The following is a 112797-nucleotide window of genomic DNA, read 5'->3' on the forward strand; positions in this document are numbered from 1 at the left end:
GTTGATTCACCTGAAAATACATATTTATCTATTCTCCACAGATTGGTTCACTTCTTTCTATGCTGAAGGGTACAGTAGTCTGGTCATCTATTCCCATCTTACTAGTAGTAGGCTAATGCAGAGAGACTATACACTTACACACACCATCTGAAACCATTTGTCCCATACAGGGTTGCAGGGAGCCAGAGCCTAACCCAGCAACACAGGGCATAAGGATGGATGGTGAGGGAAACACCCAGGACAGGACACCAGTCCATCACAATTACCCCAAGCAGGACTTGAATCCTAGAATCCCCCACAGAGTAGGACCCGGTCAAACCCACTGCGCCACCATGCCTGACGCGAGTGGACTAAGTTTTCCTAATAATTTTATTTATTTGCCTCCAATTTTGCATAATATTTCAGAAAATGAATTGATTTTTAGCCTGTCTCTGGCAGGCAAAATCTACAACTGACTTTTTGCACGCATAAAGTGAATTTGTTTTTCACAAAGACCGATTAATATGTTTGATATTCTTTTTATTCATTTACATTTACATTCATTCATTTAGCAAATGCTTTTCTCCAAAGCGACGTACATCTCAGCAAAAATACAATTTGTGCATTACATTAAGAGAAAGAGACATGGCTGCAGATATTGATTCTTAAGTAAACCTAATTTGTTACCTTCCACTTGATGCACCGATGTTCATCGCTCGAATAGGTGCATAAAACTCAGGATAGATGAATCCTGATAACCTTACTACTTTTTTTTTTTTTTTTTAATAATAAGCACATTCACAGCGCAACAGAGAAACATGAAAAAATGACACCGGTATTTAATTTGTTTTAATCAATACCGTAAAAGACAGTCTTTCACCTTCCATTATCTGTGTGGACATACATAGAATAAAACGGTTGACATGATGTGCAGTGAGAGTGCTTTTCTGCCTAGATCAGACCCCACACAATGCACACTCACATAAATTTGAAATGGTTCCCAGCATCAGCTTATTCCATTTCTTAATGTAAAGCGACACACCTGCTGACAGCTATGACCTTGTCATCATCCTTGTGTACTGGTCGCAAGATCCAGCGAGGACTGCCCTTCCGCATGAGCTCATCAAGCAGATGGACACAAGGCATGGACACCGGTTTCAATGGTTTTTACAAAATGAGGAAACTGCAGCGCATGCATTATTATTATTGTTGTTCTTATTATAAACCTTTGTGTGTCTCCATTGTTCAAAATGACCTGCACTGTTAGATAATGAACTAACGACAACTTGCACATTTATATATCAGAGTATTTTTATTCTCTCAATTCAGGGAAAGTATCAGGTTTAGGGCAATGGTGGCAGAAGTGGGATTTGGACCAGGGAGCTTCAGATTGCAACACAGTAACCATCAATACCACACTACCTGCTATTTTCATGTTATACCAGGACATAAGCATATTTAATATTGTACGTACAATACCACACTACCTGCTATTTTCATATGTTATACCAGGACATAAGCATATTTAATATTGCTCGTATTCAGAATACATCTTTGTACACAAGAAATAAACACATAAACAAGCAACAATAGTGGAACTGAACAGGACTGCCATATGGTGTTCCTTGGATTTTTTTTTTTTTTTTTTTAAATATTAAGCTCCTTATATCATGTTTGAAGCCTTAATCGTTTATCCCTCATATTTTATTTGATTGATGTTTGATTTTAAGTCCCACAAGTCAGGGGTTATACCTTTTATGTTGGTGTTGTGCGGTTTTAAATGTGATCCAATTAGGCAGATTCTGGAAAAAAGGTGGATTTGGTCAGATTTAATTCTTAAACCTGTCATCCTTTAAAAATATATATTTAAAATATTCGTGAAGACGCCTCAGCGTTGCCCTGAACTGACAACTGCCTGTTTTTATTCGTATTTCGAATCATGCTCTCTTCATCATGACTGTGCAGAGAGCAGAGCCGTATTCAGAAGAGCTGAACAAGCGATGATAAAGTTGTTTATTTATTTAATACGTCGAGAGGGAACGCGTGTGTCCTGTTTACAAGGTACACATTTCCGAGCCGTTCGTCGACGTCAGCTCCCTGTTACAGGTACAACCGACTACCTGCTGTACAGCAACTTGCTTTGTTTGAACGCGCACGCTCGGGCTCGTGTTGCTGCGCGTGCTAGTATGCGCGCTACTGAGGCAGCTCGCTGGACGTCTTTTTTTTTTTTTTTTTTTTTTTTTTATTAACCGCCGTTACGGTGTTGAAATCGCGAGGAGTGTGACACAAGAGCGCGAGACAGGAGCGCGCCTCCGCGGTAGCGCGGAGCCGGCCCGCGACAGCACGGCACGGCGGAGTCGCGCGGAGTTGCAGTACTTCACTCCAGACGAGTTTCACTCACTTCACATCCGGGTTTTTTCCCTAGGCAATGGGAGCCGCAGCACCGCCGTTCCTTAGGCAAACCGGTATAAATTCGCCGCACCGTCAAACAAAGTAGTTCTCTTCTTCAAACTCGGTTTGCTTCCGCTTCGCCGTTTTCATCGAAGCACTCGCCTGCACTTTTTGACGGTTATTATTAACACTGAAATCACTTGAAACGTCATCGGTGTATTTATCGCCTTTTATCCCACTGTTTCCCTTCCTCCTTCTCTCGCCTTCTTCCTGCGCGCATTGATAAGTGATGTGCTGAGGCCGGGGGTGAATGAGATTGAAGAAGAGTTCTTGTTTTGTATCTCAGTTTCTCTCTTTTTAGACAAATTAAAGAAAAAAAAGAAATACGGTTTTCTTTTTTTTACGGGAAACTCGAATCTTATTCAATGCAGGACATTTAAACGCTGGAGTATTTGTTTTATAATCCGGGAAGGAAATTCGGTGGACAGATACGGGGGTGTTTGTAAATATTTATTTAAATAATTTGTGAGGAGAGGAGAGGGCTGACCGCCGCTCGAGAGAGAGAGAGAGAGGGAGGAGGGTAAGTGCACCTCGGCGCATTCATATTGTTTATTATTCAACAAAACAGAACTTTCATTAATGTGTTTGCGCGTTTTTTGAGGGGAAGTTGGGCTGCCGGCCGCATTCCGTGGGGCTGGCCGCGGTGTTTGTCCAGTTTTTGAGCGCTGTTTCCGAAGTGCTCGGCTTCTCCTCAGGGGCTCCGCGGTCCTACTGCCAGCCCCCCCCCACACACTCACCCCCCCCACACTCACACACCCCCCGCGTGCCTTCCTCTCTCACCACCATCATCACCACAATCGTAATAATAATCATGATCATTATCACCATAGCGTGGAATCCCCCCCCCTCCTTTCCTCAGCAAAAACGAGCCTCTCCCGCACCGCCTAACGGTGCCCATTTGATTTCGCTGGGAAACCGCGACAGGAACGGAACGGGACGGTTAGCTGTCCGCGAGGCTGCGCGTGCCCCCCAGCCGCCTAATGAGCCGCGTGCTCGTAATGACGACTAGTTTAGTGAAGTTAAGGCTCCCCGGACCCCTGCGCTATATGACGCTCAGCTCCGGCGGAGGGGTCCGGACAGCTGGTGGTGATGGGGGGGACAGCAGCAGTACACACACCACGCACAGCCGTGTACACTCCACGGTGTGACACACACCTTACGCGTTCACACACACACGTCAGAGCACTTCGGTAACACGGAGAGTCCGCTCCGGTCGTCACTTTTCAAAGCGAAAGCTTGGCTTTGTGCTGCTTTGCCACCACTAGGAGCAGTGCGGGCTAGCTAGGCCTGTGGCTCTTTTCACTTTTCCGTGGCGCGTGGCAGGCTTGCTGGGCTGGATGGAGCTCGCGCTTTTCGGGGCCGGTGGAGGCCCATTGTGCCGGTGTGTCCCGGGAGCACGCGCAGCTCGGAGCTGAACGTGGGGGAATTTGGGGGGGGGTGTCGCGGCGGAGCTCCGCGAAACACACACACACCGTCCTGGAGGCGCACAAAGAAAGACCACATTCCTCAACACTCGCAGTCCTCACAGGCGCTTTAAATAAATAGCAGTGTGTGTGTGTGTGTTTTTACTCGCGCGTTCCTCCTTTTTTTTCTTTTCCCTTCTGGAATCCACCGAGACGTAATGTGCCATAAACATTATTGTAATTTTGTTAGCCTGAATTTGCCGAGCGGTAGTGGATTGTACAGCCCCCCCCCCCTCTCGCCCTCCCCTCGCGGCGAGGATTATAACTTAATTTCTCACTGCGTTTCTGGCCACTGAAGTGATATTCAGAATATGACACAAGTGTTACAAGTGTGTTTTTGCTCTTGCTTTCTCAACCAACTTTGTTACCTGACATGTTGCACTGTTGACATCTCAGTCTGATAGTACTCTGATCGCTCAGAGTCATGTTAGGCTTGTTTTGTTTCGATCCCGTTAACTTATCTAATGTGATCTCCTAGTTAAATGATAAAGTAATTCAGTTCTTGTGTACTTCTGTTTTTTTTTTTTTTTTTTCCGATTTAAAGAAAATTTACTAAAATCCAGTTTATTAATATTAGGATACTTTGGACGTGGATTCTTTAATTATTAAAATTAAATATACTGAATATATATTATATTATTGTATATAATTCTCCAAGGTAGTTGATGATAGAGCAGTACTTAAGTTAGTTGAATTCCATTAACTGAGTTGAGCCGTAGTGGAATTTTGTAGTTAAAAATTCTCCTGTATTCTGTTTAGGATATTATTTGCAAAATCTCCGACTAAATTTGTTATTAGTATAAAAAAAAGTGTTTTATGTTTAACTCTAATTGGGAGATTAAAGTAGACATGCCAAAAACTGTCCTAAAAATCCCGTTTCAACCAAGCAAGTACAGCCGGATGTCATTATTAGAGCCCTCACATGTGGACATTTACCCAGATTAATGTAGTGCTCCTAGTTTTTATGTAATTTAAAGCGTTACCCACAAAATGGTTAAATTGTTCAAGTGCCAGACTCATAACTTTATTAACTTAGTTTCTCCTGTTGGTATGGATTTGTCTTTTCAGGCTTGTTTTGTACATTTAGATATTGGAGGTGACTATTAAAAAATTACAATTTGTAATGCTCAAGTTTTTCCTCCCTTGCTTTAGATAACTGAACAGATTGATATCAATATGGAAAATTAATATTAATATAAGCCATTTATTCTCTGAATCTGAACTTGAAAGTTTTGGCTGCTAGAAGCAGCAGGCTAACAGAAGAATCACCTTTTCATGTAAATTAACATTCAAGTAACTTTTTTTTTTTTTTTTTTTTTTTTTTTTTTTTTTTTTCTGGAGTAATTTTGCTGCAGGGGGCACGGTGGGTTGGACCGGGTCCTGCTCTCTGGTGGGTCTGGGGTTCAAGTCCTGCTTGGGGTGCCTTGCAATGGACTGGCGTCCTGTCCTGGGTGTGTCCTCCCCCCCGCCTTACGCCCTGCATTGCCGGTTTAGGCTTTGGCTCACCACGACCCTGTATGGGACAAGCGGTTCAGACAGTGTGTGTGTGTGTGTGTGTGTGTGTGTGTGTGTGTGTGTGTGTGTGTGTGTAATTTCACTGAGGTGATTTTCAGATTTGTGCAAGTATTGTTTTTACAACATAACAATAACTTTGTGTTGTCATTGCAGGAATACCTCATTGTATATCCTTCATATAAACTTCTGGAGGCACTGCATTTTTTGTTGTGATGGATGTATATTATTTCCATTGTCATGCATTTGTGGTTGCATTCATTTAATTACATTTACAGAAGTGTTTTTTAAGTTTGTTTCATTCCCTGTTATGTAAAAAATGGGATTTGTGTTAAAATCTGGGCTGCCTTAGACTAGGGCCAGCATGAAAGTTGCTGAAGATGCAGTGACTAAAAATGGCTCAGAGTACAATAATATTGTATTTCATATGTAATTAATTGTGCTACTATATGTTTTGAAACATGCTGGAAGCATGGTTAAATGTCACACTGGTCCATCAGTGAACAGAAATATAAACTTTAGTTAACACCCAAGTCTGCTGTGTGCAGTTGTTAATCAGAATTTAGCTGCTGCTGTTTTAGAATATGCAAATGGATCCTCATTACAAAGTATATTTAAGATGATGATTCTTGCAGTTCAGATGTATTTTTCAAATGGAATTTTGATATTGTGCAAATTTGAGGTTAAACATTTAAATGGGTATTTTTTACTTTAGCATCAGTATCATCAGGTTTATAAAAAATAGCACTTTGCTTAAATGTTTGAACTAACATTTGTTACTAACATTACTGTTTTCATCGAAGTTTGTTATTGGTCATCTTACAACAGCAAAATCTTCAAAATCAAAATTTTATTCCTAATAAAGCCTTTTGTGGTTTTTGTGGAAGTTAGTCAACTTTTTATCATTTACTGTTTGTGATATGACATTTTGCTTAGGAAAAATATTCAGAACTTTAGGGGTGGTTTTCACAAAACCTAGGGGAAGCACAGCTGACCCACATTCAAGATATGGGCCTAGAACTCCTTAAAAGAGCTCTGTCTTATGTATTGGTGGCCAAAAGGCAGTGGGATATCCACTGGGCATGGGGCTCCCAGTAATACCTCACTGTCTCTTGTCTTGCAGGGAGCTGGAGAGAGGAGGACCATTTCCCGGCCAGGTGGTGAGTCCTGCAGTAGCCCCTGCTATTATTGTTCCATTGGCGTCCAGCCTTGGCTGGCATTCAGTCACACAGGATGGCTGTCACGTTGCCTGGGTTGGTGTCGCTTGCATGTTTTTATTGTATTATCATCTTGCACCATCAAAAAGTAACAAATATATGCTTTTCTTATACAGTAGCTTGGGCAGATGTTTTGTCAGTTTTTTTGTTAGGAGTTCATGTTTGTGAACAGCTGTTTCATTGTTCCTGATTTAACTGTTCTCTGCTACAGTGGTAATCCTGAGTTCACTTGGATGGTGTTCCAAACGGAAGACGGTGTGCAGGTATGGCACAGGTGATGCATCAGAAATGTTTGCTGCAATACACAAGAGCGAGTCCAATTGTTTGAGTAGGCCATATTTGTATTTGCTGGTGCTTTTTGTAATGCAAGCATTAATAACAGTAAGTAAGTGCAGAGTATTTTCTTCCTTTTCTGTAGGAGATTTGAAATTACATAGGTGCTCTTGCTTGGCTGCTTCATTTTTTGTTATGTTCTTGAAGTGCTTTACTCTGAAAGAATGATGGGAAATGCAATTTTGGCTGTACTACAGGATGAGAAAACTCATTCCATGAGTGTGTAGGACCTGGAGAATGCCCTCTGTGAGGTTAATTCCTGTAAAGTGAATAAATTGACTTGGTGCTGCATTGGCAAGTAGAGGTTTTGGGAATTAAATCTGAAAACGTATTGTTGCTGACTGGAAGTCAGGGCTCTACTGTTCTTCTCAGTGTGGCACTGAAATCTGAATTACTTCAGTGAAACATGTAGCTTTGTAGACATACTTTAGATGGTTTTTAACAATGCATTTTCCTGTGGTAGTTCATGGGCTCCAGTGTGCATTTTGTAATTAAAACCTCGATGCGGTGGCTCAAAATATCTTGCTAGTCCCTTCCTGGTCAAAAACTCAAGAGCCCACACAGCAAGTTGCAGATCCTTCTGTACTGATACCATGTGCTGTGACAGTTACCAACTATCATCTGAGCAGACAGAAGGTTTATAGGTTGTGTTCCGGAATCCAGCTGTTACAGCCTATATATTTTATTTTCAGCAAGGTACTTAACCTGAACTGCTCTGGTAAAATTTCAGGATATGAATGGGTAAATCTGGTATCCTGTCTGAACCAGGACTTCTATTTATGGCTTGAAAAGGACACCTGCTGTAAATGTGGAAACTCTGAAGTCTTGTGACATTCTAACGTTAGAAGCATCTGAGTGCTAGTTTTACATTTATTTTATTTGTTTGTGTGCATTCCCACCCCCCACCCCCCCCCCCCCATTGTGTAAACCGGGAGTAGTGTCAGTATGTAACGGAGGCTTCTGTGACGTTCAGCTCCATTGTTTTGCAGCAGGTGTAACGCCTTGCGAAGTGTGACCACACTTGCATGCTGTCCAGCCATGCTTTGTCATGGTGTTACTTTATCCGAGTTTGGTTTCTTCCATTGATAGAGCAAGGGAACTTTGAGATGTGGGTTCTATCGATCCATTGTTCACGGGAGTAGTGGACATATGTAGCAGATTGAGTCAAGGGTTGCAGCGTTGACACCACAGAAGCAAATCATGGAGGTTTTTTTAAATGCAACTAGCATTCTGTATTGATGATGTACAGACTTGCTACACATTACCTGATAAGTTGAACCTTGTCCAGTAAACGGTGTGATTTTAAATAATTTTAAAACAAAAGCCAAGATGTTTTGCAGATGAATTTTAGACTTGAAGACTGGCCGGAATGGACAAGATAAGCTGAAACTTTTTGTTCTTGTCTGCTAGTTGGAGTTTTTTTTTTTTTTTTTTTGTAATGTTTTGATGAAATTTTTGGTCCAGTTTTTTGCTTTGTTAGTGTCTTTCTTTTCAGGTTTTATGTGGGATACATGAGCTCACCTCTTCCAGAATGTTTGATTTTTGTAAGCAATATAAAACATTCTTAGACTTGTGTATAAACAGGTATTGTGATATGCCTGACCTCCAGCTGTGCAGGAAGAGTCATACAGCAATGCAGTATTCAACTTGATTGATAAAGATTTGTCAAATAATAAAAATAAATAAACCAGTACATGTCACATAAGGAATTTGTTAATGGGAAAACAACATAAATTAACATCATCCTTGTGTCTACGCAGGCTGAAAGCTCACCTGGACTGACTTGCAGGCAGAAGGGATCGATGATGGAATTACAAGCACTACAGGAGGCCCTGAAAGTAGAAATACAGATCCATCAGGTAGAGAAACCATAATAAATTTAAACTGTACAAAAGTGTTGCGTATCTGAAAAATGTATTACTGTATATGATGATTTGTTTTTATGAACTAGTTGAGATTTTTTTGTACTTGTTCTATGCGCAAATGTATCACAGCACTGGTCTTCTCATAAAAGGCAAGTTAGCTTTTATGCTTTGTCGAGGAAATTAATAGCTTCTATTTTCATGTCATCTGTTTTTTATGGGAATTCGTAGTTATCAGTATTGATACAATTGTGACATTTTAAAGTAATTTGTAGTGTAACATTTTTAGTTTATTCATTTAGCAGATGCTTCTCTTCAAAGCGACTTACATCATTATATCAACAGAAGTAGAGATTGATTTGGATGCAGACGTGTGATTCTTGAGTACAGTCAGTTTGTCACATTCCACCATATGAACCAATACACATCACACCAGCAGCTCCATATAGGCTTTTCCATTATTAAAAATAACATGTGCATATTTATTGAGCACTTATGAAATCCGGGAGAAGGGAGTACAAAAGAGGTGTTTCGAGACCCTTCTTAAATGTAATGGGGATTCCGTACCTCTGAGTGAGTTAGAACTGGAGATCTTTGTGGTTTTGATTTTGGACCACTTGTGTGGGGGACCTTCAAGTGTAGCAGTCTGGTTGGGGTGTAGCGAATTATTGGATCTTGCCGGTATTGCGGAACAGATCCGCTGATGGTTTTGTAGGCCGTGACCTCAATTTTATCTGGTCAGCTGTAGGAAGCCGATGTAGAGAAATGAGGAGTGGGATACGTGGGAACGCTTTGACAGGTTAAACATGACGTGTGGAGCAATGTTGTATATCAACTGGAGAGAGGCCAGAAGACCAGACAGGAAAGAATTGCAGTAGTGCAAATGGGATATCACTATGGCCTGCACCAGGAGCTGTGTAGCGTTTGTTATGAGATAAGGGTTGATCCTACGGATGTTATGGAAGGATGTATCTGCAGGAGGGAGGACGTGGTTGCATGGCGGGTTTGACCACTGCCCACTGTGTGGTGGGTCTGGGGTTCGAGCTCTGCTTGGGCTGCCTTGTGGCGGGCTGGCGTCCCAACCTGGGTGTGTCCCCTCCCCCCTCGGCCTTGCGCCCTGTGTTGCCAGGTAGGCTCTGGCTCACCGTGACCTGCTCGGGTCAAGCGGTTATAGACATTGGTTGGCATCTGCAGGACTGGGCTGTGGCTTTGTGTTGATAGAAGGACAGACTTACTTACTTACAAACTTACTTACTCCCAGGCTTAGCCAATGAGGTAGGTGAAATGAGTGAGTTTGATGAGTCTACTTTGATAGACAGTTCTCAACAGGAAGTGCAACCAGCTGGGAGGTGAAGGAGTTGACTTTAGTTGACTGAGAAAATGCCTTTGGGCAGCAGGTAGTGTTGTGTTTATGGACTTAGACTGTAACCTAGAGGTCTCTGGTTGACGCCTCAGGACAGACCATGCGTTCTTGATCATTTATAATTGAACCGAATTTCACACACAACAGAAACATTTTAAGGTTGCTCTTGTTGCTTTTTGGGATTGTTAGTTGAACAGCTGTGATATTTACACCATCAGTGCAACAAATTTAAGTGTGAGCTAGCTGTATAGTTAACCAAAAATATATTCACATACTTGTATACATGTGTACTTTCCTTATGTTGGTTAATTTGGTTGTGATATGAAACTTTCCACTTGTAACTCAGTATCTGTATAGTATATGGGAATACATTCTGAGTAAGCATTTTTTTTTTAATCCAAGAGCAGAAGCCAAACACAATCACCCATAATACAAAGCAAGCCTCAAGTATTTCTGCAGATCAGTGAAGTGAAATTAGTTGTTATAAGAGGTAAAATGAGTTCTAACAAAGACAAAGAGGAAAACACCAGTGCCCAAAAAGAATACCATCTTGGTTGTTTGGGCTCATTGTGGTTTCAAGTCATACGACATTGAATGGAGCGTTTTACTCTGTATGCATTTCCACAAACTTGTGGCTACTTTTTTGTTTTTGTTATGCAAACTTAAAATGCCTGCATGTCCTGTACATCTGTTCATACTTGCTTATGTAGAATGTTATTCTAATGATACCGAACATTCTGTTTAGAAAGTATATCATGTTTATGTTGCTGTAATGACTAATCATGCAGTACTTTTTCAGTGTTTTTACTACATTGTTCTTTATTTCTTGCACTTATTACCAAGGTAGATGGGTAATGGTTTTTGCATGTACACTTGCTGTAGGAACTGCTTTACAGTAATGAGACAAAATTGGTAGCCATCATTATGATTATATTACAGTTTATATGCAATTCCTGCTCAGTGCCTAGGTCAAAAAGTATTGTCTCCCTGTTCATGATGTTTCTGCTTTACAACTTCATCTGCGATCTTCATCTGCATATACAGTATCTAATAATATATCCCCTGCTATTCCCTTTTATAACAACATATTTGGTGAACTCTGGCTATCTGTGACATTTTAAAAGGAAAACACTTCACTGCTTCCAGCTATATAGACTGAAACACGCCCTTCGTTCTTATCAGGCACCATATGTTCGCTATTGAGAAACTTGTACTTTTTTTCTTGTCACTGAAGAGCCTACAGTATGATTGGTTGTTTTATTCAGCAGTAATAAACATCTGCATCCTCAAGTTTTAAACCATTGCAAATAAACTCCACTCCTTTATTCTAAGTTCTTTATTCTAAATTTAGTTCTAAATTGAGCTGGGTGGTCTTCATGACTTCTGTTTGTCTATAACCAACTTCAGCCTTTTTTAATTTGAAATCAGAAATGGCAATCGAAAGGTGGGGGCAACAGATGTCCTGTGGGAATCCACGGGACTGGACTCTTAACTGAGGTGTACATTCTGCATTGTGATAGACAAACCTAGGCACTGGACTATTTTGTTGTAGTATGGCTTTTTTCTTTGCTGTTTCTGGACCTGCTAATATAACAGTTTATAAAAAATAAATACGAAATTATGCAAAATAATTGACATTGGTAGTTATAATTTTTTATGGATCTATTTGCTTCAAAGTGTTAAGAGTGGGCCATCTGGTAACATAGTGGTTAGAGCTACTGCCTTTGGATCCAAAGATTGTAGGTTCAGTCCCCCCCTTTGGCTGTAGTACTCTTGAGCAAGGTACTTACCCTAAAATTGCTCTAGTGTAAAAAAAAAAAAAAAAAAAAACCCACTGTATAAATTGGTAAATAATTCTAAGCTTGTAATAACTGTAACCTTAACATTATAAGTCACTTTGGAGAAAATTATCAGCTAAATGAATGAATGTAAATAAAAGGAGAGACAGGCTGTCTGGAATGGTAAATACAACAAATGCAGTATCAATATGTGTCTGTAGGTGTTGCTGTTACTGCAGGTTTTGGTGTTCTCTGTCCTTTGCTTTCCCAGATAAAATGGGGAAAAAAATGATGGAACTAGAAGACACATGCAAATGAAGATACTTTGGTTACAGTACACTGCAAAATAGCTTTTGTGCCAGTTGCTTAACATTGTGACTTATGGGGTGTTTTTTTTTTTTTTTTTCCCCCCCCCTCTCTTCTATAGAAACTGGTTGCCCAGATGAAGCAGGATCCTCAGGTAACCCCACATGATTCAAATGAAATGCGTTCATACCCAAGCACAAGTATGAATAGGAAGGAAAATGCAAGCAGCTAGAGTATCAGTGATAATCAAGACAACATTGCAAGTTATTGTCACCAAATTTAATTTTCTAGCTATAGATCAATACTCAATAAAAATGAGTTTTTTTACAATAATTTGTATATGGGCAGAAGATAACAGTGATATATATAATTTATATATTGAACAACATGTCTTATCAGTATTCACAGCCCTTGTAGTATGTGCCAAGTTGAGATAATGGTACTATTTTTTCCTTAACGGTTTCGTAGAGGTGGATTTCTTGCCCTCCCCGTCAGTCGGTTTGTCAGTAGCATTATCTACTAGTTCTGCATTTATATGCAGAATCCTTGTTTGTACTCCTGTGATCTTTTTGCCCCGTTCTGTTATACCTTACTTTTAGTCTCATGTGGGATGTCTGCTGTACAGTTGTTTCCAGGACTTACTGACCTAACCCAGACCTCTCTTGCTGGTCAGATCTCGTAGGAAAAGATGCATACAGTTCACTGTAGTAGGGAAGCTTCCATGAAAAACCGGTTAAATGGCCCTCAGGGCTGTCACTGATTGATGAATCCAATGAGTTTTGCAGTTTATTCAGTAATTGTCTAGGCGGCTATTTAACTGGCCTAGACATGCAACTTTGAGTCAAACCATGAATCCGCAAGGAAGGTATTTCACAGCTGACACCAAAACACCTATAGAAAAGACTGAGGCAGGCCTAATAGTGTGCGGGTTTACGTAAGACATACGGAAACTTGCTGTTTGTGAATAAACCATGTGTGGGGATAGGAGGAGAATGCAGAGGTTTTGTTTGGCTGCACAGCTTTATCCACCATGCATTTCCACTGTGGTTGCTTTTGTGCTTTGACCTTCCACAGTTAAATCAGCTGCCCTTCTTTACAATAGAGAAAACACCTATTTTTTTCACCCTGAAAAAACACATTTATCTACTCTCTGGTGGAATATACCAGTAGCCTGACATGTTGCTATGTCATGTACTCATTATAAACCTTTGGAGGGTATGAGCTCTAAAAGTCATCACTTTCTCTTTCAGAATGCTGATCTGAAGAAGCAACTTCACGAACTCCAAGCCAAGATCACATCACTGAGTGAGAAGCAGGTAGGCCCATGAGTTTCTAATGTACGCTATGCGGGTGTGGGAGGAAAATAGAGATGAAAAAGCGGTGTTGCTGCTTTACTGTCATTGTCGGGTCAGGAAAAATAGCCTTTTTTTTAACAGAAGCACATCATTTCTTAAAAGTGGTTTATTGTTTTTCTCTCAGGCTGTTGTTTTAAGTTTGACACATTTCGTTAGAAACTGTGTTGACAATTTACATCTAGGGCTTAAAGAAGGTGAGTGGGTCTTCACTTTGAGTTAAGTGGGAAAAACTGCCCCCAGTGGAGGAGTTGAAGTACCTTGTGGCCTTGTTCACATGAGGGAAAAGGGGAATGGGCAGCTGAAATTCTGGTTGCTGCAGTGTCAGCAGCTGTGTGAGCACTGTACTAATTTGTAGTGGTGAAGCCATGCGTCCCGATTGGCTCCTGCTGGAAGTATACCAGGCACATCTCACTGAGAGGAGGCCCCAGGACATGTCTTAGAGATGGTCTCTCAGCTGGTCTGGGAAAGCCTGGAGGTCCTCAGGAAAAGCTGGAATCTATTGCTGGGGGGCGAAAGGTTTGAGTGTGCCTGCCTGCCTGTAAACCACAGTGACACTCTCAAGGAGGAGAGGAAGGAAACTGACTGTCTGAAAGAAATTCATATTTAATTGCCTGGGAACTGACTTGATTATTTTTAACATCATCCTCTCAGCAGTTCAAACCATATGATTTAAATGTTATCCCAGCATTCTTAGTTCCCAATAGAAATGTAATTAAAAAAAAAAAACTGATGGCTATCTGTTGTTCTTCACAAAATCTGTTTAACAGTTGTCAGTGTTAAGGCCCATTCTTTGTACTTTACTATCTTTATTTTCTCTCTGTTCATCTGTCAGATATACAGTATTGCAGACTACTTCCCAAAAAACAGTGGCTCAGTGCTCTCTTTGCACACAACAGCTTGACCAAAAGTATGTATGGAACACGGTGGCACAGTGGGTAAAGCTGATACCTCACAGCTCCTGAGTTGCCTGGTTGGTGTGGGGTTTAAGTCTTGCTCAGCATGTGGAGGTGACATGTTTCTCCCTGTATTTATATCCCCCACACGCCTCCAAATGGCTTCTGTTCCGCCCTTGGCCTTGGAAATCATATGAGTGGTCATTATGAGTCGAAGTTTTTGTCGATGGCACTTCCATCCATGTATATATAATATTTGAATTTTGTAATAAATTGGAATTTTCATTTTATGTTTCACTCTAATACAATTAGTTTTGGTGAAATGGCTCTGTCCAGAAGCTGACAATGCAGCACTATATCCTCACTTCTATTTGGCTGAGGGGCTTCATGTTTTTGTTTATTTGCTGTGGTTATAATTTCTTTTTTATTACTTGGTATTCACTTGACTGTCAAAGGTGACAGCTACCCAGTGATGTTACAGCAGGCAGCTGACAATTTGCTATGGTGTGATACTTGTATACTTGCCTTGACCATGTCTTAGAACACTTGACCTGCTGTGAGGAGATCCACATGTCTTCCTCAGATGAAAGACAAAGAATTGTGTTACAAAAAAAACATCCACTAGTCTCTAGTAGTGTACAAGTCATGTAAAAGTGATACCAAATTCTCAAATGAAAATTGCAGGATAGAAATTCTTTCTGTGCCTTGGTTTTGACCTTTTGGAATGGAAGTTAATTCAAAGTTGACCTGTAGTTTATTCTTTATGTAACTTGGCTATATTTTTAGTCTCCTTGGGATGAGAAGATATGTTCTACTTTGTCCTAGTGCTTTTAGTAGAATAATTAATGACCTGCCATACTAGAAGTAATTTTCCTATTAAGAAATGTTTGCAAAATTGTAGCACATGGTTTATATTGCAGGTTTAAAAAGTAAAGACAAAGCAAAGTGCATATTATTTTTAAAGTAGCTGACATGTAGTCATGATACATAGGAATCTGTGGGTGGCATGTTTATAGAATTTGGATCCCATTGCACAGTATGATAGTGAGACACTGGGTTCATGTTCATTTCTCTTGTCCCTCATTATTCTCCTTGGTTACCAGGTGTAATTTGTATGGGAAAAGATGGGGTTTTATTGGTTTTGCTCCCATCTGAGCTTTTTGCTCATTGGAACAAAAGGTTGCTTTTAAAAAAAAAAAGTGCTGCAGTTTCAAAAGGGCTATGATTTACAAAATGCTGAAGAAGGATGGGTTAGAACTTATGTTACCTTCATTAAGCTTTTGGCTGCCACTAGTGTCTGGTTTTTGTGCTCTTTGTTTTAAGGTGGTCAGTCTCCACAGCAGGTTCACTGTCCATTGCTGCTGTCATTGTATATAAATCAGGAAGGTAACTAAAGTCAAGGATTTTAATGGCATGTTAAAATGATGTAACTGTAATGTGCATAACACTCGGTGAGTGTATCATTTAGGCATAAATTTTGTGTCCTGGTTGGTGGTGTGTCTGTAGCAGGCACCATGCAAAGTTTCAGGTTTTATTTGTCAATATACTCTCAGGGCACTGATGTCACTTCCTGTTATTGCCCTGCCTGATTGCCAGTGGTGATTTATGTTCAATATTGTGCCTGTTATTTCTTTGATCAATAGTAGACAAGCTGATAAGATGTATAGCAGTTGAGATAGTACTGTGGTGTAGAGGATGACTCAGTGACAAGACATTTGGGAAGTCGGAGTGACTGAAACCTCAGTGCTTTCATTTTGCATCTTGCTTGACGTCCTTATTGTTGCGTAAATGGGTCACAGAATTTAAAGGAACCAAAGCTGGATTCCCTGCTTCATGCTGAGAACCTCTGCCAGTATCATGGACAGAGACATAGGTAGGTCATGTGTTCATGCCTTCCATATAAGCAGAATAATTCTAGCAGCGCTCATACAGTCCACCGGCACACCTTCTTCAGTCAATACTTCAATTCTGCTTGTCCATCACCCCACAGTAACTGATTTCAGAGGTATCTGAAGCCTTTACCTAGCAACAAAGTTGAACAGAGAGGAAAATGTAAGGCTTTAATGGGAAATATTGACTATTATATAGCACCATACATGTGCAGCATAACTCTTTCTTAAATATCACCTTTTTTCTTTTATTTTTTTTTTTTATAGGAAGTCGTAAAATTCCCCCCCTCCCCGGATCAGGAGAGTATTGGCCTCCTGCTCTAATGTGGCCTGGTGGTCTATGTTGGGCATTGTGGGCAATCCCTGTTGCAAGCATTAAATCCTCTTAGGGCCTGGTTCAACTCAGTGAGGGTGGAGTTTGATGTGTTAATGCTCATTCCTCATGCAGACATAGGAGTAGCATAGTGCGAGCTCCAACAGCCTGTGTGTGGCCAGGCATGCACTCCTGCTGCGCTATTCTGTAATACTGCTAAGGCTGTTGAACAGAGATTTCAAACTAAGTTAATTTATTATCCTGTTTTTGTTTATCCCTGCAGATGTCGTTGTGCTTGATGCAGACTGACTTTGAGAATAGTAGATGAGGGATATGTGAGAGCTGCTTTTAAGAGACATTGTTACAAAGCTTTGAAAATTAAATACAGTGTAGACTGCTTTATATATAGTGAGCAGGTGAAAAGTAATGTTTTCCAATCAAAACATGCTTAGATAACTCTTAAGTGGTACTGAACCTAATCCATACAGTGCATTATATGGGAAACCCCCAACACCATACAATAGTGTTTTTTTTTTTTACACCTGATGATAAATATGAAATATGTATACAAAAGTCATTAAGCATGTATTTAGCACTGTTGTGAAGTTCTCCATACCATGGGGTAATGAATACTGCATCTTAATTCACAAAGTTGATTAGGGTGGTTTAGATGAATCCATGGTTAAAATGTCTGCATTCAAACTGGTCTGTTTCATAAAACCAATTTTGTTGTGACAAAAAACATGCGTGGTTCCTGTAAGTGCATGTGAACAATAACAACTAATCCAACCAATCGATAATTAATTCTAATGTCATGTCCTCAGCATGCTATGTATTAACACAAGGTCACTTGCATCCTCTGATGACATCTACCAGTCTAAAGTTTTTAGAAGCAATTTGCCAAGACATGCCACTTTAACTGTGGCTTTGTCACACTAGATGTGCTTTCTGGGATGGAAAAAAGCTCAAGGTCTGCTTTTGACTACAGAACCAGTGATCATCTGTCTGATCTTAATGAACTTGTGCCATGTTAATCTCCCTGTTTGACTCTGCAAGCGGACTCTAGTTAAGCAGCCTGCAGATGTTTCAGTGCAGATAAATTGGCAATCTGGCGTCACATAGAAAGGGTAGCAAGATGAGTTCCAAAGGGAATTTGTAAAGTCTGCATTCTTTATTATAGACATTTTTAACTTCAGTTTTCAAATTATATTGATAATCTTGTCAGTTCAGGTATTAATGAGTTTTGTCCTCAGAATGTTGGCACAGAATATTTTTTTAGTCAGAATACAGACCACATGTATTGTCACTGTACAGAATCTTTGAAATGTTTTGAGCTGAATGTAGAATAATGTGATTAGGATGTTTTAATCCAGGTACCTTTTAACAGTTTTGAAAAGAAGCCTGTAGTCCTCCTACAGGCTGGGAAACCACAATGAAAATGCTTGTCTCATCCCATATTTGTACTGCGTCCCTTTCGGTCCATCCATCGATTACTCAAGAACTTATGGTCGTAGCCAACTAATTGTAAAGCTTTTTCCTCCACCTTTTTTTCCTCTACCCTTTTGAGCATTTGTCTCCTGAATCTTTTGTTCTTTGATAGTTGTTAATAGTTGTTATAATTGAAAAAATAATTTGAAAAAACTTTAATGGGTTATAAAGTAAATTGCCATTGTTTTGCCTTCAGAAGAATCAATTTTAAGCCCTACTGTCACTGTAATATCTTTGAACAAATGGCTTACCTGGAATTGCTCCAGGAAAAATGGCCCTGCTGTGTAAATAGGGAGGTTATTACACAAATCTAACATTATAAGTTGCCTTGGGCATAGGTTTCAGCTAAATAAGTACATGACCAACAGAAAATTAAAACACAGCTCATCTGAATCTTTCAAGGAATAATTTTAAACAACTGTAATGTTGCTTCATTCAGTAAAACATAAACTGGTGTCTGGTCCATGGAATTCTCTGTCCCACACCTGATGTTTCCTGTAAAGAGGAATAGACACCCTATATTTTATGAATTGTTAATGTAAATAGCATAAGTATTTGTAGTGAATTTTCCATAAATTTACCTTCATCTGTTATTGTTTAGACACTCACCAGAGAATTAATCTAAGGATTAAGTTCTACTAAGCTTTTTATAGACAGTGGGTGAACTTACAATTCCCAGTTGCAAGGTAACTTTAAGGTCCCAGTTGTATTTGTAAGTTGAAGTACAAGAGTACTAATGTTGAAACAAAAAAAAAATGTTTTAAGGTGGTTTCATGTTCCTATCTTTGAAACTAGGATCATTAAAATCAGTTCAGAGTCAGTTCAGAAAGTATCTCTGGAGGTTTCCCTTGAGATGCTGCAAGTATTATGTTGCAAGAGAGGTCTGGCCATTATCTGAGTCCTGAAGAATTCTCTTCCTTCAGTGTCCTCTTTCTGAAGCCTGTAAACAAATGGCTCAGTATTTCACTGTGAATCATTCTTTTTAAAAGTATTTAATTTGATTATTGATCAAACTACTGAATGGCTATGGAGTGCAGTTTTACTGTAATGCATATTATCTACTGTGGACTATACAGTATTGTAGAACTCAGAACTTCTTTAGCATTTGGTAAAAATGCCAATAACTCTTAAGTGAAACCCATTTATTGTTGGTGTGGGTAAAATAATGCTAATATATGAAGTATGAGTAACATTAAAATATAGTACAATACAAGTTGAACATTTAATGAATGTAACTTCATTAAAGAAATGCACATCAGCAGTTCATTTAATCAACAATTGGATGCAAAAGTAACATCACTGAGCAGCAGTAACACTGTACAACATGAAAATGCTTTAAATATATTCTTGCTTTTTTACATAGTTTTAAATCCACCCATGCTTACAACTATCTTAAAGCACACCATTAAGCTTGGTGGTACTCTTTCTGTAGTGTTTGGCCAATCTTCTTCAGGGTGTGTTGGGGGGGGTTTCTAGCTGCTTTTTTTCTTTAGTGTACAACCTTCTGAAGTGGTGTAATGTGATGTTGTGCTGGGATAGTCAGGTGGGATAATTATAGTGCCTATGGACACTGTCCTGTCACATCAGTAATGAGAGAAATACTGCAGCTGGGTTCTTCAGGCAGTTCCCCCTCCGTGGTACCCTATACTGGTAGTTATTTGCTTAGACTATCACTAGCACTAACGATAAGGGGCATCAGTTTTATATCAATGTTTTCTATAACGGCATCATTCCTTTCACATCAAAAGATGCATACAGTGATAGTGTCTTGGTGACTCATGGGGAGGAAGTATTTTCTCTGTTATGACCTGGCATCTAGAAACGCTGCTCCCATGTCTTCTTTGTGGGTGCTTAGACCAGCTCACATGTGAAGAGAGCTGAGTTTAATACCGGTTTTTAACAATGCATGTCCTTGATGAAGCAATTGTTTATCTTTTAAATCTGCAAAAAAGCTTCTTGTGTCTGTGAACCTGGTGATGCCACAGACTCTCTCAGGGAGTTTGGTCTGTTCTTATAAAACTTCTCAGCTCAATTGTCCTCCTTCAGATTGTTGCAAGAGCGATTATGGCAGCTATTATCTGTTCTCACAATGGTATTTGCATAATCAGTGCTGAACTGATGAGGCAGAAAACCATGCTCCTTGTTGCAGATAGGTTTAGGAGTCTGGAAGCAGAGGCAGAGAGACATGGCTCTGTGTGGGGGTTGGGGAAGAAGTGTGAGGTAGACATGCTAACCACAGAGGACACGGACATGCTTTACCTACAGGGTGCTAATCCTGGATCCCAAGTCAAATTTAGTCTGCACTATGTTATCCGTTCTGCTTGCCTTGCGACTGTAGAGGCCTTCTTAACAAACCTTGAGGATGTAGTGCATGTCTCGTAGTTCCGTTTGTTGTGGAAGTCCTCATACAAGCAGCAGATCAGTCACCTGGTGCAAACATTAGGAAAATTTACTGGTGTATGGGTTATCCCCTAGTCTCAAGCAGAACTTTGCTGGTCTTTGAAAACTTTTTCCACAAAGGTTCCCCATAAATATATTGTGCTCTCTTGAGTGGAGCATTTCCATCAAGCATGTTACATTATGCCAATCTATAACCAGATTTGTGCCTGGCTTCCTCTTTGACTTGTTTACCTACTCCTGGATTTCTCTATTTTTTTGTAATTTAAAAAAAAAAAAAAAAAGCTAAGTTCATATGAATGTAGGAAAGAAATGCCAGCAACTTTTGCCTAGATTTAAAACTTCAGTGTAGTAGAAGAATTCTTGTTATGCTAATGACTGCTCAAGCAACATTAAATGACTGTAAAGTTTTTTTTGAGTAAATCACTGTAAGGTCACCTTTAAGATAGATATTTTGGAGAGAATTAACTTATCTGTTTACATTTATTAATATTGCGGTTGCTTTTCTCCAGTGTGGCCTATGATAAGCTATGTACAATTATATGCCCATGTTTACAGCTGGGTAATTTTTACTGGAGAAGTTCAGGGTAAGAACCTTGCTTAAGAGTGCAACAGCAGGAGGGTGAGATTTGAGTGAGTCTTTTGAGATCAAAGCTCGAACCACTTTTTGCTACCTCTATTAACCTGTTCAGGAGACTGTTGGAAGGAGGCCCTGAATTAAGGATTGACACCCCTGTAAATGTTAAAGCTGTAATGAATCCAGTTGGAAAAGTGACCTATATTTTTGTCCATGCCAGTGGTTCAGATCTGGGCATTCTTTTGCTTTTTATCCCTACCTAAATGTATAGGTTCTCTTGCTTTAATGCAACCAATTTGTCCTGTGAAATTGCCGCTTAAGGGTGTACAAACTTTATGCAGGAGTCAAATGACCATCTTCAGAGTCCCAAAAAGGTGCACCTAAAAATCATAGCAATGCCAAAATAGACATTACAAGCAATGAAATGGTCATCCCAACATATTTTTTATTTTTTTTTATATTTGCGACAATCATTGCATAGTACCCGGTTATCTTTATTTAACAGTACAAGTAATGTACAGTACTTCAAGGCCCAGGTCTAGTTTGTAAAGTATTGTAGTAGCAAGCAGCTGTAACAACGTGAACTACTATATAAAATGTCAACTGATTTCTCTGTCTGTCTGTGCCTATATGACCAAAGGTAGGGTGGTATGCTAATTAGCAGGAGTCGTTTAATTATTTCTCAGTTCTTGTTAGCTTGTTGTGATTGTCATACTATTTGTGTGTTCTGTGTTTTGGTAACATTTTTATTTACACATTAACTCACTCTTTCACTTTCTTTAACTACTTGTCCAAATGAGGGTCACTTTGGTCTGGAGTCTATACTGGAGGCACAGGGCACAAAGCTAAATAGGGCACGTCCTGGACGGGGCATAAGTCCATTGTAGGGTGGCCACACACGTAAAATCAAACATTGACACACTGCAGACAGTTTCGAGTCGACAGTTACCCTGAGACACAGGACTGAACAGATCGTGTAGAGGAAACCCCCACAGAAAACCCTGAAACTTTACACACACTGAGCTGGATTCAACTCTGCCTCTAAGCAGCTCAGGCATTGTGAGGCAGCCGTAAAATTCACTGCTCCACCATGCCGCACATTAACAACTTCATGTAAATTTACTCTCCTGGTGTGAATTAATGGCCACTGCAGTGACCCACCAGTGAAATCTTTTGTTGGTAAGTAGAAGTGAGCCTGGTGTGTTGTTACTGTTTCAGCCAAGAAATTTGTGCCCATTAATGAAGTTATGTCTCTGGAGATGTCTGGTGATACAACCATAAAAATCCTGCTACACTGAGCCAAGGGATTGTTATGTTATCCAAAAGATACCTGTTGGTATTTACTACTATATTGAAATGTTACTGTGCAGGATTTTATTCTTGGGGATGATGAGTTTTAATTGACCTATTGTAGTAATATCAGTAAGTGCTTCTGTAATCTCTCTACCTGATTGTAGATGCTTCAATGCATGCAATGCTTGGTCCCAGGAATGAAAGCCACAAAAAAGTATTACAAATGAGAGCAATACTGGTTTCTTTCTGGCACCAGTAGATTGTCTTCTGTGTTAGAGTGAAAAAAGAAATCAGTCGCCACATGATGGCTTCATACTGTTGTTGCTCTCTGCAGCGGGTGCCATAGTAACCAGCTTGAGTGGAATGCTGAGTGTCTTTGTAACACTGTGATATGAAAGAACATGCTTTGCCTCTTAACAGGGATGGTGTGTGTGTGCATGCGTACTCTGTAAGTGCTTCTTCTCTATGTTATTTCTGTGCCCAGAGGACTGCTCCCATTGCAGGCTGTTAATGTCTGGCTGGGTGGGTTTAGTTCTAGCCCATCAAGGTCTGAAAGACAGCAGGCTGTGTGAGAGGAATATCAACCATGGCTTGATTAAATGCCACAAGCACCCATTTTGGGAGCAGGGGGTTATTCACACAAAGTCTGGGAGCTAGAGAACACTCTTGCTTCCCCCTCCCCAACAGGCACACAGCCTTGGAGACTCCAGACTGGGAGTTTTCGTTTATTTTTAGCAGCTCAATAAAGCTGGTCGCCTTCAATAAAGGGTGTTCTCTCTCTGGGTTAACCTCAGGTCTGTAGTGTTGTAGTGTGTATGTTTTTGTTTTTTTTTTTTCCTTCCCCTTTATTTATTCATTTATTTATTTATTTCTCTTCTCTCTCACTGGGGAGAATGGTCTGAGGTGTCATCTGCTCCTTTTAATTTTGTTTTTCTCAACTTGCATAGTTGCTTTCCTAGTGAGGGCTGTGCAGGGTAGGGTAGGACACCTGTAACCCTTATTTATTTCTGCTCTACCCTACAGCTGGTTAAAGGGGCTGTGCTGTAGCGTGTAATACTGTACCTCTGCTGGGTGTGGCAAAGGTAATGGGTTGAGAAATGGAGGAGCAACAGGTGAACTTTCTTCACAGAAGGATAACAGACTACCTACTTAATTTAAAGCCTGATGTGCTCATGGCCCCGCATACTACAAATGTGAGCGGCTTAGCATGTTTTCCACATAGCAGCAGCTAGGTCTGTGGCAAGAGAGCAGCCACGGTGTCCACACCTCTGCTCTGTCGCTTGTGCTGTGGAGCAGGCCCAGCTTATTCTGTGTGGCTGTAACGATGGGCCTGGACTGGTTGAAATACTGTTGTCTGCTATAGGTGTGATTTATTTTTTTTATAGGTTTACAAAGTGTGTTTGTTCCCTAGGTGAGAGATGCCAGCTCTCTCCCATCCTTGTTTTGCCCTGACCTTCCATGTATTCAGTCTCTAGATGGTCATGTGAGCCAGTTTGCTCCACTTTCAGCACAGTGCAACGCTGGTGCAGCACCAGGGCTCTTACACATTTTGTGCTCAGACACTCAGAGATGTGAAGGTGTAGAAGATGAATCACAGAAACAGTAAATTGCACCACACAGCTGGTGAATAATAACCCTCCAGAAGTGCATGTCGTGTCTTATATGGGATGTAGACTGAGGTGCAAAATGATTCTGTGGGGTATGTCCATGTTACTCTTCCAGAAAAAGCATGACTAGGTGAACAGAAAGGAAGAGGAGAATCCCAGAAAAGAGGAACTGCAGTGAATGAAGATGGTAGCAGTTGCTTGTTCGCCAGCAGTAACGGCTGAAGATCAGTGCTTATATCGGCGTTTGAGAGGTTGTTAAAGCCAGCAAATCAGCTCTAATGAGCAGTGCACTCAGCTGGAAATACACAGCTTGGTCTAAAAGTATGATGTCTAAAAGTGTGCAATGCCCTTTTCTTACTGCCCACCCAGCAGTACTCCAGCTGATCCAGAGTACATAATGATCTCCTCTGGTTATAGTACTGCCCTCTGAGCTTAAGGCAAAAGTGTGCAAATGCTGGCTAACTCCCTGTTCTCCAGTCTAATATGCTTTTGGCAAGTTGCTTGCTGGTTTTGAGAGCTGCAGATATTGCACTTTAGCAGGAACTTCCTGCATTTGAGTGCAATAATTTATTTTTCTACAGTAATTATGTGCTTCTGAAATTTCTTTGTGTGTTTTGACAGAGGGAGAAGGAGAGATGGTAGTGTTTCTGCAGTAGTTTGCCCCATCTACGTATCAGCTGTTGGTAGGCAGCTTCTCTGTTCACTGTGAAATACAGTATACCAAGGCTCCTCTCTGAAGCTGCACTTGTCACTTCAGTGACTTGGAGTATTTCAAAGGGTTATAACAGTTGACAGTGTATCCATGGATTCAGATGTTGTAGATCATGATCAACCTCTTAAAATGTTTTCTAAATATTTCATAAGTGGGTTATGTTTTATAATGCTACATATTCTTTGTGAAACTTGAGTAAGAATAATTTTGATTGCTTTCCATTTGTCTTTGTCTGAACAGATTGACTACACAGACACACACACACACACACATTTTCAGAACCGCTTGTCCCATACGGGGTCGCGGGGAACCGGAGCCTACCCGGCAACACAGGGCGTAAGGCCGGAGGGGGAGGGGACACACCCAGGACGGGACGCCAGTCCGCCGCAAAGCACCCCAAGTGAGACTCGAACCCCAGACCCACCGAAGAATAGGACCCGGTCCAACCCACTGCGCCACCGCATCCCACGGTTACAGATTGACTAATTCATGTGAAATGTGTGTGTTGCTCACAGTTACCTGCTGCCCAGTAATATTAAAAGGGTTTTATGTGGTCTAATTAATAAAAATTATTTCATATTCCCTTTTCCAGCTATAGTAAAAGCTACTATAAACAAAAATGGAAAATTTATGTTTGTCAGAGAATTGCAGTATATTACAATTTTTCTCTTTTTTTCTCCAGGCAACTTAAGTTCCATCTTCATGGTAGGAAAGAGCACTGTAGATAAGAAAAAATTAAATCATCACACTAGAATGGCTTATATACATCCATTTGTTTAGGAGGGATGTAAATTAATATTGAACATAATATAGTGAAAGTAATTTCATTGGGTCGAATTCTGTACAATGCAGCTCCCCCTTGTGGAAAAAGCTGTAGCTCGTAGCTTGTAGCAGGTCCCAGTCTCTGTTTGATCCCATTGTGTATCACTTTGGACTTTTTTCTGTGTGGATCTGAACAGGCGATAGGAAGTTTTCTGCTGTATGAACAAACAGTGAGTCACATTTGTATTGAGCTTCAGTGTTTCGTTCTGATTTCAACACGAATTGTATGAACAGTTATGTCTGTGAAGGAAATTGTAAAATGCATGGTGAGTACTTGGTGCTGGTGGTGGATAAATCACTACAAATGGCACAAATAAGAGTATTGCATAGTATTAAGTAAATGTGGGATGTGCTCATCCAAAATATGTAAAATGGTTTTTCAGGGTTTGTTTTTTTAACATTTGTTTTTGTGCTTTGTGTGCAAAGTCAACTAATACCCCTCCAGTCATAATGGCAATATGAGGTGTCTGCAGGTTCTACACCCCTGGTGTTGATCATAGGTAAAAGCAGGTGAATAGTGATCTCTTTCATGCCTGATACATTACTTGATAAAGCCTGAACAAGGCAGGTTGTGGGTAAAGAAGGTATGCATTTTGATAGAGGTGTCTGTCTTCACTCTTCCTGATGTGATGTGAATACAGTGCTTAAGTACAGATCTGAAAGTCTGGTTCCAGGTTCTGTTCCCTGTGTCTGCTACATTAGCCTTGAACAAGAAATTGTGAACTGATACATTACAAATTACTGTTTTTTAAAGGCAAATAATTGTATATAGCTTAGTGAACAAGTATAATTGCATCTTGTCTTGGACAAAAGCATTGGAAAAATATTAGTTTACTGTTTAATTCCTAATGGGATAACTTTGCTGAGAAACATGAAGCTCTTAGTTTTTAAATTTTTTTTTTTTTTTTTTTTTTTTTTTTTTTAAAGAGAATTTGTGGGTTAGATGAGCTGCTGTATCTGAAATTAGTCCCCCCCCCATAATGAGAAGCTGAGCAAAGGACATAATGACAAACTTTCCTTCCAAGCAACAGGCAGTGCGATGGCTCTGTTTGCATTTTATTTTAGTTCAATTCAGTTATATAAAATCTTGTAGTGATTAAGTAGATGTGGGACAGGTAAAACAACTGGCTGCACCACCTGTGGACAGTTTTTCATGACTATTGTGAATGTGGGGCATCTGATAGTGTAGTGGTTCGAGCTGCTGTCTTAGGATCCAAAGATTGCATGTCTGAATCCCACCTTCAGCTGTAGTATCATCCATTTATACTTATTCATGTAGCAGAGACTTTTCTCAAAAGCGACACATATCTTAGTACCATGAGTGCAGAAGGAAAGATATGGATGCAGATACGTGATTGTAAAGTACAGTTTATTTGTCCCTATTTACATCATGAACCAGTCTACATCACATAGGTAAACCTTCATGCAGCAACTTATTTTCAACAACTTCTAATCACAAAATTTCTAAACATAAACGTGTTTGACTTGCCGACGCGTTCCCGTGTACCTCATCTACTCATTTCTCTGCACTCGCTTCCTATAGTTGCCCGGATGACATTTAAGACCCTGATTATTGCTTACAAATGCATCAGTGGAACTGCTCCTAGCTGTTTACAAGACTTGATGAACTGCTAAACCCCAACCAGACCTCTTTGCTCTTCTACTTCTGCCCACTTGGTGGTCCCACGCATGAAAGGTGAAGCATGGAGGTTCTTGGTTCTGGCTCTGTTGTGGTGGAACAACCTCCCCCTCTCGCTCAGAACTGCCAAAACTCTGTCCACATTTAAAAAGTGTCTGAAAACTCACCTCTTCCAGACTCACCTCACCCATGATCTCTTAAGCTCATGTAAGGTGTAAATGTTCATGCACCATAACTTTACGATAATGTCCGGATAAGCATTTACATAGCCACTATTCCTGTATTGTACGTAAATGTTTGTGTATATCATTAAAAAAAAAAAAAAAGGGTCAGGAGGTGATCAGAAATAGTTTGTTTTATGCAGCTATTTGTATGATGAACATTAGTGCATATAGTGGAAAGAAACAGACTAACTTAAGAATCACATCTGCATCTATGTCTCTCTTTCTTCTAATGTAACGCACAAATTGTATTTTCACATGTATGTCACTTTGGAGAAAAGCGTCTACTAAATGAATAAATGTAAATTGACACGTTTATCATGCACTTAAGAGATCTGGGGAGAAGTGAGTCTGAAAGAGGTGAGTTTTGAGACCCTTAAATGTACAGAGAAATTCAGCAGTTCTGAGTAAGGGGGGAGGTCATTCCATAAGTTCCTATACAATTCATAGGAGCTTAAGAGCTTCCATTAGCTCATCCTGCTTTAATTCAGCTCCATTATTTTGAGCCTGGGGAGGAGTGGAGTTTTTAAATGTTCCTACACAGTTGTAAACTCAATTTAAAGTATTGATACCATGGTGGACAGCCAGCCTTCTATGGACACCAGTTCCTGTGACACACATTTTGCATTTCCAAAGAACTGCTTGGACGTTCTTCCCGTCTCTTGAAAGAAGGCATCAGCTTTGAGTTTCCATTGTTTGGCTTGTCTTCAAAGCAGCGAGCTAAAAGGATTAGCACCAGTCTGCAGCCTCTGCAGAGAGAAAGGAGCCAGCAGCTGCAAAGGCTTTGTGGCAGTGGCGTCCCACAGGCATTGCTCCCATCCCCCTTGCCCTGCGAGTCTGAGGATTCTGGCTGCACCCAACTGTATTTACTAAGAACTGCCATACTGGTCTGTCCATAACCATGAGGCTCAGGGCTCAGTGGTGGGGTAACATGGAAGCCTGCATTTGTGTCTTTGTAGCCATTACAACTGTATTTTAAGTGATAAATTCATATTCACGCCCCAGATGAAACCACAAATGAATGCTCCCGAAGGAAAGCCAATGAAGTTAACACCTCTGCCAGCTGCTCAGCGAGCAGCCCACTTGGTGTCGTGCCTCTCTAAGAGGATTAGCACACTGTATTGCTTCTGTTTCCCTGTGGAGGCGCACATGATCCCCACCAGTAGTGGCTGCTTATGGCATCTTCTCAGGCCTGCAGGGAAGGTGCAGTCTGGGTTTGGCCCCACACAAGCCTACAATTTCAGCATTGGAAGATGCAAAGCCTCCTGTTTCACGTTCTTTTTTTTTTTTTTTTCTTAATTCGTTTCATGATGAACATCTTGTGCTTTTCTCAGAATATTCACTTCTGAGGTTACTATTTAAAAAAAAAAACTCTTGGAAAATTACAGCACAGGAATCATCTTGTAAGAGAGAACGTAGCAGTTTTCACCTTCTTTGCATGATTTTTGATTGTCATAATATTTTTAGAACCTGCCATACCAAATCAAAATCAGATCAAATCAAAACACTTTGTCACTTCACCATAACCACAAGCGTACAGGTGGTGAAAATCTTTGGTTCATTCTCCACAGCTGTGCAGTATAAATTGTACTACAGGGTTTATGAAATTTCTGATGAATCAGGAAATGACCATATAACATTTTTCATATAGAAGAAGTGTGTAATTAAAATTTTTCCCATAAAGCATCTCTCAGCTCTTTATATTTTAGGGTAAAGATTGTTTACTCATAAATTCAAATCCTAGGAATATAAACCTTTATGTTTGGGCAGTTTTTAGTTTTTATTTTTTTGGGGGGGAGTTAATATATGTACAAAGTAATGAAGTAGTCAGCAGCGGGGTAAGGATAGGTTTTCTTTGGACCAGTTGTGCGTCTCACTAATTATAACCATAGTAAAACAAGGTTTTCTAGGAATTGGTTTTGTATGAAATTTGTTGTGATTTTTTACATAGTGTGTTTCAGAGCAATTAAGGTGAAGATCTATAATGTAGAGACTGACAGACTTTGACTCATAGAGCAGGAAGACTCACACCCCAATGGAATGAACTTAGCTGGTACTTTACAGATTTTAAAAAAATGGAGAAAGAACTCTATCCCAGTATCATTTTCACAGACTGCTTCAGTCTGAGAATAGCATCAACTGCCAAACAGTATGATGGGCATAAAACCATGTTCATATTTAAAGTCCAAAGAAAAAAAAATTGCTTTATTGGTTTCTAAAAAGCAGACACACTCTTGAAACTGAGAGCAGTGAAAAAGTGCACTTTATTATATGGTCACACACAGTGTGGTTAAAAAACTAAAGAAAATTACCAGTTTCTCTTCCTTCCATCTCTCCTTTAATGAAGAGATACTGTATAGTGTACCTGCTTTGTTTTGTTTTATTTTATTTTGGTTGGCCATGGTACCACCACATGATGCCACAATGACACCATCATTTGTCTGCACTGTGTTTCCAAAAGCAGTTCTGCAAGTATGCACTTCTGTTTCCCTTCCAGAAAAAGGTGGTGGAGCAGCTGAGGAAGGACTTGTTGAAGCAGGAGCAACCTGAGCTCAGGGCGCAAGTCCAGCCCCCGCCTCTGTCAGCAGATGGCAAGCACACAGCACAGCTGGCAGCACTAGAAGGCAAAGCCTCTGTGCTACCAGCAGCCCAGTCCCCAGTACCCCTGCCAGCAGGAAGTCTGGGTGCCCAGCAGGTAAGCTCTGAATTTTCCTTGAAATGTATTCAGTATCAGATTTGCCTAAAACCATATCATTTAACTGACTCTCTGTAGCAGCTTGTATTAGCCCTAGTGGCAGACTTCACAATAAATACAGCTTTATTACACAGGCAACCACACTGCCATCTCTCTCCCTTTATGTACTAGAATGAGATATATATTGTTTATATAGCATTTACAGAGACTGTATGTATCAGTGTCATATACCACCTTTCATTTATGTGGTGTGTATGTATACTCAACCCCCATATAACTGGGTTGCATACAGAAAAAACTGCTACAACAGCTTATGAAAATTCATACTCTTTTTTATCTACATGGTAGTGTCTCTTGTCTCTTTTGTCTTAAATACACTTTTTGCCTTCATTATGCTAAGTCTGACTCTTTTCTGCATTGACTGACTGCGTAAAGTGAGTTAAGAATGCTGCCTTAATGGAAAGTAATAACACTTTGAGGCACGTCTATTTTATGAGCTTGTAGTATTACTTAACATGCCACTGCATTTCATACCCTGGAGACCATGTATGAAATTATTTATAGGGATTACAGGAAATATGGCAACCCACTGAGTACTCTGCTGGGTCTGTGCTTCGAAGGAGTGCGTTCAGTGTTTTTGTTGAAAACATGATTTCTGCAGACTTTATTGAGCGCTGCTCCGTGTGCCCTCTGCTGGGCTTTGCTGTCCATCTTCACGTCTAAGAGGAAGTGTGGGACTGTCAGTCCTTGTCACACGGTCAGCTATGCCACCCACCCCTGCCCACAGGGGTTTCCCAGTGAGGATAGTGAGCAAGAGGAGCAGCTCTTCAGCATGAAAGCAGCTGCCTGGGGAAAGCTCAGCTGCTGCATGAAAGCAAGACCCTCTTCACTGGGCTAAAAGCAGGACACATACACGCACACAGAGATCTGAAGGGGCTCTCTTCACTTCACAGGCCTCCGTGGCTGGTGCCAGCTCAGCAGGAACTCAAGTTCAGGGAGCCTGTGTGGAATGCACAATAGCGGAATATAAAATAACCAGCAGAGTCAACAGCACAGCCAGAGCTGTGGTGTGTTTTTATCACTGCCTACTAGGTGTTTGGTTTAGCAAGGTGACTCCTTTTGTCACGCCTATACTGTGTGCAGATAGTCCCTTTCACAGTGAGTAGAGTTGTGAGGTCATGCTGGAGAGCAGCTAGGAGGCAAAGAAGTTCTCCAAAGATTCAACATAATCCTGAGTCAGTATTTATGCTCCTTGTACCCTGAACAGAGCCATTTTTGAAACGAGCTATGAAATCCCTGATAAATGAAGAGTTTTCACTTTTAGTCCTAAGTTGTTTCCATTTTGCTTCTCATTTACCCTGGTTCTGTGCCCAAGAGTTCAAAAGAACATAAAATCGCTGGTACGTTTTTACATGACTCAGAAACTAGGATCCTAAACTTTGTGTTTTGTAGAACATGAAGAGCCTTCTGCATCATGGAAAACCCCAAATGGTACCATTAATATGGTCTTGGGTATTTTCTTGGTGTGAAAGGGAACCTATCAGCTGCTTTAATCGGTGAATTTACAACATTAGTGACTGTGTAACCCAGAATGGACAAGAAAATAGGAGTTTCCATACTGTTCTGTTTCATAAATTGTATTTCCATTGTAATTTTTGTCCATATCTGAAGTGTGTGTCGATGTACAGGTGTGTCCTAAACACTATCTTTCTCTCCCATGGCAGAAGACTTTGACAGTCACCCCAGTCATTGCCACTAAGACACTACCTCTGGTGCTGAAAGCTGCCACCCCAGCAACACCTGCTTCCGTTGTGACACAGCGGCCCACGGTAGCCATGGTCACCGCCATCAGCAACGTTACAAGTGTAGTCAACTCAGAAACACAGAACACACCCATCAACCTTCAGACGGCAAACAAGTTGACCAGTCAGGGAGGAGAGGGTGTGCGAATAGTCTCCAAGAACGCTGTCGTCGTAAGTTTCATTCTACACCATAGCAAAAATTAAACATTTTCCTCTCTTCACTATAGCATCTTTGAAAATGCAATGTAGCATAGTCACTGCTGAATACATGTGCTGTATTTAAACCTCACTAAAGACTGGGATCGCAGAAGTTTGCTTTCCGGCTAAGTAGATCCAAAATGAGAAACTAAAAAAGAATAATGGGTTGAGATGGTATTGTTTGGGGTATGCTTTCTATTTAACATGATATTCTCAGATTGTCTTCGCTAAAATGAATGATTTCTGTCCAGGTGTAGCAAGAAAATCTGTCTCACCATTAGTTTTAAAGTAATGTATTCATAATGTAATTCATATATTACCAGCTTGAGTGTGTTTTGATTCGGAACACCAAGGACTGGTAGGTTCCGTTCAGTCTGTGCTGCTTTTATAAACGGGTGGTCTTGTCACAGGTGCAGCCCACCACCACCGCTCAGCCTATCAAAGTTCCTCAGTTTATCCCTCCTCCTAGACTGACGCCTCGACCCAACTTTCAGCCACAGGTTTGTTTCCTTGGATGCACCCTATTGTTCCAGCTGAGTGTCAGTGGTGTCACAGGCTGGGAGGGAAAAAAGCACACTGCATCATTAGAGGGTGCCTTTTCCCCCCTATAACCAGCAGAGTACTGGTTGTCCTCAGATATGCAACATAGTTCGCTCCCAAAGGCCTCTTATAATAAACGCGGTAAATCAGACCCTGTTAATCAGTCGGGTTTCCTTTAAAGGGGGAGACTACACTAAAATCTGAAATTTTGAGTTGGAAAAATTATTCCTCGGGATCAGTCTTACCCTTGTTAAAAGGTAATGAGGATTTTTTGACTTGTAATTATTCACTCTGCCAATAATTACTTCAGCTTTGTAAAGGTCATTTTAAACTACAATGCTAAAGGTGAAGTTGGCAAAATTTAAAAACTAGTCAACCACAGGAAATGGGTTGTGATCATAATGAGTAAACTATAAACAGTTACTACAGATTTAAAACTGGAATTCTGATAGTAAACTAATTTAATGAAGCTTATGTTAGGGAAGATGAAGTACACACACACACACACACTTTCAGAACCGCTTGTCCCATACGGGGTCACGGGGAACCGGAGCCTACCCGGCAACACAGGGCGTAAGGCTGGAGAGAGGGAGGGGACACACCCAGGACGGGACGCCAGTCCGTCGCAAAGCACCCCAAGCGGGACTTGAACCCCAGACCCACCGGAGAGCAGGACTGCGGTCCAACCCACTGCGCCACCGCGCCCCTCGGAAGATGAAGTATTGATCAGTTTATTTTTTTTTTTCTTTGTCATTGAATGGGTTCCTCTTTTCTTTCCAGTCATGTCAGGGATTGGATGTGAAGCCCCTGTTTGCCTTTTAATATTTTGCAGGGGTTTGGCTCTTAACTTCCTTCATTACCAGTTTTTTTTTTTTTTTTTTTTTTCTCCCCCCTTCAAAATCCTCATGCAATAAGGTGAAGTGTAGAACTTTAGATGCATTAACACACAAACACACACACACACTTTCAGAACCGCTTGTCCCATACGGGGTCGCGGAGAACCGGAGCCTACCTGGCAACACGGCGTAAGGCCGGAGGGGGAGGGGACACACCCAGGACGGGACGCCAGTCCACCACAAGGCACCCCAAGCGGGACTCAAACCCCAGACCCACCAGAGAGCAGGACTGTGGTCCAACCCACTGCACCACCGCACCCTCCAATGCATTAACACATGATTTTTTTTTAAAAAATACATCAATAGTTGAGCCTTTGTCTAAAGATTTATTTGGCATGTACTTTAAGGACAGTGAGATTTTTTTTTTTCTGTTTATATGGTATCTTAATCACTGTTGTTCGTGTAATGTGTATTATGTCAGTAAAAACATTCCGTAATTATTTTCATGATGGATTGTATTCTTACTTGGGAGTGATGCTGCGTTGCAGATCATTTATGACTTCAATATCAGCTTCTGCTGATTCTGCTGGTTGAAATAAATATCCACATATTCAATGCTGAATTCATAATTGATTTCCTCTTGCCGGAAAATAAAATCTGATGCATGGAGGATTCTAGGAGATGAGGTCCTTGACCAAAGCCATGTTGCATAGCCAAGGCAGCTTTGTGCATTTTCAGTCTAAAGTAGTATAGAATTGTGTGCGTATGTGTATGTAAGGTTCTTTTCTGATAGTATGGATAGCATACATGGAACAGGACGTGAACTTAATTGCTTAAAGTGGATTTGCTTACACCTGTATGGATGTGCTTGTTGTTTTCCTTTGTTTGATGTCTGCCTGTAGCTGGTTCTTGGTTGTTCCTTGCTTCAGTCACCTTATTTTTGCTATATCCAGTAACATTCACTATGTTTTGAATACTGTTCCATCACATTTTACTTTGAATGCGACTTGGTAGATAACTGTGTACTCATAGCTGTGTGCACCGTTTCCCTAAACTCCAATGGCTGCACTGTTCATCTGTGTTAAGGGTGAGAGGGTAGAACTGTATAGGGAAACAAGCCATTATTATGATTACTGTACAGTTTCTGTATTTTGGACAGTGCACAAATGGAGCACTATGGACCAGTTCTCTAATCTACTTTCTGTTAGAGCACCACCGTAATTTTCCATGCAGAAGGCAGCTTTCCAAATAGCTGTGAACTTGGTGTTCTGAGGGCCTGCCAGTCACTTTGTGCATGCCGATAGCCAGCCAGTAGACATAGTCTGACTTATTCCCCATTGTGGACCTGGCTGACAGAGTTTTGTCCTCTTCTCCTTGCCAACCAGGTCCGGCCTCAACCTATCACACCTAACAATGTGCCCATCGCTCCCGCGCCACCCCCCATGATGGCGGCGCCACAGCTGCTTCAGCGACCGGTCATGCTGGCCACAACGAAGCTGACTGCCACCAGTGGTCCCATTCATCAGGTGCGCATCATGAATGGCCAGTCATGCACTGCTGTTGCCAAGACCCTGCCTGGTGGCCAGCTGGCAGGCATTGTCATCACCCCACCTGCTGCACCCTGCCTACCTGGTACCCCGGTACCTCATACTGGGGGCCTCACTGCTGACACCAAGGTATGTGGAAAAACCTGTATGTTGAGGAAGGGTATTGACTGACCTCAATGGAGAATCAAGTGGTTGTCAACAGTAATTTTTACCTGATTGTCTGCTGGCCATCAGAGCCACTGTGGTGTGTGGAGGAAATTGAAGATATTGTATCTGTCGGTACTGTGTTATCATTTCAGACTGTTAATACTCAGGGTGGGACTGAGCAGAAGGCCACAGTCACGGCTCCTTCCTCTCCCACATCCACACCTTCGGCTTCAGCCAAGCCAAAGCGTGATGAGAACCCCCAGGTAAGGCTCAGCCAGCTGATGTCCAGGTGAGTTGGTGTTAGGTGAAGAAAGGACTCCCCAGCTGTCGATTTCCATTTTTACTTGTAGTTCAGTTTGCTGGCACTTAGTCCTGTTGTGTTGTCTGCTGAGCTACAGCAATGTAGCAACACCATAACTTAGACCAAAGTCAGCAACTGTCATTTATATGGCTCTAAAATACAATAAAAGGCAAAAGTCAGAGTACGCTTGTTGGAAACACTTATTTCATGAGGCATTTGGTTAATAAGTTTGAGCAGGAAACCAACTGGCATGTCTTCCCAGCTTCTTTGTGACGGTTTCTAGAGATGTAGGACACTTATGGGTTGTTCAGCTTTCATTCCTCTGTCCATTTCAACACATACAAGTACTGCAAAGGTGTACTCAAACTTTTGACTGGTACTGTATGTTTTGAAGTGCTCAGATCCACAGTTTTACTTCCTAACTGTACCATATAGTGGATTCTCCCTCAAACAGTTCAGAAAATCTCAGCAAACAGTGCAACACAACTAAATTGGGCAGTATAGTTGAATGTGCACCACACAATTCAGTCCATGTTGTTACGTTTACAATTGCAGAAACTGGCCTTCATGGTGTCCCTCGGACTAGTGACGCACGACCACTTGGAAGGTTAGGAGACTTAGTTTTGTTCACTGACACAGAGTTGTGTTTGGATGGTGTGTTTTGTTTGTGAGAACATCCAAGTGTGGCTGCTTACTCTAGGTGTGTTGTGTATCAGCCACGGGTTCTGACCTTGTGATCTTTCTTTATGGTGGAGCAGAAATTCAGAGTCGGAGACAGGAACGCAAGCGGAGAACAACGGCAAACCCTGTGTACAGTGGAGTTGTGTTTGAACCGGAGGTAAAGCCACCGTGATGGTATATCAAATGCATGTGTATAATATTAACATATGTAAGGACTTTTCATCTATAATGAACAATAACAATTCTCTGTACCTTTCATTTCAGGCTTTTAAAATCAACAGGAAATACGTGAATTGACATTATGGCTTTGTTTCTATAGCATGCATATTGCTCTTCAAGAACAACAGCTCTTCTCTGAACTAGCATTTTATGCACCTTGTGACAAAAGATTAATTGACATTAGTATTTGTCAGAGTTGGTCACCTTATTACTAATCCTATATGAAATGAATTTCCATTGTTTCAGACCTGAAAAAGGTATTTTGGGGATAATAATATCTTTAGTTTATTCTTCCCCCCCTTTTCATTTTTGAGTCAGTTTAGAAAACGCCAGTTTTAATGATGATACTGTCACAAGCACCTCCACGGCTGCTCCAGCCAGTTGTGGACATTACATTTCCAAGCCAACTTTTACGGAATTTCTGTAGAACATTTGTATTTATCATCCTCTTCACTTTCAGATTGCCACGCATGCACGCTGAAATCGCTTGTCCCGAGCAGGGTTGCGGCAAGCTGGAGCCTAACCCGGCAACACAGGGCACGAGGGGGAGGGGACACACTGAGGACGGGACGCCAGTCCGTCACAAGGCACCCCAAGCGGGACTCGAATCCCAGACCCGCCAGAGAGCAAGACCCAGCCAAACCCGCTGCACCACTGTGCCCCCCCTTGCCTACCACAGAAACAAATATTAAGTGCAGAAAAGGTGTGAGCTGCAGCGATAGAAGTTATCGAAACAAATTAATGCATTGTCTTTTAATGAAGCAAAATTGCAGTGGAGGAAATACTCAAGGTGACTACAAAATAAATTTAGTGTAAATATTTGCCTGATGCAGGGGTGCGGTGGCGCAGTGGGTTGGACCACAGTCCTGCTCTGGGGTTCGAGTCCCGCTTGGGATGCCTTGTGACGGACTGGCGTCCCGTCCTGAGTGTGTCCCCTCCCCCTCCGGCCTTACGCCCTGTGTTGCTGGGTAGGCTCCGGTTCCCTGTGACCCTGTATGGGACAAGCGGTTCTGAAAGTGTGTGTGTGTGTGTGTGTGTGTGTGTGTGTGTGTGTATTTGCCTGATTTTCAGTATCTTTTAGTAAGTTCACTGTTACTACCTCAGTGGGCCACACAGAGCTGTAGTCTTACAACAGGAGTTAATTCTCATAAAACTAAGTGGAAGAAAAAGATCTTTAGCAAAGGCTTTAAGGGGTGAACACTTTGATACTTGTTGCTAAGTTGAAGCCTTCATCATGCTTTTTGACAGTTTCTCTGTACACGTCTAACATCTGCACTTGACTTTCCATTTTCTCAGATATATCACTAATATGCTGGGTTGCTTGATGTCCCCATAAAGTTCCTGTTTGAAACATGACTGTATAAATGGTTGTCTGTTTTACACTCATGAGACTTGTTGTTCTGTGCAGCGCAAGAAAAGTGCAGTGACCTACCTAAATACTCCTCTTCACCAAGGCACCAGAAAGAGAGGTCAGTGTGGGTACTCAAGTTACGGCAACATCCTGTAAAGCTGAAATGTTTTGTTTTCAATAAGTAAGGGACTTTTACATTCTAATCCAGGGTATGTATTTTGTGCACACGCATTTATGAGCAGATCGACAGACACTTGTGCTTTTCCTTCGGTGTATCTTGAATGTTCCTGGGAGTCATTACATGGCCCCACGTTGCCACCTTTGGTTACACTGTTTCCCTTCTACTTCACTGTGCAGTAACTGGGAGCTAAAATGAAGATATATGTATTTTGATCGTAAACTCCTTTCACTTTTATTCCATCTCCAAGGCAGGCTGTCAACTAACTTGCTCTCCAGACTGGTGGCCGCTCATCTGGCTAAGTCATCTGGCTGGCTCTCATCACGCCCAACTGTTTTCTAGCTGTTATGTCTCCAGTAGTCTGCGGGACATGTGCTTAACTGTGAGAGAGTTATTTTGTTTTAGGGGCACTTCCATTTGTATTAAAAGAGGCTTGCTTCAGTGACGGGCTTCAATCAGGAATATTTGGGTACTTTTAACCATAGACATACTGGACTTCGGATTAATGACTAATTCATCACGTTTTGACTTTGTTACAGTTTGAAAATGAAAATGCATGGAAAGAACAAGGACCAAGTGCTTTGCAGTGGGCTGTCAGCTTTGCTCGTTTCTTGGATGTACTGCATGCTGTTAGTGTGTAACCTTGATCCTTTCCACTTACTGCTCTCTGCTCCTCCTTTCCATGCTAGCCAATGAGGACCACTTGTCAAAGGTATGTTGGACAAATGTTTTCCCCCCCCTTTTTTTTTCTTGTGTGTCTCATTCCATTCAGGTCGCCCTCCAAAATACAGCAATGTTGCAGAGCTGGGCTGCCATGCCCCAACCTCCCCCTCCAGCAGCCATGCCGCCTCCCCGGCCCCAGACAAAGCCAAGATGGGGGGCTTTCACTTCCCCGTTCACCCCCAAGCCACCCTCCCCCTGCTAAGCCCCAGCCCAGGGGATGTAAGTAGCTGTTGTAGGACACTCTTCTCTAATGAGGATAATGGAGGCATTTCTCTCAACAACTTCCTCCAGCTTCCCAGGCGTTCCCAGAAAAAGACCTGAGGCTGGCCCGCCCCTTCCCTCAGTTAGTGATAGCCTGACTCCCACAGAGACATTAGGCACAATAATGGGGGGCTTCCAGATGCGCTCATGTGGCTGCTTTCATTCTTCATTATTTTTGTCCTTTTATGTGTCAATTGAGTCATCCCTCTTACAAAGTGAACAGTCTTTCCCCCTTCCTTTCAGTTAGGGTGTTGTTGTTTTGGTGTGTACTTTGCACATGTCTGTGTTAGTCCTTTCAGGTATGATCTTTCCAAATCTGGTAGTTGTACTTTTGGTTATCCATTTTATTGTATTTCCTGTGTGTTCATGCATTTGTGTAAAGAGACTAAAACAATGTTTGTGTATTCTGTTAAAACTGAACTTGGAGTAGTATAAATTAAAAGAAAATTCAGTTGGGTGAAGTTAGACTACTTGTTTAAGGGTAAAGTAGTAGTTGTAAAATATCGTTGTTGTGAATTTTTGGCTTTCACTGAATGTTGTATATGCAATGAAAATAGAAGAATGGGGGGAAAAGATTCTGTTACAGATTACTTTTCGCAAACTAGTGCCATCTGGGAACACTACTACAATAATGTAAATTTTTTTTTTTTTTTTATTTTGGCAAAAGAAACTGATGTTCTAGTTTGTAGTGGCTGTCTAGTAAAGTGCATCTGTACACAACTTCCTGTAAGATAACTTTTGTAACATTAAATAACTGCATATTGATGTTAAAGATTACATATTGCAAAATTCCATAGTAATTGCATAATGACATCAGTGCATTTTAACCACAAAAATGACAGTTTATGGTTGGTGTAAAATAGATGTGGCATTATGTCTTACCTAGACATAATTCTAAAGTGAGCTTTTGAACTGTTAAGTCAGACTAATTGTATATGGTAACTGAAAGGTATTGTAAGAACAACTTATTCAAGTGACGAAAATTAGACAGTCCGTTTTGTACTACAGACAGCTAGTAAAGAATTAGCTTCAGTTGCTGAAAAGAGAAGTACTAAAGGAGAAGCGAGCAGAAACATAGCTCAGTCACTTATACGCATATAAAAAAAAGACATTGCACCTGTGATTGCACCTAATTTTTAAATTATATTTGTCCAGAAAAAATGTTCCCAGTAACAAATTCTAGTTGTCAGCTTTGCTAACTGATTTGTTAAATTGGTGCAGGGTTGCCATCAGCTCATTATTTAGCACGTGATTTTTGGATGTTGGTGAAACCAAGCATGTTAGAAACTACTTTAAGCGGTAGAGTTAAGAACAGTACTGCTGATTTGGAGACGAACTGGTAAGTCATGGAGAATAGTGTAAGAGCTTGGCAGACTTGCAGATTTAACTTTATTAAATTATTCTGTCCCAATCTGTTTTTATAACTGAAATTGCTGACAGCTGTTTCTTTTTCCTTTTTAAATATAAGATAGCTGCTTTCAGTACAGTTGTAATCAGTCAGTGACTTGGCTGGTGATGATATGGTTGTAGAAGGTTTGATGTGTGCTGATTGTATGTGCAACTCCCATGTAGCAAAAGGAGAACCAGTTGAAATTATCTTAGATTTATTATCAGTTTATGGTAGATTAGTGTTGGCTTTCTTCAGATGTCATGGTTTTTTTATTTTTAAAAAACTTAAAAAAATTCCAGTACTCCAGCCTTTGTGTTGCTAGATTTTGTTTATTTGTCCTGCATCGAAAATGGGTAGTCCTGGGCACTGGAGCTACTGATGATGTCCTCCCCTGGTGCTTTATTGGGTTTAAGTAGCACTCTGAAATACATTTTTATGCGTAATCTCCGGTATGGTGATCCATTGGCATGTGTCACGAACCTGTGAATTGTGTAGATTATGGTATTTGTCCAACAGCTTCTTCACAAGTTAGTGAGTGAGCTCAGAAATAAAATTTTTTTCAAGGGATAGTTGGAAAAGTTAGTCTCCGTCTGGATGAGCCTTGTCTCAGTAAAAACGGCACCTCTTTGAGCCTAGTGCTGCCACTCCCAAGTCTGATTGGAGCAGACTAGAGCAGAAGCGATACTGATTGGTGCCATTCTTCTCGACAGGGAGACATCCATGAGGATTTCTGCACTGTGTGCAGACGCAGTGGCCAGTTGCTCATGTGTGACACGTGCTCTCGTGTCTACCACCTGGATTGCCTGGAACCCCCTCTCAAAGCCATTCCCAGAGGCATGTGGATCTGTCCCAAATGCCAAGACCAGGTAAACAGCTTGCATCCTGAAGACGGGACGTCCTTAGTTCTGCCCGCTGAGTCTTGCAGCCGAGCCCAGTGGCTGAACCCAGTAGCTCTATTGACAGAGTAACAATGAGGTTTCAGTGCTGGTCAGCAGGAGGAAGTCAGGCGTGTAGGAAGAGGTTTACAGGTGTAGAGACAAAAGCATATAATAATAAGCTCTCTGGCTGCTTCCTTTTTGTGGATGTGTGGAGGATGTTGGCTGTGGCTTAAGACTGTTCCCTGCTTTGTAAGTGTCTGCCTGGGTCTTTTTTGTTCATGAGGCTCATCTCACTCTTCCATGTCTGGTTTCTTAGTTGTTCATTCCAGCCCTAGCTGAGTGCCCCATGACTTGGGGGAGGCTCAGAGCTCTGCAGTAATGCTGCAGTCAAGAGCAGGTTCTTTCCCATCATTCTTTCAAACAATAAGAGATTGACACTGATCTGTTTCTGTGTTTATCTTCAGATACTGAAGAAAGAAGAAGCAATTCCATGGCCAGGAACGCTGGCTATTGTGCATTCCTACATTGCATATAAAGAAGGTAGACCTTCTGTTTTAAAGAAGGCAGCTGTACTTGCAGTCAGTTCCAACCAGGACAGAATTTGTGCTTTCCAGTCTGTCTGATTTTTTTTTTTGATGAGCATGTTCTTGTTCTAATGCAGCAAAAGAGGAGGAGAAGCAGAAATTAGTAAAGTGGAGCATAGAGCTAAAGGAGGAGAGGGAACGGTTGGAACAGCGTGTCAAGCAGCTCAGTAGCTCCATCACAGTGAGTGCAGCCCTTTCCCACCAGCACCTGCAGCACACATCTACATGTTCCATCTGCAACACAACAATGAAAATAGTGTTGTTCTAACGATTCATTTTTGAATAAAATTCTTTAAGTCATTGAGTCACAGATCATCTATTGGTCACTGGATTCTTGTCTTCATGTGTTTGAGTTAGAGATTTTTGAAGATGAGTTTATTTTTGTGTTCCCTTCACTGTTCTATTTTCAAAAAAATCTGTGTTGCTGAGTGAATGTCAGATTTGTCTCCACATCCAACTATTATTTGGCAGTGAAATTCTCAGAATAGAAACACAATAGCAGTACAGGATTGTCTTCATTCAACTCACTTCCATATTTATAGCTCATTTCTGGTTATTGGTGATCAATAACAAGATGACATGCTACGTGTATTTCAGGGATATTTCAATAAAAAATGTCAATAAACGGGTTTGTGGGGGGAAAAATATTTTGTGATTTCAAATTAGTTTTTAGCCCAACATACTTTTTTAGGTATGGTAAATAGTCTCAAAGAGTATTTTTATTTACTGCTGAAAAGAGCTATGGCCAAGATTTTTACCTTACATTAATTAAGCTGTTGTGACTCTCTGTGACCGTGAGGTACTCTGATTTTGTCCCATAGTCCAAAGACATGCATTTGGTACCGTTGCTGTGTCACCCTGAGTAGATTTCCCCACAGAGATTAATACAGTATGATTATTATCATGATTATTACTTATATTAAGTTTTTATAGAGTTGTAGAGTTTATAGTGTTAGTGACAGGTGGATGGACCAGCTGGGAGGTTGATTTGGTTCCCCCCCCTCCTCTTTAAAAGATTAAGTTGTAGATGCTGATTGTAGCTCGGTATCTTTGGCACGTCAGTAATAGGAGAATATGTGAGAGTCAATGAAAGCTAAGGGAGGAGGTATAGACAGAGAAGAGAATGGGGCCAACGCTGAGACCTGCAGAATATCAGCTGAGGAGAAGACAGGGAGACATGCCAGACCACCTGGTAGGATCTACCTGATAGGTAGGAGTTAGAACATTTGTCATGTTCCTTTGACACTAAGCTGTCCAAGAGAGGAAAGTAGAATGTGGTGGTTGACAGTGTCCCATGGTACAAACAGGTTGAGGAGAGTGAGGACTGAGGAAAGAGAAGCTGCTTTTGCCAACCGGAAAGAGTCTCGCGCTGCGAGGACAACTCCATCTGTGGAATGGTCTACTTTGAATCCAGACTGATAGGCGTAATGGACCTCATTCTAGGCAAGGAATGCAAATAATTGGATTTGGAAAAGGGAGAGAGAGACTGGCATGTAATTCTGAATTGAATTTGGTCCAGAGAGCATTTCTTTGACAGTGGTGAGATACGGAGAGTTTTCAAGGTTGATGGGAAGCAACCAAAGCAAAGTGGGCAGTTATAAGAGAGATTAAACAAATAACTTATGGGGAAATGCCCTGGATGAGAGGTGCAGGAATGTGATCAAGGGAGCAGGTGGTGGGTCTGTGTGAGGGCAGGAGGTCACAGATTTTACCATCTAGTAGGAGATCAAATATGGAGAATAGGGGTTTGCTGGTAGATCCAGAACCAAAATTAGGATAGGTAGAATGAAAGCACAAGTGAAGTCCATGTTAATTGTTTTGTGCTCTTTTAGAAATGCATGGAGACAAAGAACTCAGTCCTGGCCCAGCAGAAGGAGATGCAGGCTTCACTGGAGAAAGTGAAGAACTTGGTGCAGCTCATCCAAAACACGAGCCTTGCGCAGTGCCCAGACACAGCAGCCTCTCCCGGGATGGTGAACGGAGGAGCAAACTGTGCAGGCAACGGTACTCTCAACAGCCCAGCCAACAGTACACAGCAACCAGAAGAGGAACAGGGAGAAGGAGAGGACCTCAGAAACAACAGTGGCAGTGATGGAAGTGACAGCAAGACCTCGGAGTCCAGCAAGTCTCCTGTGCCACCTCCCAAAAGCAGTTCAGACAGTGAAAAATAGTTTTCACTTTGTGGGTGAGAGAGACGAAAACTAGGACTATAAAGAGAGCAAGTGCACACTTGCACCCTGAAAGGTGCCACCAGTTGCCAATCAATATATAATTATATATGAAATTATATATATCTATATATATATATCTATATATATATATTTAGTCATTGTTGTGTATTGTTGGAGTGTGTCAACAAAAGATCAGCATCCAGAATGCCAGCCTCGAGACCTGGAGGAGACAGAAGTAGACAGTACCAGCATCATGCCAACCAATGGTAGAGAAGTCACAATAACAAGGCCGATAATAATAATAATAATAATAATAATAATAATAATAATAATAATAATTTAAAACATCCCGCCAGTGTGTGCCTGCAACACTCGCCCTGAGCCTCTCTTGTGGGGATTTTTTCTTAGGTTGTCTCAGTCTCCGAATCCAGGGCAGCGGGGTCTGAAGATGTCCAAAGACTGTGTGTTTGCCATGAGACCCTGCTGGTGTGTCTCCAGCATGGATGGGTATGAAACTTAAACCAAAAGGACAGCACAGAAACCAGGAACAGGTCTATTGGGAGTGTGGGGGAAAGTGCAGTATTTTGTCCACAGTACAAGTCTTGTCTTTTTTGTGGGAGGCTGTCGTGCATCTCTGTGACCATGAGCATTGTTGCATTTGGACTTGGGTTGAAAATACAAGAGCATTCATCAAATCACCACCCTCCTTCCTGGAACCTTCTTTCACAAAAAATGGCCACAAACACTGCCACCTGCTGTAAGGCCAGTGACAGTGGCAGGGCAGCATGGCCACCAAGGAGGTCAGACCTTTGAGAAACTTGTCAGTGTGACGTACAGGAGTGTTTCCTAAGCCGGTGTATCAGACTCCTGGCTGCAAACATGCAATCTCAAAACATACCTTGTTTCCGGGGAGTATTCTTATATTTAAAAAGAGAAAAAAAAAAAAAAAATTCAGGTCTTCCTCATGTTCAGAAAAAAAGAACATTTAAAAGTGCTTTTCTGTTTCATAAAACAATCATTTCTAATAAAAGGTGTAATAGTTGGAATAGTTTCTTTAAAATTTTCTTTTTTTAAACTTTAGGATATGTGGATGTGTTGAATTCTAAACTGCCAAATGCTATCATATCAAAATCCAGCAGGGAGGTATTTTATTTATATCTGATCAAGAGAATTTTACAAAAGTGTGATTTCAGCAAATGGGTAAAACAAGCTTTGTTTTTGCACCTTGCTCATACTAAAAAATGTGTCTGCAAGACACAGGGTAAAGAGTGTAACAATTACTTGTAGCCCAGGAGAATTGAAAAAGGAACCTGGATATTAAAGCACAATTAATTGCAAGGAGTATCAAATTAAAGTCATTTTTACTTTTTTAAGATTTTTACCAATATTTTCATTTAGCCTACACAGTAAAGGGAAAGCTGTCATTTAATTTTTTAATCTTTCAAATTTTTGTTTTGCACAGGTTTTGCAGAAACCTTGAATATTACAAAAGTTGACTGACCATGAATGCCTTTTGAAATATTAAGGAAATGGACTGTTGGTGACCTTTACTTAGTTTCGGAACATTAGTTTCAAGGTCTGAGTGATCATCACTGACCCTGCAAAGTACTAGATGGAGATGACATGAATTACACTGTAACCAGATTAGCTATGATCATTTACAAAAGAGTAATTTACAAAAGAGTAGTTTAATTTCTATGTTACTTGTGATGTGAGGATGTACTGTTTGCCTTAAGTGCAAGCAGATACATGAGTCAACATGATTGGGTTTAGCTGACATCAGCTTTGCCCACCCTTCAGAGTGCATATGTGGTCTGGTGGTGGCCCTGTGAATCATCTCATCTTGCCATTGTCATGTGCAGAGACCTAGTGGAGTGATCGTGTGGATCTGTTGTTGATATCTTGCATATTGTGTATGTCTACTTTTAATGCCCATATAACACATACCTATGATAAAGTGTTAGAACTGGAATGCAAACCTCATTGTTCAATGGCTCAATCAAATCTGTAAGACAAATGATATACAGTGAACGTTAAAAATACTATAAACAGTATATTAATTCAGTTAAATTGAGAGGCACGGAAGGGTTGGTGTCACAAGAACCTGCAATACTTCATTTGGATGAGATGAGCACATTGAAAGCACTCTTACAATAATGTCTGAATGAGTATTGAATGTACTGAATGGTCATCAGGAATCGGGAATAGTCCAGGTTGAATTAAGTCAGTTGCAGAAGAACAGAATGTTAGGTATAGTCTGTCTGTCTGCGTTCACTTTCAATACTTTTGGCAAAAACCCAAGTGAACATATTTTTGCTCATTTCCTCAGCTATAGGTTTGTATTTTTAAATTTTGACAGATGTGGGTCTACTGAACAAAACTGCGCCACCCTGTGGTACATTTTAAGTTGCACATTTTAAGTTGTAAGTTGCTAGTGTATTTCTGTACTAAATGTTGAGACAGTCAAGTTAAAATGTTTTTAACCATGTTTTTCCCATTTTGCTGTGGCTCTACTGCAGTTTTGTACATGCAATTCATTATCATCAGTGGCAAGTAAGAGTTTGTCTGTATGACTTGCACCATTTTGCCCTTGTCCCACTAAACTTACCAAGTATGTTTATTAGAGCAGATGGAGAAAGCACAAGTGGAGATTCTTAAAATATTTTAAATAAATAAAAATGGCAAGTACGTAAAGTGGGACGTTTCTCATCGGCCTAGTGGTGCGAGTCTGTAACTTGTGTCTGGACTTTAGTGGTTCTGAGGGGGGGGCTTCAGAAAACAAAACTGTACAGCATTTGCCTTAAGAAACAAGTTATCGTCTTTAACAAATTTAGTGTTTTAAAGTATCGTGGGACATATTCTGTTGTCTGTGTCAGGAGTAACTTGTAGAGATTTGGTTCATTCTTGACATGTATATCTACCAATAATACACTTGTTGCACAGAGTTAAAGTAATTTTGTGTACTTAGGCACATGGCATCTACTACAAGGGGGAAAGGTTTGTATGGGTTTGTGTATGTGAGCTGTCGATTAGTCGATATTTGAGTGTAGTGTTACTGGAGTATTTAATGAAGCATCTCGCCTCTGACTAGGGTGTTAAAAACCATAAGTAATTGGAAATGGAAAACCAGTTGATTTGAAAAGTCAAGCACAGCATTTTTAAAATACAACTACTGAGAACTTGCACCAAGGAGTCATGTAAATGTTCCATCCTATGTTTTAATTTAGCTAAATTCCTTAGTATTAGTTTTTATTTCAAATGAAGCAGTTTGAATGGAATTGCAGAACCTCCCAGCTGGAAATCTTAATACTTTTACATTCTTTTTATTTCAGCAACATGTTTTTCATTTTGTGCAATTTTATTTTTTTAAAGGACATTAATCTTTTAAAATGCTTAATATTTTCCAGATGTTTTACAAGTAAAAGCAAACAACTGTTTGCCAAGACCACTTTCAAATGGCGTAAAAAATACAGATTTTGGTGGCACGTACAAAAACTTGTAATGCTGAAAATTGTAATTAATGAATATGTGCAATGCAAGAAATGCATCAGTTATTCAAATTACGTGACCATTGTAGAAATTCTTTAGCAAAAAGAAAAAACCCATCATCCTGCTTTTTCTGTGCCATATGAAATCTGTGTGATGGGGGAGGCAGAGGGAGGGGCTAGGTCTGCAGCACATTAAAAACAAAAAAAACTTCTACACATCCAAGCATTCAGTCTAAAACTCTGGTGTACCCAAAGATATCTCTCATTGTGCATTCTGCTACTCAAAAACCTTCTTATATGCATTTTTGTTCCATAATACAGACCGGCTGACTTATTTTTTTCAAGACACTAAATTTTTACTTAGCATCTGAGTTAATCCAGGATTGAGAGGAAGTGGAACCCGTCTCGGTTATCCTCGCCATTTCATAACACCGGCTGCAATACGCACACATCTTGCCGTATCTGAGTGTTTGGCAGCATGTACGTGTCAGCCATTGCCAAATGTGGTGCAGAGCACAATGGAACAATGATTTAGAACAATCAGGATTCTAATCAGGAGCTGATGCATATCCATAACACAATGTAACTTTTGTATTTTTTATTCCGTTCTGTTAGATTAATCATACTTTTGGCATTAATTTGTTCTATATGTCAGTTAAAAAAAAAAAAAAAAAAAAAGCACATTCTTGAAATGAGAAAATATTGGTGAATTCTAGCACCGGGTTCCAGGCACTGAATATTCCAGTATCTTTTATGATCTGATGCGTTCTAGAATGTTCTAGTGCCTTCTATACTCTTCTATTGGCTGTAAAACACCAAACTAAAACTGACACTCCAGAAGAACCGATGGTATTTTTCTAATCAAACTTTAATCATCAACCCAAAAATCAGCATGACTAAGAACTTTACACAATGTAAGAATTTTTTTTAATCTTTTTTCCTGCCTCATCATAGCATTATGTGCTATTATTGGCATATCTCTTATTTTCTCATGTGTTGTGTCAACTGTGGCCTTCTAGCATTGTTTCATCATCAGATCCTTGTGACTGTTGAACACATTCTTGCAGCTTTTTACTTTACCTGTTGTCTTATGTGTACGCGCAGCAAAGGGGATAAAAAGGACAAAAAAAAAAAAAACTCTTCCACTGTGTAAAACACAAAAACAGATGCATTGTAGCTCAAGAAAAGAAGCAGAGATACAGTTGATGTGCTGAACTATGTGTAAATTGTTTATTACACAAATCTGTGTATTCTCTTGTAGGAACTGTTTGTATTTTTACATAATGAATTTAAAAAAGGAGTTGTATGTTTATTTTTTGACTTTGAATTTTGTTACCGATCTCCTTTTTCATTTGCCTGACATTGTTACGGAAGTGCAGTTTCTTTACCTCCCTCTGGTATTTGAGCCTCTTCTGAAATGTTATTTGTATGCAGTGTTTAGCAGATACTTTAGAGGATGGTGGATGAAGTGGACTTTAGGAGCCTTTGATCAATTTGTATTTATTTATTTTACCATTTTGCTAAATAAAAGGACAAAATCAGACCCATAACAATTCTTCATTTCCACCCACATTTGGCAGTGCTTCTGGTCACATATTAATGCTGTTTATGCTTTATGTAGTTTTCTGCATTTCAAGGTATGGGTTGCTGGTCCTGGATGAAAGACAAACTGATATGAAAGGACTATGTACACATTTTTACTCCCAAGCATGTTTTGTAATTTTTGATGACTCAATATTTTCTTTTTACTTACAACTTTTCCATGCCACATAAAATGACTAGATGTAAAATATTTACTATAAATCAAACGCTTTGGATGCACGACTGTAGCACGCCGGGGTGGTCTGAAGGGGGGGGGGGGGCGGCGCCTGGGACGGAACAGCAGCAGCTGAACCTAATCAAGGCCTCTACTTCTTCCCCCGGTTCGACCGGTGAGAGAGAGCAAGTGAAGAGCTGACGCTGGAGACGACCCCAAGATGTCAGAGAGAGCGAGAGCACGAGCCTGCACGCAACCCCGATCACGGCCCTTCATCCCGAGCACCCTCGCGAGACACCAGTTCCCTGTGCCTCCCTTTCCCCCTATCCTTTTGTCTGCTGATCCTCCCACCGTTGAATAACCCCCCCAGCAACCCACGTGATTGTGTCGGCACGTCTTCTTACGACATATAAAGTTTTTGTTCACATTTTGATACAAGTTGCATTTATGGCATATCCATGGTACGTGTAAAGATTGGAAAACAGATCTTCAGTGACCAAGACCATGTTAGTTTGTTGCAGTACTGAACCTTAAGTCTTTCTGAAGTACTGTGGGATTTATTCAATTTACCACAGAGAACCTCAGGAGTTTCTGAATAGCAGAAGTCCCACTCTTACAAACAAACATAGTAAGAGTGCTCAAGTTTGTATTTACTTGGGCTTTTCGTGTAAAACAGGTGTAAGCCTGACTTTCAGTAATTGACCACTTATATGAGGCTGTGATGATGCTGTGTGTACATTTACACATCCTCATATGTCTATACCTTTTATTCATTTAGCTAATGCCTTTCTCCAAAGCAACTTAGTGTTAGGCTTATACTAAGTAACTTGGAATTATTTACACATTTATACAGCTGGGTAATTTATACTCTGGAAGCTTGGAGTAGGTATCTTGCTCAAGGGTACTACAGCAAGAGTGTGATCAGAACTTGGGTCTTAGCTGCAAGGCAATAAATCTTAGTATGGCACCTGCTGCCCTCTCATTGTCTTGAACCTCTAACTTGCTTAAGCGAACACACCCATTAGGAGCTCCTATGTACTATCTTACAATCCATTAATATAAAAGTGTGAAACGACAGCAAGCCCGTGCATGCTGGACAAAAATTCTAGCAAACAAACCGATGTTTGGTCACAAACTCAAAATGAAGCCCAACAACAAACCAAAGAGCAGGAGCCTTTAAAAAAAAAAAAAAAAAAAAAAACAAATCTGCTTCGGAATAAATATAGTATACAAATTTGAACAAAACATTGTTGGGAGAAACAGCTGGAAAATATCAAGCTGGCAGTTTAACTTTATACTGTAATTATAGCCACTTGAGGAATGACTAATTTTCATATGTAGATTAAGATATCCACTCCAGTATTGAAATCTTTACCCTATTTATTAATACATTAACACCATTCAGGCATCAGTTTCTTTCCATAAAATCATACTTCATAAAGAAAAGTCCAACTCTGTACACATGCTTTGGACCGCTAGTCAGTCACACACTGTATATTCAAACATATATAAAGTGTTCTGGTATAACGATCACTTCTGGATACAGTAAACACAAACAGATAAAGTCAAACCCCAAAAGGAAAGGTCTCCTGTCTCATGTTGCGTAAAGTGGAGGAATCATTAAAGGTACCCAAAACCATGGCAATAACCAAAGCCAAGGTCCCATGATCCCATGTGCTAGGATGGCTGCCATGAGCTCGCAAGGTTCTGTTGGTTGGGTGGTGAGGGGAAAGCTTTGGCACCTAGCTGAAGTGATTGCTGATGAGCTCCTGGCGCATGCGGAAAGCCTCCGAATCAGGGGCGTCCACCTGCTCGCAGCCCTCCTCCGATTGATCCGGGGTCTCCGTCCTCTCGAAGGTCCACGCGTCCAGTCCTGACTGCAGCGACACATTGTGAAGGACGCAGCAGGCTAGTATGATGCGAGCACACTTCTCCGGAGAGTACTGCAGGTAGCCCTTGGAACCATCTAGGCAGCGGAAGCGGGTCTGGATGGCTCGGAACGTGCGGTCCACGATCTCATGGGTGGCAGCATGCGCCATGTTGTAACGGAAGTCAGCAGGGGTTTCTGGGTACTGCAGAGGCGTCATCAGCCACTTCTTCAGAGGGTAGAGGCGGTCACCTGCAGAACACAATACTGTTATGCCAACGAAAGATAAAGGAGAAAAAAATACCATTCCTGGTATCAACTACAGACCAAAGATGAACGCTTGCCTAGGAGCCATCCTTCATGGTTCTCCTGCTCTTCAAAGAAGCTCCTCACGGATGACTGTTTGAACACCTCGCCATCCGACAGGCTTCCAGGCCAGTGGGTTTCGGCACTCAGCAGAAGACCCCTGGAGTCACACACAAGCTGGCAGTTTATGGAGTGGAACCCTTTCTTGTTGATGTAGGACAGGTCTTCAGCGTTGGGTGCCTTAATGGCAATGTGAGCACAGTCCACGACCCCAAGGACATCAGGCATCCCAGCCACCCTGTAGAAGTCCTCCTTGGACTGGTTTTTGGTGGAGTTGTCCCGGGCAAAGCCGATGAAGCTGGAGGCCTTCTCCACCAGGGCATTGGTCACGTTGGTCACGCAGCGGCTCATGGAAGCCTGAGAGATGCCGATGGCGTCGCCCATGCGGGTCTGGAAGGAGCCGGAGGTGTAGAAGCCCAGGGCGGCCAAGATCTGCACACTGGGGCTTATGGCTCTGGACCTCTGGGTGCGGCGGGACAGCGAGTCCCCGAGCAGGTCCACCAAGAAGTAGATGAAGTCCCTCGGGAAGCCAAAGGTGGTCAACAGGAAGTCATCGGAGACCGTGTGGATGTCGAAGCGGTCCAGGGTCTTGTGGCCGCGGCCGTGTAGCAGAAGGTCGCAGTCCAACACGGCTATGGGGACGGCCATGTCCAAACATCTAGGTTCTGCAGATCTCTCTGATGTCTGGAGAAGCTCAAGAAGACACAGCACTACCTTCAAAGTCTTCAAAAGGCATTCTAAACCTACGCCTAGCGACTCAGTTAGGTGTTGTGCAGCTAAAATATGTGTCTTGTAGCAAATTCAGTCTGTGAAAGTGTAACAAGAGAAGCTGAAAACAGCTTTCATTATCCACCTCACTGCTTGGAAACGGAGCGGCGGCGACTGTGCACTGCGTAGCCCCGCCCACAAGGAAGGGGACGAAACTAGCGCGTTGTTGCAATTCGCACTTTCCATTATTTAGGTTGGGAACGAACACAACGGCAGGAAACAGATGAAGAGGGTTTTTAATCGTTACTATATAAATTATCCCTATTTCAATGCACACGAACAGATTTTAATTTAATTTACGATGTAGTCTTGTTTTTGTTGTTTTTTTTAAAGGAACAGTATATTGGCGAAAGCGTCGTTCTCAATGGGAAGGATGTCAATTCAACCAGGCGCTGTTAATACCAGCCTGATGGAGATGCACAGCAGTGCCGAGCATCTGGGTGTTGATCCGTTGCTCTCCTGAATTTATGCTTGCAGTAGATGTTTAAACCCCTATTTCAGGCATCGTAGCTGGTAAGATTAGCCTCGCAGTTGCCTTTGCGCTGTTTTTTTTTCCATTGACAAGCCTTGAGTACTAAACAATATATTATATACAACACGATGTTTGTAGTACCTCAGACTGAGGTAATTGTTCTCCTAGCAACTTCCTATTGTCGTCCATTATTTATTTATTTATTTTTTTTCTGTCAACATGTCACTTAAATTGCTATCCAACTTCCAAGCAAGAGAAATGCACCTCTGTCAGCATATGATATGAAATTTTTTGTGCTGCAGGCTGACATGATAAATGTGTGTTTGTTTTCTCACAGGACTGTGTCATTATGGACAGTCACAGTGTCCTTTCCTCCCAGGACAAGAAAGACCTGGACAAGTTTATCAAGTTCTTTGCGTTGAAGGTGCTCTCTGTTTCGTTTCTGACTTCATACTTATTTTTCCGGGGTGTGTTGTGGCTTAGAAATGAATTACTGTTTTGGTGGACAGTTGGTGGTAGCATAGTGGTTACAGCTGCTTCATTTGGACCCAAAGGTCATGGGTTTGAATCCCACCTCTAGTTGTAGTACCCTTGAGAAAGGTACTTACCCTAAATTGCTCCAGTAAAATTACACAGCTGTATTAATGAGAAAATAACTGTTGGTAGGTAAACATTGTAAGTTTGCTTTGCCTAAGTGAATTGATGTGTGGTGTTTTTTTTTTGGCTCTAGACTGTGCAGGTGATTGTCCAAGCTCGCCTTGGGGAGACTGTGTCCACATGCTCCTCGTCCTCACCTACAGGCTCTGACTGGGTATGCATGCAGCAGTCTGGGTCTTTAGCGGATGGACTGGGACTTGCAGACACACACACAGACACACGTTGTCTGAAACCGCTTGCGGCAAACCAGAGCATAACCTGGTAACATGGGGCACAACGCTGGATTGGGATGGGATACACCCAGGGTGGGATGCCAGTCTGTCACAAAGCACCCCAAGCGGGACTTGAACCCCAGACTCACCAGAGAGCAGGACCTGGTCAAACCCACTGTGCCACTGCACCCCCCGCAGACACAGACCCTTCATTATCATTATTATTTACTGTTGTTTAGCTGACAACACGTACATCTCAGGGGAAAATATAATAAGGGCATTACATGAATAGAAAGAAAGACTTAGATGCAAGTGCGTGATTCTAAATCATTTGTTACTTTTCACTATATGAACCAATGCACATCACACGAGTAGCTGCATAAAGATTTATCCAAATAATCGACAACTGCTATTCACAATTTTTTTTCTTTTTTTGAAACACATTAGACATAACACATTACATGTACTTAAGAGGTCATGGGAGAAGTGAGTCTGGAAGAGGTGACTTTTAAGACCGTTCTTAAATGTAGAGAAAGTTTCAGCAGTTCTGAGTAAGAGGGGGTGGTCATTCCACCATCAGAGCCAGAACCTAGAATCTCCATGCTTTCGCTTTTGGACCTTTTGTGTGTAGGACCGTCAAGCGTAGCACTCTGGTTGGGTGTAGTGGATGATCAGTATGATTTTGTAGAGTGTGAACCTTTTGGAAGCCCTGGAAGAGATGTTTACAGGTTGCTGTTCTCTTGGTACATTCCAAACTTCACTACAGGGACACGTGTGATGACAGCTACGTGTAGGTCATAAGACTGCAGGTGGAATGTCTCCATTGCCTGTATCGAGGAATAGTTCTCTAACAGACACCATAACCACGCATTTTGGAAAGATACATCTAAAAGTTGCACTGTTCTCTATTCACCAAAGTTCATATTTTAGTTTTACGGTCATCTCATTCTGAGATTTTACTTTGTTATTTAATAGTCAGAATTCCATGTTATATGACTCTGTGTGCTTCCTCAGTTCAGCTTGGCAATAAAAGACATCCCAGAGGTGACACATGAAGCCAAGAAGGTGCTGGCAGGACAACTGCCTACCATTGGGAAGTCCATGTGTGTGGAAATCTCACTGAAGACCTCTGAGGTAGGACCATACCTGTTCACCGATCACACAGAAAGAAGGACCGCATCTGTTTACAGATAACACAGAAACAACTTAATATTCTGTTTAAAATGTAGCATTTGAGCACTACAGACATACTACGTGAACATAAGGCTAATTAAGTTTAACAGTTGTGAAATTTCTGGAAATATACCCATTTAGAAGGGTCTCGCTATATTGCATATGGTTATTAGTGCACGTAGAAAAAGAGGCTTAAGGTGTAATAAAGGTAGGAGAACTGCTGTATCAAAGGGAGAGTGTAGTGCTGCACCCAGCAAAATTAACATAAGTTATCATATCTTTAATATGTTACTATAAAATGTGACACTTGTATAGATTATAAATTAATATTACTGCTGTACTAACAGGAGTCTATTTCCTCAGCTGATAGCTTGTCTTGTCACTTTTTATAAAGGAGTTGAATTATAATAATTTGATAGTGGTCCTTATTTGCCTTATTTGTAAATACATTAGAAACTGGAATGTTTGATAAACTGGAAGGATTAGTTTGTTCATTTACGATATTCTATAGTATAGAAAATCGTATAGTATAGTGTTAAGATAAATACCAAGTTGTCACATCTCATTGCCTTCTTTTTTCCTCCACTCTACTTTTTAATTCTGTATTGTATTGTTGTTATCTATGCTGCCTGTTTCCTGTTTCTGTCGCTTTAGCATTATTCTTCAAACAATTGAATTTAATTTAATGAATTGATTATTTTTTGTGCAGGGGGATTCGATGGAGCTGGAAACATGGTGTTTAGAAGTGAATGAGAAGTAAGATACATTTCTTTGTCAATTAATAACTTAAAATGGTTAAGGATTGCTTCAAAGCGACATACATTTTGGAGTGAATGTGTGAATGCATCAGGCCTCTTTTATTTTCTCATCGATCTTGGAATGAACTGCCAAACCTGTACTGTAATGTGTAATTTTTTTTTTTTTTTTTTTCCTCCCCCCAGGTGTGATCGAGATATCAAAGTGTCCTACACTGTTTACAACAGACTCTCTTTACTGCTGAAATCACTACTTTCTATCACAAGGGTAACTCCAGCCTACAAGCTGTCACGAAAGCAAGGGCATGACTACGTCATTTTGTACAGGTGCAAAGTTAATGTTAGTTGCATGACTCTAAAGACATGAAATATTCAGAAAGTAATAAATACTCGTATGCCTAGGTTCATGAGCACAGAGCATTCCTGAGAACTGCTTGTGATTCGAATTTTTGCAAGTCTCATAGTTCCTTCATTGTAAATAGTAAAAGTCCAAAGCAAATTCACCCATTTTTCATCATACATAATCACCTTCTTGCATAAATGCATATAAACTTAATTCAGTACAGAACAGTGATTATCAACACAGACTAACAAGGCACTTCTCTAAAAGAAGGCTTGCAACCTGTGAGCTATTGAAGTATGATTTGTGAGAAAACTATTTTAATTATTGTATACATTAACAAAACCATAGGCATACTTTACTATTTAAAATGCCTGTATAGTGAAATATGTAAAATAAAACACGATGTAAGTCACTTAGGTGAGGCTTACATGTGGTCACATACATAACTGCAAACCGAAACATGAGAATGATGCTCATGTGGTGGCTCTGATGTGGCTTGTATTTGGTGTATTCCTCCTCTTGTTGAAGGAGTACTGTTTCTGAGTTATTTTTGTTTCCACCAAGACATTTCTTATAACTGCAGTAAGAAGCTTGTAAAACAGATTTAAGGTACAAATTTCAATTGCTCATAGAAACAGACTCTCCAAAATCTAGATAAGGCCTTATTTTATCTTGGGCTTCACGTGAGCACATGTTGGGTCCGGTAAGCAATGTTTGAGGTGTAGCTCCACTCTTGCATTTCTTTAGGCAGAATACCCATGTAATAGTTCCACATCGGTCAGTCAGCTGGACCAACTCTTCTATCAGCACCTCCTGAGGAACTGGGGGTGTGTGCTCCCTGCTTAAGATACTCTGCTCCTCTGTTTGACAATAGCTGTCCTGCTAGTGCCAGTGTTCATTGCTGGTGGTGCAAATTGAAAGAGTGGGTGTTCATTACTTTCTTCTACTGGGGTATATGAGAACACGGTGGTGGTAGACCCAATTAGCTCCAAATATAGGGAGAAGAAATGAGCAGAAAATGAATGACAGAAAATTATTTTTCTGTGGACTATTTTAAATATATTTCAGATGCTTAGCATGAAAGAGACACTGAAGGATATCTCATTATGTTTCACAGCATGCATAATTGGACTGCTTAAATAAGATTTTCACAGTTTAATGAATCCTGTTTTCTCTTAAAGGATATATTTTGGAGATGTACAGATGGCTCATCTTGGAGAAGGTATGTTTTTTTTTATGCCTATGATTTCATACAAAGACTCAGTCTAATAAGTGTCACTTTAAATTGGTTTGTATGTCTAATGTGTAAATGTCATCTGTGATCTCTGTGAGTACACTGGGTCCTCAGGTTTCAGATATGGTTGGGACCATATGCCCATGCATAACTGGATTTGATTCTAAATCTAAGCACTACGTCATAATCAATAAAGGCTCATTAATACGGATGTCCTTCAATGTATTCACAGTCTAGGTTCTGTAAAAGCCTCAGATAAAGCTTAAATTAATTACAAATTTCCTGCAAGAGAGATTTTTTCATCAAGTTCCTGTCCTAAAAAGGGTTCTTGTGTTCTACAGCTTGTCCTGGAAACACAGGGCATAAGGCAGGGACATTTGTCAGCATCTGGTCACTTTCAGCTTTCTTTTTTACCTACAGAGCAAAAAAGTAATAGTACAGCTGTACCTTGATTTATTAATTGGATAATATATTTGTTCTTTAAAAAGAAGTTCTTTTAAAATTTTGGATATGCCTATAATAAATAAAACAATGCTATAAGGCTTAAGAAGGCATTTTGTCCACTTAAAGCTATGTTAAAACTAATTTAAAATGAAAAATAAAAATTCAGCGTCTCCACAAATTCCTGTTTGGTGCTGACTTTTGACCAATTAATACCATAAGTATGTGCAACATTTGTCGTTGTGGTATTAATTGGTCACAAAGACGCCAGACAGCGTAAACACTGGGCGTGAGTTCACTTCATCTGATCTCACACTCCTACTGTCTGAGTGCTCTTTTTTGCCAACTTACGGCTGGATCCAGAAACACAGATGACGTTCACTGTGCAACAATATGGGAAACAGACAAGTGAAGAAATAAAATTAAAAATGAACAAACTGAGAAATGTGTCTTTGTAAACTCGTAACTCAAACATTCATAACTCAACTGTAATGTGAATGGGGAAAAAACTGAACTAGAAGTTACTGCGATCATTTTTGCTGAAAGGTAATAATGAGTCAACGCTTTTCTCCAGGTTTCCGAACAGTGTGCGTCGGAGTGGTGGGCACGCCTATCGGCACCGTCACCCTCTCTTGTGCCTACAGAACAAACTTGGCCCTTATGTCTACCAGGTATGTTGTGATGCAGTGACATACGGACGTCATTGTCACTCGTTTTAGGTCACCAGTGTCCCTTTTTTTCTCGTTCTCATTCAGACCATGAGCTTCATTTATTTTTTAAAACTAAAAATCCAGTTTTCCTGAAGCAGTTCTTTGGTTTCGAGCTGAGTGCTGCCAGTACTACTGTACCATTCTGAAACCTTTTGTAGGGCTGTGGTTGGGCCCAGAGCAGTGAGTTCTTTGTGTAGTCGGTACTGGTTAAGGCATGCAGACTACATTTCATTGTAAAAGTGAGAGGGATTAAACTTCTCAAACGAGCTGTCAAGCATCTCTTGTTTCTCTCATGTTTCGTCATAGAAGAAGCCCATCGGCCACCCAGTCTTTGACAGATCAGGCAACAGGGCTGTGCTGTTTTCCTCATTCTCCCTGCTATAGACTGTGGTCCAAGCTGAGCAGGATCACCTGGTGAATTGGATTAGGGGATGAGGTGAAGGAAAGACTCTTAAATTGGTCTGTACTTATGGGATTGACACTGACTCTATGCCGGAATCCTCTGTTTGTTTCCTCGCTCTGCTGTCATTGGTAGGGGGTTTGGAAGAACCGTGCCTGTTATGGGTGTCATCATCGACCACTTTGTAGATCATCCCTTTGGCAACATGGGACACGTGAACATGTGCAACTACAGGTAGGAGAAATGTGCTGCAGAGAGTCACTGTTTAAGCACAGATGTTCAGCTAAAGAGTGTTTTGTGTGGTATCAGTGGCAGCTGGGAGTGTAGTGGCTAGAGCTGCTGCCCTTGGACCCAAATGTCACGGGGTGGAATCCCACCTCCAGCTGTAGTACCTGTAAGCAGGGCACTTACCCTAAATTGCTCCAGTAAAAATCACCCAGCTGTATAAATGGGTGAATAATTGTAAGTAGCTTAATGTTGTGACTTTTAAGAAAAGCGTCGGCTAAATGAATTAACGTAAATCTTAATATTACTTGGTACAACGGCAGCAGGTAGCAGAGTGGTTACAGCCATCGCCTTGCAATCACAAGACTCAGGTTTGAATATTTATACTTTAGTACACTTGAGCAAGGTACTTACTCTGAGTTCCTCCAGTGTAAATTAACATGTTGTATAAATGGGTGAATCAACTAGCTTGGAATGCAGAACTTTATACTGTAAGTTGCCTTGGACAAATGGGACAGCAATGGTTGACACACAGCACTGCCACACTCTTCTGAGCTTTATATTAATTGAACATTTAGTGGATCTTCTGCACTTGCATGGCGTTTATATCTACTGCGGGTCCTATTACACGTCGGTGTGACTGGTTGTAAAATGTCCTCTTCTAGGACAGCCTGCGAGGAGGAGAGAGCAGTGTACCCTGAAATGGACGATTCTGAGGAAGCATGCGCAGTCTCCTTTTCCACATCACCCCCCTCTCAGGTGTGCCGTCTGGCAGCATGAGTTAACACAAAGGCACATATTGAACACATCAGGCCTTAGCAAGGGACGCGGCCGATCGAACCCTCAATTCTGTTTGTGAGCAGGAAACGGACCTCAGGAAGTTTGTAGTTTAACATCATGACCCCTATTGCTCCTGCCTTCTTTTAAAATGAAACAGGTGCTCAAAATATGCGGTGCTTGCATATACCCATAAATTGAGAAGTTAACCAGCCTGTTCAAAAATTAAGTTAAAAAAGTAATTGTTGCTGTCTTGCACTGTTGGGGGGCTGATATCCTTCTGTGCTCCGCTGTGCTTCGCAGGAGCGAGACTTTCAGACTCATCACTCTGTCCTTTCCTCTCCTCGCCTCTCTGAGATATGCTTTCCTTTTCCAGCTTCATAGTTCTCACTTTTCCTGTCAGCCCCCGGCGGTTCGAATGGCAGATCCCTGTTACCTCACTGCCTGTACTGCTGCCCACCCGCATCAGGTAAGGCAGCCCAGTGTCCTCGGTGTCCAGTCCAGCCCGCTTCCCACTCCTGAAAGAACACAGCTGATTTTGGATGCTTTTTACTCTGCTCCAAGTGTCTGAGTTGAAACACAAAGGTCAACACACAGGTGTGTGCTGTGTTTACTTGTCCAGAGGCACAGAAAAATTGCTGGCTCTGCTTGAACCTTCAAACAGGAAACGTTTTGTCTTGCGTCATGTGTTAAGACAGTTTGTGTAACTTGTATTCAAAAAATAAATAAATAAACCTCACAAATCATTACTTCATATCTTGTCTTTAAAATGTTGCGGTGACACAGACTTAACTTTTATTTGGTGCGTTAAATTCATAAATGGGTTGATGTTGAAAAAATGTGGAAGTGAGCAGTGTGTGACTGAAAAATGGGGAGTGGTGACCAAAATGAAACAACACATTTTGTTTTTGAGAGACAGGGAGGAAAGGACATTGATGGTTGTGGGGGATTTGGGGAATTGCTGTAGTTCTAGTGTGGACAAACAAAGGAAAGTCCACCAGAAAGAGCTCTATATGGAGGGATTTCAGCCAGTTAGCTTGTCTGTGGGATGATTTCAGTTGATTACATTTTCTCGTTTATCTGACACTTTACTCTAAAGCGACTTACAATTAAATTTCCCATTTGTACAGCTGAGTAATTTTACTGGAGCAATTTAAGGTAAGTACCTCACTCAAGGGTACCACAACTGGGGGTGGGATTTCAACCTGTGATATTTGGGTCCAAAGGCAGCAGCTATAACCACTACACTACATTACCAGTTGCACCCTGATTAGATTGGTCATAAAAGGAGGAAAAAATAACCATAACTAACATTTTAATTACATTTCAATTTACTTTAAACTTTCACTATTTACTTAAGTAAATAAGCTTTTGTTAAATTCCTTAAAGGTAAAACAAAGAACTTCTGTACACAATCAAAAAGAAACTGACTATCCAACATTAGGAAATATACACGTATATGAGTATCAAGCAGCAGGTGGCGTAGTGATTAGTGCTACCTTACGCCTGAAGGACTCAGGTTCGAGTTCCACCTCCTACTGTGCTACCCTCAATCAGGGTATTTACCCTGAATTTTTCCAGTAAAAATGCACCCCGCTGCATTAATGGGTACATCATTTTAAGTAACTCAATATTGTAAGTGGTTTTGGAGAAACGTGTCAACTAAATGAGTACATAATAATAATGTTAATTTTGAAGGATCCAAATACACATTAAACAAGCTGTAAGAATAGACAAAAACAATACCAGCTCATGTGGATTGTGGTGGCTTTGACCTTGACTCCTGTTTTTACCCCACATGGCCCTACAGCCCTGCCGTGGTGTCCAGGCTGAGCACCAGCGGGTGGTCGTCTGCTCCCACGCAGACACATCCCACCACGTCCCCGCTCCCCCCTCCAGTAGGTACGCTACGCTTCTTTATTTTTATCTTTCATTTCAATTTCAAGGATTGCTCATGTTATCTTTGGCATTCCTACAAGATGCACTGCTGCAAAAAAGGGTCTTTTTAAAGGTTTCTCTGTTTTTGGAATTTCAGAATTTTATTTATGTTAACTTTTAAGTTCTGTTTTAGGTTTCTGGTTTGAATAATTTTTCAGCTAGTGCTCAGCTTTTTAGCTTTGTTTTTTCCTTTTTCAGACCGTATTTGAGTTGTCTTTGAAGCCTGTTGTGGCTTTGTCTCTGGATGGGAGCCTGTACTCCACAAGTAGCCACAGTGTGTAGGTGTGTGTGAGGATCACACTGAGCCCTCGAAGCTTCTACGATGCAATTATTCTGGTGTTAAAAAAAATCTAAGATACACAGAGCCTATTAGACAACAATATATAACTGAAAAGTCTCATTTGGTTTCATATTTGAGAGAAAGATGTGACATCAGGGAATGCATAGGTTTGGTTACTGAACAGAAAATGCATATTTGTGATTTTTGTCACCACTGGCAACGGCAGGGACACAGAGGCATTGACACGGAGTGGTGGGACCAGTGGCTCATCGCCGTCGGATATCCAGAAGACCACCTTTTGGAGGAAAGTGGGGGCTTTTGTTAACAAGCCACACTCACAGGTGACATCTTCTATATTTGGTTCCCAGACACACATAACACACATTACTTCTCTTATATTTCTTCATAATGGTCTCTGACCACTCAGAGCTACAGTAGCCTCTTTCACAGCTCAGACCTGAACTTAGATATTTGACCACGTATCTGCTCTCTTGCTCTTGTTCCTCCAAGATGGTGCTGGATGTGGAGTCTGTATTCCTGAATGAAGCATTTCTGTCTCGAAACAGGTGACCACCACCGGCGTGGAACTGCCCTTTGCTGCTTTTGTCTCCAAGACACTTGACCTGGAGGAGAATGACCCTATGGTAAGGTGCCTAACCTTCACAGGGCAGCAATGGTCTAATGGTACCGCCTTGAACCTTCAGAGATATTGGTCCCTAGCCTTACAACATGATTTTGAATAAACAGTTCCATCAAGTTGGTGACAAAGAACTCAACTTTAACAAAAATCAGCATGTACTGCACACTGAGACTAATGTTATTGATCCATAGAAGGGTTTTAATATCAGTGGTCTTTAACTGATGTGCTCTTTATGTTCTGAGACAATGTCCATTAGTTTCAGTCTGTTGGGGTGGGGGGCATCACTGGAGGCTGGGTTTAGCATGACCAAAGGGGGAGGGTGTAGCAGAAAAAGTCTACAAATATAAGACAAAGTGTTCCCTCCATGCAGGGAAGTCATTGATATGTTTAGTAATTACAACGTTCTCAATATTGTTCGATATCCAAGCTGTGTCACTTAAAAAGGAATTTAATTTATACTTTCACTTCTGTTCTCTTTATGACACGTTCCATTTTTTTGTTTTTTACCTTTTCAATTTTTTCTGTAGGATTGGTGAAATGCTCAGCATTAATGTATATTTAAAGCACAAAGACATTTCTTGTCCTGCAACATTTTCATTTTATCCTCACAGTAGACAGGGCAGAACAGTGTCTTTTATGACTGGTTTTACATGGCAGAATTAAGGAAATGGTTAAAATGCAGCCCAATAAAGCCAAGTTCACTTTACATGAAAAGATCAGCTTCTCATAATTTTCAGCTAAAACAGCAGGCAGATTTCTGCTGAATAAGATGAATTTGTCCATCACTGCAATAAATGGTGACTCTAGATGAGAAGCTTATGTAAATTTCTGCTCTTTTCCTCTCCGTGTAGGCAATGTTCACAGACTCATATGTCAACTTCCTGAATATCAAAATAAAAATAAAAGCAGAACAGTGTATTCAAGTACCAAAATACATTACCAGAGGTACTGTGTCCAGAATTTAACCATGTATTTGTCTGCAGTAAGACATGCAAGATGGGTGTTTGTTTACCCTAAACTTATTTTTGTATGCACAACGTACATTAAAATGGAGTGTTAACACACATCCTGATAAGGTTCTCAAGAGCCCAAATGGGCAGAGAACATCCTTCCCATGAAGTGAAGTAAGTTCCTGTCGGTCGCTGGGCTGGAGCTCATTTGAGAGTATAATGACAGCAGCACTTCAGCCACAAACAATAATGAGTGTTTCAGTTGTTGCTGTTGTCACATCGTCGCAGGTGCGTCCCCCCGAGTCCCCCAGCACGGCCTCCCCCTCGCCGGGCAGCCTGCACTCCGTGAGCTCGAGCCAAAGCGGGGGACCGACGCAGGACGACTACATCCTGGTGGACTTTGTACGTCTCAGTGAGAGTCCGTCTCTGCATCGCACGCCTTCGTATACAGTGTGTACACACATTGTGCTGGAGGCGGTTCTCAGTTTTACGTAATATTTAAAAAGATTGTGGACGGTAAAACACCAGCAGCAAAATGAGGCCTTGCCAGCTGTAACACAGGTTCACGAAGGATCATTGTTTTTTTTTTGCACACTTTACTGAGATTAAAATGCTCATTATCTCCGGTAATGATCTCAGTTCACCAGAGGCTGAAACTGAGGTTCTGAATGTCATCTGATGTTTGTGAATGTGTATTTAACACACTTATCTGTCGGTGATCTCAGTGCCTCATTCAGGAAACCTACACTTAACATTTCAGGACACAAACTTCTTGTCACTGTATGTATATATGTGTGTGTGTGTGTGTGTGTGTGTGTGTGTGTGTGTGTGTGTATGTATGTATATATATATATATATATATATATATATATATATATATATATATATATATATATATAGGATGACTGCCTGCCATGATGAGTGTTGATGTGCCTATGTGAACTGGGACATCAGGTTAACGCTCATCTACAATGTTTATTATTAGTTGTAAATTGTCTTAAATATTTTTTAAAACTAGAATACCTAGGAGAGTGAGCAGCCACTGGCAATTGGACCCCCAGGGTTTTTTTTCTCTCTTGACTTTGTTGGGAGTTTTATGTTCCTTTCCTCCATGGCCAGTAGGCATATAGCTTTAATAATTGCATGCATACTATAGTAATTTAGTATATAGCTATCTTGTCTTTAAGCGCTCCTTGTCACTTTGAGAAGAGCGCACTGTAAAATATTTTTTTCTATATGTACAGTATGTATATTTAAATTTTTGTATGTATACAGAAATCTTTACATATGTATATTTCTTTTTTTGGAAAACTTGGACAGTACCTGCATGTGTTGAATCTACACACATACATGCATGTAATAGACATTTCAGTTAGGAGAAGGTCCCATTTATGTCCCATCCTATCTTCTTAAAGTTTTCTTTTTTTTTTTAATGTAAAAAATATACTTTAACATCTGTTCACAGTTTCACTGTGTCTATGAGAAGGTATATATACATATAAATAAATAAAACTGTCAGTATCAGAAAAGGTAACATTATTGGTAAAATTGTAGCAAACGTCAAGGGAAGAGTGTGATGTATGCTTCTAATGTAAAAAAAAAAAAAAAAAAATATATAATTATGCTTTTATTTGTATGTTTATGGTAAAATTTAAGATTTGACAGAATTAGAGGTGTGTCAGCAGAGGTCACCTCCTCATTGACTGAAGTTAGAACTTTTTGTGATCATCTGAAGATGCAGAAAAGTTTCAATAAACCGATGAGCTGATTCAATAGCGTTAGAATACATTACTGTATAAACTGGTGTAAAGGTTGTATAACGCTGCAAAGTTCCTTGCAGAAAGGCATCAGCCAAAGAATGGTTAACGAGAAGTAAATATATCACGGTCATGTTCGTGTTGAGAGTTAAAAACTCACCACTACAATGTACAGATTTGGCTGGTACGTTTTGGTGCTGCAGACTTTCAACAGCTTGTCGGTTTATTTGTTTGTTTTAGAAGCCGGCCTTTTCCAAGGATGGTCTCCTGCCCATGGATCTGGGCACATTCTACAGAGAGTTCCAGAACCCACCGCAGCTTTCCGTAGTCTCCGCAGATGACAGCGCGCAGTCCATGGCCGAGGACTTGGTGAGAACATGGAACTGTTGCGCTGTCCTTGGCTAAATGTGGTCTAATGAAGGACCGAACCACTGACTATTTCACATTTTCATGGTACTCAGACTTGCTGTGGAGCTGCAGGAATCGTCACATGTACTGTACCAGTCAAAAGTGAGAATCCACCTCCTGGAAACTGTTTTTATACACGAGGAGTTAGGCTAACGGCCTGCGGGGAGGGGGGGGGGAGGAATCACATGACATGTCTTCCCAGCTCTTCTGCAGCAGGTCCCAGAGATGTGGATCACTTATGGGTTACTATGTGTTCGCTCTTCTGCCCAGTTCAACACACACAGGTACAGCCCAGGTGTGCTCAAACTTTTGACCGGTACAGTTGATATTCATCATTGGATAATGTTTGTAAATACAGTTTCTCCACCAGGACTCCCTTCCAGAGAAACTGGCCTCGTACGAGAAGAACATGGAGGAGTTTGATGCCTTCGTTGAAACTTTGCAGTAACACCAGGTCTGGCGTCTGTTAGCGTTACTCTGTTCTCTTTAAATCTGAAAAAAGCAGCACATGGACCCAGTAGCTGGACTCTCCTTGGATTATTCTGTTTATATATTTAGCCTTTATTTATACCCGTGATGCTGTCTTTGTGAACTTGAATGTTGCTCCTGGCCAATAGGACTCCTTGCCCTCAACGTGCGTGGCTACTCTTTGCTGGGGAATTAGTGTTCCTGTACCGCGGTGGGGTCTCTCTGCATTCACAAGAGACGTGGTGATGGTGAGTGAACCGTCCCCTAGTACAGCGCTGTATTCATGTCTCTTGTGAGTGACAGGTTCCTCTTTTTACCCCTTTCCCCCACTTTTTGAGAAGGTTACATGTATTATGAAGTTGCTCTGGTGCACTTTGTGGTAATTGCCTGGTACTTACAACAGCTTCTCAGTTCTCATATTAGATGTACTACGATTGTACAAAGACTGGCAGTGAGGTTTCCTAAGTATCGTCTTCAGTGTACGTGTGGTTCCCTTGCCAGACCAGACTCTGGAAAGGGTGTAATAAATAATTTATGCTTTAACCTTGTCGCCTTTAAACGTTCAAGGATAAGGTTTTTGCCTCTATACCTACAATTTCTTAATTTAGGTGACACTTTTATCCATGGCCACTTACAATATTAAGCTCATTTTAACTATTTACCCATTTATACACTTCAGTAATGTTTACTTACCCCAGCATTGCTCTAGTAGTTTGCTCTGGGGCACGACAGCAGGAGCTGGGATTTGAACCTATATCCACTGAATCCAGAGGCAGGTGCTCCAGCCACTATGCTGCCTGGTGCTGTAATGTGAACATTACAGGTCTATTTAAACTCTCCCTTTACTGTGGTATTTCATGTCTGCATTTGGCACATTTCTTGGTCTAAAGTGAGTTAAAGGCACCTGCAATGGACTGACACCCTGCCTGGTGTGAACCCAACCTCACACCCTGTGTTTCCAGAATAGGCTCAGGACCACTGGACTGGACAAGCAGTTATTGATAATGGACAGATTGGTAGACAGTCAAAATAGGTACAATATTTACACTTATTCACTTAGCAGACGCTTTTCTCCAAAGCGAGTTACAATATGGTACATGTTGTGCCACACCCTGGGTTCCTTGGAAGTGGTACTTTCCTGACTAATTACAATATGAAATTAAAATTTGGTATTAATGGTATTCATTTTCAGATCAACTGAATATTTATAAACCAAGCCATTGATTCATTATTCCCCATTTAAAAATAAACTAAAATTTACTATAGAAAAGAAAAAGCTAAACACCATCACGCTATAGTACAGTTTATTACAATCTGTATTCATGACATGTAATATAAAAACTCCTGAGTCCTGAAAAACAAGACTGCAGTAAAACAAGAAGGTAGAACAACTTACAGAAAAAAGCCAAAGAGCATCTCATTTCCACTGCAGTAAACAGGAAGTACATGAGCAGAGTCCAGAGGATGGGAAGGAGGAAGTGCTGGAGCAGGAAGGTCGCACATGGCGGGGAAGTCACTGAGGCACCAAGGCCAGGATGAACGCTTGCAGCTACAACACCTGGCTGAACAAGGCACACCTACACGTACACTGAGATCTAGGCGGGTTTCACAGAGGCACGTGTCACCGGGAGCAGTCAGTGCTCCAGTGCCACACACTGTAAAACACCTTTGGAGAAGGAGAGGAAGAAAAACAGCACTTTCACCTGGACAAAAATACGGTATGTACTGCGGCTTCTACGGCTACCTTTAAAACAGCAGCAGTGCAAGTTAAACGAAATTGCTCATGAACAATATCAAACTGGTACTGAAATCGATATTCAGAGAAGTACGTGAAAAGATGCTAAATCAACAGTTTGGCACATAAGAGCAGTTAAGTTTGGGGGAAAAAAAAATAAAACACCATCAACACAACGCAAAGAAATGGTCCTTTACGACAGTTCACCACCTTTGCCAGGCTCTCTGGTTGCTGCCCTTGTGCTTTCAGAGAACTAGACCTGCTAGCACCTCGCTTCATCCTTCTCCTGCGTTGCACGAGATAAGTGCATCAAACACGCGTGTGGTCTGGAGGAGAAATGGTGGTTGGTCCCGAAAATCGGTTCAAATCTTGGTGACGTTTTACTGCTGCGCGAAGAGGGTTACTTTCAGGAGCTGGTGCTCAGGGTACCCTGGCTACAGTTTCACACTCCTCCCTCCCGGCTGAGGTCAGGGAGCAAAGGCTGAGCACAAAGGATGGAATGGTCTCGCGAGAGAAACGGTCCGGTCAACTGCAAAAGTGGTACCTGGTGGTCAGTGTCAGCGCTCTGCGGGGGGAGGGTGGGACATGGGCCCTGCTCTCATCAATTAGTGACATTACTTCACATGAGAACTTCATTGATCCCAAAGGAAAATGTAAGTTGTGCAGTGAATCAGCAATTTAACTTTTAACTTTCATTTTCTTCCTAAAATACCTGAATTCCAGTATTACATAAGTTTACAGGAGTAAAATATAGAAACGTATCATCTGAAAACAGCATTCTGATTTTGCTGCCCCCACGACTCTCCTTGCGATGGCAAGTTGTTGGACTTGTTGACAAACTGTGTGAGTCAACAACCAAATAAAATGTCACCGATTCTTTTATAAAAACTTGTTAAAACTGGTAAAATACAACCATGAAACCGCTTTTACGAAACAAATACAGCTGTGAACACAACTATGTTCCTCTGCACTACTCTGTTTGGCAGCAGTGTAAAAGACTTTGGGGTATTTTGTTTAAGATAATCAAATTTAAACTGCAGATGAATCTTTCAGGAATATTTTTTAATCAAATCACAGCAAGAATTAGTGATATCTATAAAAATCTAAGAATAAAATCCAAGTGGAAAAGATGTGTTCTTGAATGGAGTGTCAAGAGTGGCTTGGGATTTGAAGGCGGTGAAAATGTGTTGAGGTGAACACAACTAATGAACATGAACATTTTATTTCCTGTTCCAAGTTTCCTTCACTCATTTCTGAACAAAGTACCGTTATGAAAATGACAGAAAGTCTTTATCGCATCTTGTGCATCTGTTTGAACTGTAGAGGCACTAAACAACAGTTCCGATTTCCTTGACTTTAACAGTACCACCATGGCGGCTTGTACCGCGTGTGTTTACACCCAGCTCTTGCCCAGCTGTTGCCCGGAGCGTTAAGGAGTGTGAGGGGGGTAGGGCATGGAGGGCCTCCTTCCATCTCCCAGCTTGCCCTTGGCCCTCACACATCCCTCAGACTGGTCCCTGTAATTCCCACCCTGCTCTACTCTGCATTCCCTCTCCAGTCATGAATGGACACAAGTAACCAGATTAACACATTTGGCAACAGGGGCAACACCTGACAGGGCTGCACTTGGGGTGAGGAGGACAGGACAGGAGAGGCGTGGTCACGACAAGGAAGTGCTCGCTTGGGTTCGGTGGCTAGGGCACAAACACCTGGCTGTGCTGGTCCAGCAGGGTCCTTATGAAGTTGTTGATGGGGCCGATGGCCCTGAGGGTCATGGCGGCATCCTGACCCCACATCAGGTTGGGCCCAAACACCACAGCCAGGTTGTTGTTGTTCATCTTGTTCACCTCGCTCTGTGCAGACACCTGCAAGAAGGGACGGGAACAGTGACATGAAGAGGAGTATACCTCCATGGTAAAATCGTGGTAATACAGTAGGAGATGTGCGGTGTGCCACTAGCCAGAGACCCCCCCCGCATAGCGCCTCTTAGTGGAGAAAAGCCGCTTAGTCCCCAGTCGACATCCCCTGATCCCATCAGTCTGGTGAACTCCACAGGTTCTCTAAGCTGCTTCTTTTGGAGCCAAATATCGCAGGTTCAAATCCCACCTCCAGCTATAATACCTTTGAGTAAGGTACTTACCCTAAATTGCTCCAGTAAAATTACCCAGCTGTATAAATGGATAAATAATTGTAAATAGATTAACACTAAGTTGCTTCGGAGAAAAGTGTCAGATCAATAAATAAATATAAATGTAAGTTCTTCTCAAACACTTAGCAGCTGCATTCAGACACTTAAGTGTCACGGCCTCTGTCTTAAACAGGACACCTTAGATCCCCTGCTTTCAGCCTCAGATACACACAGGACATACTGGGGAAAACAGCTACTCTATTCTCAGATGACCTTGTGAACAGCTCCTCCCAGGAGGAGTGATGACAAAGAGCAGGAAGCAGGAAGTAGCAGCTCGCCATCTGGCTGCACTGCATGTCTGCATCTGTGTGTTTAAACTCTAGAGAAATGAAGCTCTTTGCACCAGACAAGACCTCCATGGCAGTCTGGGTTTGTGGTCTCAGCATAGTATTCCTTCCTAAAGCCCAACAGGTTCCATCCAATGGACTCATAGCTATGGTGACCCCCCCCCCCCCAGATGTGTGTTTCTCACCGGGGACCAGAGACAGACGAACACACACCAGGAGGAGGCAGACGCTCATACCTGGACCAGGAACTGGATGAGGAACTTGAGAGAGGCGTAGTTCTCCTTTGGAAGTGTTTGCAGCATGGTGCGGATCTCACTCGCCTGAGTGCTGCTCTTGACGTCTGGGAATTTCGAAACACGACAGGACAGTGGGAGATGAGGTGGTGCTTCCAACAAAGACTGAGTCACTTGACCAGTGTGTGTGGAAAGAACGCTGGTGGAGACCAAACATACCTAAACAAGGCATCATCTCAGAAATCTGACAGTAAGCCATTTAAAATAGACAAAAGCGCTTATTGAACATTTACAGCTGTCATATTTCATCCTGGCATAAACCGGACTGTTTGTGGAACAGCTGGAGGACCTGTGCAGGCGCTCCGTTAGCGGCGCTGAAGTACGTGGGGAAAAGACTCACTGTGGAAATTGACAACATCTGTGTACAGCTGGAATGTGAGGAGCGGTTCGGGCAGCTCTCTCAGGAATGTCTTCAGGATGACGGCAGCAAGATGGACGTCATCCAGCTGGAAGAAATCGACGACCTCACCTGCAGCGCGGACAGCGCAGGCAGGCACGGTCAAACCGTCAGTCAAACACACAGACGGACAGAGACGGCCTCTTTATTAGTCCTGCCGCATCTCCATTCCAGCCCACTGAGCGACATTCAATAAACCAAAGTCCAACAATGTTTACCAGCCTCCACTGCAAAACTGAACCCATTCCACCGCGCTGTGCCCTTCCCAATGGGATACCGCGGTGAGCGGCAAGACGTGCAGGGGGCTGCACTGCTAATAACAATGATAACTGACAGCACAAAATAAATGCATTCAAAATATCAGAAGGCAGCAATGGAAAAACTAACAAAATTGCAGTTATGTTTATTTTCAAGTGTGATGCCTAAACAGTTCACCTCTCACACACCTCACTCATTGAGAGAGAGGAAAAAAAAACCGTATTTTTATGCAACATTTCACCAGTGACAAGTCCACATTGACCTGGACAGCGTGACCGAATACACCACTTTGTATCTCTATGTGAAGACTTTACTCCTGCAATGTTGTGCTGCTACTACTAATAAAATAATAATAATAACGTGGCTCTATGGTGCACCTCTGTAGAGGGTCACTGTCACTATAGACGACTTGGAATTTTAGCTTTGTCAGAATGGAGGGCGGACCTTTTTTTTTTTTTTTAAAAAACTGTGGTACATTGGCTACTTCTGGTGCCTCGAAGCATTCGGCCGTGCGATTGGACGTGGGTTCGAAACCAACTTGCATGTTCTCGTCGTGCTCATGGCTTCCCTCCCACAGTCCAAAGCAATGTGTAGCATAAAAGCTCAGAAAAAAACAGTCATCTTCCAACTGAACACATACTTCAGATCACACTCTTTACACAGCAATGAAAAGCAAGAGTGGAAACAAATGCACCTTCTCTTAAATTACACTGAAAAGTCATATGGAAGCTGAGGAAAATAAAGTCCAAGGCCAAGGAAATGGGACAAAAAATAACCCGCTTACCAGAATTATACTTGTTCTGGATATTTCTGACAAGGGTGATATTGGCTGACCTCCGGAATATGCCCTCGGTCTGAAGGCCTGGAGGAGACGAAGGGCAAGCAGACAGATCGGGGGCGGGGGGAACAACGAAGAAGACAGAGGCATCAGCTTTGACATGTCTGATGTCTCCAGCTCGTGAGAATTAATTAAAAATACAATATTATACAACAGCTCATCTCCTGGAAAAATTCAGACTTGTGTCCTTGTCTGCCGCATGGGAGCTAGAACACGCTCCCTCCAGAACTACATGCAGACGAAGGTGAGGGCAAACACATCTAAACGTACCGCGTTCCTTTAGGAAACCGACTGTGTCGCGCATCACCAGCGGGATCCCTTCTTGGTCTGGATTCTTCTCGTTCAACCTTGCCCCAGGAAAGAGGACATGTGAAGGACAGATGACCCGTTAGCTCCTTCGACACACGTGCTGGAATGATGCTCAGCAGCAGAACACAGAGTGTGCACACCCACAGAGAGAGAGGGACCCCAAACTGCTTATGGGGCAGCGGGGTCTTCGCTGGGGCCGGTGGGGAAACCTGGGGGGTTGGCTTCAGGGAGGCTCGAATCTTCTCATCGTATCTGGGCAGAGAGGAGAGGCGCAAAAGCCCTGCTTAGTGAAGCTGCTTAGCGTCTGCATTCCATGGAGAACAATGAAGGTCACCTGACAAGTATAAATGTTTGGGCCAAAGCTAAAGCAGATTTTATTGTGTTTTATGTAGCATTTTCCCTCACTTGTTTCCCTTGATGAGTGGGCTAAGTGCTCACGAGAAGAGCAACACATCAGGTGTCTTGACGGACTGACTGGAGCTCATTACCGATCATGCTCAGGAGAATGACACCAATGTGCTCCACCGCCAGGGCTCCAGGTCACAATGGGGTTGCGACAGAGTCCAGACCGGAACCAAAATCTGAATTGCTCATGAAAATTTAGATTTTTTCATTTAACTTGCTTCTAAAGTGAGTTACAATGCGTTGCTACTTATAGTGATTTACCCATTTATACATCTGGGCAATTTTTTTACTGGAGCAATTCAGGGTAAGTACCCTGATCAAGGGCACTGCAGAAGTAGGTGGGGCTGGAACCTGTGACCTTAACCTCTAACTCCTACGCACCCGCATTATTTTATTTTTTATTTTCAACTAATTAACACAGCACTGTAATGCAAAGGCTGATTTGTCCACATCCCACTTTCTGCCACATCAGCCACCAAATAGCTGTTCTCCTTTCTGATGCCACAATCTGAGAACAGAGAAAATCCAACACCATCACCATAATGACGGTTCACAGGTTCTTACTCTTTCACACGGCTCGGTATCACCAGCTGCTTGCACTTCACCACGTCTTCCAGCTCGCTCAGGTAGTTGATGTAATTGATCTTACGACCAAACTTAAAGCTGGACAAGTAAAGAATTTCATATTTATCCAAAAATTGAACACTTTCAGCAAAACAATTCAAATACTACAAATTCTCAGCAAACACACTTAGGAACTTGATTATTATACATTTTTTAAACACTTATATACATACACCTGCATTTACATTATACATCTGTTAAGGTGGTCTGCAGAAAACAGGGTACTGAGATACTAGATACCAGGTATCAGTGAGGTCTTCCTACTCAGGATGGGCACCTACCTGATGATGGGCTTGAACAAAATAAGAAGGGTCTTGATGAACATGGTGGGGTGGACGATGTACAGGGCCTTGATGTTCTTCTTGTATCTGTAGGAAAAACTGAGTTGCTTAGCATTTCCCATATACAGTATATGTACATAAATGCATCATTATATAAACAATAATATAAATCCACCAACTCTAGCAACACCAAAAGTAACAAAATACTAGAAAAACTAAACATAAGGTTTTAAATTTTGGAATAAAACATTCCACGGTTGATTTCCAAGATGGCCTCATCGTAACACCATCATACAAGTTAACATACTTGAATTGCTCTCCTAAACAAGCTGGCTAAAATTAAAAATTCTGTCTCAGCATATAAGAACAATTATGATTATAGTTGAGTTCAGCTTATATTGTACTGATTAACCAGCAGGTGATGTTTTTCATGTTGCTTTAAATTCTTGCTCCTATTTAAAAGGTTTTAGCCTTTTGGTATTATGTTGTGTTGACAGTTATGCAGAAATAAGCCACAATGGCCCAGTCGTTGAAAGCTTATCACAGGAAGTGAAGTGGACTCACTTCCTGTCAAACTCCCGATAAGCATCTCGGAGCCAGCTGAGGGATGGCTTGTTCTCGCTGGTGAGCCCCGTGTGGAAATATATTAGAGTGTAGTCGCTCTCCACATACTGGTCCAACGTGTGCTTCAGATACCTGTCGGGGGCAAAGGACCGAACTGGATGAGCCAGCAGACAGAAGAACTTGACCGACAGTCTAGAAGGGAAGTCTGTTTCTTCCTTTGGATCAATAATTGACATGGAAAATGAACATTCTGACAGAACTTCATGAGGATCCTCCCAGTCTGGAGGGCCCTCATGACCCACAATCCCCAGTAGAGAGGAAGGAGACACCCACTGCAGCAGCATGTGATGGTTGAGCTCGTGGGTAGGGGGCATCCGGCAGGCACTGACCACAATCACCTTCCGGCCGAAATTATCGTCACCTTGTGTAACAAAGACGGGGGATGGGGGGGTGGAGACACCATGCTGAAGGACCGTAAACCAAATGACTGACGCATTCATCTCCAGACACTGAATTTACATTATATTTACATCCTGAAATACAGACTGTTGCTTGGGCTTAAAATCTACCAGTAAGAAAAACAGAGGCCAATGTGACAGGTCATACTGGGTCATCATGCCAACTAGATTATTCTAGCAGCCCTCACACAGTGAAGTAACATTTTGTAATGTTTTATTTTGAACTCGATTGAAGGATGAGCAGAGCAGGCTGAAGGGCTGTGTAAAAGATATGTCCTTAGCAGCAGTGCTTCTCACCTGCAACTTCGACGATCTGGTGCCTGGCAATATCGTAGAAAGGGTCGTTCATGCTCAGATGTGTGGCCGCATTCAGATGTGCGGAGATGTCCGTTTCTGTTGAAACAATTATTTATAGAGACACGGCACATCATCTCGCATTCTTCCTATCACCAAAGGTAACTCATGTCACCTCACATCCTATCATAACGAACATCTATTTCTCCAAGCAAACCAAAGATTAATACAAACATAAATAACCCAAAACACTCAGTTTTCAGCATGCTGACTAAAAAAAAACAACAACATAAAAACCTCTAATCTCATCCAGCTTTACCAAGGACTTTGCTCGACTTCCTTTTAAAGTTGCCTAACGCCAATGAGGGTCTCTTGCTTTTGGACACAAACCTGTCCTGTGTCTGAATGAACATAAACAAAGGACTGAGTAGAGTTTAGCAGTAAAACAAGTTCTCAAATACATTAATTCATTTATCTGACATTTTTCTCTAAACTTTTATTTACCCATTTATACAGCTGGGTAACTTTACAGGAGCAAAGTAAGGTAAGTATCTTGCTCAAGGGTACTACGGCTGGAGGTGGGATTCGAACCTGCAAGCTTTGGACCCAAAGGCAGTAGCTCTGACCAGTACATTACCAGGTGTCCCTAAGAGTCACTCAACTTCACTGTCTCCGTTTTTGTAACACACCAGAAGCTGCATTATACTACTATACTTAGTATATCCTGAATCATACTACCTTTGTATTTTTTCATTTTATCACTGTGTACATTACTTCTATTTACCACAGACATTTCTATCATAATCGTTATTAACAACATAAATTTAGTGGACATCCATTTCCAAAGTAAACAATAAGAGATAAAGACCGGTTTTCCCATGAACTACCCAGTGGCTGTACCACTTCAGACCAAGGACCTCGATCAAGGCCACTACAGCAAGAGAGGGATTTGAACCAGGAACCATCAGATTAGAAGGCAATGACCCTAAACTACAACACCTACTTCTCTTAGCGGCATAAGAGCGCATTATAAAGACTATAACTGTGAGCAAGGACTGCGGTGAAGACAAGGGCAGTAACACTCGCTGCTGTGTGGATGTGACGACTGTGGGGCGATGGTCACAAGTAGCTACAGCAGCTGGAAATCTCAGGAAGACGGCGGTGTTAACAAGCTGCCGCAGGCTGCAATCTGCCAGCTCGCACGTCAGACAGTTTCATCGGTGCTCCCGTCACACTCTGTCGTGACATCTGTGGGCCCCAGAGCAAGTAGGTTCTGAGAATTCGCGGCTCGGCGCCGTCAGGAACAAACACGTCCTCTCAGTATTTATAGATCTGGTTTGATAACTGGCTTTTATATTTGTTCAATAGCTCTCACTGCTGAGTTTCAGGTCTAACCCTAACCACTTCCATTTACTCTTCGTCAACAATAAGGTTTCTCAAATGGAACACCTTGTTTAGTGCAAACCATTAACATTTCAGGCTTTAAAAAAAGGACATTACTAAAGAAAAGTCACCCCATCCATTTTAAATAATCCTGTAAAAACTGCAACAACAATAATTTCAGTGCTGATGGCTGCTGAAACAGCAGGACGTGGCAAAACCTATATAGCAGGCATCGAGGCAAGGGTCTTGGCCTCAAACCCTTTACCCTTGGCCTCTGCATCCAGCTGCAGCAGAGGTTGAAAGCCTAGACAAGGGCTGAGCATACAATCAGAAAATAGATCACAGTCAACGTGCGGAGTAATCTGTGCAGAGCACAGTAACACACTGCCGCACAGCTCACACTCTCCTGATATTCAGCTCACTGAGGATGACTTTGGGCAGGAAAATCAGTACAGATTTTGTTTGCATCAATGCTTCGCTAGCAGGCCTGTACAATATTTTATGGTAAGTGCATGTGGCTATCACACTGGGGCTGAAATTCCCAGCATGACTGGCTTCTCCTCTGGCTGCAAATGGCATCATTACCCTCACCCTAAACCCACTCTACAACACCAAGGCACCGATCTCACACACACACTCACACTCTCACTCTCTCTCTCTACAACAGAGCTTGGGCCTCAGTTGACTCACAAATCAGAATGTGATCCACTGCTAGCGCAGGATCTGATCGGTGCTAGATGACACTGCGCTGCTCTGATTAGTACTGTGTTCTGCATCAGAACCCAGGAATTCCACCTTTAACACTGTGGTGCATTTCTGCGCAAACCGTTTTAAGGCCTGAGCGCAGGGCATGCAGGGAAAGCGACTGGTTTTACCTCTAAAAGTAAACATATTCGTCGCATGCTTTGTTTAAACGATGTGAAAATTTCTGTGGTGCCGTGCTTGTGTTTCAAAAGCTCGAAACACCTAACAAGCTTCACACGCTGCTGACTTCCTCCCGAAACTTTGTCTTTTGCTATTCCATGCATTTGTTATCCAAGTGTCAACGGATGGCTAATTTATCCTGTAAATAGACTTCGGGTTGAAAAATCATCAGTTTGAAACACAGTCAAGAGCAGAGTACTCATATCAAAAGCAGGGGTGTGTGTTATGTGTCTGTGTGTATATAAACACATATACCATGTACTGTGAAAAAATGAACTGAAATTAAATTAAAGTGTGTGTGGGGTGGGGGTGGTTCCCGTTTCTAGCCATAGTCTACACCACATCCACTACTAGGGACCTTTTCCTACAACAGAAGTCACGAAGCAACATGACGGCACTGACCCCGGAACAGTGGCTCTTTTAGCTGTGCTGCACATGGGTGTCACAGCAGCTATCGGAAGAGTCCTTCTGGACACACACGGGTCCCTGGTTACCTACCAGATTTGCTCATGTCCGTCTCATCAGGAGGGAACTCGCGCTCCTCCATCGGACTGATCTTGAGTAGGTCCAGCGGGCTGCTGACACCTGAGAGGGGGTCTTCTCCCACCAGATCATCATGGAGGTCAACCAGGTCGGAAGCCATTACCCACAAGGCCACAGTGTAGTGGCATGCACCGAGGTGTATTAGGACGCACGGACGATTCCTGAAAAGTAACAATCTTGTGTTACAGGAAGAAATGTTTTCATTGCTTGGAAACATGCTGGGGAAAAAAAAACAAAACAAAAAAAAGATCTAGTATTAAAAGCACATCACCTAGAGAACACCACATATTTGGAATGTTGTTTCAGTCAGATGTGGGCAGTTCCTCCATACCGGAATTTATACCGGAATTATAGCACAAAAACGGTCTCGAAAAAAGTGTTATGAAATTATATAACCTGTTGAAGGACACAGAACTCAAGGATCTGGCTATAACAGAAATTCACACATACAACATGAATACAGTCACACTGTGCTTATGAACAGAGCTACAGCACAAGTAATAAAACAAAAAAAAATTAAAACTGAAAACCTTGGCTACATTCACGACACACATGACACAGGCCTCTATTTGCTGATGTCACAATGAGGCAGCTCATAACTTTACTCCCTTTCTAACAAAATAAGACATGGCAATTATGGATATTTGGGGGGGATTATTATTAACCATTAATTATCAGGCGCAAATGTACGAGGTGACTTGCAGTGCCATAATCAACTTCACAATGATTTACACATTTATATAGCAGGATATTCTTACTGTAGCAATTGAGGGTTAGTACCTTGGTCTAAGGCATAATGACAGGAGGGGAATTACCCCTAAGCTTCACAATACAATGAAACAGCTATAAACAGAGTTTAAATACCTATTTTGCTCAAGTTTAATCTGTGAGACAAAATCCAAGAGAGGAACGTCGTTATTTAAATACCTTGCAGAAGGTGCGTAACTCTTTCCCCGACAATCGCCGCTACAATAATAGCAGTAGTGAAAACGAAGTTGTGTGTTTGCTCTGCTTTTGCACGTTTCCTTTTCATTGCAAGAAGGTTGTGCGAAAGAGAAACAGCCGGAATGTTTGCTTAGTCTACGAAAAAGTTAGTTAATGGTCAACAGGTCAGTATCGCTTCCTCTCGTTGAATGAGCTTGCGGTTTATTCACGACAGTCTTCGCCAACCACAAATTTGCTGATCTGTAAAGTATGTCTTATATTTCTGTATTTCTGTTTCCATTTAAATCTACGGCGGCACAGCAGATGACACTCTGTTAGGAACATGAAATGAAGTGAAGATCTTGGCACTATTAATACTAATAATTTTTTTTTACATTTACATTTATTTATTTAGCAGACGCTTTCCTCCAAAGCAACTTCCAATGAACTCTTTGTAGTGTCATCAGCCCACACACCTTATTCACCACGGTGACTTACACTGCTAGATACACCACTTACACTGGGTCACTCATCCATACATCAGTGGAACACACACACTCTCTGTGTCACTCACACACTATGGCTGAACCTGAACAGCATGTCTTTGGATTGTGAGAGGAAACAGGAGCACCCGGAGGAAACCCACGCAAACATGGGAGAACATACAAACTCCACACAGACCGAGTGGGGATCGAACCCACGTCCTCTTGCACCACCCAGGCGCAGTGAGACAGCAGCACTACTCGCTGCGCCACCGTGCCACCTTTTTGTAACACAGTCGTTGTCGAGTTCAGTTTTCATTCCGCACGTCATGTGTGCAGGGAACAAAAGTGACGAAGAAAAGGCTGGTGTGCTTTCTCGTTTGACTGACATGACCTGAGAGACATAAACACTACACTGTGGTGTCACACTGTGGTATTAACAACTGATATACAAAGTGAATCACTGATACTTAGCGCCATGTAACCGCTGCACAGCAGACAATGTTTATCAGGACAAGCCTGGGTGTGTGTTTACGTGTGTCACCTAACTAGATATGAACGGCCGCTGGGCACTGACTGAAAACATATTGATTTGGGTGATAACATTCTTAGTGTGAAAACGCTGGCGCAACAGCACTGTTTGATGTGATCCCATTTCCAAACACGAGTCAGCACATGCCATGTGAAATGCGTAACTAGGGACAGAAATGCAGCTCGGGGCGTCATACGGCACAAAGACATATTCACTTTGAGAACTCGGCTGAATAAGAGGAACGCTTTGAGCTGCACGTCTGATTATCGCATATTTTTCACTTGAAACGGTGGCGCAGCGGGTTTGGCTGGATCCCGCTCTCTGGCAGGTCTGGGGTTCGAGTCCTGCTTGGGGTGCCTTGCGACAGACTAGCAGCACTGTCCCAGTTTGTTCAGTGTGAAAAGTGATGGATTACTGGACCACTGAACCATGTAATATTACTGTTGTTGGCCTCCTCCTAGTACTATGGTAAATAAAACAGGCACCACTGCACTACCCACACATTCCTCTTAATAATAATATATTAAACTTTTACTATGACTTTCAATGTTGTATAATCAACTTTGCTTACCCATTTAAACAGCAGGGTACTCGCTGTATTGGTTTATGCGCCTCGATCAATAGTATTACAGTGGGATTCCAACCAACAACCAACCGGAAGGCAACAACTCTATCATACGTGAAATATCCATAGCAACGCAACCAGCACATGCATATCAGAAGGAAATCTGCACGCCTCTCAATCATTCTGTAGCGGAAACTGCACAAGTGACACCACCCCCCCATCGCCGCAGTTATTTCTGCAAATAATGAGTCTTCCCCCTGTTGGGATAGTACAGAACTGCCAGTATTACCACCTATCTAGTATTCATTTGCATTCAGTGTCTATTTTGGCAATATTTGCCTATTCCTCCATTATTCCAGTGTCTGCTATCACTACTCGCTGTAAACACGCTGCTGCCGTCGCTTCGCGCAAGTCCCTTTGGAATTGGTCAAGTTTTTAATCTATCTAGTCATATCTCCACCGCTGGACATTATTGATTTATTCATACATCTTATGTTTTTCTTGAAAGCAACTGAGAATTTTTTTACCCATTTACAGAGCTGGATTTTGTTTTTTTCACTCAAGCAGTTTACAGTTTGCACCCGGATGAAAGGTACTATATTAGGAGGTGCAACTTGAACCCGGGTCCTCTGAGTGTAAGGGGGGCTGCTCTAACTGCTACGCCACCTGCTGGCCCCGACGGGACCTAGAACGACACGAGTATCAATGTGGGACCGAGAAGCCGAATGACACGGGCAGACGAGATGGATGAGACAAGACACCACCATGGCTGGATCGAGTCCCTCACACACCTCGACTTCAGAAAACACACTGCGTACTGTTACTTGTGTGTTCCCAGCAGAAGGGGCCTGTAAGGAATATAATAAGAGACACTATACAAGATTTCTAAAATTTGCTTTTCAGACTTAATAAATTACAAACTGTGCTGTGGTTTAACTCGTCTTCTCATCACGTCACGATTCGATTTGTTGTTGTTTTGGTGCAAATGCAAATGGGGAATTAGCAATAATAAGCGCAAATGAATGACGTAACCAGAACTCTCCGTATTATCATGAGGAAACCACACTAGTGAGGTAAACTGAACATTTTGTACAGCACCGACACGACGGTAATTAACAAAAAGAGACGAAAGGAAATGTAATAATCACCTTCCCGGCGGTGCGACTACTAGTCTGTCTAGTCCACACGATGCGATGGTATCTTTCAGCCCAGGCGCCAGCCCGACAGAGACAGACACACCTCAGCGGAACACTCACTTAAAAACACCCCGTAACTTAGTAACTGTCCGTACCTTACTCTTATTTAGAATGTCAAATAAAATGCATATCACACTTCTACAAAACTGAATTAGTCCTTTTGAAACAGTATGCTTACCTCGCACTCCGTCAGGTAGCGCCCTCCAGTCTACTACCGCCTTTCCGAAAGCTGGAACGTTAACTGGAAACTTCCGGTATAGGTACGGAAGTAGGACTCGTTTTAACAATATACTTCCGGGGGCGCGGAGGTCGTGGATGCTAGCGGAATCCGATTAAATAGCTAGTGGTTCATGAACGGTAACAAACACTTCTTTGGTGGTCTGTGGGGTTTGCAGAATTCCTTTACTGTTCTCTTAGCATTCATAAAGGTTTATGTTGTTGCTTTACTTTGCCCCTCCGTCCTGTCAATAAAGCGTTTAAAAAACAAATTCTTGTTTTTTTTTAATACACCAGTGAATCTCACACACACATTTTGAAATATAATAATTCGTTCATTGTTTCCAACTATGAAAAAATTAGTTTTCCACGTCATTGGTAAATACAGAAAGTCACGTCCCCGCCTTAACAAAGGTGGCAAACATGAAATATTTAACATAATTGTACTTTAGAACATACAGTAAGTAACTAAAGGTATTGAATTAAAAGTGGAAGTGCGTTAATTCTGTCCCCAAATGCAGACATTTACACGCACTTTATGATTCTGAGAGCTTTTAAGTGCATTAATGCTCATTTTCTCAGATGTCACCAGGTACATGACACCATCTGCTGGTGTATGATGTCCCAATGTGATGAGCTGCACTGGCCTGTACTCTGAAGTTACCCTGGTAAACAGGCTCACAGTGCACTTACCTGGTTGTTTTTTTCCTCTCAATGAGAAACACTTGTCAGTTATGACTCATGATCAGTTATTAAATGCATCAGTGATGCTATTTCAATGCTTTACTAATTCAGCTTAGTTCAAAATCTGCTCGACATTTTCTAGAACTCTCTGAAAACACTCATTTGTGCAATTCCAAACACATAATCATTATTACATGCTATTAATAAATACTGTTTTGTCCTTAACTGTAGCTTTTTAAAAAAAAAAAAAAAAAAAATCTCTACCTGCACAAGTAAAATCTACACATGTAGATGCAAACCCTAGATCAGTCTGCTGAAAATTATGTCATAAAATTAAAAATCAATAAAATATTTGTAAGCATCCATGTGTGGCATGCTTTAGTTATTATATTCCTCTGGATTCTTATGAGTTGTATGGGAAATGGGCAATACTATTGCACCTTTGACACATTTAGATCTTATCGATATTTTTACATTAATCCATCCATCCATCCATTTTTACATTAAAGTGATTATTATTGTTGTCACGATCATCATCATCACCGTCGTCACCCTGACCTCATCACGGCACAAAGTAATTGCCTATAAAGTGTCTAATATAATAAAAGAAAAATCCATAATACAAGGCAGTGAGATGTCTTACAATTCAGTGTAAAGTTTATTGAACTCTGACTGAAATAACGAAACGGCGACGTTATTCGTGTCAGTCATCATCGCTGGCACTGTCCTCAATGACCTTCTTCATCCATTTCATCATGCGGAATAGGTGGGTGTAGAATCCATACTTTCCGTCCCTGTCACAACCCTCTCCCCACGACACGATTCCCACCTGGTACCACCGGCTGTCATCCGGATTCTGGGACAGAAACACGCTCATCATTGGAGACATTTTCTGGAAGCCATATGCCATCATTATTATACGTCCATCCTGACTGAAAGCGGAACCTTACGTGTAACACGCTTACGCTTCAGACAATTTCAAAAACCTTGTCTGTTCATGCGTCCTGGTGGCATTTGTCTTACCGATTTTCTCAGAACAGATGCACATGACTGGTGAGAACGGAAAGGGAGCCTAGGAAGAAAGACGCTGCATTACCTTCATAACGAAAGGGCCTCCGCTGTCTCCTTCACAAGCATCTCCTCTGGTTGTGTCCTCTGGTTTGTACCCTGAAGCACAGAAAAAAACACTCGAGGCTTTATTATGTAAAGCAGAAATTTGGAGGGTGGAGGAGCGGCTGACACGCTGAATGAAGCCGCGTAAGACGAAGCCGTGGCAAACGGGTCGCCTGCAACCCTCACCTGCACAGAACATGTTATCCGTGATGGGGATGTTCGTGGATGCCCTACAGGTCGCATGTTCTACAATGGGCAAGTGAATCTGCTGCAGGACGGTGGGTAGGTTGCCTGGGGAATAGGACCAGGACTCCTTCAGGTTCCCCCAGCCACTGACCCGACCCTTGTAGCCGGTGAACATCAGCCTGCAAGGACAATTACAACCTGCTATTTCAAGTGGAGCCTCCCTTGAGAATTCATTTAGTTTAACCTTTTATGCGGCAATGTATTTAATGGAGGGGACCACGGTGGTGCAGCGAGTTTGGCCGGGTCCTGCTCCCTGGTGGGTCTGGGGCTCGAATTCCGCTTGCGGTGCCTTGCGATGGACTGGCGTCCCATCCTGGGTGTGTCCACTCCCCTTCCCCCTCCGGCCTTGCGCCCTGCGTTGCCGGGTTAGGCTCCGGTTCACCGCGACCCCGCTTGGGACAAGCGGCTTCAGACAATGTGTGTGTGTGTGTGTGTGTGTGTGTGTGTGTGTGTGTGTGTGTGTAATGGTGAGACTTGAAGCCAAAATGGGAAAAAGTATACAGTGACTTCAAAAATGTCCCTGAAGAACACATGGTCCTAAAAGATGAGTATATTTAGGAGCAAGTGTCTTGTAAAAATGAATTCATGGAAAGGATTTTCTTTTTAAATCTGACTGAAAGAACAGGAAAATGGTTTATTTATAAAAAAAAAAAAAAAAAAAGCTAATCTCACATTTACAACTCTAATATTGTCAGGACTGATGGATCTTCTTACGTCCTTGCGATTTTCTTGGTTGGCAGGCAAACTGGATGGATTTCACTGCTGAAGGTTATAGGCTTCTTCATATGCAGTAGCGCGATGTCCCGGTTCAGGTTTTCCTTCCAGTTGTACTTTGGATGGACGATGATCTTGTCAAGGGCCACAATCTTCTCTGTGCCTCTCTCAAACCTGACGGGTCATAAAAAGAGTCGAAAGCACTTCAGTGTGGATGAGGGTGCATAGCATCGCTCTATTAGAACACTGTGGCCTCCTGTCCAGTAAATGACTTAAATCCAGCCCCAGAGAGCACGTGTTGCGCATGTGTGAAAAGACCACACACGTATCCCTTCCACTAACTTGGAACGGTAATGCTTGCCAAGGCGGACCAGAATGTCATCGGTGGTGAAGTTCTTGCCCCAGGGCGGGTACAGTATGCAGTGGGCGGCGGTGAGTATCCACTCGTTGCTGATCAGACTGGCTCCACACAGAAGCTCCTGGGGACTCTTCTTGTAGAGCATCACCTGCCTGCCGGTCAGACCAAGATCACATACACATTCAAGAGCCCCACTCAATTAATTTCCCCGAAAACATACCCAGGCCTTTTGTTTTTCATACAGCTATCATTCAAAATGAGCTTATTAGTGAGAAGGATGGGAAAACAATACTTGGACAAAGATCAAGGTTTATTTTACGTCGTATAATTGAAGAATTTAACGGAAAAGTCCAAATACTACCTAGTTTTCTGTTGTGTTATGTTTGCAGCTTGTGAACAAGAAGAATAAAACAGATGTAGTGAGTTATTACCATGGCGAGCTGCCTACTTCTGCATCCTTGCCCTTCACAATTCGAACTGCTTGGTAGGAATCTAGGAGCTCCTGTTCCGTCTCGTCTTGCTTGTTCACGCTTTCGAACATCGGCCGCAGCCCGCACACTGCAAACCACGTCAGCGCACAGAAATGGCAAACGTTATTTTAACATTTTTATTGACTTCGAGCTACCTTAACAAAAAAATTAAAAAAAAAAAAAAAAAAACAATTTAAAACGAATGAAAATAAAAATGCTTCATTTCCACAAACGCTCATTCATTGCCAGCTGTTAACCGATTCATAATGTACAACATCTGTCTTTTTATAATTGATCACCAACACTCCAGACACAAGCCGTAAACACCGTGGAAGGAAGTTGGCTTAAATGGCTTCTAGGCTCCTGCTCTGTTTCAGTGTGTTTTTACTGCCAACTAGTGGCTGGCTTTGGAAATGCAGCTCACGTTCCCTCCTAAGGAGCTCAGGGTTTCAAACCATGTGTGCTTCTGCTCGAGACCTGATCCCTTTATTTAATTCGTATATTCCATTGCACTCGGTGAAACATTTCTCCCAAGAAGGCAAGTAAACCGACACTCGCTCCACTTACCTTCCTCACCCTGGCCAAAACTACGGGGTTCGAAAAAGGCCTTTTGTGCCTCGCCACCCACGGTCCTTTCACGTCCCTCTGTATCGTCTGCAAACTTACTGAGGGGTTCATCTGATTTAAAGGAGCATCAGACACTGTTCAGCAAGACGCTTCCAAGATATTCTTTCAACACAAAATGTGTTTATAAGGACAATATTCAAAACACTCTTAAAGACCTTTATTTCTTTATCGTTTTTTAGTGAAAAATTCCTCTCAAATGAATTACTTTTCATCTCTATCCATATTCTCGCAGCAATTTCCGCCCTTCAAATATAAGGTCTACGACTTGCTTTCATCATCGTGCAGATGTCACGTATAGGATATGATTTTGCTGAGATGCATAGCGTCTACACTTGGTCTGCTGTGAAGCACCAGCTCCCTCCATCTATGCAACATTGTCACGTGCACCAAACAACTTTACCGCACAGCTCCAAGCTGCAGTAGTCCATCGTGATATTGGGGTGATCCACAAAGCACCACGGTCCCTCCAGGTCCTCATCGGGGTTTCGGCAGTGGTTCTGCACCAGCTTTACTTCGGGAAGGAACTCATGGCCAGCGCTGAACGCGACCGCTTTCGGTGATGACCACAGAAGGCACTTGAAGCCCCGTACAGTGACAGAGAGGGTGCCCGTGTAGTCCAGCCCACTGTTTAGTAAGCAGTCGCTTGTGACCTTTTTACCCTTCCCACCTGAAGGTGCCTGGGTTTCGATTGGAGCAAGCGGCTCTCCTACGGAGGGGAAAACACAAGGAAGTCGAGAAGAAAACACGAACCCCGCAAGGTCGCGCCACACACACCGGGACGCGCTTCTTCTCTCTCCACCGAGGCTGTATCTGTCCTCCACGAATGGAAGTGTGAAAATCTATCGCTGGGTTTCCAGCACAAGCAGCTACACCTTTCACTAAATTGCTCTGCTTTACTATGTTATGCAACTGTGAGGCAAGTAAATGGTGGGTGCGGGGCTGAGACCTACCGCACTTTGGGATATTGCAGTGCTCCCTCCTGATAACGGGGTTCCGAGTGTAGCACCAGGGCCCCTTGGGGCTTTGGTCGGGGTTCCGACAGTGGTTCTCAGTCAGGCTTGAGTCAAGCGACACGTTGAACTCCCTTAAAGGTAACGGAGGGTAGGGGAGAAAGTCAGCCGACTGCTCGGCGGTTCAGGTGCCGTCGCTCCGGCTGAACATGTTTCTGGAACTTACGTGATTTTGTGCGGGAAGTTGCTCTTCCAGAACTGACATGCTATCTTTGACGCCGTAACCGAAACGTTACCCCGGTATTCCATACCGATACCTGTGATGCACTGACCTGAAGGAGCCACAGATGGCAGAATCCGTCAGACACGCTCGGCCGAATTTGGCCCATAAACAAGTCGTCGCACAATCCCCGGTATACGATATGATCAATTGCCAGTATGATTTATATTATCAATGTGATTTTTTTTTGCACTCGTACAGAGCTGCGGCACACATCTCAGTAACCGCTACATCCTCCGAGACATTAAACATCTCAGCTTTTCAGCACCCGGTGTTACACAGGCTACCACGGTCGGTACCTTCAGCTTTTTTAGGGGTCAAGCACTTTCTCAGGTTTTCAGTGTTGCTCTTGGTTCTTTGCAGTTTGGGGCCATTGCATACTGAAAAAAACATACGTAGATTATAAGATGTTGTGTCGTGAGTAACAGAAAACGACGGCAATATCCCCAAAGACGACTCCCTGCTAACAGCCGCCGAAAACGCGCCGGCGACGTTTACGGTTTCTCATTTGTACTTTGTTCCTGGATCAGCTATTTACATTTGATGTTGAAACCGGTGACCACACACTTTGTACTGTTTAGGGAAAATGTTATACTCTGATTAGATAAAATATTTGTCCTTACCCCCATATCTGGCCCAAAAAGTTGCCTGGATGTGAAAAAAGGAGATTTAATGGCACAGCCGTTAGGGGATTACAAATAAACAGCATGTGAATATTAAAATATAACTAATATAATGCTGTGCAGACAGAACAGGTGGTAAATGTACCTCCTATTAGAACTGTAATAGAACAGAATTGTAAATATGCATTTTTGATCATGGAATAAAGCTGCTGCGTTTAAGATGTTAGAACGTAACATTGACATGAAAAGGAGGAATTTAAAATATATATATGTGCATTGAGAAATATATATATCTATATACACAGTATATATATATGCGCCTTTTTTGAGCAGACAAAAAGACAGCGGCTACTGGCCGGCGCCTTTGACTTACGGTTTTGCCCACATCCTCGTGCACTTCGCGAGCCTCCTCGTAGTTGCAAATCTCTTCCAAACACTCTCTCTCCAGGTTCCCTGCCTTTAACTCCTCTAGCAAGGAGTTGGCTCTCCTGGCACGGACGAAAACTTGACTGGCAGATTTGGAATCAAGGAACACTGCAGATGGAAGAAGAAGGAGGAGGAGAAAGAGGAAAAATTTGATTTTTTTATTAGGAAATACCGCGGCCGCGTCCCGCTTTCGAAAATAACGATCGGATGAACTTTATGGCCATGAGGCATTATGCGTATAATCTTGTGATTAGTTGTGTGTTGTTCGTATGAGACAGTATCTGCCCCGCCGAGTCAAAAATGATGAAATATGTATCGATAGAAAGCATCACTTACCATTATTTCAACAGTTTTACAGTAATCTTCCTGATGTAATTAATGAAAGATAAACCACTTCTGCCCCCATTATTTCACTACGGGGGCAGCGGGTGGCGTGGTGGTTAGTGCTGCCTGCTTTAGACTCAGAAGAACTTGGGTTCAAATCTTGCCTCCTCCTGTAGTACTGTTGATCAAAGTACTTACCCTCAACTGCTACAGTAAAAATTACTCTGCTGTAAAAACCAGTATATTATTGCTGTGTTCTGGAAAAGCATGAAGTAAACGTATCAATGTGAAGCTGCGTTTCTTTTATTATAAAGCAAAGTCTCTCACCATTTTCACCGTACATGAGGTGAAGGGTGGCAGACAAGACGATGCAGACGACAGGCACTGCTATCCCACCCATTGTCTCCGGCGGCTGGAGCCTGAATGAAGCGGAGCGCCTGCCTCCGCTCTGAAACCTTCATCATCCGCCCTCACGCACACTATTCAGCCTTCTGGTTAATATTGAACTATAGGAGGGCTAAAAAGGCATACAATGTCTAACCTCGAGAAGGTCAGTACCCCCCATCAACTCGGGATGCTCGCTAATGACACCTCTTACGGTCACGAACAGAAGAATCTATCTTTAAGACATGGAATCAAGGGGTTGCAAAGATATGGCAGCAAATAGCATAGACGCACGCTTGTAACCTGACTGTTGCCAGTTCTAGTCCCAGGATAGTCCCTGTTGTAGCGTCACTCAGTGAGGAGCTCAACCTAAATGACCTTTTTGAAGATACCCAGCTGTGTAAACAGGATTATGGAGACCAACTCGAAAAAATACATTGACCTTGGTCAGGAGCTCAGCTACACACAATTATGTTTGTGTTTCACCAATAGTGAAATATAAGCAATATAAATAAAAGCAGAATTTTAACCAAATCGTGAAAACCTGTGACATTTATTAATAGTACGGGAGAGGTATTTATGTATGAAAGGACTCTTGATTAGCTTCATTGTCACGTGCATCTTTATTTACCAATTTTACTTGTCTGACACTTAAACCCAAAGCAACTTTAAACCACAGTTTGGCAATTTATATACTGCGGGTATTAAGCAGAGCGAGTACCTTACTACCAAGTACCTTGCTATATGGTATAAAGAAATAGCACAGAGTGGGATTTGATCCTACTGGTCACCAGTTGAAGGCCATGTCTTTAACCACAACACCTCCCACTGCTGGACTTTCAAACAGAACGCTGTTGAACTAATATCAGACACATATTTTCCCCAAGAGAGGAAACGATTTTTCTCAAGATGTTACATACTGCACCAGACTGTTTTATTACTTGTCTGCAATTATTATTATCGTTTTTCATGATCTTTCCATAAGTGGATGAGACACTGTATAGGGTTAGACAATTTATCATAGTGTTTCAGTAAAATCTTTTCCTTCCTCTGAATTGGACAGTACAAATAAAAATGTGCTATTAAGGACTCAACAGATGGGTTCAGAAAGAATGCTTTTTCACAGTGTTTACAAAGATTTCCCCAAATACACATCTGTAATTTACATATTCTGCATTAGACCACGGAATGACGACATAAAGCAGTGTCCCTGTGGAATTTCCTGTTTTAAGAGCACAAGTCGAAAAGAGCTCTTGGTAAACAGTGACGAGACAAAGGTCCACCGAGCAGAACTGTCAATATTTGTAGAAATCTTTAACTCTCCCAGTAACTGCACGATTTCACCAGACAACACATACGTTCAGCTCTTCCACTTCAGCAATAATTAATAATTATTTTTTTTTATTAACTAATAACCGCTGACAACTTATAAATAAATAAATATGGGGTATATTTTGAATGATGGTATGAAATACTAAATCACGCCAAAGACATATTTCTTAGGCCTTTACTTAGCATTAAGAATTTCTGATGCATCTGTTTTAATTTTTAACTACCAGTAATCAAGCAATAAATTATCTCATGACAGAAAATTTATCAAAAAATACAATGGAAAAAAAAAAAGTGGGGCAGCTGTCACACTAAGTCCCTGTTTCTATTTCGACAGTCTCAGCCACAGAGCTCAGGCCATCGTCCCCCTGCAGAATGACCATGTTGCCGTGTGTTGTCGGATCCTCCACAATGATGCACTTGCTGGTCGAGTCGGAGATGATGATCTCGATGACGTCCTCGCTGAGCTGAATGTGCTCCTGGCCCGGCTCACCTGCGGAGTTGTCGGCGATCTCATGCATGACTCGGTCGCGTGTGAGAGGCACCTCATCACGGAAAGGGCTCGTGGGGCCGATAATCACCTCGTCCGAGCTGGGTATGAGGGCCAGGTTCTGCACATACACCACCGGCTGCTCCCCCAGGAGCCGCGTGCCCGTCTTCGCACTTGCCTTTCGCCCACCCTTCCTTGGGCGGCCTTTTACGGGGGCAGGGTGACCGCACTCCAGGTCCTCCTGGGCCTCGGCCTGCTCCCCTGCCGCCTGGTCCTCCTTCCGCCGGTGCGCCTGCTGGTGCCGAACGAGGCTCTGCATCAGTGTGTAACTGGCGCCGCATATGGTGCACTTGTGTGGCTTCTCTTCCAGGTGGGACTTCTGGTGTCGCCGCAGCTTGGTGGCTAATGTGTAGCCCTTGCCACACACATCGCATTTGTATGGCCGCTCTCCGGTGTGGAGGCGCTCGTGCGCCCGAAGCGTGTGGGGGTCGCGCAATGCCTTTCCGCACACGGGACACAGGTAGGCTTCTCCGGTGTGCGAGATGAGGTGGCGCCGCAGCTCGGGTACCTGCGAGAAGTGCTGGTCGCAATGGTCGCATTTGTAGGGCTTCTCTCCGGTGTGGATTCGCAAGTGGCCGAGCAGGTTCCCCCGCTGCCGGAAGGTTTTGCCACAGTGGGGACAGGGGTAGGGCCGCTCGCCCGTGTGCAGCCGCATGTGATTCCTGAGCGAGCCCGAATTCGCCAGCTCCTTCCCGCACACGTTGCACTTGGGCTTGGTCGCCTTCACGTTGGCCTCCTTGGAACGGTGGGCCTCTCGGTGGATACGCAGAGACGGTCGCCGGACGAAGGCCTTGCCGCAGACGTCGCAGACAAATGGCCGCTGCCCCGTGTGGAGGACCTCGTGCTCCTTCAAGTCCCGCTTCAGGCCATAGCTCTTGTCGCACTGCTGGCACTTGAACGGCCTCTCGCCCTTGTGCATGAGGAGATGTGCACGGAAGCTCTCCTGGGAGCTGTAGTTCTTCCCACACTCTGTGCACAGGTACGGCTTGAAGTCTGAGTGTGTAAACTTGTGCTTCTTTAAGTGGCACAGCTGGAAGAAGCTCTTGTCACACTCATCGCATTTGTACCTCCTTTCCCTGGCGTCAAAGCTGAAGATGTCCAGGAGTGTCGCGATGCCGCTTCGCACGGCTTCCTGCGTCCTCACCTCAAAGTCCTGGAGCACTTCCTCTGCAATTTCCTGTGTGGCTGAATGCGGAGGTGGACGATCTTCGTTTTCACCTCCGGGAATGTCTGAGCTTTGTTTTCCACTCTCAGCTCCGTGCGCCGGTGCTCCTCCCTCACTCCCTGTGGCAGGACTCGTCTCGCTCCCCTGCTGTTCCAGGACCCTCATTTTCCGCTCCTGCAGACGTTTCTGGATGCGACTCACGAGCGTGTGCACCTTTCTGGGCTTAGCGGCCAGACGGGAACTGGACCTGGAAGGCGCCGATGTTGGCTCAGCACCACACACCCTCTCCCCGAGCACCCCTGTGCCGCTGGGCATTTTCTCCACCGAATGTCCAGCTTCACCCTCACCCACAATCCGATCGGCGTTTAGCTTAGGCGTGTTGCTCTCCCCGCTCCTCTTAGTCTTTCTCTTTTCAGGGTCTCTCAAGGGCTTCTTTCTCATTTGGCCGACGTGTGTTTTCTTCCTTTTGACACAAGTGCGCGGAGTGTCGTCCACATGCTTCCCATCTGCTTGAGGATCCATAGTGTTTGGAACTGCGTGGTTCCCTGCGGAGGGTCCGTTGAGATCTGTTCAATGACAAACAATATCAATCACCTGTAATCTTCAAAAAGTACTACAGCAGACACGAGAGCCCTGTCCATTTGACTTCACCAGTGCTGAACGACTGTGGTAAAACGATGCACTGCGCAGATTTCTGCTCCCGCTGCTTTGCTCACCTGCCATTAATTTTCATCCATCCATCCATCTATATGATGCTTTTCTCCAAAGCTAGCCTAATCATACAAATTTCAAAACAATCAGATATTAATTGACAGGAAGCAGGTATTCAAGCAGTACCTGATGTTGTTGGTTTCTCGCTTCCTTGCGAAGAGTTAGTATCTGCAAGCTGTATACGCTGCTCAGACGCCGTCTCGTCCTTTGATTGGCTGCCGTTGTTCTCGACAGGTAAGCTTTGCGCTGCGCTCTCTGCTTCACAAACCTCTTCCTGCTCCAGCAGCTCAGCAAGCCCCCGCTGCTCCTCCAGACAAATGAGAAGTTCTGTACCTGGGCGTATATCTTCACAGACCCTGAAACAAGCCCTCCCGCCGACACTGTGGATGGCCACGTTCCGCTCTTCCTTGTTGCTCACAACGCAAGCAAACCTGGGGGAAACGGGACGGGTTGTTCAGAGGGACAGAGTAATAAAGCAGCTGTGGCCAAACAAGCACTAACACCCAATTGCTTGTATGGGGAATACTGATGTCAGAAAATGTGTTTTAAAAAGTATTCCACGTCAGGGTACATATTAAAACATGTTTAAAATTTTGAGGATTTTAAAAATTTAAATATTATTTTAAAAAATAATCATTTAAATGTTTTAAAAAATTAATTCATGTTTGAATACATATTAAAAATATGTTTTAATAATTTAGGTTAAAATTTAAAGTTTAAAAATGTCTAGTGTTTCAAAAATTTAAAATAATTTTAAAATTTAGTTAAAATTTAAAATTAAAACAATTTTTAAAATATTATTATATATTTTAAATAATATATATATAATTTGGCTTTTTCATGACAAAGTAAATATTACAAGGCATTTGAAAGTCTGAATTTATTTAAAAAATTAAGTTTAAAAATTTCAAATAATTTGTAATAAATTTTAAATTATTTCATGTTAAGAGTATGAAACATGAAATAATTTAAAAAAATTTTCAAGATCATTTTGAGTATGCAACTAATACACAAAAGAGAAATATGTGGTCCCATATATGGTGGCAATTTCACCAGTATATGGTGAAATTCAGATTTATTTGTGGTCCGATACATTCCTGACTTCAAGGCAGGTTTGTAATTTTTGACATACTTCATCCAGTAACTCGAGTCATTGTGCATTCCGTGTGCGGCGATTCGACTCGATTCTTCTAGTTCTCCCTAAAACGACAAAATAAGACATTCCGTACTAACAGTGTATTATGCAACACAATAAACACAGGTTATATAATTAATGCGACCTCTAATGGTGTGCAGTACAATTCAGAAAACATTGTTTGACCTTTCGTCAACTGATGCCAAGTTGACCACAGTTTACAGAGAGAGGTTTTACATGGTTTAAATGGTACATTTAATAGCAGTTATCAAGCTGACAGTTTTATGGTGGTTTGTTAAAAGTATAACACGATTCAGTTATTGCCTTAAGGAGGAGGAACCTAACCTGATTATGCACTTCACCCAAGAGGGTCCCTTTCTGTAGCGTGTTTCCCACACACCAGAGACCCAAATGCCCGCTGTTTGCCAGGGAAGGACCCACAGTGAGCCCTCTGGGTACCGCCTTCAGGACTCTGTGGAGCAGTTCCTGAGTCCGGCTTGGATGAGTCCCGGATTCCTTCCCCATGTCTGTGGCCACTAAACACAAACAAAAGAAATGTTTAACAACATGGCGGCAGGTATTGCAGTATTTGGGACAGTAGTGGTATAAACTGAAGGTTGTTGGTTTCAATCCCACTCTTGCTGTAGTACCCTTGAGCACGGACGGTACTTTTCCTGAACCGATACAACAAGAATCTCCTGCTTTATTAGTGTAAAGATGATTATTGAGTTTTATGTCACTTTGGAGAAAAGCATCTGTTAAATGAAGGAATGTAAATGTACATGTATATAACATTATTACCTTTTGCAAAGGCATTAACCAACTAAAGGTTTATTTTCCCGCTCTCTGTACTCAGATACTTTACCCTTGATCAGCACCCTACAATTTAAATGCAACTAGGCACTAGACCGTTCTACAAAACTGTGATTATTAGGGTAGGGAGAGAGAAACGAGCATCTAAGCATTGATATCATTGATCTATAAGACTGACAGCAAAAATCTGTGAAAAAAAATGTTCAGCTCAATAATTGCTTTTACACATGATCATGAATAAAACATTCTGCACAATCATATCAGAGACCTTTTAACTGAAATCCTGGCGACCTCCTCCAGCCATGAAACGAGAGCCTATAAATTCCCAGCACTTTGGATGATCGTGATAACAGTTAGTGTGCCGAGTAAGTGCATTACCTTTAAATATGAAAGTTGTTGGCTTTAATCTCCCTCCTTCTGAAATACCCTTGATCAAGGTACTTACCAGGAATGAACAGAGTAAGAATACCTTCCAGTACAAATAAGTAAACTGTAGGGAAGTTGATTACCTAACATTTAAACTGCCTTGAACAACATAGTCAGTGAAAAGGTTAATAGAAATATGAAAATGAACAATAATACATGTTTATGTTGGAGGCATTGCTCTGTTATGCGCTGAAAAGAGCTGCAGGTAAAGGGAACAGGGTATTCAGTCATTTCTCAGCTCTCCCAAGCTCAGCTGTCTTTGTTCAGCTGTCCTGAGCACACAAAGCTACCATGTTTCCCTTTGGACCCAAAGGTCACGGGTTCGAATCCCAGCTGTCATACCCTTAAAGCAAGGAACTTAACCCTAAATTGCTCCAGTAAAATTACCCAGCTGTATAAAATGGCTAAATAATTGTAAACAGCTCAACATACTAAAAGGCTTGGATAAAGTGTCAGATAAAAGAATGAATGTTAAATGGTGTGATCTCCCCACACACTGTGAAGAGCAAGGGGGGGGCAACATGATTAAAAGCCCCCACCCACTTGGCAACCCAGCCCAGTGGGTCAGCCTGCAATGCTGTGCAAACCACCAAACGAGGTTTTTCTTTGGACCTAAATGAGAAACAAACCCAAAGTGGAGCACTTCCATCAGACAACAGGCTCTTTTCCAAGACTCTAGTGCAGCTCCATTTAGACAACTAATAATAATGTTTAAAAATGCTGATGCTGTGCTAAAGAAGCTAGCAAGTAATAACATACTGTTCACAAACATACGACAGGTTTCGACAAGAATACGCGCGATCATAAGAGAGCTTTTTGGAAAAAGAGTTTATATATTTAACTAACTCAGGGTTAATTTTTCCTGTGTGACTTGGCCAATGCGAAATCTTCAGCTCTGCACACAAAACTCCGGGAAAGCCATCGTTCTCCAGCCACTGTTAACGGAAGTCAGCGTGGCCGCGTCCTAAAGCTTCCCCTGGGAAACATTTCCGTTCTAGCACACACATTCTTTCCAAAATACGACATAAAATATTATTATGGTTACATGTTGAACAGGTAAACACAAACCTTATATTTTCAACACATCTGAAGTGTTTACTAAAAATTATGCGTGTTTTCTTTTTGTAAACGGTAATGGAACTAATGGAACAAATTCTGAATCACACACGGCCCGTTTCGTGGTGAGATTATTGTGAAATTTTATGGTGATAAAGCCCGGCTCCGGGTTGAAGTGTATTAATATTGAAACTACCACAAATTTGCAGAATATTTAACAAAATACCTGCTTAATTACCTGGGGGATGGCTTAAAAATGCGTCCAAGGAGCAGTATTTCAAATTAATATTTATAAAGGGGCGTGAGCCTTTTCATCCATATGCTGTTTGTGTTGTTTTGTATTAAAGACTTGTTATAACTCCTCGAAATCAGCAGACACAGAACGCATATATATATCAGACAAGCGAGGAAAACCACTATCTCGCGCTGTTCCCGGGCGGCCTTTTTCCTCTTCACACGTCACTTCCTGTACCGCAAAGATTGTGGTACAAGCTGAGAGGGCCAGCAGACGCGCACAAATGTTTCCAAATAAAAACTTCGCCACTCTCAGGGACAGAAAAGTCAGTGCGTATAGTGCATAATACGTCCTGGATGTAACAGTGTTGAGATTGTCGAATAAGGTGGCCGAAAAGAGTCGTGCAAAGGCGGCGGATTTTGAGGAAGGTGAGTGTGTGTGTGTGGAGCAGTCAATGTGGCCAATGAAAATGGCTTCCGAAAGCTGGAGGCAAATCGCCAGCTGCCTGCACATTGCAGAACTGTTGAATCAGAGAAGACTTAACGGTTGTAATCGTTGCCTCAGTGCACCCGTGTACGATTTAACGTTATGTTCAGATATATACGGCAGTTTAACGTGTGGCACTGCTTGTGTTTTTCCCCAACGTTTCTCCTTTCTTTTTTTGAGTGACGTTACCGTCGACCAATTACATCTCTACTTCGTTTGAACGGTCACGATGGGGTGTTCAGTAATAGCCAATCGAACCTCTGCATTGTTGGCTGGGCTGCGCTTAAGGTGTTTGCACACGTCACTCATTTTGCGGGGTTCCAGGCGACCAATCGCAGCACTGCTTTGTTGGCTCCCAAACGCTGGTCCGGTCGCAGACGACCAATAAGACTTTGGGGGTGGGGATTTTCGGTACGTCACCCACAGTTGTGAATGAGTGTTTTCCATGGCAGATGGGCTTTACAAAGTTGTCTATTGTAGTGTTACTTGTTATTCATTTGCATGCATTTTTTTTTGTTGTAAATCGTTTTGTTCAGGAGTTTTTCTTATAGGGCTTGAAAACCAAAAAGATTTTCAATAAAACACCAGGATGATGGAATAAGTGTTTTGTTCTTTGTTAATATCCATGCCCACACACAAGCACCTTGGTTTATTGTTGTTGTTGTTGTTGTTGTTGTTTTTTTGTGCTGCTGCTAGCCTTTATTTTGTTGACACTTTTGTCCAAGGTCACTTAACAGCAATACTTTATAATTATTGACCCATACAGCAGGATATTTTTACACTATCAATTCAGGACTTGTGCCTTGATCAAGGTTACGATCATGCCAGTTGTGAGATATAAACTGGAAAAAAAAAACAAACTTAAGACTACATGGCAGCAGCCCTAAACAGGAAGTTCCCTCCTGATCCCTTGTATATATAAAATGCATAGTCTAAGTGGAATTCAGACCTGTGATCTCTATATTTGGATGACTTAAGGGGTTTTGTTGTGCTCGGCAGTTTCATATTCCGGCTTGGTTTCGTTTCTGCTTTGGATTTTTCCAGCCCAGCACAGACTACTACCATTATTGGCTGCAGGGGTGTTACACTGGCTCTTTGCACCCCTTTTTCTTCTAAATTCTAGTGTCTCAATCACTCATCAAAGAAGGTAGACCCTTAGTAATATCATGAAGTATCTACGGTCGGTCCATGAATTTGTTCACACAAAAACAGTGATTTATATTAATTTAATACTTTGCTTTTTCAACCATTTGCAATAATTATAAGATGTGAAACAGAATCAATGTTGTGGCTAATTGTGGGAGTGGAGCGAGTTGTAATACTTTGTCGAATATGAATGGAAAAGAATCAGATTTTATTATTATTAGTTACGGCCGTTGTGTCAAATTATTAGTTATAACCTATTGTGTCAAAATATCATTACAAATTTCTCTGCAATCCAGCCTCATACTTGTATTTCACTGAGGCTGAAGTGGAATCTGTGTTCTAGTTTCACTCCTGTTGTACTCTTGATTAACCCTTTGTTTTTCCCCCTCTCATACTGCCTGTCTCAGGGGCCATCATGCTGGACTAAGGAGGAAGTTGAGGGTCCCTCATCTTGTGCGATGCACCATGGCAGAGTCTGCAACCAGCCCGGCAATTCTGCTCTGTGATGCAGAGACTAGCTGCAGTCCGAGGTAAGCTTTCCATGGCCCCTGGTTCTCTTCGGCCTGGAGCTCCCTGTGCTTTAAGTGCTGCATACACTGCTTTAATAATGATAATTACTTGAGCTAAAGCTTTTTACCCTGCAGTTTCCAGGCATCTGCAGTGACACTGGTATAGGTTGCCATGTACCATGATTAGTCACTCAGGTATCATTCAGCCTTTAACTTTTGAGTTGCAAGTGGGATATGATGTGTATTTTGAATACATCTAGTGGAAAAGTAATTGCAGCACAATGGCTAATGAGTAGGTCCACTTTTCTGTTAAGGTCTCATACACGCCATTAACTGTGCATGTTGGAATATCGACCTTCAGGAAGGGAAGTTTAGTTCTTTGGAGGATTAAGGTGACTTAAATGTACTTCACTCGTTATGCTCCAGAACTTTACGTAAAGGGTCGTTGACGTTTACTTCTGGTTATTAGGATAACCATGAATGGCATTTAGCATTGTTTGTGTCGTCATTATTATCTTGGAAAATGAGGACATCATATGGAAAGTTTAAGATGCAACTGGTTGTCCAAGAACACTTGATGCTTATGTTACTAAAACTTTCTCTGAGATGTGCAGGATGTCTCTTTGGAGAAAAGTGTCTGCTAAATGAATAAATGTACATATACTATGCAGAGCAATAATTAGACTAAGTGTACGTCTGCCCTTACCAGTATACATCATCATGTCACAACAGATGGATTGAAATTATCCTTTAGTTTTTTTTTTTCCTCCCTTTGTGATTATAATTAACTGTGAAAGGTGGCTCATTGATATTTTTTTTTAAATTTTTTGGCTGCTGCTGCTTATAACTTCAAGCTCTGGTTTTTTGCTCATTGGATACAACACACACACGCACACAGTGACTGAAACCGCTTGTCCCGAGCGGGGTCGCGGCGAGCCGGAGACAAACCCGGCAACCCAGGCCGCAAGGCCGGAGGGCGAGAGGACGCACCCAGGACGGGATGCCAGTCCGTCACAAGCCACTCCAAGCAGGACCCGAGCCCCAGACCCACCAGAGAGCAGGACCTGGCCAAACCCGCAGTGCCACCACGCCCCCCCTTCATTGGATACAAGCATAGCCATAAATAGAAACTCTAGAATAATAAGAAAAGAACAAGGAAAAAAAACAATTTGGTGTGCAGTTTTTGTTGAGAATGGCTCACACAACTGTTTATTCAGTCCTGCGATGACTTTGAAGATTATTTTGTGGCTCCTCTTAAACTTTTGACAGCAATCACTAAGTCTCTTCCGATACCGTTTCTCCTTTTATGGCAAGCGCTGTCATGATTTTTAACACTGCTGTTGTCAGAAAATTGCTGGCAATTTCTAAAAGATTTTTCTTCCTTACCATTGATGCACCTGCAGATGGAACACTGACAATTTGGCTTCTTTCAAAACCTAATAGATCGCTGACATTCTTAGAAGCTGTATTGAAGTCATGTATTGAGAGACTTATGACTTATGTTCTAAGACCCCCAGCGGATGCCTCAAACTGCAGACAGTACCGAACCCTATATATGCTATGTTTTTTCCGGTACATGCTTACCTGTGATAAAGTTTAATTTATAAATTAGGCACAATACGAGATTAACAACAATAACTAATAATAAAATAGAACAATTATAACAATATACTGTAATAAACGTTATCTGAATGTGCTCTGTCTCTATCTAAGTATCTCTAAGAGATGTATACAGCGGGAGGGATGGCACAAGATTTCATCATGCTACTCAGAACGGCGCGCAATTTAAAACCTATGAATTGTTTGTTTCTGGAATTTTCTATTTAATATTTTCTGACGGTGGAAAGCGAAACCACGGATAAGGGGGGGCACTGTAATAATAATAATAAAGAATTAATAATGCTGTAATAACTAAAATGTTCTTTGTAAAACTTTCCATTTTATTATCTTTGAGCTTCATTAAGATTAAAACTATGTAAAATGATATAAAGTAAAAATACCTTCTTTTGACAGACTCTTATTCAATGCTGATTGTTCACCAATTCATGCCATAAACATGTGCAACGCTCCTGATCTCCTTATGGATCAGTGATACTTAGAGACATCAGACATGAGCTGTAAACACTGTGGAAGGGAGATGAATTAATGCAGTCCTTCACTCCTGTTTTGTTTTGGTGAGTTTTCTGTTCCCAGCTGGTGCCTGGGTATGGGAATGCAATTTACTTTCTTTCTGTAATAGATGCAATTTTTTAAAAATGGGGATAAGTTAAGAAAATTCAATTAGAAATGTATATATACTGGAAAGTGTTTGTATCTATAAAAAAATTGTAATTTGAACATTTGTTACATGAGGAGCCTGTGTATGTTGCAGTAGTTAAATATATATGTATTTTACTTTCAAAACATACTGTTTTTGGACAAAAAAAAAACACCTGAAATGTGTTGCATTTGATGTACAACTTTTTAAATTCACCTTTTAAATGTGGTTCTAAAAATCTCATTTATACTTAGAAGATGGCTCTCTTGCTCTCGTTACAGGGCGATTAGCGACAGAGACGGCTTTGAGGCTGAAGTTCCGATCAAGAGTCTCAAGGTCGAGGAGGGCTTCTGCTTGCCCGAGAGCAACCCGAGAGTAGACTTCTGGTGTGAGTTTACATATTGTTATTGAGCTCTGAGGCTTCAGATATCTCTTCAGTTATCTTTTAGTCATGTGTGTTTATGAGCAGTGGTAACAGTTGTTTATTTCCAGCATTTATCGTACAGTTCGAAACAACACTAGTCTTCTAGAAGGTTAGGATGTATGAGATTTATTTTAAGCTCTGTTCTGTTTTAGCTCAGTTATGCCATTAGTCTGGAAGTTGGTACTTGTGATTGTCGTTCATTGTAAGGCGAAGGTGATTTGATAGTGGCTGTGTTGCTTCTCTCTGCAGTTTGTGAAGACTGCAAGGAGTATTTCATAGATGAGTGCCCCAGCCATGGTCCCCCCGTCTTTGTGGCTGACACTCCGGTTCCCCTGGGGGTTTCTAACCGTGCCGCCCTCACAGCCCCCTCTGGCATCCATGTCATCCAGGAAGGAGGTGAGATGGACGTGTGCTGTGTGGACAGGGGCATCCTCAAGGGCTGCATCTTTGGCCCGTACCAGGGAGAGGTGGTCTCTCAGGACAAATCTTCAGGCTTCTTCTCCTGGATGGTGAGTGGAGGCTTCTGTTGCTGCCTGTCCTGCAGTGCAGCTGTAATCTGAGCTTCTAGGACTCCTCAAGCAAAGAGTGGAAAGGGTGACATGTTCTATACCGTAAAAATGATGCTGCCAGAAATGCATTAGTGCCAATTAAATAACCTCAGTCCTATTTGTAAAGCACCCAAAGTTTGTAAAAAAAAAAATGGCTTCAGAATCCATGTTGCCCCCCAAAGATATGGAATGTCCCCTTAGTATTACATATAAATGATTTTACGCTCAATGGTTATTCATATTTATACACTTTTTTTTTTTTTAGATAGTTGATGAAAACAACACCTACAAGTCCATTGATGGCAGTGATGAAACCAAAGCCAACTGGATGAGGTATTTCTTTGATTTTTGTTTAACTGCATTAATTCCTGTTTGTGACATCATATGGGCTACAGGTGTTGAAATGCTTTAAGGGTGCAGTCTTAAACTTGCTGGTGCAAGACTGAAAGGGAATCCTGAGTAAATTATCTAGCTGTATAAATTGGTAAAAAAAATTGTCAATCATTTTAGATATAACACAGTAACAGTAATAATTCAAGATGAGCTATTTTATTATCAAAATTTCTATACCATCCCATGATCCAGTGTTACACAATTTAAAGTTCCTATGGTGTATGGCTTGGGCTTGTTGAGTTGATGCTGAGACGTGCGATCCATTTCATACAGCGGTTTGAGAAGAGAACAGCGAGTTTCCTTTTAGCGGAAATCGCAGGAAATCCTGTTGATACACACATGGCAATCGTGGGTTCAGGCTCTTCAAGAGTAGCATTGTCTCTCCCCCATCTCTCCAGGTACGTGCGCACCTCAGCTGAAGAGAGCGAGCGGAACTTGACCGCCTTCCAGCATGGAGAACACATCTACTTCCAGGTTTGCCGGGACCTGCATGTGGGCGAGAAGCTACGGGTATGGTACAGCGATGACTACATGGCCCGCCTGCATAGCACGTCCCTGGACAGTGGAAGCCACGCCCTGGCCTCAGGTGACATGATGGTGCCCTGTCACACATTGCAATGTGGTGACTCCAAACACTACACCACCTACTGCTAAGTATTTTAAATTTTATTAACAAAAATCTCAAGTTCCTGTTTCCTCTGTCCCACCCATGTGCTGACCTCTTTCATAAAACATGCCACAGAGTGTCAAAACTAGGGGTGAATGAAGACAATGTTTTTAGGTATGATCACAATTATATAATTATGGGCAGTATACTATTAAATGGTATATAATTTCTTTCCAAAGGAAACAAACGATATTGTTGCCTCTGTGCAGATGGATTATACAAACTTAAAGTGATTTTGCTGCTGTTGGTGAAATGGGGAACTAGGGATCCTATTTCATTACTGCATTTGTGTGATCAGCAATGGTAGGTATTATTAGTCTTGGTCTGGCTGGACTGTAGTTTGAGCTGCTTTTAATTACAGCTCAGTTCTATTGTAATGGGCTTCCACCAAGCTGTTCACCAAATGGATTGCCTCTTACAAATCATGTTAAATGTATACCATCTTATACTCTGCTTTTCCCAGCTCAGACTCGAAACTACGACTACTGTAGGTGGATAAGCAGCTACTCTGTATGGATGAAGGGAATCAGAATCATATGCATTACAATTTTAGTTTCACTTTTTTATATATTGTTAAACAGCAGTGCACCCAGCATTTTGAGATGGTATTTAAGATAAAATGTTGGGAAATGCAGAAAGTAACTGAAATTTGTAGCGTGACTTTTATTCTGTTGCCTTGTTTTTGTTTTCATTATTTATTGCAGCAACTAATGATGTGTTTTTCTTTCATCTGGCTCTGGCTAACAGCTTTCAAAGGAGAGGAGCTTCCTGTTTGGTCAAGCCCATGGAACGTGACCGCAAGAGACAGGGAAGCCACACAGGCACTGATAGAGCACTACGGCTCTCCAGAGATACAGGGCCTGCTCAATGACAGGACCACCAAAACCAAACAGATTTTTGAGATCATTGCCTGCAGAATGGAGGCACAGGGCTTCCTGGTCAGTGAGAACTCATGGAAGGCAGGTGAGCGCTGCTTTCAGAAGTGGAGGAACTTGGAAAGGACTTACAAGGACTATGTCTTGGCACGCAAGAAGACTGATGCTGGGAGGAGGAAGCAACCTGAGTTCTTTGAGCAGTTCCATGCCCTCATGGGCCAGCGGCTGAGCTCCAAGTTGGCAGCAGCAGCTAACTCTCCTGCACGTGCTGGAGCCAGTGGAAAGGCCGTTGCTCCACCTCCAGCGTTGCCGCTCTACACCATCGTGGTCCCTGCCAGCCATCCTGTAACTGTCAGCATCCCCTCCACCTCCGCCTCAGAGACGGAGAACAGCGTCCACGCCGGCACCACAGGGCCAGAGCCTCTGACCAGGAAACCAGTGAGGGAGAGAGTCCCTCACACAAAGCTGCTGCAAGACCGTGAGGAGAAGGAAGAGAAGACAGAGAAGCGTATCCAGAAGAAGAGGAGGAGATCGTGGTTGGGGCAGAAGGGTGGGTTGACTGTGGAATTTCACAATTTAACCTTAGAGTATAGTTACCCCTGCAATGGCAGCTCCAGTGGTTTAACTGCAGGGCTATGCAGTATTTTCATAATATTAATTTCTGCAGTAGTCTTTAACAGAAAATGTAAGTGTTGGCAAGAAAAAATGGAAGGAAAAAACCCGCAGGGCATACAACATGTTGGCCCACTGGTCAGACTGCGGACCCATTCTATATGCTTAGGGTATTATCACCTACTAATTGACATGCATGGCAGACTCACCACCTCTCTTTCCATTGTGCCACTGGCAGTCTCTGTCCTCTCACTGTCTTATATCCAATCACAGTCACTCCAAAGTCCCTCCATGCTCAAGCCCATCCAGAAGGCCAGAACTCTGCCAGGCGAGCACAGGTGGCCTTTTCAAGCCCCTTAGCTGATTCCCTGCACACCCATCCCTCAGTGGGAAGAAGCATCCAGTATATTACTGTATAAACAAGCTTTGTATAGTGTGTGCGTGCGTGTGTGTGTTTGTGTGGGGAGATATATGTGTGTGTGTGTGTGTGTGTGTGTGTGTGTGTGTGTGTGTGTGTGTGTGTGTGTATATATATATATACACACACACACATATTCTTACCATGGTTTTGCAAGAATTCACAGTTCAGAGAAAGGTTTGTGAAACCTTTGGAATTTTTCTGCAGAAATTGCTTCTGAAATGTCATCTGATTTTTCTTTAAATCATATTTTTTTGTCAAAACAACACTGAACATTTTCCTTATCTTTATTGAAGAAATTATTTAAACAATCAAGGTTATTGTTTGTGAATACTCATGACCTTGCGCAAACCTCTGAGATTTCTCAGATTTTTTTGTTATATTTTTTTAAGAAAGTTTCAGCATTATAGCAAACTCGAGGTTTTTGTTACTTTTAATGTTGTTTTTAATTTAATTTTTGACAAGACCGCCGTGTAATTTTTCCAATTTAATTTAGCCCAGATTTTTGGTGTTACTGACTTAAAATTAGTTGTAAAATATGTTTTATGCTCATGCGTATGGGCAAGGGTCTACATACATACGGTGCTTTGCAAAAGTATTCAGACCAATTCTGTCATTTTACTGAATCAAAAATGGTATACTGAAATTTTGTTCTTACATTTTATTTCAATTCAGTTAAACTAACCCTGATTATTTTAAAGTGACATTTTTACAAAAAATTGAAACAGGATGTTTACATTACTGTTCAGTCCCTGTGAATCATTAAATCATGTTTTGTGGATAAAACCTTATTGTTATAGGACCATTCCCACCAAGCTGAGAATTTGAGGGAAAGGTGTGAGAATGAAGGCTATCATTCCACAGAATTTGACAAAGTAATACAGATGAATATGAATGAATGATGATGTCACTCATGTAGTCTAGAAGAGGTTGTTCCTCAAAACTCTGTGCAAATAAAGGGAACTTGTGATACATGCTGTAGAGAGGTCAGGAATTACTTTGACGGAGCTACAGAGGTCAGTAGCTGAGAGTGGAGAAAAGACGTGCCGGTCACCCACATGAACAGCTTTGTCTAACATTAGCCTCTGTGGGAGGGTTGTCCAAAAAGAGAAATCACTCAAAAACAACCATCTTTAGACATGTCTGTTGTCATAAGATAAAAGAGTGATCTCACTGCTATGGATAAAAGTTTTTACTGTTAAATGTAACTAAGGTGGAGCTTTTTAGCCAGCATTTAAAGTGCTCTGTATTATGCAAACCTAGCACTGCCCATGATTCAAGAAATAATCTCTCTAAAGCAAAAGATGGTGGTGGCAGCATTATGTTGTGGGGCTCCTTTTCCTCATCGGAGACTGGAATCTTGTTGAAATTAAAAGAATAATGGATAATGAGGCAACATATAGAAGTAAATATTGCAAGAGAACCTAAGTCTAAGCTTCGTTGAGCTAAAAACAACCTTAGGAAAAAGTGACCTTTTCAGTGATAGAAAGCACCATTGTTATCGCTCAGGAACAAAAGGTGAATGTTCTGCAATGTCCCAGTTACAGTCCTGATCTCAACCTCTTGTGAATCCGTGGTACTGTTTGAAAATGTAAACACCATATTTGCCTAGAAGAATGGGCCAAAATTACTCCCAAATAGTGTAAAAAGCTTGTGCACTTACTCCGAAAGATTTAGAACTTATTACAGAAAAAGGTGACTCTACCAGGAGTGTGCAGGGTTTAAATACTTATGCAAACAGGAGTTGTTTTTTTTAAATTTTATTTTTCTGACATTAAAAACAATTCCATTAAGTTTTTGTTCCCGTGTTTTGAAATAAAATATAAAGAACAAAATTTCATTGTACTATTTGTGATTAAGTAACGTGAAAGAACTGGTTAAGGGTCTGAATACTTTAATAAGGCACTGTATTAATATGATCTGTGCATTGAATAGATAATTATTAGTTTTGCATTGAATCAAAGCAAGTGAGCTAATAACAGTAAAGCAGCATTTGGAAGGCATTGAAACCTGTAGCATTTGTATGAAAAGGCCTATAAAATTCCACAGAATTGGATTAGTGTAACTATATTGGCTAAATTTAAATAACTTTTTCCTACAATTTGATTGTAGGAAATAATTTGATTAAAATGTGTTTTCTTCATGGATGTTGTTGTTGCTAAAGAAGGCATTAGGTGGCACCAGAGAAACATACTCGCAATGTACATTAGTCTGTGCAGTAAAAATCATTTTTTTTCCCCATTAAAACAGTGATTAGTTATTAAGTTATTTATGTGCAGTTGAGGTAAAAATGGTCTGAGGTCTCTGTACCTTCCCAGGTCAGGGTAATAAAGAGCTAAAATGTGAAGGAAAAGGTAAATTTTCTCTTTAATGCATGAATGAAAATGAATGGTTGTGCACTTGCTAATGATTTTTTTTCCTACCAGGCATGCACTAGTATTTCCCCTGCTTTTAAATGATCTATTTCTTACTCATAACTCATAACATAAAAATTAATTCTGTAATTTCAATAATTTTAATGAATAATCAATTATAAAATATGTCATTGCACAGTGAGAACCATCACAGATATTAGGAGTTGCTTGTTTTCCCAGTGGTGGGAAGATAATAAATGCAATTAGCACGGTGTGAAAAATGCTGTGTCTCTGGAAATAGTGCTAGATGAAGGAATAGACCCCCAGGCTCTACAAGGAAGGGTAGCCATAGCTACTCTTTGGATTGTGGGGAAAAAAACTCAGTAGAGCATTGAAACTACACACAAACTGAGCTGGATTCGAACCTACACCCAAACAGCCCTGCTGCTGTGAGACAACAGCACTACCCGCGGTGCGATCACAGGAACAATTTCATTATTTAATTTCATTTAAGGTTAAGATTAACACATAAATAGCCAACATAATTTAACTAATCACTGTTTTAATAGGGATTTCAAACAGCAGTTGCTTTTATAGTCTTGTCTGTCACTTGAAATTATGGATATGACTTTTCTGTACCTTGTAAATGTCATACAAAGCTAAGGCTGACAGATTTTATGGTGAGTTGCTAACCATCTGTTTAATACTATATAGCTAGATTTTTATCTGACAATACAGTCAGTTTATAGGAGGAAATTAATACATCAGGTGGAGGCGGCTGACACCGATTTGGTTTTAGGAATTTCTCAAAACCCGAGTTTTTATGCAGTTGTCATTATTATATATTCGTAGTTGCAGTTTAGTCGGTTTTTACTTTTTTTCGACTAATTCTCTTTAGTGAGTTTTTCACAGGCGTTTTCATCACATCGACATGTTGTGAGGTGCTGTGTTGTCAAGGCAGTTCATCCTAGTTACTTCTACAGTTTGGAAGTAAATACTGAGATACAGTAAAACCTCATTTCCCACTGTTAGGTCCTAGATTTTAACATTTTTAATTATTTATGAAAAAGGTCAGTGAAGGATTGTGTGTAGCTTTGCACTTCTAAATTTGAATTATTCCTGCTGTGGTTTTGTACACAGTTGAATAACAGTGGTTATCTGTGTTTATCTAGCAGCTGAAAATGGAGGGATCCTGCCAGTTTGGTCAGACCGGAAGGTGACCCACCTGGACGTGGAGGCCACAGAGGCGCTGGTGGAACTCTATGGTTCTCCTGAGATTCAGGGGCTGATCAAGGAGAACAAAACCCGAACCAAGAGGATATTTGAGATCATCGCCAGCCGGCTGGAGGAACAGGGCTTCCCCATAAGCGATGTGCCGGAGCGGGCTGGTGAGCGCTGCTTCCAGAAGTGGAGGAACTTGCTGAGGGCGTACAAGGAGTACGTCATGCATCCAGAGAGGCCGGATGCTGCCAAAAGGAAGCCACCTCCTTGCTTCGAGCAGCTCCGGGACCTCCTAGGGCACCGGCTCAGCGTACAGCCGTCAGCCAACGACGGCCCTTGTGACGGCACCAGCCCCGATGAGGGAGCAGACACCGAGGTGGAAGGTGCGTGTCAATCAAGTCCCCCTGATGGGGTCAGTATGCCCTCCAACTCCTACCTCTACGCAGTTCCCTCAGGACCCACTCCGAAGCGGAAAAGGGTCACTGATGTGGCAGAGCTTCTCCAGGAGCTCAGGGAAGAGGACCGGCGAATGGAGCAGGAGAGGGAGAGAAGGGCGGAGAAACGCTTCCAGGAGCTGCAGAGCCTGCTCCAGCAACAGCACATGGAGAAAATGATGCTGATGAAGGAACTGATTGGCGCCCTCAAGAAAAAGTGATGGGCATTCCTGCAAACACGATCTTTTTACTTTCCTTAATAGTATAGCCTTTTATTTTTTATCTGAATGTGGCTCTTGAGAACATTGTGTTACTGTTTTTTTTTTTTTTTTTGGTTCCTTAACACTTTTGTCATGGGGTGACATGGAGTGTCTCCGGCAACTCATGTCCCATGTTGCCACGGGTTAGTAGTATTGAACAATCTTAAAGAATACTTAAAGGCTGCAACATAGATGCTAAAACAGTTACCTTCTGTGTACTGGAAGTAGAGCTTTCAATGGTTCTATATGGCACCTTTGTTCAAATAAACCATTGAATTAATGCCAGCACTTATCCTTGTGGTTGTTTCAAGTGAATCCGTTAAATGTGTCAAAGGTTTACCTAATGTACGCATATTTGTACGGCCGAGAGACTGGCAGGAAAAGGTTGCCGTCATAAGTACCGTGTTTCGATGCTTTCTGTCAATTATGTGAAGACCTCACAAAAATGTTTTTCCGTTAATCATGAGTCGTGTCAACAGTCAGAGTGACTTTTATAGCGCTTTGCTTAACTAGTGCCCTTAAATCGGAACACACGCCATACTGCAGCAGTTGCTAAAGGGGCTGTTTTTACTGAGTCATGGAGTACAACCTAACAGAACTGCCGTAAAATTCCTACAGAAACACCCAAGTCGTGTACCATCCTCTACCCTGCAAAATGTGTCAGCATCGCACTTGGAGAGGTAAAACACCTTCCGTACAGTCAGATCCTCATTTACACTGCATGAGCTGGATAGTCAGTTTCACAAATGTCATATCCTATTGGAATTATGCCCTGAGTTTTTCGGCATTAATATTTATTTATTAGCCAATCCTCTTCTCCCGATTGACTTACAATGATTTACCTATTTTTACTGCAGCAATTTTTGTAGTATGTACCTTGCTGTGCTATCAGCTTTCCCATGCATGTTTCTTTCATTTTTGTATTTGCATGATTTTAAGACAAACTTGAATCCAGGGGTGGATAATTTAAAAAAAAAAAAAAAAAAAAAAATTGCTCTTTTCATTAGAAATTGCAATAAACGAGCCCAAATTACTTGGTGGGTTTTACAGCACAACTATTAATGATGAGAAGGAAATCCCTTCATCCTGCTTGTGTGGAGGTTTCACCGGACGAAGCGTTGTGTCTAAATCACGGATTATCTTGTTTTAATATTCTTTGTTTTCAAAATGAAAGCACTTGCTGGCAAATGGCATGGTAATCCCTGTGTTTCAGAAAGAAAAAAAAAAAGACTTTTTCTCAGGGGTAAAGTGTTTGTTTTCCACCCTTGTCAAACTGTACTGTATAATGAGCATAAGATAAGCATTTCCTTCTTAAATAAGTATTTTTCCATCTATTAACATATTATAGGCCCTGAGCATCTGGCAAATATAAGCAGAGCAAAATATCCTAACTAAATTTAATTTGAAATAAAACACTTAGGCAGTGTTTTTATTTTGATATGAATGGATGTAAGACTAATTGTAAAAAATTCATATGTGATTCCACTTTGTCTCTTAAATATTTAATTATATTGCTTATGGGGCTGCTTACCTACTTAATGTAAGTATCAACTGGAAAAGTAAACAGCTGTGCAGAAAAAAATACATTTCGGGGTGACCACATAACATCAAGTGTCCATACTGTGACGTACACTAGTGTGTATATATTCAGCACCTGTGTACTAAGGTCATGTGAGTTTCTACGTCGGAATGATAAAAGCAGTGAAAACAACCCGAACCCCTTCGTCTCTGCTTGCATATCTGATTTTCTAATAACAAGTGAGAATTATATGAAGTGCTGACATGATGCAATATAAAACCTGTGTGACAACACTACACGGAAGCATATTTCCAAAATTTTCCTTACTCTGCTAGTTTCCTTTCGTGGCCTTATTTTCTTGAATCAGTGCAAATACTAAAATGAAAATATTAACTTGTTCTGTACCCCCTCAGGATTTTGTATTCATGGATCATGTTCCCTCTCAGGTTACTGTTTCTCACTTTTACGCTACACTGCTTTGTGTCTTAAGGTGTGAATTACTGATCAGAACTTTACAGGGGGCACTTAGCTGGTAGATCGTATGATAAATTGTGACAATAATACAGTGCTGTTTGAAATGCAGTCGTTTTTCCATGTGCGTTTGAACTCCATCTCCCTTATTACATTTGCTTGTGAGGATGTTTGTATACATCACCCGGCCTCAAAAAAAATGTTCCAGCTGGTGTGTGAGAGACTGGATTTGTGAATAGCTGTGTTTTATCTCATCCAATTAGCTGGATGTGATTATTAATTGTTGGCTAATTTACATGTAAGTCAGTTGTATTACTGCTGACCTTTGTATTTGCTCATAAAAGTCACAAATTGCTGCAATCGAAAAGAAGACGTTGTGAAAACAAAACCATCTAGTTTAAAGTGCTTGCTTACTTAAAATACTTTTTTTTTTTTATTTTATTTACATAGGTGTCTTGAATTTTGGATTTTTGACTGGAAAGTACTGCTTTTGTATAATTAAAAGACAATGATGAAAATGCTTATAGCGATGTTATTTAATTTTTTAGTTTTAATTTTGATTAACATTTACCTTTGCTAATTTAGCAGGCACTTTTCTCCAAGGCGAGGTACGAAAACCAAAATGCTTTTCACAAAAGGCGAACAGCTTTAGATTTAGAAGTGATTCTTGAAGCACGGTCAGTCTGTCAGATATCATAGTTTTTCCAGTGCACATTACACATGTATCCCCCTTAAAATGGTGACTCTAACAAATGGCGTGATGCAAATTTATGGCACTGTCAGGAGATCAAGAGAGAAATTAGTCAAAAAAGATGCATTTTGATACCATTCTTCAATGCTTATTGGGATTCAGCAGCTCTGAGGAACAGAGGGAGATCATTCCACATCAGAGCCACAACCAAGAACTGACATACTTTTGATTTTTGACTTCTCGTGAGTGATAGCACCAGGCAGCCCAGAGGTGAGGAGTGCAGCTTTCTTACAAGGGTCGGGAGTGATCAGGCCTTGTAGACATTGGAGCGCTGATCCTTTGACCATCCTATAGGCCATAATCAGAGTGTTGAACTTCATACAGGGAGCTTCAGGTAATGAGATGTGGAGATGAGACCTGAAAACATGGCACCGACAGTGTGCAGTGTTGGTGTAAACAGTAATGCTGCGTGATCAAAATTCTGAGATTCAGTATGTTTCCTGACTGGTGTACCTTCTGCTCAGAGTTCACATCTTCTCCCCATGCTTGTGTGAATTTCCTCCCACAGTCATAACTCTGGATACATGCATTGATTATGTTAGATTGCCCATGGAGTGTGTATTCCTGTGTGTCCTGCCTTACCAGTGGCCATCTGATGGATGTGAAACAGTGTTGTCAATGTCTTTAGTTTACATCCAAAGTAGAAGTAATTTTTCCTCTAATTCCCATTTAAAATAAATGACTGAAATGAGGATGATCAGGGATGACTGCCCAAAAAGTAAAACCAGCAATCTCATCTTCATAGATGTCCTAGAAGCACATTGTCCTGGGTAATAATTGCCTTCAGCGCTTTTGTTTCTTTTTATTTGCTTCAATGGATAAAAATTAAGTTTGAAATAGAGCTCAAAAAGTAATTATAAATTTTAATTATGATTAGAAATACTACAGCTTTGCAAAAGCAATGCAACCGCTGTAAAAAAAAAAAAAAATCACTATATAAATCACTATATAAAGAACTAAACGGCAGATGATGTGGATCCAGATGGTGGATCATGGTGTTGCCGTTTTAGATCAATGGAAAAATCATTCTCATAACCCAGTTTCTCGGCTCTGCTCATGTCTCTCTGTAAACTTTCTTTT

General features: G+C 41.7%; 7 protein-coding genes across 12 annotated transcripts; 3 read left to right on the forward strand and 4 right to left on the reverse strand.

Moving 5' to 3' along the window:
- Positions 1 to 2115: 2115 nt before the first annotated feature.
- On the forward strand, positions 2116 to 46037 carry LOC108941168 (PHD finger protein 21A-like). Of its 3 annotated transcripts, none has more exons than XM_018763779.2 (19): positions 2116 to 2444; positions 6529 to 6565; positions 6834 to 6885; positions 8716 to 8814; positions 12386 to 12418; positions 13515 to 13580; positions 29968 to 30165; positions 31890 to 32138; positions 32576 to 32665; positions 34927 to 35217; positions 35388 to 35498; positions 36092 to 36143; positions 36295 to 36374; positions 37845 to 37905; positions 38738 to 38907; positions 41050 to 41205; positions 41682 to 41757; positions 41879 to 41982; positions 43634 to 46037. In XM_018763779.2, the coding sequence occupies exons 1-19, from the start codon at positions 2408 to 2410 to the stop codon at positions 43970 to 43972; spliced, it is 2301 nt and encodes a 766-aa protein (XP_018619295.1). In that variant the 5' UTR covers positions 2116 to 2407; the 3' UTR covers positions 43973 to 46037. The 3 variants fall into 3 exon arrangements, with proteins under 3 accessions (XP_018619295.1, XP_018619296.1, XP_018619297.1); XM_018763780.2 differs by lacking the exon at positions 2116 to 2444 and adding an exon at positions 2671 to 2950; XM_018763781.2 differs by lacking the exons at positions 2116 to 2444; positions 6529 to 6565 and having other exon boundaries at positions 6839 to 6896.
- A 4438-nt stretch (positions 46038 to 50475) lies between these two features.
- On the reverse strand, positions 50476 to 52341 carry harbi1 (harbinger transposase derived 1). The gene is made up of 2 exons (XM_018763463.1): positions 51428 to 52341; positions 50476 to 51335 (listed from the first exon to the last, which is right to left on the reverse strand). The coding sequence occupies exons 1-2, from the start codon at positions 52095 to 52097 to the stop codon at positions 50959 to 50961; spliced, it is 1047 nt and encodes a 348-aa protein (XP_018618979.1). The 5' UTR covers positions 52098 to 52341; the 3' UTR covers positions 50476 to 50958.
- Positions 52342 to 52621: 280 nt separating this feature from the next.
- On the forward strand, positions 52622 to 66501 carry LOC108940917 (autophagy-related protein 13-like). Its single transcript, XM_018763320.1, has 17 exons — positions 52622 to 52730; positions 53027 to 53113; positions 53420 to 53500; positions 54573 to 54692; positions 55441 to 55487; positions 55673 to 55813; positions 57011 to 57051; positions 58079 to 58175; positions 58750 to 58848; positions 59505 to 59598; positions 59993 to 60085; positions 61427 to 61615; positions 62002 to 62175; positions 62401 to 62478; positions 63713 to 63826; positions 65422 to 65550; positions 65960 to 66501. The coding sequence occupies exons 2-17, from the start codon at positions 53039 to 53041 to the stop codon at positions 66035 to 66037; spliced, it is 1650 nt and encodes a 549-aa protein (XP_018618836.1). The 5' UTR covers positions 52622 to 52730; positions 53027 to 53038; the 3' UTR covers positions 66038 to 66501.
- An 850-nt stretch (positions 66502 to 67351) lies between these two features.
- arhgap1 (Rho GTPase activating protein 1) lies at positions 67352 to 77995 on the reverse strand. The gene is made up of 12 exons (XM_018763979.1): positions 77794 to 77995; positions 74992 to 75087; positions 74570 to 74657; positions 74237 to 74368; positions 73673 to 73759; positions 73332 to 73430; positions 72507 to 72614; positions 72324 to 72400; positions 72000 to 72077; positions 70901 to 71029; positions 70504 to 70607; positions 67352 to 69657 (listed from the first exon to the last, which is right to left on the reverse strand). Exons 1-12 carry the CDS (start codon positions 77936 to 77938, stop codon positions 69487 to 69489), a joined length of 1314 nt encoding a protein of 437 aa, XP_018619495.1. The 5' UTR covers positions 77939 to 77995; the 3' UTR covers positions 67352 to 69486.
- Positions 77996 to 83067: 5072 nt separating this feature from the next.
- On the reverse strand, positions 83068 to 89024 carry f2 (coagulation factor II (thrombin)). The gene is made up of 14 exons (XM_018763232.1): positions 88896 to 89024; positions 88192 to 88352; positions 87819 to 87843; positions 87495 to 87575; positions 87142 to 87247; positions 86916 to 87049; positions 86366 to 86671; positions 85906 to 86016; positions 85300 to 85426; positions 84853 to 85020; positions 84511 to 84684; positions 83737 to 83915; positions 83534 to 83604; positions 83068 to 83293 (listed from the first exon to the last, which is right to left on the reverse strand). Exons 1-14 carry the CDS (start codon positions 88966 to 88968, stop codon positions 83141 to 83143), a joined length of 1869 nt encoding a protein of 622 aa, XP_018618748.1. The 5' UTR covers positions 88969 to 89024; the 3' UTR covers positions 83068 to 83140.
- Positions 89025 to 89567: 543 nt separating this feature from the next.
- On the reverse strand, positions 89568 to 96571 carry znf408 (zinc finger protein 408). Of its 2 annotated transcripts, none has more exons than XM_018763975.1 (5): positions 96376 to 96571; positions 94188 to 94378; positions 93840 to 93907; positions 92834 to 93138; positions 89568 to 92562 (listed from the first exon to the last, which is right to left on the reverse strand). In XM_018763975.1, exons 2-5 carry the CDS (start codon positions 94365 to 94367, stop codon positions 90593 to 90595), a joined length of 2523 nt encoding a protein of 840 aa, XP_018619491.1. In that variant the 5' UTR covers positions 94368 to 94378; positions 96376 to 96571; the 3' UTR covers positions 89568 to 90592. The 2 variants fall into 2 exon arrangements, with proteins under 2 accessions (XP_018619491.1, XP_018619490.1); XM_018763974.1 differs by lacking the exon at positions 96376 to 96571 and adding an exon at positions 95928 to 96021.
- Positions 96572 to 96590: 19 nt separating this feature from the next.
- LOC108941266 (uncharacterized) lies at positions 96591 to 109043 on the forward strand. Of its 3 annotated transcripts, none has more exons than XM_018763976.2 (8): positions 96591 to 96800; positions 98412 to 98534; positions 101052 to 101158; positions 101444 to 101703; positions 102008 to 102075; positions 102534 to 102721; positions 103550 to 104227; positions 108234 to 109043. In XM_018763976.2, the coding sequence occupies exons 2-8, from the start codon at positions 98470 to 98472 to the stop codon at positions 108935 to 108937; spliced, it is 2070 nt and encodes a 689-aa protein (XP_018619492.2). In that variant the 5' UTR covers positions 96591 to 96800; positions 98412 to 98469; the 3' UTR covers positions 108938 to 109043. The 3 variants fall into 3 exon arrangements, with proteins under 3 accessions (XP_018619492.2, XP_029112077.1, XP_029112079.1); XM_029256244.1 differs by having other exon boundaries at positions 108237 to 109043; XM_029256246.1 differs by lacking the exons at positions 96591 to 96800; positions 98412 to 98534 and adding an exon at positions 100539 to 100687.
- Positions 109044 to 112797: the final 3754 nt, after the last annotated feature.

The sequence above is a fragment of the Scleropages formosus genome, chromosome 11, assembly GCF_900964775.1.
Source record: "Scleropages formosus chromosome 11, fSclFor1.1, whole genome shotgun sequence".
NCBI lineage: Eukaryota > Metazoa > Chordata > Actinopteri > Osteoglossiformes > Osteoglossidae > Scleropages > Scleropages formosus.

Coding starts and splice junctions, on each gene's coding strand:
- LOC108941168 (XM_018763779.2), top strand. CDS start 2,408: ATGGGAGCCGCAGCACCGCCGTTCCTTAGGCAAACCG. Junction 32,139..32,575: donor TCTCCAAGAACGCTGTCGTC/GTAAGTTTCATT, acceptor GTCTTGTCACAG/GTGCAGCCCACCACCACCGC. Junction 38,908..41,049: donor TAAGCCCCAGCCCAGGGGAT/GTAAGTAGCTGT, acceptor TCTTCTCGACAG/GGAGACATCCATGAGGATTT.
- harbi1 (XM_018763463.1), bottom strand. CDS start 52,097: ATGGCCGTCCCCATAGCCGTGTTGGACTGCGACCTTCTGCTACACGGC. Junction 51,336..51,427: donor CCATGAAGGATGGCTCCTAG/GCAAGCGTTCAT, acceptor TGTGTTCTGCAG/GTGACCGCCTCTACCCTCTG.
- LOC108940917 (XM_018763320.1), top strand. CDS start 53,039: ATGGACAGTCACAGTGTCCTTTCCTCCCAGGACAAGAAAGACCTGGAC. Junction 54,693..55,440: donor TCTCACTGAAGACCTCTGAG/GTAGGACCATAC, acceptor TTTTTTGTGCAG/GGGGATTCGATGGAGCTGGA. Junction 62,479..63,712: donor TGGAGGAGAATGACCCTATG/GTAAGGTGCCTA, acceptor ACATCGTCGCAG/GTGCGTCCCCCCGAGTCCCC.
- arhgap1 (XM_018763979.1), bottom strand. CDS start 77,938: ATGGCTTCCGACCTGGTTGACCTCCATGATGATCTGGTGGGAGAAGAC. Junction 74,658..74,991: donor CCAGATCGTCGAAGTTGCAG/GTGAGAAGCACT, acceptor TTGTTACACAAG/GTGACGATAATTTCGGCCGG. Junction 72,078..72,323: donor CGGTTTCCTAAAGGAACGCG/GTACGTTTAGAT, acceptor CGTCTCCTCCAG/GCCTTCAGACCGAGGGCATA.
- f2 (XM_018763232.1), bottom strand. CDS start 88,968: ATGGGTGGGATAGCAGTGCCTGTCGTCTGCATCGTCTTGTCTGCCACC. Junction 86,672..86,915: donor CTGCAATATCCCAAAGTGCG/GTAGGTCTCAGC, acceptor TCCCCTCCGTAG/GAGAGCCGCTTGCTCCAATC. Junction 85,427..85,905: donor TTTTGGCCAGGGTGAGGAAG/GTAAGTGGAGCG, acceptor CGTGGTTTGCAG/TGTGCGGGCTGCGGCCGATG.
- znf408 (XM_018763974.1), bottom strand. Junction 93,139..93,839: donor GACTCGAGTTACTGGATGAA/GTATGTCAAAAA, acceptor CGTTTCCCCCAG/GTTTGCTTGCGTTGTGAGCA. Junction 92,563..92,833: donor CGAGAAACCAACAACATCAG/GTACTGCTTGAA, acceptor GTCATTGAACAG/ATCTCAACGGACCCTCCGCA.
- LOC108941266 (XM_018763976.2), top strand. CDS start 98,470: ATGGCAGAGTCTGCAACCAGCCCGGCAATTCTGCTCTGTGATGCAGAG. Junction 101,159..101,443: donor CCCGAGAGTAGACTTCTGGT/GTGAGTTTACAT, acceptor TTCTCTCTGCAG/TTTGTGAAGACTGCAAGGAG. Junction 102,076..102,533: donor ACCAAAGCCAACTGGATGAG/GTATTTCTTTGA, acceptor CCATCTCTCCAG/GTACGTGCGCACCTCAGCTG.